Source organism: Coptis chinensis, chromosome 9 (genome assembly GCF_015680905.1).
Source record: "Coptis chinensis isolate HL-2020 chromosome 9, ASM1568090v1, whole genome shotgun sequence".
Classification (NCBI taxonomy): Eukaryota; Viridiplantae; Streptophyta; class Magnoliopsida; order Ranunculales; family Ranunculaceae; genus Coptis; species Coptis chinensis.
Genome location: NC_141464.1, coordinates 19928307 through 20072485, shown reverse-complemented (window position 1 = coordinate 20072485; position 144179 = coordinate 19928307).

Below are 144179 nucleotides of genomic sequence, written 5' to 3'. Positions count from 1 at the left end.
TGGTGTTGGAAGTGCTTTGCTCGTGCATAGCTTGGTTCTCTTGCTGGAGCGTGGTGAATGACTCATGGAGGAACTTGACTTGATCTACTAGAGCTTGAAGTTGTGCTTCCATGGTTGTTTTCTGACCAGCTTCGTGGGCTTGAGAAAATAGTGTGTGTGTTTTTCTCAAGGGAACGAACCGGTAGACGGCGCCAATGTAGAGGTGTAATATTTTGGGTCTACGACCTGATGTTCTGGTTGGTAGAGAATGGCTGCACTCTTTCTTTGGACAAGAGTTGCCTATGTATCAAGTTCCTTGGGTAAACTTGAATTAAGCCTTACGTAGTTGATCTCTCTTTACTTATAGATGTTTGAGCTGACCTTCCTTATTTGCTCCAGGCCGTTGTTAAGTGTAGATTCATATTTTGTGCTATCTTGATGATTCGTCATTACTCCTGATGTTACAAAGTAAATGTCTCCTTGACCTCTTAGAAATGGACATGAGGAAGGAACTAGCACCAGAGAAAAGGGGAAATAGGACTTATCTTCCACTAGCATGTCATACGTTGTCTAGAGCTGAGAAAGTAACAGTTTGCAACACGTTGCATGAACTCAAAGTGCCAGATGGATATTCTTCACATTTTAGACACCGTGTGTCGATGCATGATCTAAAAGTGTATGGTTTCAAGTCTCATGACTATCACATATTGATGCAACAACTTCTTCCTGTGGCAATACGATCAGTGTTGCCAAAGCACGTAAGGTATACCATCACTTGGTTGTGTTTCTTTTTCAACTCTCTTTGCACCAAAGTAGTGGATGTGTCCTAATTAAAGGAAATTCAAGACAATTTTGTCCTCACTTTATGTCTACTGGAAATGTACTTTCCACCATCGTTCTTTAACATCATGGTGCATCTATCCGCTCATCTTATAAGGGAGGTTGAGCTTTGTGGGCCAGTATTCTTTCATTGGATGTATCCATTTGAGAGGCAAGTACACAGAAAATTAAATTAACTACTTTCAATAATTTAGTAAAGCTTCATCAATTTGACTGTTTGTTTGTTTGTATTTTCTCTTCTTTTGTCACTTTTTTGAATATTAGGTTCATGAAAATACTAAAGGGCTACTACGTATGAATCGAAATCGCCTAGAAGGATGCATTGCTAAAAATTATATCCTTGAAGAAGTCGTTGAGTTTCTTAGCTTAGTACTTATCCGAGTGAATGCAGCGTGGGAGTTCCATTAGTTAGAAACATGGATACTAATGATACGGAGAAAGAAAATACAATTTCTAAGGAAAGCCTCTTGGTGGTATGAATGTTGTTGAAGTCGACGAGAAGACTTGGGAGCAAGCTCATCAATGTGTTTTGGCAAACACTAATGACGCTCAACATTATATCGAAAGTACGCTAGTATAGAATTTTGATTTCCTTTATTTCACCTAGACAGATAATGGTGACCAAGCTTTTTTCTAACTTGATAGGAAGCATATGGAACACATAAAGCTTACTTATCCTCGTAAGTCACCAAATGGTATCAAGATGAGCACACTCGCACATTCATTTATTGATTCACAAAGGGTAAGATTATCTGAAATTATTTTACATCTAATACAACTTTGCTAAATTCGACTAAGATTCTTGGATAACTTGGATAATTAGGTTAAGGAGGAGGCAGCAGTTACCGGTAGCAAACTTTTAAACACCCTGAAAGTTATAGCTCAAGGACCTCATTGAGACATTCTAAAGTGTTTAGGCTATGTTATTGGTGGATACTATTTTCATACGAAGGATCATGAAGCTTCACTAGTAAACCAAAACAATGGTGTGGGTTTAATGGCGACAACAGTGCAAATTTCTAGTGCCAAAGATAAGAATCCTGTTGTTTTAGAAATGGGTTACTACGGTGTTATAACTGAGATATGGCTGCTCGACTATCCGGTACTCAAAGTCCCAGTATTTAAGTGTGACTGGGTTGACAACAGAAATGGCATCAAAGTAGACGATTTGGGTTTCACTTCTATTGACCTTGGTAGAATTGGACATAAGGAAGATCCTTTTGTGATGGCCTCTTAGGCCAAGCAAGTATTTTATGTACCTGATCAACTCGATCCAAAATGGTCAATATCTTTGAGGACTCCTGAAAGAGACTACCTTGAGGAAGTGAATGAGGATGAGCTAGATCATACAAGTAGTAAAGTATTTCCAGATGTCGACTCCCTTAGTTCAGGTGCATCAGTATCATCTTATGCGCGTGTAGATTGTGAGGGGACTTATGTCGACCCTACCTCTAACGATTAAGTTAGAGCATGTTATGATTTTTTTCTTTCTATGGGGATGTTTGAACAAGTTTGTTCCTTTATTATTTGACTATTGAATATTGTTATTAAATGTGAATTCGTACCTACTTTGATATTTATATTTGCCTTAATACTTTAATTCATGTTATGGAGGATCATTTGTCTTATTATTGTTTAATTAATATTGTCAAAGTTATTGATACCTAGCTTATTTCATATGTTGTTATATTGGTTCAAGTCTTCATGTCTATACTCGGTATATAGGAAATCAAATGGATCCGTGAGAGAATTCTGATTCCGATTCAGATATATGGAGTTGACGAGACTTCCGATACACCAATGGAAGTTAACAATACACAAGATTCAAGTGTAGAAAGGGCGGGAAGAGGAGCAGTTCAATGCAAAAGGATAACAAAAATGAGAGAGGGTTAACTATTGAATGTTCAATACAATGAAGATGGTCAACGTATAGGGGAAGGCGGAAAGGATTTGGCAAGCTACTCAGGTTTGTTAGTGGAGTCCCGAATCTCTATTGTTGATTATGAAAATTGGCATGTTGTCGGAGATGAAGTGAGAGACTTGTTATGGGATACTATAAAGGTAAATAGCTTCAGTTGTACTATTAATTGTCTAATTAGTCTTACTTTATTGTAACTTTATAGCTTATTCTTATTTTATAGGCCAAATTCAACTTGACAGAAGACAAAAAGAAGGGTGTTGTCTCAGATATTGGTGATAAATGGAAAGAATTCAAGAGTCGATTGACTAGGTACAATATCACTCCCTACAAAGACCAACCAGAAAAGCTTTTGAAGCCGCCAAAAAACCACGAGAAAAATATTAGACAGAAGATTGGGAAAGATTTGTGAAGTCAAGACCCGACACCAAAATTTCAGGTTAGGATAACTTATTTTTGTTAGTTTGATTGGTTTTGGATAACTCAGATTCATTTCGATTAACAAGCATTCTATCTTCTGATACTTCTTACTGCCTTCTTCCCTAAAACCTCAGCCCATGTGCTCTTACTTTCTGATGGATTTTCTACCGGGTGCGGGTGTGGGTAGTAATTTGGTAGTCTCTTTAGTCATAGTCTGGGGGCAAGTCTCACGAGTCTAGACGCTTGCTAGATAGCAGCTGCTACTTCCTATCTAAATCAGGCGTTGCTAGTTAAGGAGGTTTTCCTAACTAGATGTGCTTCTAGGGCTTTCGTTCCCTTATTCTCTTTTCTATCTTATTAATGCACTATTTATTTGTTTCCTACATAGGAACCAAGAAGCCGCCCATTATGTCATATTCATTTTTGCTTTTTTCATTCTCATTTTCATACTAATGATTAGTAGTTTTTATATGTTGTCCCTCTGTTCCAAATATAATAGATTCCGCATCTGACCTACTATTCCGGAGTTGCTCAAGAAAGAAGACGGGGCTGGATCAGCTATTCTTGCTTTGGCGGGAGCAATATGGTCTTTGGATTTGCTTGACATTCTTTGTTTTAACCTATTTGGTGCTATCTATTGGTTATTCATTTATCTATCTATCTATGTAGAGATTACGCATTAGTATATGAAAAGAACGAAAAAGAATGGATTAAGAAGACATGGCTTTTCCGAAGATACCTTCTTCTTCAGTGTTTACCTGCAAGGGTAAGACACCTTCTTCAGTGTTTACCTGCAAGGGTAAGACACCTTCTTCTTCAGTGTTTTTTTCTAAGCCTTCTCAGTAGTATTTACTTGCAAGGGATAGATTGGGAAATCCTTTCGTTAGTTCTATTTTTAGTTCTTATTATAATATTCTTCTTTCCTTTAGATTATGCCCATTTAAGCATCTTTTGTGGATACTTCCTTGATCAAGGGCTAGTTAAGTAGGGGTTCTACCTGGTTTTTCAGCAAGTTGGCCATTATGCACTCTCATTCCTTTTGGAAAGAGAACAGTCAAGTTTGACTCCTAAGAAATGTTGTTTGTCCTTTATTTTGTTGCTCATTTTTCAATTTCTCTTTGGATTATTCTACTATGAAGATTTCTATTTCATGCATCCACTAAAGCTAGCCGCCCTATTGTCGAGGGCCTGCATCATCTTTATGAGCTTATCAAGGTGCACGAAGTGGGCATTTCTAATTGCATTCTTATTTTATTTCATGATAAGTATTTTCAAAGATAGCCTACCCAGAGGAAAGCAACCCTTAGTACCGCTATTTTTCAGTGGTCTTTTCTTATTTCTAGGCCATTTACCCGAGCTTGCTTGGCTTGAAAAGTGGATTTCGATTCTTGCTTAGGTATTCTTATTCTCTAATCCTTGCTTAGGTATTTCTGTTCTGTCTTCAGTCCTTGAAAAGTGGATTTCTTGCTTAGGTATTGCTTAGGCAGTGGTGAGATTTGTGGCTAGGCCACTTTCAATACCAGCCACTGAATAACGTAAGACAGAAATCCATCTGCCCTTGCCATCCTTCATTTTCCTTATAACACTTGAAAGAATCCCAAAGGAAAAGATCAACAGAAAAAAAAAAAAAAAATAAAAAATAAAATATTAGGAAAATCTTGTTTATGGTAAATAAAGAGTTTCGCCCATATATTGAACTCACTAAAAAGAGATTGACAGAAACAAACAACTTACTTCAACACTGAACACTAGTGCTATCAATGGGGGAGAACTCAAGAAGCGGGAGGGATTCGACTTAACGTGAAACACTACCTTACCGAAACAAAAGAGACACTTACTTAGATCAACAAGGAGTGAGAGTTGGAGCTAGGCAAAGGAGAGTTAGGAGCTATAATTGCATCAGTGAAGAGTGAGGAGCTATGGCTTATAGGGAACAGGTTGTGACGTTATGTGGAAAGCTTGGGCTTACTTATGATTCTCCTTCTAGTTCCGATGAAATCCAGGGCATTGCCATTTTCAGAGGAAAGGACTTCACCTGCCTTCCCCCTATGATTTATAACTTGTAGTGACTTTCAGAAAATGTTCGGAACAAGGATAACAGAGTTAAAGCCGAGGTCTTGTCAGAGCTTGAGTGACGAGCTAGAGTTGGAGCTATGGATAGTGACTGCTATCTTTCTATATGCATTCCTTGTAGGGTAGCTACTACCGCTGTGTAAATAGAACCACCTGCGGCTAGTTCTCATTGCTAGTGCTAAGTAGTGACTTCCCGATCGACTTAGTTCCTGCTGCTAAGGTTAGCTAAGTCGTAGTTATTGAGCTAAGTCTCCCTTATAATCTGATTTCTCCATTAATCAAACTGGTCAGACTATATAGGCTAATTTGCTGCCTTTTATTCTAATTATGTGTTCTTTCTTTCTTGTCTTTTCCGGGTCTTACCCGAGAAAAAATCTTAACAGTGACATCAAATCAGAAACTACCAAATGGGAAGTTCCCCTCTTATAAGGAAGCCACTAAGGAAAGTTCCTGCATCGGTTATTTGCATAGTAGCTAATTTTCCGAGAGTTAATAGTTACGAGCTCGAGCTTCCAAAGGGAGTGACAGTCGACTCATACACATTGTGCAGGTCTTCATTCATCCATTCAGGCCACTTCTCGAGTTGAGAGAGACTCAGATTGATCAAACTCATCTTTATCTGAAAATGTTTTGGTTTACTTTGTTATAATTTTATCATTTTTTTCATGTTAAGAAAAAAAAATCACTTTATTTGGCAAGAGAGGCTTCGTCGCAATGCTTACCATTCAATACAACTTCTAGTAGTGCCAGTATTCAGCAGTTTACTGCTTGCTTCCAGCATGACATTAGCATTTGAAGGAGTGTGCGGGGAGGATGGATTTCACAAATCTCTTTACTCATGCCACTCATTTCTGAAGCATAACTTCTACTATTCGGTGTTCTCCATTAAACCCATATATTGTTTTTTATTCCTAAAGACGACTAATTTCATGTTTTCCAGGAAATTAGCAAACTTAATTCACAGCGGCAAGCAACAAAAGTATATAACCACAGGACGGGCAAGACGGGATTTGTTGATATTGGAGAACAATTGGTGAGTACATTGTCTGTCTCGACATTTATACACGTAGGCACTTTGTTAATTTGTTTAGGTATGATAAACCTCCAACCAAGAGTTTCGAAGACATGCATCGTATTAACCCTGTCATTTGCGAGATTATTTTTAACCATAGAAAAAAAAGTTAGGACCATCCTTTAATAGAAAAAATCAAAGGCCTTCAATATTGAAAAGAGCTTACTCAAAAAAAGGAAAATATATTGAAGTAGCTACGGAAAGAGTGGCTGAAAAGATTGTAAGTTTTCTAGTCATTTATTATTATGTTTTAATGTTATACATGAATGCTTGTTGTGATTTGGATTTCCTAAATCCTTGTCTACTTCAAAACTTAATTGAAGGATGTGCTGACTAAGGAAGTGGAGGAGGGAAAGGTAGTTATTGAAGGAAGTAAGGACATATTAACTCTAGCATTGGGCACACCCGAGCATCCTGGTCGCACTCGAGTAGTTGGAAAGGGGATCACCCCCACCACATATTTCCATGTTAACAAACGTGGCTCAAAGGAACATGTTACGAAGTTGGAATCAACAATTCAAGGGCAACGGGACCAAAACTACCATCTTCAGGAAGACGTTAGGTTGTTGTTGGGTAGAGTCAGAAGGTTGGGGGACAAAGATAATTCCTTACCATCTGAAAAAATCTCTTCAAACAGCAATATGAGTGTCAATATTGATCATACGATACACTCATCTAGCAAACATCAATTTGGTAGACTAGTAAAAAATGCTCAGCAAGTAAGTTACTGTTGTGAATGTTTTTTTTTTTTTTTTTATTGGTAACCTGCCATCTATTTGTGCATCCTTCATCGTTGCATCTAGTGTTTGTGAAACAATAGTTTGACCCAACCATTTTATTCATTTTGACCTTCTAACTACAAATTTTATTTTTCTGACTAATAGCTGAAAAAATTTGGGAAGGCAGCCCAGCCTCCATCAAAGCCCAAAGCAGATCATGGTAACAAAGCAAATAAGAAAACACAAGAAGGTCAAACACCATTTTTGAGGCCAATATCTGGTCTAGGACAAGCAAGTAGCATTTTACACGTGATATATATAATTTTAATAATGTTGCGTGGTTCTAAGATTTATAATTCAATTGTAGGGCCTAGAGTGTAATTTGGCTCAATCTGATCGTGTGAACAAGGCAAATAAGAATAAAACACGCGGTCAAACACCATTTCAGGGTCCAACATTTGGTCTAGGAGAGGTAAGTAGTATTTTACACATTATATATATAATTTCAAAATGGTTCTAAGATTTATACTTCAATTGTACGGCCTAGAGTGTAATTTGGCTCAATTTGATCATGTGAACAAGGAAAATAAGAAAACATGGGGTCAAACATTTGGTCTAGGGGAGGTAAATTGTTGTTTACACGTAATATGTTATTAAATATAATGTCGTGTGCTTATTATGATACTTAGACATTTATATAGGAAAAAGAATGTTATTTGGCTGTGGTTGGCCGATCAAATATTGTTGCTAAAGGCTTGGCATACGAGGGAAATAAACGAAAAGAAATTCACGGTTACCCTTTGGGACTCAATAATGTTCGTGTTGTAGTTGTATTGCTTGTTTCCGAAGAAGCTGGCCCTCTTGCTCTTCCTATACAAGTGAATGAGGAGCTTAGATATGTCACAAATGCTCTTGGCACACAAGTTCCCTGGCCAAAGGACCATGTCTATTATAAAGAGGACATTAAGGTAAATAACAAGATTCTTTTATATGAAGTTAAATGATTGATTCATGAATTTGGCTTCTCTTTTAATAATTGGTTGTTCTGAATTTTTAATTTAGGGAAGTAAAAATCAAACTAGTGATAGTCATAATCAAGGTGCAATAGATTTGTTTGTGGGATTCCTCAATATGGCGCTTCCAGGGGACTAAGGTTCGATACATTTTCCAGTAGGAGGAGAATTGTTTGGAGATAATATGGGTAGTTTCATTATGGAGAAAAGAGATATAATGGATGTATGTAACATGGGTTGGTCAGATGCTGCTATTTTGGTGGTATACATGAGGTTAGAATATCTACAAAATTTCATTGTTGGTGTTATCGTAAATCTTAGATATTCATATCTAGTTTTAGTAATTATGATTGTTTTATTTTTCTTTATCTAGGATTCTTTATGATGAATTTGTGAGTTGTTGTGATGTCGTCGGATTTGTAAACCCTTTATCATTCAAAAGAGCTAATGGGCATGAGAAAACTCAAATTATTGTGGAGAGCTTGCAGAATACAAGTGGAAAAAGAGTTGTTCTTATCCCTTATAATCCAGGGTAAGGATATTGTCTTATATTTTTAATACTATCCATGTTTTATCATTTTCATTGGAATGTATATTGTAGTTTTAATGTCTAATTTTTCTTTTTTAACCACACATGCCTCTGATCTTTTTGTAGTGGACATTGAGTTTTGATTGCCATTAATTTATCACGGATGACTTTTAATTGGTTGGATTCGATGCATAATCTACCATCTAATGATATGGATATCTATTTTAACAGGTTTGTCATGAGTGTGTATGTATATGAAATAATTAGATCATTACGAGCTTATATTTTACTTGCTAATTAGGTTTTACATTGATCTTATTTTGAATTGCGGTCGTGAAAATAGAAAGACTTGAAGGGAAAGGAAGTAAAGGTCTAGTGAAGTGGGAGAAGATTACGGTAATAAACAAATTCTTATGCATACATACTATGTGTTTGTAAAAATATATGCTTTTGAATATTTTCTATGTTTATACTTAGGGCCCGTACCAACCTGGTAGTAAAGAGTGTGGGTATTACGTAATGAATAAGTTTATGAGAGAAATAATGGAAGCTTGTTCAGATAATTCTTTTGAAAATAAGGTATAATTCGTCATACACTAGCATTCTCTATTTTGTGTTACTCTTCATTATTTAGTTATTATATACTTTTTGATCTTTGATCGTGCAAATAACAAATCTATCCCTCAAAGATACATACACACAAGAGGAACTTGATGTTGCTCGACCTGAAATTCTTAGATTCATCCAGCATAATGGAGCGTTCGAGCCCAGCGTTGAGTCTTAGCTAGGTTTTGACCCATTCTAGTTAAGATGTGGTGCTTGGTCTCACCATTTTTTTTTTTGATATTTTAGATAGAACAAATAGATTGCTTTTTTGATTGATACAACAAGTTAGGTCATTATTATTTTGATAGAACAAGTAAATTTGGATGTTTCTTTCATTATTGATGACTCAAAAAAGTTCAAAACTCTTTTTGCAATTCAATGTCTTCGTGTTGGATGTCTAAATTTATTTCTTTTGTTTGTGTTACACAATGAATTGTTTATTTGAGCAATGTGTGTTTAAATCCAGTGTGGATATATATGGTGAAAATGGGCAGGTTGCAGGTTGAATGAATATGATTAGAATCAAATAATTAGGGGCTTTTATTTTTAAAAATAAATGACTATAAACCACGGTTTGATAAGAACTGAGGTATAAGCAATTTATATAACCCACGGTTTGTAATGACTATAAACAACGATTTGATAAGAACCGAGGTATAATCAATTTATATAACCCACGATTTGTATCCAACCGTCGTATATATCATCACTATTTCCCACGGTTCACATCGAATAGAGCAGACTTTTCGGACTATTAACCACAGTTTGGAAATCCTAATACCACTGTTTTATGCAACACCGTGGTATATAAGAGGTACTTTTTCCCACGGTTTTGTTAGAAGTATTTGTCACGGTGGTTGTCACCACGGTATGAAAACAGTGGATAAAGGCTTTTTACCACTGTAAATAACAGTGGTATATGAGCTTTTATGTAGTAGTGATTTTGCCTGAAAAAACTGTTTATGTGCCCGAAAATGGTTTGGACCACTGAGAAGCTGCTGTTTGTAGATAAGCCTGTCCACAAATTCAATCTCAAAAGTATATAAGAAAAACTTTTGGATTAATTTATCACTAAGAATGTAAGAGTGGGGGACTTAATGTAACAGTGAAGATATAAAAGTACATAAAAAATAACAAAAGTGCAACCGAATTTTCATTATAATTATTATTATTTTTTTTTGGAGCCAAATTTTTTAGCTGAATTTTTGAAAAATTTGCCAAAAACCGTATTATACGTTTCAAGGCCAAAAACCGAGAATCATTCCGATTCTTTCAAACATTCGAAAGTATTAATTATACGTATTGCCCTTCAAAAATTCGATTCGCGAATTATTTGCAAATAATTCGGTGAATTGCTAACAAGGATTGCAACCTCCTATTGCCCTTACCCCTCAAAGACCCTACTTCTCAAACCCCCCTCAAGTCCTTAACAACAAGCACAATTAAAAAGGTTGATTTCAATTAAAAAAAACACAATTAACATCAATTAAAAGACGTGTAGAATTAAAAATGGTGTCATTACTGTAAGAACCGTTATGGTTGCATGTAATGGTTTACAAACCGTGAAAACCCATGCGCAGTGGAATAAGGGTGTTCACAATTTTGATTAGGAATCATACCTTTGATCAGATGTGATATCTCTGAGAATCTAAGCTCTACGAATCAGCAACCTCTTGATCTTCTGTTGTATTCCTATCCTTGGAATGGACTTTGTGTGGGCAACGATCTACCAACCCCTTCTTTCTCTCTTGGCCGAATTTTGGGACTAATTGTGCTTGAGCAATAACTCCGTATATGGCCAGGAAAGAAGGGTTTCCTTATATAGGCTACAACATGGACCACGAGGAGAAATTAGGGTTAGGTCTCCTGACAGGCTTGGGCTTCCCATGTTCACCCAGAACACACGGCCCAAGTCCGTCAACAAATGACTTATTCCACTAAAGGCCATTGTTTAACTACCGCCCTAATCCCAAATTATGTGTATTACGTTTATAGGCTCCATATTATATGCTTGTTGATCTCCCCGTGGTAAGATATCGAATGCCCGTTGATTAAGTCAAGTTACTGACAACTACATTAATTAACTTCTTATGTCCTTGAGTAGTACCACTCAACCTCATTGTCATGTCAGATTAAATCCACCTGCAGGGTTTACATGACAATCTTTATGAGCTCCTCAAGGGGACATCATCAACCCAACTTCCTGCGGGTCACGGATTCCTTATATAATCAACAACACACCTTACATACAATGTCATTACACAATCCATCTAGTTTGTTGATTCACAAATGAATCTCACTAATTGATGATTTAAAGCAATGTACAATGCACGTAAGTGCCTGTTATTATATCCAAATTAAGAGGACAAACATCCATAATAATAGAGGTGTTTGTTCTCTTATATCGTCAGTATAAAGAGAAACAACCTCACTTGGTCTTGTTCAATACACACAAAGTGTACTAGTATAATCCTGTAGTCAAGATAGACTAATACCAGATTATACTACAACCATACCAATGGTTTGTCCAAATCCATCTAGGTTGTGAACGTTTACTTATACTTTATAAGGTACTAATGATATGATCTTCTGTGTGTCACCACACACCATATCATCTACAACATAAAGTATTAGACGCACGCATATTACTAATAACATATATAATATATATAACATTTGCTCATAAGATTCTCATTCAAAAAATGAAGAATAAGAGTTAATACAAAAGTAATTCTTTTAGTATATAACCCTATCAATTTCATGAGATTTCATTACATTGCTCCACAAATATCAAACTTAATCGATAAAAGTTTGAAATATCCATATTAATTGTGATTTTATTTGATGTAATTGTGTTTTTTTTTAATTGAACTCAAAGTTCTATAAATTCCAAAAACATGTCCCTGAATGGGCCAGACCACTGTATAGTGCACTAAATCGATGTTAAATTGATGTGGTGGAGTCGTTTAGAACTAGGCTAATCAGTGTGGTAGAGTCGTTATGGGGTATGTCTAGAGATTTGGTGGACTAGTCAGTTTGGAAATGTCTTCATTTTAGGCTTAGGGCAACACTGAGGCATCCTCTAGAAGTGGTTTAATTATGTGACCCAGCAAGGTCATTTGGAGCAATTATAACAGAAAAACAATGCTCTACTGAAAGCTCATGTTGATATTGAGCAAGAGCAAGTAATGGTAGCATCTTTATTGAGGAAAGCTTGAATCCTTCAATATTTTTGAATAGAAATATGAATTGGCACTGAAATAATGAATGAGCTTGAAACTACAAGGAGGTGGTCACTTATTTAGTTCCTCCAATAAGAATCACTTCTCAAAACCAAACTGAGCATATAAACAATTTTACCCCCATTAAATTATGCTTACACCTCATTATTGTCGGTTCCGAATAACAACAACGTTAACCCAGTAAATTCAAAGCGACATCAGATGATTAACAACTTCAAACTTCTTGTCATGAGCAATTAGAACTACAATAGTTGCATGAGTTATCACTTGAATTATCTGAAATTGTTGAGTTGTTTCAAATTATTTCAAATGATGCCCTGGGTCGAATGGATACCCCTCTCATGACACTGCACTACTGTGCCAAAACCAAGCAAATGAAAGTGGGTGGCACACTTGCACCCTATAAGAAAGTTATGAGGAAAGCGACAAAGTTGTTTCTTCTGATGCAAACAAAGCAAGATATTGCTTCATCTCCAACATTGCTCAATCGAAGTTCCATTAAAGAGCAAGAACATTTTAACTTAAAAATGGTTGCAAATTAGAGGATATGAGAAGAACTAAATAGAATAATGCCTTTACATTATATGAAAACATCAATGATTATGAACAAAAAATTAGAACAAACATTTATACACTTATAATCCCAAATTAGTCTTTTCATTTGCCATTCATCCTTTCAATTACAGTTAAAATACCTTGAATCCACATATTCTCATCATCTCCAATTCTGGTGGCCGGTTTGTCTGGACAAGCTTGCATCTTCTTCCCCAAATCACCATCAATCATCTCACACACAAAAATAAAACACATCCATTTTCTGAACTCATCCACAATTTATAAACCTTACAAAACCGAACACACAACGACAAACCTCTTAATATCAAAGTATCTAACACAAATTATCTCTAACCCCATCATTCATTTCATTTAAAAACTGCACAACTCTAACAATGTAACTATAATTAATCTTTCCAATTAGTATAAAACTCTTCAGACCAAATTAAAAGAAGGTAGAAAAAAACCATGTTGAGAAACAAGGGTGTTACTAGATTCTTGTTTTGGAAATTTTGAGGAAGTGAGATTTTGTTGGTTAACGAAACTAAGAAGATAAATGTTTTTAGGATGTGAACAAGGACCACCTTGGTTGTTAAAGCTAATGTTTAGTATTTGGTGAGGGATGTCGAACACGCTCAAAACAAATGGAAGATAAATCAAGCTAGATTCAAATGGTTGGGGAAGAGAAAATGATTTTTTTGTGGTTTGTTTTATACTACTTTAAACTACAAAGATAAATCTACAACTAAAAAGCAAGTAATAGAAGATGGTTTGAGATGTATGGAAGGTGGTGGAGATTGGAGAAACTAAACTCCACCCCAAGATTCTTTCAATGGAAGAAATACAACTAATTTGATTTCTACAATTAATCATAGACTACTAATTGTAATTTTGATCTCTTCACTACAATAGAAAAACCTTTATGTCACTGTTAAAAACAGTGATAAAAAGTCTTTTGTCACTTTTTTTTTTTTTTCCAAAACCTTGACCAAATGGGGTCATTTTTTTTCCCCAAAACCGTCACAAATACTCTTTGAAGAACAGTCACAAATAGTTGAAAACCATCAGAATACAACCACCTTTTAATGACGTGTTTTCCTGAAATAGTGATAATGTTATTCATAACCATCATCAAAAGTAACACTTTTATATCTGTTTTCACAAAACCATGACAAATGGTTAAAAATTTTACAAAAAAAAATAAAAATAAAAGAATTCACTGAATTGGTTCTGCACTCCATATCTTTACTGAATGCCTATACACCTTAAAGAAAAATCTTAACAAACATAATCCATTAAATTTCCAAATAGCATTCACAAACACTAATTCCATTGAACCATTCGAATCCAAGCAAGACTTTTTTTTTGAAACAATTATGGGATTAAGGCAGACCACCACCTGTATACAGAACCAAAGGCATAAAGCTTACAAGATCACCAAAGAGTATGATCTTTAAAGGGGTACATCTCCTCCATAAGAGAACTACAAATCCCAAAGATTAAGGTTATAAGCCATACAATCATGAAACACTCATGAACATAACCCACTATTACATGTATTTAAATAAAAATCAAAATGAAACGTCTCAAAAGTTTAAAAAATAAATCATCATATCACAGCCCGCCGGAGTCGTCACGTGAATTTAAACACACTTATTGTTGGTTTTGGGCATAGTCCGCAACACGTTCTTGGATGAAGACAACAAAATTGTATCCTTGCTTCTCACTAACCAAATACAGCCCTGAAATATGGAAGAAAACCAAAATAAATAATTAAGTAATCAAGGTAGATACTGACTAATAAGGCATTAAGACTTTGCAAAGAAAATGTCTTTGTGGCTGCCTAGTGGACCTTGTAATATACTAGCACTACAATACAACTCAACAAAGTATACAGATATGATCGATCAACCTTAATATTCAAAGAATAGCAAACCAAGAGGAGCACCACTAACCTTGCAAACTTGGACATAGGGTAGCCTAAGTTAGCTTCTTCAAATTCAACAATCCAAGGGGTATCTTAGAATTTGTTCATCAATCGGGTTGTAACATAGTATGTAGTCTTAGGGATCACCGAACAGACCTAAGAATGTCAACCACTTTGTCCCACTTCACCCATGGCATTGTTTCTCTTTTTTCACGTACAAAGTTTTCCCATTATTGAGAGCACCAACCTTTCTAGTAAGTTTGAGGAGTATTCCTCACACTGTCCATGTGACATTTTCCACCATATGTAAACATATCGATTCCAACTATGATTAGAATAAACAAATTTCATATAATACTATAATGAACTACAAGAGTACATTTAATCTTACCTTTCGTGTCGTGCAAAACATAAGATCAGCTTATCTGAATAGCTACTGATAAATATATAGAATTAAATGTGAAACCAATAACTAATTCTACTACTAATATTCCATGCTAATCAAGATATTAAACTACTCTCTAATCATATGATAGAGGGAGTAATCGTGTTCGATCCACTCTTATTTGCATGTACTTAATAATGAATATGAATAAACTAAACTATTAACTAATGAGAGAGAGAGAGAGAGAGAGAGAGAGAGAGTAATGCTATGAAAACAGTAATTTATTATGCTAAAACAGTGAATTATCGATACGAGAAAGGTAATAGAGAGGGGTAATCCACCACACAATTCGATTGGCTATTAGTTTAGTTACCGAATCGGTTGTTTTGATCCCTAGAAAAACCTATGATTATCTGTAATCATAGTTTTGCTAGCAATAGAGATAGCACCCCTACAAATCTCTTTGATGGGGTTTCTAATCTCTAGTTCACTGTTTTAAGATTTATCTTTAAATCCCAAAACGATGAACTTGACATGCTAATAATTGAAACAATAATTATTCAAATAGCAATCATCCTCACGTAGCTTCATAAACTCCTTCTATTTGAGGGTTTAGTCTTGTGTCATCGGATTGATACTACTTATACAATGAAGGAAATGCATAATAATAAAGAACTTGAATTGAATTGAAAAATGAATGCTTTATTGATGGTTTAATGGTGGCTACACTAAGAAACCTAATTTAATTCAACTAAAACTATATTAAACTAAACTATCTTATTCTAAAGTAGGGTATATGAGAATTTAGCCTTAATCCTTTTTATATAGGAGATGATTATGTTACATTTTCTTGTTTAAGCCTGGAAGGGAGACTTTGGGCCTTTAATGTGAATCCAAAGTCCATTAGGTTAAGTTTAAAAGGGCCAATGTTGCTGGAAAATACTTTAGTGCCCTTTTCATCTACTTTTACAACTCTGATTGGGGAAAAGTCAGGTTCAATGGAAAACTTGTTCCGAGCTAGTCGTTTTGACATTAAGTAGGCCCAATTTCAAAGATATGCCATTTTGAAGGTATGATGACTTTTAGTCCTTTTTCTACCTGAAGTGACTTTGACTTCCCAGCTTTGACTGGGCTTGAAAATATTTTTTCTTCTTGATTCATGGGCTTTAAACATAGAACTCTCTTAGCAATCATCTTGACTCATTTTTCATTTAAAAATGGCGCCTTTAAGCACATAATCAACTTCTAGACCTGAAATACACAAAAACATGGAAACAGTACTAACTCATATTTATTATAAACATAATTGGCCTAAATGTAATACTATTAAGGGTTTAAAAGTACAATTTTGAGTGATTATCACACCACCCCCAAATAGCATTTTGCTTATCCTCAAGCAAAGAGGAGAAATAAAAACTGATAAGTGGCAAAAAATGTGGTCTTAACTAATCTCGTTTCACAGAGTGTGATTGCATTGACCATATGCAATAAGGCCTTAAACCATTAGGAATTCCCTAGTGGATGACTTATAGCCTCGTGTGAGTTTTCTAGAGAAGATACTCACAAACTTTATTTATACTACAACGACTAAATAATAAAAGTAATGTCCCCTAAATTTATCTCAGAATCTACACATCTCACTAGCAATGAACAAGAATAATCTTATGAAACTCAAACTAATACATGCATAATAATCAAATCATCTTAAGACGAACAAATATGCAATGAACTATGTTATGAAATGCAAAGGCAGGTATATTTCTAAAACTTGTGGATAGCGTCCCTAAGTAGGTTCGCACAAGGAATGTGTCAAGACACAAACATTTTTATTTTCTACTCAAGTTACTACAAGAAACAGGGTCTTTGGCGACAAAAAAATGTCGCAAAAACGTTTCTAATTCCATTTGGCGACGCTTTTTGGAGTGTCGGGGCAACGTCGCTAATGCTATAGTCGGCAATGATATATAGCCACGATATTTTAACGTTGTCAAATAGCAGATATTTACCAACAATTGTTACCGTCGCTATTTCTCTAATTTCGTCGTTAACTCATTTTGGTATTCTCAATGTAGTAATGTCGCAAAAGATGAACTTTCTGCGACTTTTTTAAAATCGTCGGTAATAAGGCATTACTAGCAACGTTTTTAACGTCAATAAAGGTTTAAATTTTTTGAAAATTGTAGTGTTATTAGCGACGTTTTAATCATCGCTATAAGTCCAAAAAATTAAAAAACCAAAGATCTTATTAGCAACGTTTTTATTGTTACTACATATATTAGCAATTTGAAACTTTGGCTATATAAGCGACGTTGTTATCGTTGTTAAAGATCTAAAATATTTGAATTTTATGTGTCTTTACTGATGTTTCTATCACCGAGAAAGGTAAAACAAATTAAAAAAATTAGTGTTATAAGCGATGTTTTGATCGTCGACGTTTTGATTGTAGTTTGAGTAAAAAAAATCGATCAGTTGTGATCATGTTCCTACACTACATGCGTCGCAAAAGACTATTTTTATCACTAATATCATTGCCGATTGTGCACCATCTGTACAATTACTCCCCCCCCCATATTCAACAAATAAATGCAAAATAAAATAACCATAACATCAATTATCTTAAACAACAAATTTCCAATATATAAATGTGAGTTAATTCACTCCATTAGAAACAAAAGAGAGTTGCATCATCCCCTTTCATAATTTTTATTTCTAAACTCATCTTAAGAAAAGTATGAATTTCAACGAAAACATTTCTAAACATCCCTCAAGTAGCTTGCGAATGAACTATCTTCACAAAAAAAAATGATAATAAAAAAACATTTAGATTCCTCTAGTGCCTCTTGCAATTCCAAACCGCCATTTCTTCACAAAAACTAATACCAAACCAACCCATTTTGACGTAAGATTTTCTGCACACAATGATATTATCTATATATTAGACCACAAAAAAAAAATGGAAACAAAAAATATAATAGTTTCATCACGTCAAAATTAAAATCCGGTGAACTATTAACAATTATGTTAAGTTTAAATTGTATCCAAGATTAGTCTAACTAAAAGTTCTGACTCAGACTATATGAAAAAACAAAAATTCTAAAGTAACACACAAGTTGAACCGAATTTCATAAACACACTGATGTGGCAAAGGCTATCACGTGCAACAAAGAAAAGACCCAATCAAGACTTGTCTTCCTTGTAACAAGTAGGACATTTCTATTACAGCAATCACGCCTGTTCGTCTGAGAAAACTATTTACTTGAGTTACTTCCCTTAATAATTTAGGTATTCTAACTTTGAATTACGTTCCCAAATATGTACTTTATTAGCTTAATATTTATTCATATATCATTGAACCTTAGTAGTTTGTGAAGAAGTGAAGAACTAAAGATCCTTGTGGCTAATTATTTGTTGATTATGTTCAATCATTGTTTATATGCTTCAAATTCAGCACCGGCCTCAATCGAGTATGACTTACCAACAACTACAAACAGTATATCATCAAAATGAGATTAGATTGTATAGCAAAATGATATAGAGAAAGTATATCATCAAAAGAACCCCAAGTTGGATTTTTCACAAATTAAGACATTTTCAGATTTGTAGAAAACAATTTCAGTAGGTGGAAGTGTGGAAAAAGTGATGCAACTTTAGAGCACGACTGAACCTCTGTGGTCTCACATCATTGATCCAGTGTCAGCTACACAAAGGAGAAAGGTTAACTAGTTGGGTCGGTTAGCGGGTGGGAGAGAAAACTAGAAAAGAGAGATAACAACAAAAGTCACGTGCTATCTATTGCCATGTCAGTGTGTTCTTCAATTTGGCTCAATTTTTGTGTTGTTGTAGAAAAAATGAAAAGCTCTACCCTCCCTCATAACAAAAAGGATTACCCACCTATCATCCAATGCAAAACAAATACCCTCAAAATTACATAACAGAGTAAAGTAAGATAGACCTATATATACTGCAAGATACAGACTTATAGAATAGAGTTAAATAGAACTAATCAAAACAATACTAGAGAAAGTAAATCTAAAGAAATTAATTTAAACATAAATAAATAAAGCCACAAACAATAGGGGTAGAAGAATTCAGTGTGGAGCTACGAACAAATACGTCGTTTACTCAAAGTTTATGTCTACCCAAATCTCAAACAATTACATAACTAAGATAAGATACGTGACTTTTATAGTAAAAATTTCGACAGAGTCTCCCCTGTATTTTCAACATTTCATAAATACAATAACCTGTCATAACCTGAAAATCACAATAATATATTTCATAAGACGGTGAAAACCCCATATTCCATTTACCAAAACTGAAGGGACTATATGCAACCTAAAACATTATATGGAGGGTTATTCATTCTGATTAAACAAATCCCAATCAAACAACACCAACACATATCAGAAAACAGTTAAATTCATAAATCATACCACATTGAAGGAGGACCACCAAGCTTCTCCATGAGATAGTCCAATTGGCGTTGTTGTTGTTGAATTTGCGCCTGGTGTGTTGCTTGTCTCTCTTGTGCCGCTTCCTTCCATCCTCGCAACTCTTCCAGCTGAGACACTGCCTCCTTTGCCCTTGCTCTCAACTGATCCACATCTGGGTGCTCATATCCAACCACACGTTTATGGGATGGGGGTGCCTTGCCATGTCCAAGACCACGTTTATAACCAGGTCTTACGCCCAAGACTTCATCAAAAATCTCTTCTTTAGTCAAAGGGTTAGAACCTTCTAGTGTAGGTTGATTTTGTAGTTCCACCATTCTCTCCTAAAAAGAAAACAAATAGATATAACTATCTCACAAAAGTACGATTTAGCTAACTTAAAGGGTAATAAGTACGAGTTAATTACATAATTATTTTCTGCTTCATGAGAAACCCAGACTTTTTTCTCACTGAAATGAGTCTTATGATATAATGCGATCATCCCAGCCTTTTGTTGAGTCTTGGGATCAACCGGTTGTGTCATTTCAAAAGACAGACAAACTTCCGCAGTTAGTACTAAAGAAAAAACTATTTATAATATCTAAAATTAATCAATTAAGTGTACCATGTCAGCACGGATCCGCACAAAAGATTTTGAACCAGCACAATGGTTGACGACGAGGCATGAGCTGCTGTATTGGTTATGCGTACTAACATCCTAGGTTAGAAAAAATAAACAATGCATCATAAAAAAATATATTATAATTTGTGTAAGTACAACAACCAACCTTTTAGCACTACCACTTCCCACATTGAATTTGGCCGCCATAACCTCTTCTTTAAAAAGAGGAGTAAACTCACTTACCTTGAACTTATCTGTTTCCCACAGATCACACCATCTTTCCCAAGACTCTTGTGATACACCATTAAATGGGTGTTGACGTTTGTTCACATTATTTGGAATGCTCACGTAGTACTTGGGCACAACTATGATCTCTGAAACGATCCCTAATATAATTATTAACAGTAGTTTCAACATGTGGTAGATGGATGTCCATGTCAAACTTTTCCTACAAAAAAAATAAAAATAAAATACAAACAAAGATATCATAAAGACGTAATCTTCAGCACGATGCTTTAAAGAGTTTAGTAAAAGAAACAATTAATAAGCAAACATCAATTACCAAAACAAGCTTGTGAAGACTTTTCCTTTGATCATCAGTCACGTCTTTCCAGTAATGGGCAAAAGATGGTATTCTAAACCTAGCAATGATGCCAAGCTCGGTGATCCAGTGTTGGCTCCAATTGCATACAGGCCTATCTTTCCCAATAGCAATCTCTATCCTCGGTTTTCCACCCCTTCACGCTAAGCGGTTCTTAAGAACTAGGTTTTGGGTCTTCTTTCTAGGCTCCTATTTTTTGTCTTTAATAACCATTTAGAAGACAAGATATTTGTTAGTAAGTATTGTACAAATGGTAGAAACCAAGAATCCTAACATTGGTTGGGCCCAAGCTTTAACTCTAATGGGGACCTTTTGTTGGGCGACTGGTAGTGATATTACTTAAGTAGTTCAATGATCCGGTACTCTTCTTCTTAACTCTTTTTAGCTAAAACAATGTTTGGTGAGTGTTTCTTATCTCCTGGCGTACTCTTTTCGTTCCTTTTTTGGTAACTCCTCCATTGTTGAGTTCAGGAAAGGTATCCCCTCTTTGGTTCGGGCGACTCTCTTGTCCGGCTTTCACACGTGCTCTCTGTCTTTCCTTTCCCTGGTTGTGCTTTGGGTGGCAAAAACTCCATTATGACCAGTGTTGAGCTTGCCAAGGATACCAAGCTCTTATCCTTATCGATTGCGTTTTGTTTTTGTCTTTTTCCAGTGAAATCCTACATTGTCGGAGAGTGTGAGTTCGGGAAAGATTATTCTCTTTTTCCAGTGAAGTTTGTTTTTGTTTGATGTCTGTAGTTCGTAAAACCACTAAGCTACAGTGCAACTCCCTTGGTTTCGATCTCCACTATAGGTAAAATTCGACACTGTTAACAGTGTGCATTCTATAGTGGAAACAAACTTCTTCCTCTGTTCTGTTGGGGTGTTGTTGATATTTTTTGTTGTTATGCTACCGAGATGGCTACGATCCCATTTGGGTTCAGTAGTGATAGACACCAAGCATGTTTTCCAGTAGGGAATGGTGTGGAATCTTCGAGACAAGGGGAAAGTAGAAACAAAGTTGAAGATAACACAAACAAGGAATCGTATGCGAACATAGCGAAAGGTAGAATGAAGCAAACGGTGGATGTTTCAACTCTTCCTATGCCATTCACGAAAGATGATAAACCAGCAATTAAGATTCCTCTGAGCTCATTTGAAAGAGGATTAGAAGCATGTAAGTACACTCTCATTGCTCAAATGGATTCAAATATTCTGAATTTAGACACTGTCAGATTGGAAGTCAGCACTGATTAGGGTTTAACAGGATGTTTAAAGCTTTCACCTTTGGGAAAAGGATATGTCGTGTTTCGCCTTGAGAATGAGGTGGACTTTAATAAAATCTTTTTTAGGGGGCCTTGGCATCTACAAGGACAACTTGTAAGATTTATAAGGTGGACACCTAGCTTTAACATAGAAACTCATAGACAAAGTACTAGCTTTGTTTGGATCAAATTCCCAGGTTTTCCTTTTGAGGTTTGTGAGGTTGGTACATTAATGAGTATAGGTAGAGGCTTTGGCAGTCCTATTCAGGTTGACATGAATTATCTAGAGTGAAGAAATGGCTATTATGCGAGTGTACTGGTTGATGTTGATTTGTCTAAACCGATACCAGATCAGATATCTGTTGAAGTGCTGGAACGAGGTATTGAGTTCTGCCAAAAAGTACAACTAGGTACTTTGCCCAAGTTCTGTAACCAATGCAAGATAGTGGGGCATTTAGTGTCAGAGTGCAGGTAAGCATCTACAAATAGGGAACAAGTACCAAAGTAGGTACAAAGTCCTACAGCACAGCCGCACGCTCTAGACAAAGGAAAAGAACCAATGGCACAGGAAGCACAGCCACAAGGAAATAATATTCGACTATGTAAGAGTCAAAGAAGAAGGCTAAAGCAAAAGCAGCAAGCCACTGAATGGAGACCAGTACCTTCTACAATGACCAATGAACTAGAACCTTATACTGAAGCAGGCAGGGAAATGCGTACAAGTCCTGAAGAAGTGAGATAACCTGAGGTAAACCATCAAGTCCCCTCTGACACTATCTCGCAAGAAGAAGCAGTTGTAAATCCATCGATTGCTCCTTGCAATATGGTAGCACAATGTCTAATGAGAATAATGGTAGGATTATACTACAATGCAAATTCAAATAACAAGATACTAACTATAATGATTCAACTACAAAATGTTACGGAATACTACGGTTTGAATCTAGAATAAGAATTAGGGGGGATGGAATCCAGCTTAACTCGACTTAATTAATTAACAAAGATTCGTCGTGATCCAAATTTCCATTCTTTCACATATCAAAATGGTAATTCTAATCCCTAATTATACATGGCAATCTCTACCAATTAATAACTAGCATGTGAAGCAACCAAACCCATTCTCATGGTGAACTAATTACTTTATAGAATTGAATAGATTATCACGATGATTTCTAAGTTAACAAATATCAAGCTTCATCAAGGCTTTTTCAACCCCCTTTAATGGAGGTTTAGCCTAGAATCATTATGCTATCATTTCCAATCAAAATTGAATAGGACATAACATAAAGATTCTAACTTTATTAAATTGAACTAAACAATAATTCAAATCTAAATCAACAACTAAGAAATGAATAACAAACAAGAATTGAAATTAGATCTAAGCAGTTTTAAATAACAAAATCAAAATTATCAAGAACTAACTATTTTATTTATCTAATGAATGATAAACAATGATTCAAATAACTAATCTAAAACAAGGTATGCAAAACTAATTAATTAACTAATTAAAATTCTCAAAACTTGATCTAGATTTTTCTCTAATGGCTACCTTCTATCCTAACCTAGGTCTTTCTTAAGAGCTAAGTCTCATGTGTGGAAATGGAGGATACTAGATCCACATTTTTGTGCATGGGCTGAGGAGCCATGTTTTGGGCCAAAAAATCGAGCCCAAAACCCAATCTCTTTAGTCCACAGGGCCCTTTTCTGCTAGATCTGATTTCAGAAGCCTTTTCGTCCACTTCTGCTCCTCTAATTGGGTCAATGTTTAGACCATTGGAAATCTCTTTCCGAGATGGTAGTTTTGACATAAGGTACGCCCAATTCCGAGGCCTAAGTCCAAAGATACGGTCTTCGGAAGTTCTGCTGACTTTCGTGTAGCTTTTGACTGGGCTTTACAGAGGCTTTTTCTCCTTGAATCCTGACCTTTAATCACAGAACTCCTTAGCAACCAACCCTTGCTCCTTTATCTCGCCAAAGTGGCACATTTCTACACATAATTGACTTCAATGCCTGAAATACATAAAAGCACGTAATCAGCATTAACTCTTATTTATTACTCGTATAATTGGTCTAAAAGTATTATTATTAAGGGGTTACAACTACAGTTTTGGACTCTTATCAGGGTGGCAGCACAAGATGGGATTTTTGACATAGTTGTATGGAAGGAGAAAGATCCTACAGCAGCAAGTGCTACAGAGTTGGAGCAATCTCTAGTCCCCTTTGCTCTTGAACTAAGTGATGTTGTAGTGGAACATGAAATGGCATTAACGTTTAACATGGAGGCTAGCAGGTTCCACCTATTAACAACTATTGATGAAGAGGATGGAAATTATGGAGTGGACGAAATGCAAGAGGAGACTGAGTTTTTTCATGATCAAATCATAGAGAATGAAGGTGCTGCAGATGAACCTGCTACACCTATGATGCCAAGTGGTGTTGTTACACGATCTGGCAAAGTGTGCTATAATGCAAGTCAGTAGTCCAGTAAAAAATCTCAAGATGTAACATATAAGAATCAAGGTAGTGGCAAAAAAGGAAGGGGCAGAACATGAGGCTCCAATAAGAAAAATCATAGATGATTACATCAATGTTTTTTTGGAATGTCAGAGGCACTAATGACATTGAGAAAGCTAGGGAGATAAATAAAGTAAGATTTAATAAGAAGCTTAGTGTTTTTTGTTTACTTGAAACCAAAGTACGGCAAGACAAGTATGAGTACATAAGAAACATTTGTTGTCCGCTCTGAGAACATACGAATAACTATGGAAAAAACCTAGTAGGTAGAATCTAGATTTGTTGGGATTCTTATATGATAAGTATTGTGAAGTTACAGGACTCGGATCAGTTTATTCATTGTCAAGTGGCTTTCAAGCATACTGACCAACCTCTTTTTGTGTGTGTAGATGAGATGAATGATGTAGATAGATGATGGTCGTTGAACAAAATAGAAGCGTATCAAAACCTAATTATCCCTCAATAAGTAAAGGATGAGTAGGATATTGTTCCACTTTTAAGTGTATGTTATGTGAATGACAGGACTGGAAAGGGGGTTTAAGGGATTAAAAACTATGATTATAGAGATTTAGATTCTAATGCTAAACTAAACTAAATTAACTAAACTATTGGGAATTTATAAGAGAGGGAATTCAAGAGATTAGAATCCACCAATACTTTTAATCTATGACCTTCTGCTTCATGGTTGTTCTTACAAGTAGACTACAATTAGGCAATCGAGCAAGTGCCAATGCCCTCTTGGACAAAACATCATTAACAATTAACTCTACTTAAGGTTGTTCCTATGTTTATGCTATTAATATCTTCTTTCCTTTTATGTAAGCTCGGGCAGCCATTCAATGTATTACCAAGAGCAACATCAAGGAGTACTTCCTAATAGGGCGGTGATAAGAGCCCAAAACTGTAGTTTTAACCCCTTAATAATCATACTGTTAGACCAATTATGTGAATAATAAGTAAGAGTTAATACTGATTACGTGTTTTTATGCATTTAAGGCTTCAAAGTCCATTATGTGAAGAAATGTGCCACTTTAGCGAGATAAAGGAGCAAAAGTCAGCAGAACTTCCGAATGCCATATCTTTGGACTCAGACCTCGGAATTGGGCCTACCTTATGTCAAAACGACCGGCTCGGAAAGAGCTTTGCAATGGTCCAAGCCTTGACCCAATCAGAGGAGAAGAAGTAGACGAAAAGTCTGTTGAAGCCGAATCTAGTTGAAGAGGCCTTTTTGGACTGAAAGAATTGGGTTTTGGGCCTGATTCTCTGGCCCAAAACATGGCTCCAAGCCCATGCACGATTTTTGGATCTGAAAACATATAAAAACAAAAGCTTAGCTCTCTGTTAATGGTAGATAGGTTAGAGTAAAAAGTAGCCATTAAAATAGCTTCTAGATCTAGTTTTATTTAATTGTTTTGATTAAGTGTAGTTTAAAAATCCAATTATTGTATTAGATTAAACCCTTGAATCTTGTTCTTCATTTTTTGATTAGATCAATAAAGTAGTATTTCTATCAACCCGATTTTTGTCATTTCCATTTCTAGATCTAATTTAAATTCCTGTCCTTATTGCATTTTAGTCATTAAATTAGATTTCATTATTGTTTAATTAAGTAAATTTCAATTCTTTATATCATGTTTAGTTTAAATTTAATCGAAATGATTAGCGTAATGATTCTCGGCTAAACCTCCATTAGAGGGGTTGAGAAACCTTGATGAAAGCTTGATTCGATTAACGTAGATTCGTCGTAATTTTCTTTCCACTCTAGAAGCGTTTAGTTCACCATGAGAATGGGTTTAATCGTTCACATGCTAGTTATTAATTGGTAGAAATGCCATGTGTAATTAGGGATTAGGAAGAACCAATTGTTCTCTGAAGCGAGTTCAATTCGGATTCTGACGATTAAGTAGTTAATAGGATTAAGTCGAGTTAAGGTGGAATCAATTCCCCTCTAACTCCTTATCATCGAATCAATGTAGCATTCCCTTAGTTATTCCTATCGTCGACTAGTTGCATTTAGGTGGGTAGTTGCATCGTAGTCTAGTTGCCTTTTTAAATAAAATCTCTCATTAGACTTTAAGAAGAATGCTTACACGTGAGAACACGACATCTTGAAAGGACTAGGAGTGGAGCGAATCACTCTACTCCACTATATCTCATAGGATTGAGAGTAGAATCTTTGATAAACATAGGCTCAAACTTATAAGTAAAGTTTTAGTTTACTTACGTTTTGAATTCATTGTTCATTTTAGTAGGTAAACTACTCATTTTACATTTATCATCAAATGCCACTTTGCCATCTTAGTTTCACTTTCGTATTGTTTTAAGTAGTGTTAGTCTTGTTCTTAAAGTCCCATTTCACCCACCCACCCTTGTTTGATTCATCTTGTGGTTTGCCGTTTCAGCTTTGGAAAAATTCGTAATAAAATACGGCGCCACCAGCCTAGCGACCCACCAGCTAAGTTCTTGGAACCATCTCAAACACCGTAATTTGAATTTACACCGAAAACCAATTAAAGAGCGCGACCAGCAGGCAGCCCAGCTGATTTTTTCGAATTCGGCGGTTTTGATTCGACTTTGATCTTTCATATTTTTTGGTGTTCTAACCTGCTCTATACACTGAACAAAGCGTAAACAAGGCGCTATTCATAAAGCGAAGCAAGGGCCTTGTCAGGGTATTCCTTTCTTCCACACCTCGCATCTCTGTTAGAGGTTTATACTAGTATATCGAGAATTGTTTGGAGTGTTGCATGTTTAGTTAAGCTCGACTTAGTCTTGCATGAGACTAAGGTGCAGTCGAACAAAAACACCTAACGTAAATACAAACAACAACAACAAACAAGTCTATCTAGTATACCACACACTACACCTCTAGCTACTATTTCACACACACCACCGATATAATGGGGAAGAAAGAGACTCCTCTCTCGGACTTCTACAAAGCCTTGGCGATAGCCCCAAATCTTGCATCGTTCTAGCGGACCAGTGAGGGATTTGAGAATCCCTCCAAATATTTTTAATTTGTTACCCGTTTTTCATGGTTTAGACCATGAAAAACCTTATCGGCTACATCGCGTAGGATTGAACAAGTCCTAACAACATTCCACCATCCTACGGTTGATGCGGAACAAATTAAATTAAGGGTATTCCCTTTCACCTTAGCCCGATAAAGGCGTCTTGGTTAAGCCCAAAGCCTAATTACGTGGACTCGTGGGCTAAACTTGTTCACTGTTTATGGAACATTTTACCCACCCCTAAAAGACGGATGAGATGCTTTCCAAGATTCATTTCTTTTCGAAAAAATCCTCATGAATCATTTTGGAGGCTTGGAATCATTTCACCGATCTGCTTATAGAGTGTCCACACCATAACCTAGCAAAAGACCGTTAGTTAAATGCCTTTTCAAAGGACTTCAACATCACCATAAAGAAGTCCTTGACATAATGAATGGGGGTAGTTTCTTAAGTAAAGGAGCCTCGGAGGCTTATAAATTTTTAGGCGACCAAACTAAAGCGAAATAATAATAACGGGAGGTAGTGGCGATTACTCCGCTCCGCTAGTTCTACTAATACTGATTAAGGCCGCCCGGTATGTTTGAAATTAAACCGCGATTCGAGCTTAAAACTCTAATCGAATCACTCACTAAAAGGTAGAGGCCATTTCAGTACAACAAAAGCCTATCCCGTCATGAATGTAAATTCAAATCCATGTAGTTTACATTTGGAGTCCCGAGCATCCCGACTCCCACGTCCTATAGCCTATGAGCGGGCTTGTTCCATTAATAATGAACCTAACGCCCTTGGAGACAAAATCCCAACTTCGGTTGGCGAAATAACCAACCGTCACACCTCGAGGGTACAATAATCAATATGTTAGGCCCACGCGGGCTTTAACCAAGCTCCACCCACGACAAGGGCGGTCGGGGTAATTTTAATAATTATAGCAACCAAGTGCAACCTCGACAAGGTCAAGCACAAGGTCAAGGTAATTATAATAATTATAATGCTAATAGAGGTATCGTTCGGTAAATAATAATTATCAGAATCCACCAATAAATAATTCCGTGAAATAGTTCGATCCACCACCACCCGACTACTACACCCACACAACCGGATCGCCTTGACACTTTCATACAAGCGAGCCAAAACTTTTCCAAACCATGGCTCAATCTAACCAACAGGCTTCTACAATCCGTTAATAATTTAACCCAACAACGGTTGGCTCAAGATAAAGCCCAAACCAAAGGTGTGTTGCCAGTCACGCAATACCTAATCCTAAAACAACAAACCACGACCTTTGAGGTAACCGATAATACTAGTAATGAATATGCAAATGTAGGTGAGATAAATGCCATCACCACTCTCCGTTAAAGCGAGTGGTTGATAACAAAGTAACTATGCCTATAGTTACCCCACCAAGATAACCCACACTGCTATTTTACTAGATACGAAATAGAAACTGAAGAGCCTACCAGCGTAGAGGTACCGGTTACAACACAACCTAAGAAACAGAAAGCCACGGTTAAACATCCGGTGATACCATTGCTAAATATAGACCGAAACCACCGTTTCCACAAAAATTAGCCATGTTAACTAGGGATACAAATTATGAGGAGATTAGGGACGTTTTAAGAATCTAACTATAAACCTTCCCTTCCTCGAAGCTATTAAAAGCTACCACACCATGCTAAGTTTCTTAAGGAATTGTGTACTACTAGGCGTAAAGACAAATATACCAAAAGGCGCCTTTTTAACGAGAACAATTCCCAACCTTATCTGAACATAATGGAATTGTTAAGTACAAGGACCACGGTTAGATCCCTCTTTGTCTGATGCACCTTAGGAGATTCTTATCTGACGACCGGCGTTATTAGACACGGGGGCTAGTGTTAACTTACTCCCATTTTATTTGTATAGACAAATAGGTCTAGACAAGATGCAACCCACTAAAATGGCGTTGCAATTAGGCGTCGGTCTATTAAGTATCCTAAGGGTGTAGTCGAAAATGTCTTTGGTAAAAGTTCGGGATTTCTACTATCCGGCTGATTTTGTAGTCCTCGATCTGAGAAATTAAGCTAACGACTCTGTCCGATCATTTTAGAGGCGTCCTTTCACGGCGCAACTGCCAATGCGCTCATTAATTGACGTGATGGTTCAATGTCCATGTCTTTTGGCCATCTTGCTGTTGAAGTCAATGTTTTTAAAACAAAGACACATTTACCCGATTCATCTATGGAGGAAGAGGTTAGCATGATCGAGCTTAAACTCGAGATTATTTCAACAACACGTTCCCCGATAGTCATATGCCCAAAATTCTTTCCTTTGGAAAGTCAGACTCCAACATTTTCATCCCTACACTAGTCGATACACATATTATTGATGAGGACGGGATAGATGACTTTCTCAAAGATGTAGAGGACTACCATAGTAATGTGGATATGACCAATCTAGATGAGGAATTGACGAGTTTCTTGAGTGGGTGACAATTCACCCTATCAAGAACTAACTTGCACAACATCCACCTCGATTCCCCTCCTTCCACCCTTTCAAAGGAATCTCGAGTTTGCACTTTCGATCCTTTTGTTTCTCACAATGCTTCATAATTTTTTTAAATCCTCCTAGCAAGCGGATACTTGAGAAAGGACAAACTATTTGACACCTTCATTTTCATAATTGAGGCGGTCCCTACACACACAATGAATGAGTTGTGCTAAAACCACATCCTCATTGTTATGCGGGCTGTCTTTCTACAACTTATCCATATCCACCATATTCTCCACAACCATTCACTTTTCCACACTTATTTACTAAAACACCCACGCATTCAAAAATTTAAAAGAAGGTGCATGATAGGTTACCTGATAGGGTTATCCGACTTAGTTTGGATTCCACTAGGCTTTGCGTCGTAGGAAATCTTGGTGTTTGATTGTGTTTGGATATGTTTTCTGTGATATTTATTTATGGAATGATCCATAACTATTTAGGTTGTTGATATATGATCAACCTGCATATTCATACATATGTTTTAGATAAAGTCTCGAGTATCTGACTATAAACGACTCAATTTCTGTGTTTGGTGCACTTCCTTTCACTTCAATATATTGGTGAGTGCACCATTAAGGTAACCGGGTCCTCCCTATGGAGTCCGTGGCTGTAAGTACCGGATCCTAAGTTTCACGGTTCACATAGTTCCGTTTTCCACTCTTGCATGTTTTCACCGGATTTTTTGAGTCATGTTTCTCTATGGTGTGAATTATGTCTTTATTGCTTATTGTTTTTCTTTATAAAAATAAAAATAAAAATAATAAATAAACATAGTAATCTAGGAAGTCTCGGGAATCGACTTTAAAAGACCCATTGCTAAAACAAATTTTCTAAGCCGTTGTAAAAATTTGTTTGGGGGTCAGGGTGTTAAATGTTCCGATACTAAAATGTTTTATGTCCCATTAGAGTTGCTTAGGCCGTTTTATTGTATTACAATTCGGATTGACATAATCTATTAATTTAGAGTTCATTCGTTAAGCATAACTTTCATCATGCGCGCTTCGAGGTGTTTTCCACTATCTCGTTATGTCATCTGAAGTCGGAATAGAGTGTTTTATGGATCATTGGATAGGAAATTCTCTCCTGATCATGTCCATATCTCATTCACCAAAATCGGACCGGTAACGAAGCGGCAATTTTAGTTTGAAATTGCGCTAAAAATCGTAAAATTCGACAAATTCACATTGGGCCCAACCCGCGCCCAACCCGCGCGCACCAACAGCGCAACCGCGCCCTTGCCTTCACCATCAGTTCATCGTTTTTTTTTTTTTTTTTCTCACAAACCTCCATTAACAAAGCTTCCAACCCGACCTAAAAATCAAAATAAAAAGAAAACCTAATCAACCCACGCCCAAAATCCAACTCTAACCCCAAATCTTCTCTAAAACAATACCACCACAACCACCACCGATTTCCATCACTAAAACCCACCGAAAATTCATAATTTTGGTGCTGCGCCGCCACCACTCCACCACCACCACTGTTGCTTCAACCGGCCTATTAAAATCCCACCACCACATCACATTTCAACCCTCACTCCATTCCAAACACTAGATGGCTCAACAACGCCAAATTTTACCGGAGCAAGTTTTCACTGCCGACCACTTCGCGCCGTTTTACGGTGACGAAATGGCTAGTAGAGACTGGAGTAGTTTGTGGTACTCGACCGAAGCCTTCTACCACGAAGACTTGGTCCGACGGTTCTACAACACCAGGGAGTTGGAGGGAGTAGGATTTTGTGTTGGTAAAGAAGAAGAAGAAGGAGTTGACTCTTTGAATTTGTTGGTGAGATTCTAGGCATTCCGCCTAGAATCCATCTGGATGCCACTTTACAGGGAGCCCCGGTTTGGCGGGGTAGAGCCTTTGATGGCGTGGTTGTCATCAATGGGACTACAATACAAACTCCCATTGTGTTAGCCGGGCATCCCTCGGGACCAACCGGTTGGCTCTGACTCGATGGATTAATTCGGAATGTCCTAAGGGAAGGACAAGGTCGGTGACATCGGTCGACCTGCCTCCACATCTTATGGGTACTCGGGGGAGGCGGAAGTCGATTTCGTATCTTGGAGTTTTCTTTGAAGCATGATTAGGGGGGTCGGAAAGTCTTTGGCACCTCTTCACGTGTTAATTACCAAGATCATCTTGAAGATGAAAGCGACTCCGTCGATAGGATTTACATTACCCCGCACCGTAACCAGCGTATCTATAGGGAGTGTGTCCAACAAGTCTGGAAATTGCCGAGGATAGGGAGCGGGATGAGGTAGAGGAGGAGGATGAGGATGATTCGAGGAGGATGAGGAGGGCGTGACTTGCTTTGATACGGATGCCTTCGAGGTGTTGGTCGGATCACGAGCGCATGGCGCGCTTCATAGGGGCATCGTTCACTAAACACTATCTGTCGGACCTCCGGACTCGACAGGCGACTATTCATCACAACCGAGCTCCGCGCCCGAGAGAGGATGAGAGATGGGAACAGCGGGGCTGAGATGGAAGCCAGCCCCCGGTTTAGAGTGGATATGCTTGCGCTTCCCACCTCATATAGACTCGCCGAGGACACAACTCGAGGCATGGCGTCGTCGACGAAGGGCGGCTAGCTGCTGGACCTTCGGGGAGCCCGGGAGCCACCACTAGAGAGTGTGCCCTCCGCCACCGATGGCGAGGTGTTTAGAAGTGTGAGGATTGATAGTGGTTGTTGTTTTATTTATTTTTGTTGTTTTATTGTAATGTAACTTTTATTTTTCGTAATTTGAATTTTGTAGCGAAAGGTACTCGAATGAAAATTTTAATATAAGGGGTTATTTTCAGTATGTGTGGTTGTTTCATATTGATCCCACCTTCCCAACTTGTTTGGGGGTGGTTTTATCAATTCAAGCTTTATTTTTATATAACCCTAGTGTTAGAATTTATTATGAGTAAAGGTGAAAATATGGCCGTTTAGGCATATCTATGATTGAGAATCATTGTAGGATGAAATCTAGATTAAATAGGTACATTCAATCATAAAATCAACCTAAAAGATCTTGGGTTTGAATTAGAATCAAGAAAATGAGTTGTTTCCGTTTTGGGTTTGGAAATTTTAGATTTCCGAAACTTCCGTAAATACTTTTTGGCAACTTCCGATCCGTTTTAGCAACTTAAAACCTATATAAACTTCATACATTCTACACTCACAACTCACACTATATCTAACTTCCATCACGCCTTCACACCCGCGATTCCGCGTTTACGTCTCCATTTTAGCAAATCTGCAGCTTCGGGCCACGCCAGCGTAGAGGAGGCCTTTCGCTACACACTTCGACGAGAAAATTTTGCTCGAGCGGCGCCATACAAAGTCAAAAGCGACTTCGGCTCAAACACTGGAATTCAAAATACAAAGAAGCGACTTCGCCCCTAGTTAGCCTTTCAGCGCATACGACTTCCGTGGACCAAAAAATTCTAGTTTTCATAAGTTGTGCCCGGTTGTTTTGCAGCTGTTCCAGGCGTAGTTTTGAGATGACATCTCCTATAATAATACGGAACAGTCTTTTCGAAGATTTGTTCCAAAGCACTACTTACGGTGCTTGGTTTTGCGAGGTGATCACATCGTTGGTAGGAACCTCTTATGGTAAGACCGGTGAACTTTATTCTCCAAAGACTTGCATCTTATTTTTATAATAACTGCATTTTCTTTGAGAGACCGGATGGAGAACAAGTGTTCTCCATCAACATTGACGATGAACCAATGGAAATTACGGGTTCTTGCTAGCATTTGTTCTTGGACTTGCTATGCCCGGCTGAGATACAAGACCCATGGTGCTATTGGGTTACGATAATATGCATGTCTACACTTATGAGTTTTTGCACGCGAGGCTTATGGGGCGGGCATTTTCCGTATTGAGGACCAAAGGGGACTATAACGTTGCCCTTGGTAGCCCATCCATGAACATAGGAACTGTTATGTTTTGGATTATGCTAAACATTTTAGGGGAATGGCGTTTTTCTTACGTGAATGGCGCCACTTGCAGCGTTTTCCTTGCTTTAGCCACGGGGCCCGGTTCTATGACCTTCCCGAACTTTGATGTCTAGTTTAGCACGAGCCCATACCATGAGGCATAAGTACCTTCTTATGCCTGTTCTAATTTCACGTATTATGCTATGTTTCTTTCCTATTTTTTGTACACGTTTCACGGATTGGATTATGGTAGACACGGTGCGACCCACCAATAGTATTATTCGATCTTTCCGTGCAATGACTTGGCAAGGGTGGCGGATATAACCTCACCAGGTTGAACCCTACACCCCATCAGACCAAGTGGCACTTAATAGGTTAGCAACCACAGATGATAAATGGCGTGAAGCCTGGCAAATTATCATAGCATGGCGGGGCCGAAGGAGCCTCACTTCTTTATAGAAGTAGAGGATGGCGAAGATGACGAATAACAGCGGGAGGTGGAGGTAAGTTTTAGTTTACGTTGAGTAATGCGCTTATGTCCCAAGCAATTTAATTCTGTTAACCCCATAATGGGTGGAACTCTTATAGAGTTCGCGTCGGTTTTTATTTCCTATATTAGATGCGTTCTAACCTTGTTTTGCGATGTTTCTGAATTTCCGCGCGTTTCAATGGTATTTTTCCTACCCTCTTTATTTAAATGCTTTGAGGACAAAGCATGCTTCTTGTTTTTTGGGGCATAGAAACACGCGTGTAATTAAGACATCTGCTAGGATATAAATATGTATAATATGCATTTGTTTTCTAGTTAAAATTTCAAAAATTCAAAATATAAATAAATAAGTTATGCTATACACTTAGGAATATTGGTATTGGTTCTTTCTCCATGCTCTTAACAATCTAGAAGTCTCAATAGGCTGTTGCATCGGAATAATTGTTAGAAACTTAGGTTAATATATAGGTAATAATCTTTACATCTATCTATAAATATATTACATGAGTATCTATGATTGTTAGCGATAAGTTTAAAATCTAGGCTAGAGTACTTATTCTACAAATCTGTGAGAATATAGCCTAAAGCCTTATATGAAGCGAAACATTTGAGAAATGACACAAGGGGAGAAGTAAAATCCGGATAGAGATATCCACCGTCCACACTTGCTTGATCACTAAACCATATCCTAAAAAGCGAGAATTTAGGCCCTTTTTGGATCGATATAGCTAGAAATTCTGACCTAAGTATATTTTTTAAGCTAGTCGTCCCCAATTGAGCCTTTCATTAGCCTTTTCATAAACCACAAATTCTTTACCCTATTACAAAAAAACAAAACAAAATAAAAAAAAAAATCAACCTACCCAATTTAGAATAAGTCCGAATAGAATGATGAAGAAAGAAGAAGAAAAAAAACACATGTAAACAAAAAAATTAGTTAGTTGCTTGAGAAAATAAAAGAAAAGAAGTTTCCATCCAAAGAAAATAAAAATAAAAATAGAAATAAAATAAAAACTCCAAAAATAGAATAAAAGGGAGTCAAAAGCCAAAGAAAAGAAAAAAAAAATATGGCTAAGGATGGAAACAAAGTGTAGAAGCAAAAGTAAATAACAAGGTTTCTCTAGTTCACGTAATATGAAGACTCTATTATCTCGGACTTGTCCTTTTGAATATCCATTTCCTTCCTTCTTAAACCATCTCCTAATCCCATGACACCTAATAAAGACCTCTAGCTCGATTAGGAATAGGTTAGTGTGATAGTAAGTGGCAGATGTGTTTGATCGACTCCGGCTTCCTTGTTGTCATTGAAGTTGTAAGGTAAAGTGTGCCCACTGCACACTTTGGAGTAGCTGAAAACTTGAGTGGAAAAATCAGTGTTGTTTCTTGACTATTATTGTGAGAACCTACTTAAGGGGCTATTCCGGGTTCTCGAAAACAAACACCTTAAACATTTGATAGTAATACTCATTGTATATATGTTTATTGTAGATGATTGATTATTATGCATATATTAACTTAGGTTTTGACTTGGGTTATTCTTATTCAATTGCTAGAGAGATGTATGGATAGTTGAGCATGAATAAAGGAAACAATAGTTTTATTCTCTTAGTCGTTGTAGTATAGATGAAGTTTGTGAGTACCTTCAGCTGAAAAACTCTCACGAGGCTATAACTTCGTCCACTAGGGAATTCCTAGTGGTTTAAGGCCTTGTTGCATATGGTCAATGCAATCGCTCTCAGTAAACGAGTAGTTAGAACTCCATTTTGGTCACTTATTCTAATTTCTCATCTTTGCTTGAGGACAAGCAAAATCTTTGTTTTTAGGGTGGTTTGATAAGAGCCCAAAACTGTAGTTTTAACCCCTTAATAATCATCTTGTTAGACCAATTATGTGAATAATAAGTAAGAGTTAATACTGATTACGTGTTTTTATGCATTTCGGGCTTCAAAGTCCATTATGTGCGAAAATGTGCCACTTTAGCGAGATAAAGGAGCAAAAGTCAATGAGAACTTCGAATGCCATATCTTTGGACTCAGACCTCGGAATTGGGCCTACCTTATGTCAAAACGACCGGCTCGGACAGAGCTTTGCAATGGTCCAAGCCTTGACCCAATCAGAGGAGCAGAAGTGGACGAAAAGTCTGTTGAAGCCGAATCTAGCTGAAGAGGCCTTTTTGGATTGAAAGAATTGGGTTTTGGGCCTGATTCTCTGGCCCAAAACATGGCTCCAAGCCCATGCACGATTTTTGGATCTGAAAACATATAAAAACAAAAGCTTAGCTCTCTGTTAATGGTAGATAGCTTAGAGTAAAAAGTAGCCATTAAAATAGCTTCTAGATCTAGTTTTATTTAATTGTTTTTGATTAAGTGTAGTTTAAAAATCCAATTATTGTATTAGATTAAACCCTTGAATCTTGTTCTTCATTTTGATTAGATCAATAAAGTAGTATTTCTATCAACCCGATTTTTGTCATTTCCATTTCTAGATCTAATTTAAATTCCCTCTGTCCTTATTGCATTTTAGTCATTAAATTAGATTTCATTATTGTTTAATTAAGTAAATTTCAATTCTTTATATCATGTTTAGTTTAAATTTAATCGGAAATGATTGTGTAATGATTCTCAGCTAAACCTCTATTAGAGGGGGTTGAGAAACCTTGATGAAAGCTTGATTCCGATTAACGTAGATTCGTCGTAATTTCCTTTCCACTCTAGAAACGTTTAGTTCACCATGAGAATGGGCTTAATCGTTCACATGCTAGTTATTAATTGGTAGAAATGCCATGTGTAATTAGGGATTAGGAAGGACCAATTGTTCTGCGAAGCGATTCAATTCAGATTCTGACGATTAAGTAGTTAATAGGATTAAGTCGAGTTAAGGTGGAATCAATTCCCCTCTAACTCCTTATTATCGAATCAACGTAGCATTCCCTAAGTTATTCCTATCGTCGACTAGTTGCATTTAGGTGGGTAGTTGCATCGTAGTCTAGTTGCCTTTTTAAGTAAATCTCTCATTAGACTTTAAGAAGAATACTTACACGAGAACAAAGATCTTGGAAGGACTAGGAGTGGAACGAATCACTCTACTCCACTATATCTCATAGGATTGAGAGTAGAATCTTTGATAAACATAGGCTCGCTTATAAGTAAAGTTTTAGTTTACTTACATTTTGAATTCATCGTTCATTTCGTAGGTAAACTACTCATTTTACATTTATCAGGCGGCCATTCAATAAATCACCACTTAAGGCAAACACAAAGAATACTTCCCCTAGGCAGCCACTCCTTGAGCTACCCCTTCTAAGGCAACACAAAGAATACTTTCCTAAATCTAAAGAACTATACTACTAGAAGAAAAGTAAAGAACACTAGCATGATATTAATATTGCAAAACATAAACCCTATTCTATACTTCCATCCCCTGGTGTGGGCAATGGAACTAATAACTAAAAACATAAAGAACTAACTTGATTGAAGAACACCATGAACCAGAAGAATCATTAAACCTTAAGCAATGGCTTCATCTCCTCCCTTGAAGGAGAAGATTAGCCTTCCATAAAGAAGGAAGAACACGAAGAACGAGAAGAAGAAGAGTCGAAGAACATAAGACTAGAAAGACTAATTTATTAAGACTCAGCTAGTTAAAATCGATATTTTATTATTAATCTCTCTCTGCCTCAAGTTCTGGAGACAAGAATATAAGTGAATTGGTCCATTACATGAGGCACTTAGGTCCTCTATTTATAGGGGTTACAATGAGCTCTAAAAGCATTCCAAACCGTCATTTGTTTCCTAATACAAATAAACTTCTTCCAGAGTCCAACTTCATCTCCAAAACTTAGAATGAATTAGCAACAGTGTCGATTCATGCATCTGGATGCACTATTCATGCGTCCCAGACTTAATCAATGCGTCTGGATGCACGATAGTCGTGTCTAAAACGCGAGACTCTATTTTTCCACCTTTGGTCTATTTTTCTTTCCTCTTTTGTGGGTTTTGGTCCAAGCAACGAATCCTTTGGCCTTGGGCTTCCAAATAGGCTTTAAAATAGGTCCAAGTTGCATCTTTAATAGCTTCAATTCCTTGGCCTTCTCCATGATTGTCTACGGGCTTTCCATGTGATCATTAATGCTCCAAATTGCTCCATTTTATCTCTTTTTCTCTAATATTCTACAAAACTCTCTTTTTCACCTGTAGAATCTTAAAACATAACTTACAAACATTATTAGTCCACTAAGATGGCTAAACAAGAGGCATAATCGAGGGTTAAATTGCACTTTTTGAGCACTTATCACAACTCCTAACTAGCATTTTGCTAGTCTCTTAGCAAATAAGATAAAAAAATAGATAAGTGATCAAAATTACATCCTAAAAAATAAACTCCTAACTCACTTTCGCAGGCATCGTGATTGCATTTCCCATATGCAACAAGGCTTTAAACCTTTAAGTTCCCTAAAAAGGACGAGTTATAGTCTCGTGAGGGTTTTCAGGTGATATACCCACAAAATCAATCAATAGCATGATAGTATTTTTCAGATAAAGAAATTCCTTACCCAGTTAGTGCTTACTCCAATAGAAAGTCTCCATTGCTGACTACATTACTACAAAGACTCATAGATTATGATGGGAGATAGTAAAAATTGACAAAATTCTCAATCAAGGCTTATGTGTGTACTTAGTCAATCTCCTATACTCTCCTATCCAAGAAACGGAATCCCTAGTTTACTATAGGTAGATAATCTCGACTTTCAATCCTCACCGGTCATACTCTCAAAAAAGAATCTCTCAGAAGATGGTCTACTATTTTACCTCATGTATGTGGGGAAAAGAATAGTGAATACAAACATCCCACATACTACCTTGAAAAAACGGACTTACGGATGAAATTAATCTCATGGAAAGAATGTCAATCACATATGAAGTGTCGGGTCTTTCACTTTAGCATCCTCTCACCTATTCTAGACTTAGTACCATCTTACCAAATGATAAGTCATGGGTTGTAACTTGGCTTGGGTATTGGTTTATGAATGAAAGGTAAAAAGGATTCTAAGGTTGTTTCCTCAAAAACACTAAGGGTTTTCTTCTTTCTTTGGAAGATTTCTTCAAATTCTGTGTTTTGAGAAAATTCTTCCTTTCTCTTAGCTTTTCCATCCATTCTGTTCAACTTTTTTTTTTTTTTTTTTTTTAAAGCTCAGTGGTATATCCTTGATTAGTACTGGATATGCTTGTTTTCCACTAGCTTCTTTCACTTTGAACAGAATGATGGGCTTCATTGTATCTCTCTGATATTTCCTTGTAATCTTCCTTTTGTGGTCTTTCTTCCTTTTTGTGCCCCTTGTATTCTCAGAAATATATGGGTATGGCTGATAAAGATTTTGGCTATACTCCTTGTCTGGAGTTGGGTGACGGGTAAAGGGTTTATGAAAGAAAATGGCTTATTGTAAGGCTCAAAAAGGTTTAATATGATGGTCCTACTAGGTGGGATAAAGGCTTAATGGGTTCACTACTTGACTTATCAGTATGATACTATGTTTCGAATAGACTACAAGACCTAATGGCTATCTCCCCAGTTGATGTCACTTCGTAATTAACCAAATCAACTAATAATGAGACTATATTACAACGACATAAAGAACTGAAAGATGTTGAGTCACTAAGACTCGGATTTTTGTAAGAACTCTCCAAAGAATGGGTATTAAGCTCAAGTCTCACGGGCTAAGTCTAAAAATTCTACTTCTAGTTTACTAGGGGTTTAAATCTCTCTTCTAGCAAAAGTACACAAAACTGACTAAGTACTATGGTGGTACCTTGATAAAGAATTCTATCAATAAGAACTATGTCCGAGCATAATAAATAGTCTAAGCAGTAATGAAATCAATAATATTAACTATCTATCAAACTCAACACTAAGCAGTATAGAATATATATCCCAGACTCATCATTAAAATTCATTTTTCTCATGCTACTGATATAGAAACCAAAAATATTTTAGTTTTTTTTGAAAACTAATTTTCGAAATTCATTTCTCAAGTACACCCTCCCCCTACTTATGCATGCATTGACCTCAATGTATAAAGAAGTAAATGAAATGGATGAGAAAAAGGTAGGATATTACCATTGATGCCGAATATCAGAATTAGTTCAAGAAACAAATTTTTAGGTCTTTTTACGTCAGATCCCCAAGACATAATGTGAGTCTTTTAAAGTCAGATCCTCAAGACTTTTGAGTCTTTTATAGTCAGATCCTCAAGACTAGTATTCCCACCTCAAAACTGATCTCTCAACAACATGCTTACTTCCTGTAGACATTTTATACTCAGTCTACTAGTTATGAGACTTTGACTCCGGCGTTTTGCAACTCCTCTCGATGGGGATAAAGTTATGAAAATCTGAGGGCCCGGCTATCAGTGGCACTTATACTAATGAGATCCTAAGGAGTCAAGCTTAGGACTCTTGGCTTCCTCATGCAAAAAACTTAAACTAGACAGAGTAACCGGGTCAGCAAGACATAGAATGTAATCTTTAAGGTGTGTAGGTAACTTACCCCAATTTTCCGCTTCAACAGTGGTCTGATAAACCAGATCCTTGAGAAAAATGGCCTCCACGTTTCCAGTAGGTAACTCCAAAAAAGGCTTCAGTCGATGAGCATTGATTTTGAAATGAGTCCTTCTCTTTATGTCTTCTACTTCAATAGCTCCAAAAAGTGCGACATGTCTTACTATAAATAGTCCCGTCCATCTAGATCTCAGCTTTCCAGGGAAAATTTCTAGACGAGAGTTGTAGACCAGAACCTTCTGTCCAGGTTCAAATTGTCTCTTCAGAATTCTTCTATCATGTAATGCTTTAGTCTTATCCTTGTAAATTCTCGACTTATCATAAGCATCACTTCTCAATTCCTCTAATTCACTGATCTGAAGCTTCCTCCTTTCTCCTGCTTGATCTAAGTTGAAATTCATCTCTTTTCTTGCCCGGTAGGCTTTATGTTCTAACTCAACAGGTAGATGACACGCTTTTCCATATACCAAGCGATAGGGGCGACATCCCTATGGGTGTTTTGAATGCTTCTCAGATGCCCATAGTGCATCTTGGAGTCTAAGAGACCATCTTTCCTAGATGGATTTTCTTGTCTTCTCCAAAATACTCTTGATTTCCCTATTCAAACTTACGCTGACCATTAGTCCGAGGATGATATGGTAAAGCTAGCTTGTGAATTACTCCATACTTTGCCATAAGATTCCTAAATACACGGTTACAGAAGTGAGAACCGTTATCACTGATGATGGCTCTCGGTGTTCCAAATCTTGGTAGAATGTTCTTCTTCAGAAAGTCCACGACGACTTTATGATTGGCGGTCTTCGTAGGAACTGCTTCAATCCATTTTGAAACATAGTCCACAGCAAGTAGAATGTAGGTGTAACCAAACGAAGGAGGAAATGGTCCCATGAAATCTATACCCCATACATTAAAGATTTCTGAGATAAGGATCGGTTGTTGAGGCCACTCGAACCTTTTCGAGGTCTTACCAAAAAATTGGCATCTCGGACATGCTTTGCAATAAATATTTGCATCTTTAAAAAGAGTAGGCCAATAGAATCCAGCTTGTAATACCTTGTCTACAGTACGTTGCGGGCCAAAGTGTCCTCCGCAAGGCTGATCATGACAGAATGATAGAATGGATTCCTGTTCCAATTCTGGGAAGCATATTCGAATAATTTGATCCGAACACTTCTTGAATAAGTATGGATCATACCAAAAATAATATCTGGCCTTTGAGTAGAATAAATCTTTTTCTTGCTTGCTCCAATGTGATGGTACCTTGTCGGTCACAAGATAATTTGCAATGTGGTTGTACCATGGCACTTCTGATATACTGAACAACTGTTCATCAGGAAAAGTCTCACATATTTGTAAATTGTCTTCCGTATTCTCCACTAGCAATCTAGAAAGGTGATCAGCAACGACATTCTCTGTTCCTTTCTTATCACGTATCTCCAAATCAAATTCTTGTAAAAATAGTATCCATCGGATCAACCTAGGCTTGGCATCCTGCTTAGCGAGTAAATGATGCAAGGCAGCATGGTCACTATAGACAATCACCTTTGAACCTATCAGATATTGTCGGAATTTGTCAAGAGAATAGACGACGGCTAAGAGTTCCTTCTCAGTGCTAGAATAATTAATCTGAGCTCCATTTAGAGTCTTGCTAGCATAGTAGATTGCATACGACACTTTCTTGTCTCTTTGTCCTAGAACGACTCCTATAGCATAATCAGATGCATCACACATGATTTCAAATGGCTGGCTCCAATCGGGCGCACGAATGATTGGTGCTGAAGTGAGTTCTTCCTTTAACTTCATAAAAGCTTCAACACATGATGTATCAAAATCAAAGACAATATCTTTCCCTAACAGATGTGACAACGGTCTTGCAATTCTGCTGAAATCCTTGATAAATCGACGGTAGAATCCCGCGTGACCTAGGAAGGCACGGATAAATTTGACAGTTCTCGATTTGGGTAGATTGATAAAAGCCAAAAACTATAGTTTTAACCCCTTAATAATCATACTTTTATACCAATTATGTGAATAATAAGTAAGAGTTAATACTGATTACGTGTTTTTATGCATTTCAGGCTTCAAAGTCCATTATGTTCAGAAATGTGCCACTTTAGCGAGATAAAGGAGCAATGGTTGGTTGCTAAGGAGTTCTGTGATTAAAGGCCAAGATTCAAGAAGACAAAGCCTTTCTAAAGCCCGGTCAAAGCTGAAAAGTCAAAGTCAACGCGGCGTAAAATGTACAAAAGTTAAAAGTTAGAACTTTCGAAGACCATATCTTTGGACTCAGACCTCGGAATTAGACCTACCTTATGTCAAAACGACCGGCTCAGAAAGAGCTTACCAATGGTCCAAGCCTTGACACAATCAGAGGAGCAGAAGTGGACGAAACATCTGTCGAATCCAACTATAGCTGAAGAGCCCATTTTGGACTAAAGAAATTAGGTTTTGGGCCTGATTCTTTGGCCCAAAACATGGCTCCAAGCCCATGCACGATTATTGGATCTGAAAGTATAAAAATAAAAGCTTAGCTCTTTGTTAATGGTAGATAGTTAGACCTAGATTATAATTAGATTAGTTAGCCTCCATTAATGAGTTTTAGAACTTAGTTTTAGAATTTTATTTCTTGTTTTAGATTAATTTCTTGAATCATTGAATATCATTCATTAGATAAATAAAATAGTTATTATTCTTGTCATTTCGATTTTTGTTATTTCAATCTATTAGATCTAGTTTTAATTATTGTTGGTTACCATTTCTTAGTTGTTAATTAGATTTTAATTATTATTTAATTTAGATTAGTAAATTTCGAATCTTGATATTATGTTTAGTTTAGATTCATATGGAAATGATTATGAATGATTCTCGGCTAAACCTCCATTAGAGGGGTTGAGAAGCCTTGATGAAAGCTTGATTCGATTATCGTTAGAATTAAATCGCCGTAATTTCTATTCCACTCTAGAAACGATTAATTAAGCCATGAGAATGGGTTTAATCGCTTCACATGCTAGTTATGAATTGGTAGAAATGTCATGTGTAATTAGGGATTAGGAAGAACCAATTGTTCTCAGCGTGGCGTTCAATTCGATTACGACAATTAATTAGTGAGTTAAGTGAGTTAAGGTAGAATCAATTCCCCCTAATTCCTTATTATAGAATCAACGTAGTATTTCCGTAGTTGAATCAATTATAGTTTGTATCTTGTGGGTAGTTGCATCGTAGTATAATTCCCCCTCGTAAAACTCTCATTAGACTTAAGACCGATTAGTTAACTAGAAAACATCACATGCTAAAGAACTAGGAGTGGAACGAATTTGTTATTCCACTCTATTTCGATAGAATTGAGAGTAGAAAACTTTGATAAATATATACTCGTAATAAATTTTAGTTTACTTACGTTTTGAGTTTCATCGTTCATTTCATAGGTAAATTATCTTTTAGCATTTATCTTTTATCATAGATCCTTTATAATATCAATCTTCACTCGATCTACTAGAATTCCTTCCTTTGAAACTTGGTGACCTAGCACTATCCCTTCCTTTACCATGAAGTGACACTTTTCCCGATTTGAACTAAGTTGGTATCGCAAACAACGTTTAAGGACTAAGGAGAGATGGTGTAGGCAATCCTCAAAAGATGATCCAAAAACTGAAAAATCGTCCATAAAAACTTCCATGTATTTCTCCACCATGTCGTCAAAAATACTCATCATGCATCACTGAAAAGTGGCCGGTGCATTGCATAAACCAAAAGGCATATGACGGTAGGCGAATGTTCCGAACGGACATGTGAATGTGGTCTTCTCTTGGTCCTCAGGGTGAATATGGATTTGAAAATATCCTGAGTAACCATCAAGAAAGCAGTAGTAAGCTTGTCCAGCTAATCTTTCTGACATCTGATCGATGAATGGCAATGGAAAATGGTCTTTCCTTGATGCGCTATTCAGCTTCCTGTAATCGATGCAAACTCTCCATCCAGTCTGAATCCTGGTTGGAATCAACTCATTGTTCTCATTCTTGATCACTGTGGTTTCGGACTTCTTTGGCACAACTTGAACTGGACTAACCCATTGACTATCAGAAATAAGGTAGATAATGCCGGCGTCAAGGAGTTTGACGACCTCTTCTCTAACTACTTCCTTCATTTTCGGATTAAGCCTCCTCTGTGGTTGCTTAGAAGTCTTGGAATCCTCTTCCAGATGAATCCTATGTTGAACTATCATAGGGCTGATCCCCTTGATATCATCAATTGTCCAACCTATAGCTGACTTGTGTTCCTTTAAAAGTGCTACTAACCTGGATTCCTTCTCCGCAGTCAAATCTGATGCAATGACTACTGGGTAGGTTCCCAAATCTCCCAAGAAAACATACTTGAGTGTAGACGATAAAAGCTTCAATTCTAGCTTAGGTGGCTCCTTCTTAAGCTCTTTAGGTGGTCCATCAAGCATAGGCGATTCAAGCTTTTCTTTGAACTTGATGTCATCCATGACAGGTGATGAATCCAAAATCGCATTGATTGACTTAACACTAAGTTCCTCACAATCTGAGTCTGTCAGAGCTTTCAATAACTCGTCAGCAGGATATGAATGAGTCAGATAATCCTGTGTTAACGCTTCAATCATGCATACCTCGTTCACAACACATACCTCCTGTGGTTGCTGTAACATATGGAAAACATTGGTCTTGACTTTCATATTACCAAAGGATAACGTCATATTACCGTTTCGACAGTTGATGAGTGCATTTGCAGTGGCCAAGAATGGTCTGCCTAGAATGATTGGTATCTGCCTACCAGATGTAGGTTCTGTGTCGAGTACTATGAAATCAACCGGATAATAGAAATCTTCGATCTTGACTATGGCCTCTTCAATGATTCCTCTAGGTATCTTCACTGATCTATCTGCCAACTGTAAAGTAACATCAGTCGATTTTAGATCCTTCAAGCCCAACTTCTCGTAGACGAAATATGGTAGAAGATTCACACTGGCACCCAAATCTAATAAAGCTTGTTCCTCCAAAGAATCTCCAATTCTGCATGTAACAGTTGGACTTCCAGGATCTTTCAGTTTCACAACCGATAGATTTTGTAGGTACGATGAACATCGTTGAGCGATAAAAGCTTCTTTCGGAATGTTGGTCTTCTTCTTCACTAGATCTTTCAGGAACTTGGCATACGAGGGAACTTGCTTGATGGCGGTCCGAAATGGGATATTAATCTGTAAATTCTGAAATACATCGCAAATCTCCTTATACTGGTCGTCTTTCCTGGTATTCACTAGTTTTGAAGGAAACGGTGCTGGCAGATTCTTCAATATCGATTCTCTTCGTTCGACTTTGGTTGGTTTGGTAACAGATAGTGGAGTGACAAGTGGAGTCACTCGTGATGGCTTCTTCTTACTTACTTCCACAGTAGTTCCTTCAACTTCTTTGCAACAGTTTCTTCAGTAGGTGGCACAACACTAGATATATCTGGAATGTTAGAACTGGGTGGGATGGTAGGGACATAAGTTACCTTAGGCTCCGTGATATCCGTAAAAATTATAGAATCCTAAATATTCATGTTAACAACACTAATACGTAATCCTACCGTTCTTACGTTTAAATCAATTCTTCTTACTCTCAAAACATAATCATGCAATATAATGAGTAAGGATTCGTTCTACTCTTAACTGTCTAGACTTAAATTGAATTCAACTAATCAAACCCAAAAGGAACAATGGTGAGAGTAATTATTTGATGTGAAATTTCTATACTACCATTCCCAACACAAGAACAATAATAAGAACATGTCATTATGGAATAAGTAATTAACTTTATAAATCTAATAGAACAATAAGAACAAGATATGATTGAATGAATAACAACTACTTATTAATCTAATGAATAATAAAAAAACAATGATTCAATACTTAAGAAATAAACTAATTAATTAATCTAAAACTAGATCTAGAACTAAGGTTTAATGGCTACTTTTCTTATCCTAACCTAATTTATTTTCTAACCTAACTATCTACCATTAACAAAGAGCTAAGCTTTTGTTTTTATACTTTCAGATCCAAAAATCGTCCATGGGCTTGGAGCCATGTTTTGGGCAAGAGAATCAGGCCCAAAACCCAATTCTTTCAGTCCAAAAAGGCCTCTTCAGCTGTAGTTGGCTTCAAAAGACTTTTCATCTACTTTTTCTCCTCTGATTGGGTCAAGGCTTAGACCATTGGAAAGCTCTTTCCGAGCCGGTCGTTTTGACATAAGGTAGCCCCAATTCTGAGGTCTGAGTCCAAAGATACGGCCTTCGGAAGTTCTGCTGACTTTGTGTGTTGTTTCTGCCCGCGTCGACTTTTCAGCTTTTGACCGGGCTTACAAAGGCTTTGTCTTCTTGAATCTTGGCCTTTAATCACGGAACTCCTTAGCAACCGACCTTTGCTCCTTTATCTCGCTAAAGTGGCACATTTCTGCACATCATGGACTTTAAAGCCTGAAATGCATAAAAAACACGTAATCAGTATTAACCCTTAATTATTACTCACATAATTGGTCTAAAAGTATGATGGTTAAGGGGTTAAAACTACAGTTTTGGGCTCTTATCAAACCACCCCCAAACAGCATTTTGGTTGTTCTCAAGCAAAGATGAGAAATTAGAATAAGTGACCAAAAATGGAGTTCTATCTACTCTCGTTTCGCTGAGTGCGATTGCATTGACCATATGCAACAAGGCCTTAAACCTCTAGGAATTCCCTAGTGGACGAGTTATAGCCTCGTGAGAGTTTTCCAGTGAAGGTACTCACAAAATTCATCTATACTACAACGACTAAGAAATAAAACTATTGTTTCCTTATTCATGCTCTAAATTAACTATACCTCTCACTAGCAATGCATATAGATTAATCAAGGCAAAACCTAAGCTAATATATGCATAATAATCAATCATCTACAATAAACATATATACAATGAGTAATACTATGAAATTCCTAGCAGGTTCGTTTCTGAAACTTTGGAATAGCGTCCTTAAGTAGGTTCTCACATAAAAGTCAAGACAAAAATCACTCTGATTTTTCCACTCAAGTTTTGCTACTCCAGTGTGTAGTGGGCATACTTTACCTTATAATCTCAATGACACACAAGGAAGCTGAAGTTGATCAAACACATCTGCCACTTACTATCTGATAAAATGTAAAATGAATAGTTTACCTACGAAATGAACGATAAATCCAAACGTAAGTAAACTAAACTTGAACTTTTACGTTTCTATTATCAAAGCTTCTACTCTCAATGCGAATTGCACTAAATGGAGTATGAAGTTCGTTCCACTCCTAGTTCCCTAGCATGGATTGTTTTCTAAGTCTAACTAGTCGCTCTTAAGTCAATGAGAGCTTTACGAAGGGTGTTATACTACGATGAAACTAAAATGAGTCTACGTTGAATTTAACTCACGAATACTATGGGAATATGCTTGTTTTGAATCTAGATAAAGGATTAGGGGGAATTGAATCCACCTCGAATCCAACTTAATAACCTAGTATAGATTCTTGTATCTCGATTCTCAATGCTCTTCTGGCAAGAAATTCGAAGTTCTAATCCCTAGTGTTCATGGCATTTCTCTACCGAGTACTAACTAGCATGTGAAGTCGTCCCACCCATTCTCATGGCTTAAACACGACTTTCTAGAGTGGAATAGAATCTACAAACAATTCTACACTAACAACTAAGTTTTCATCAAGGCTTCATCAACCCCTCTAATGGAGGTTTTAGCCTTGATTCATTAAACTAACATTTCCCATTGAATCTAAACTAAACATAATGAAAAGATTCTAACTTTATGCGATTTCACTAAACAATAATCGAAATCTAATTAATAACTATGAAATGATAACAAACAATAATGGAAATTAGATCTAGAAATCGAAATTGACAAAAGAACAACTATTTTATTATCTAATCAATCAAGAACAATAATTTGAGAGTTAATCTAAAACAAGAATTGAAATGAAATTAAACTTAATTAATCTAATGAAAACTAGATCTAGAACTAAGGTTTAATGGCTACTTAATCTAATTCTAATCTAGGTCTAACTATCTACCATTAACAAAGAATGAAGCTTTTGTTTTTATACATCCAGATCTAAAATTCGTGCATGGGCTTGGAGCCGGGGTTTGGGCGAGAATCGGGGCCCAAAACCAATTCTTCGATCCAAAAGGCCTCTTCAGCTGCAGTTGACTTCCACAGACTTTTCGTCCACTTCTGCTCCTCTGATTGGGTCAAGGCTTGGACCATTACAAAGCTCTTTCGAGCCGGTCGTTTTGACATAAGGTATGCCCAATTCGAGGTCCGAGTCCAAAGATACGGCTTTGAAGTTCTCGACTTTTGCTCCTCGTATCTCGCTAAAGTGGTACATTTACTCGCATAATGGACTTTGAAGCCTGAAATGCATAAAAACGCGAATCGGTGTTAACTCTTACTTATTATTCACATAATTGGTCTAACAATATGATTATTAAGGGGTTAAAACTACAGTTTTTGGGCTCTTATCAAACCACCCCAAACAAAGACATTTTGCTTGTCCTCAAGCAAATATGAGAAATTAGAATAAGTGACCAAAATGGAGTTCTAACTACTCTCGTTTATTTGAGTCGCGATTGCATTGACCATATGCAACAAGGCCTTAAACCACTAGGAATTCCCTAGTGGGCCGAGTTATAGCCTCGTGAGAGTTTTCCAATGAAGGTACTCACAAACTTCATCTATACTACAACGACTAAGAAAATAAAACTATTGTTTCCTTATTCATGCTCAACTATCTATACATCTCTCTAGCAATTACATAAGAATAACCAGTCAAAACCCTAAGTTAATATATGCATAATAATCAATCATCTACAATAAACATATATATCTATAATGAGTAGTACTATCAAATGTTTAGCGAGTTTGTTTTCGAGAACTTCGGAATAAGCGTCCTTAAATAGGTTCTCACAATAATAGTCAAGAAACAACACTCTGATTTTTTTGCACTCAAGTTTAAAGCTCCTCCAGGTGTCACAATGGGCACACTTTACCTTACAATCTCAATGACAACAAGGAAGCCGGGTCGATCAAACACATCCGCCACTTACTATCACACTAACCTTATTCCTAATTGAGCTAGAGGTCTTTATTAGGTGTTACGGGGATTAGGAGATGGTTTAAGAAGGAAGGAAATGGATATTCAAAAGGACAAGTCCGAGATAATAGAGTCTTAAGTATTATGTAACTTAGAAAACCTTGTTATTTTCTTTTTTTGCTTCTATACTTTGTTTCCATCCTTAGCCATATTTTTTTCTTTTTCTTTTCTTTGGCTTTTGACTCCCTTTTATTCTATTTTTTTGGAGTTTTATTTTATTTCTATTTTTCTTTTCTTTGGATGGAAACTTCTTTTCTTTTTATTTTTCAAGCAACTAACAATTTTTGTTTACACGGGTTTTTCTCTTCTTCTTTCTTCACTCATTCTATTCTCGGACTTATTCTAAATTGGGTAGGTTGATTTATTCTCTTTTTTTTTTTTTTTTGTTTTTGTTTTGTAACAGGGGTAAAGGAATTGTGGTGTATGGAAGGCTAAAGAAGAGGCTCGAGTGGCAACTAGCGGAAAATAATACATAGGTTTGAATTTCTGGCTATATCGATCCAAAGAGCGCCTAAATTCTCACTTAGGATATGGTTTAGTGATCAAGCAAGTGGGCGTGTGATTTCTCTATCCGATTTTACTTCTCCCTTGTGTCATTTCTCAAATGTTTATTTCATATAAGGCTTTTAGGCTATATTCTCCACCAGGATTTGTAGAATAAGTACTCTAGCCTAGATTTCAGAAACTTCTTGCTAACAATCATAGATACTCATGTAATATATTTATAGATAGATGCAAAGATTATTACCTACGATTAACCTACGTTTCTAACAATTATTACGATTATTCCGATGCAGCTATGTGAGACTTCTAGATTGTTAAAAGCATGGAGAAATAAACAATACCAATATTCCTAAGTGTATAGCATAACTTATTTATTTATATTTTTAAATTTTTGAAAATTTTCACTAGAAAACAAATGCACATTATACATATCTATATCCTAACAGATGCCTTAATTACACGTATTTCTATGCCCCCCCCAAACAAGAAGCATGCTTTGTCCTCAAAGTATTTAAATAAAGAGGGTAGAAAAATACCATGGAAATGCGTGAAATTCTGGAACATCTGCAAAATAAGGTTAGAACATACTAATATAGGAAATAAATAAATAAAATTGACGCAACTCTATAAGAGTTCCACCCATTATGGGGTTAACAGAATTAAATTGCTTGGGACATAAGCAGACACTAACAGAAACTAAAACTTACCTCCACTCCCGGACATGCATATTATCTACCCAATAGCATCATGGGTCTTGTATTTCAGCGGGCATGGCAAGTCCAAGAACAATTGCTAGCAAGACCCATAAGCGGTTCCTAGCCTACGTGTGTGATCACCTCGCGAAACCAAGCACCATAAGTAGTGCTTTGGAACAAATCTTTGAAAGACTGTTCTGGTATTATTATAGGAGATGTCATCTCAAAACTACGCTCTGGAACAGCTGCAAAACAACCGGCACAACTTCCTGAAAACTGGAATTTTTCGGTCCACGGAAGTCGTAGCCTCGCCAGATATGGCGAAGTCGCTCTGAAATTTTTAGAATTCCGTTTTTTTAGCTGGTCGCTCAACTTGTAGCTGGCGCTTCGAGTGTAAGAAAAAATTCCAAAGAACTTAGCTGGTCGCTTACAAAGGCTTGGCTTAAAGCAAAATTCAGAACAAAAATATACAGAGCGAAGTTCTGTAGAAGGCTTGAAAAGCGCCTCGAGCTGCTGAAAATTGAAAATTGATACGAAACGTGGGGAGTGAAAGGTGAGTGATGGAAGTTAGGTGTAGTGTAGGTTGTGAGTGTAGAATGAATGAAGTTTATATAAAATCATCTTTGGAATAGATAACACCACCCCAAACAGTTTGGGAAGGTGGGATCAACATTAACTAATCACGATATAATGAAAATAACGACATTATATTCATATTGTCATTCAAACAACATTTCACTACAAAAGTCAAAATTAACTTCACGGAATTTTAACAACGTAATATCCTATCTACTAAAAATAATAAAAGACAACATCAAAACAACATACAAGGAGAAATCTAGCTACTCTTCAAGGGGCGAGGTGGGGTAAGAATAGGAATTTAAGTGATCAAGAATGGAAAAACCAAACACCCCACCCCAAACAAATTTTTGAAAAACGGGTTTGTAAAATTTGTTTTAAAACGGGGTCTTTTAAAGTCGATTCCCGACTTGCTAGATTACTATTTTTATATATCTTTAAACTTTTTACTTTTTATGAGTTAGGTTTAATATAAAGGAAAACAATAAGCAGTAAAGACATAATTCACACCATAGAGAAACATGACTCAAAAACCGAAAAACATGCAAGAGTGGAATAATGAAATTATGTGAAACGTGGAGTTAGGATCCGTACTTACAGCCACACACACCATAGGGAGGGCCCGTTACCTGAATGGTGCACTCAATAATATATTGAAATGAAAGGAAGTGCACCAAACACAAAAATTGAGTCGCTTTATAGTCGGATACTTTCGAGACTTTATCTAAACATATGTATGAACATGCGGTTTATCATATATCAACAACCCGGGCCAATAGTTGTGGATCATTCCATAAATAAATATCACAGCAAACATATCCAAACACAATCAAGCACCAAGATTTCCTAGGACCACGACCTAGTGGAATGAAAGCGAAGCGGATAGACCTATAACATAACCGAGCATACACCTTAGGTTTCATCTTTGAACGAGAGGGTGTCCTAGTGAATAAATGTGGAAAAGTGAATGGTTGTGGAAGATATGGTGGATTGGGATAAGTTTTAGAGAAAAAGCATGGAAAAAATGAGGATGTGGGTTTAGCACAAAACTTCATTCATGGTGTAGTTAGGGACCGCTCAAGTCGAAAATGAAAGTGTCAAGTGGTTTATCCTTGGGAAATATTTGTTTACTAGGTGGATTTAAAAAATCATGAAGCACAGGAAACTAAAGGATCGAGTGCAAACTCGAGGTTCCTTTGAAAAGGTGGAGGGTGGGGAATATTGGTGATGGAAGGTGAATGATTCTCAGCTAAGCTCTCAAGTCCATATCATCCGAAATCTTGATATATGCAAGACATTCCTCAATAGGTGGGTCAAAAGGATCACCTGGGATAAAGATTGAAAAATTCATCTTCCGTCATAGCATCAAGGGATGAATGGTTGTTGGCAAGGGGACTCGCGAAGTGGAAAAGAAGTGGTGCAAAAGAGTTGCGGAATTCTTCTTCGATTTAGCTCTACTACCGAGTCATTGTTAAAGTCGGAATTTCGAAGGAAAGGAATTTGTTAAAATTTGTTTCTCTGGAAACATGTTTTTGAAGTAATCTTGAGCTAAGCTCTCGATCATGCTAACCTCTCCATTTGTAGATGAATCGGGATCTTGTCCCTAGTTTTGAAAACATTTACCTCAACGTAAAAGATGGCCAAAGGACAAGGACATCGAACCATCGTGGCAGTTTATGAGCCGTTAGCGTGTAACCAAGAAGGGGCCCCTAAAATGATAGGTACAGAGTCGTTAGTGACTTACGTGTCTAGGACAAACGGGTCGGCCGGGTAGTAAAAATTTTGGACTTTAACTAGCACGTTTTCAACCACACCCTTAGGATACTTAATAGACCGATCGACTAATTGCAATGTCATTTTAGTAGGTTGCATCTCCTCTAAGACCTATTTGTTTATACAAATAAAACGGGAGTAAGTTAACACTAGCCCCGTGTCTAGTAAGCCAGCGGTCGTCGTGTGAGAATCTCCTAAGGTGCATTATCTGATAGGGCTACCGTGGTCCTTGTACTTAACAATTCCATTATTTTCGATAAAGTTGGGAACCTGCTCAGTTAGAAAGGCGTCTTTAGGTATGTTGGTCTTACGCCTAGTAGTGCACAACTCCTTAAGAAACTTAGCATGGTTAGGTAGCTTTTTATAGCTTCGAAAAGGAAGGTTTATCGTTAGATTTTTAAAAACGCGTTCCTAATCTCCTCAAAGTTAGTATCCCCGGTTAGCATGGCTAATTTCCGAGGGAACGGTGGTTTAAGCTCTATACTTAAGCGTATGGCTCGACTTGATGTGTAACCTTGGCTTTCTGTTTCTTAGGTTGTGGTTTAACCGGGTACCTCTACGCTGGTAGGTTCTTCGAGTTTCTATTTCGCATCTAGTTCGATATCCGTTGTAGGAGTATCTCGATGGGGTAACTATAGGCATAGTTACTTTGTTATCAACCACTCTTCCGTGAGCGGAGAGTGGTGATGGCATTTAGCTCACCTACGTTTGTAGTTTCCGTACTAGTATTACCGTTTACCTCAAAGGCTGTGTTTGCTGTTCTAGGGTTGGGTATCGCTTGGCCTGGAAACACGCCTTTTGGTTGGGCTTTCTCTTGGGCTAACTGTTGGTTTAAATTATTAACAGATTGTAGAATGTGTTGGTTAGATTGAGCCATGGTTTGGAAAAGTTGTTGGCTCACTTGTATGAAGGTGTCAAGACGATCCGGTTGTGTGGGTGTAATAGTCACGGGTGATGTGGACCGAACTATGTCGCGTTGATTATTTATAGGGGATTGTGATAGTTATTATTTACCTAACGATACCTCTATTAGCATTATAATTATTATAACTATATTGACCTTGTGCTTGACCTTGTCGAGGTTGTGCTTGGTTGTTATAATTATTATAATTACCCCGACCTTTTGTCCCGAGGAGCTTGGTTATAACCGCGTGTGTTGGCCTAACATATTGATTATTGTACCACGGAGGTGTGACTTGTTGGTTATTTCTCCAACCGGTTGGGATTTTGTCTCCAAGGGCGTTAGGTTCACTATTAATAGAACAAGAATGTTCATAGGCTATAGGACGATGAGTCGGGATGCTTTCGGGACTCCAAATGAAAACTACATGGATTTGAATTTACATTCATGACGGGGATAGGCTTTTGTTGTACGAAAAATGGCCTCAACCTTTTAGTTAGAGATTCGATTAAATTTTTAAGTTCTAGATCGGGTTTAACCTCAAACATATCTTGGTATCCTTAATCGTGGAAGAAGAACTAGCGGAGCGGGAGTAATCGTCACTACCCCCAGCTTGTTATTTCGCTTAGTTTGATCCTCTAAAAATTTGTAAGCCTCATTGGCTCCTTTTACTTAGGAAACTACCCCATTCATTATGTCAAGGACTTCTTTATGGTGGTGTAGAAGTCCTTTGAAAAAGGCACGAACTAACGTGTCTTTTAGCTAAGTTATGGTGTGGACACTCTATAAGCGGATCGGTGAAACGATTCCAAGCCTCGAAAATGATTCATGAGGATTTTGTCGGAAAAAAATGAATCTTGGAAAGCATCTCATCCGGCTTTAGGGGTGGGTAAAAATGTTCCATAAACAAATGAACAAGTTTGGCCCACGAGTCCAAAATTAGGCGCCAAGGCGATTAACCAAACCAAGACTTTTATCAAACTAAGGTGAAGGGAAATACCCTCGGTTTAATCTGTTCCGTTTCAACGGTAGGATGATGGAATGTTGTAAGGACTTGTTCAATCCTACGCGATGTGTTGGTAAGGTTTTTCATGGTCTAGACCATGGAAAATGGGTAACAGATTAAATATGTTTGGGGAATTAAAATCCCCGTTAGGTCCGCTAGAACGATGCAAGATTTAGGGCTATCGCCAAAGCTTTATAAAAGTCGAGAGAGGAGTCTCTCTTTCTTCACCCATAATAATATCGTGTAGTGTGTGAAATTCTAGATAGGCGTGTTGTATTTATTTCTACGAAAAACAAGCCTGATTATACTAGAATTAAAACTCCTCTGACAGAAGATGCGAGGAGTGGAAGAAGGAGTACCTGAATGCCTCCTTGCTACGCGTTTGAATAGCGTCTTGTTTACGTGTGTTCAGTGTAAATAAGAGATTAGAACACTGAAAAACTTGACAACTCGAAGTTCGAATCAAACCTGGGAAATCCAGAAATTTCAGCTAAAATGCTGGCGCCACGCCTTGACTTGCTTAAGGCAAAGTCGAAGCTCGAGAAGATAGCGCCGGTCGCCTCTCTTTGAAGCGTAGCGGCCTCTGTGGTAGAAGAAAATTACAGTAACTTAGCGCGGGTCGCGCTCTCCTTTGCGCTGGCCGGTGTATAAACGAAGTCCAAGAAGATAGCGCGTCGCGCTCTTTTGAAGCTGGCGGCCAGTCGTTTTTCCGCGCGAATTTTTCCAAAACTGAAACGGCAACCACAGTATGAATCAAACAAGGGTGGGTGGGTGAAATGGGACTTAAAAATAACTAATTATATTATGAAAACAATGCTAAAGTGCAACTAAGATGGCAGCGGCGCCATTTGATAAATGCAAAATGAATAGTTTACCTACGAAATGAACGATAAATCCAAACGTAAGTAAACTAAACTTATATCTTTTAATGGCCAGATCTAAAAAATCGTGCATGGGCTTGGAGCCAGGGTTTGGGCCAGAGAATCAGGCCCAAAACCCAATTCTTCTTCCAAAAAGGCCTCTTCAGCTGCAGTTGACTTCCACAGACTTTTCGTCCACTTCTGCTCCTCTGATTGGGTCAAGGCTTGACCATTACAAAGCTCTTTCGAGCCGGTCGTTTTGACATAAGGTATGCCCAATTCAGGTCTGAGTCCAAAGATACGGCTTTTGAAGTTCTCTTTGACTTTTGCTCCTCGTATCTCGCTAAAAGTGGTACATTTCTCACACATAATGGACTTTGAAGCCCTAAATGCATAAAAACGCGAATCGGTGTTAACTCTTACTTATTATTCACATAATTGGTCTAACAGTATGATTATTAAGGGGTTAAAACTACAGTTTTGGGCTCTTATCACTATCCCACTAACTTATTCCTAATTGAGCTAGAGGTCTTTATTAGGTGTTGCGGGGATTAGGAGATGGTTTAAGAATGAAGGAAACGGATATTCAAAAAGACAAGTCTGAGATAATAGGGTCTTCATATTACGTAACTAGAGAAAACCTTGTTCTTTTGCTTCTATACTTTGTTTCCATCCTTAGCCTTTTTCTTTTGGCTTTTCGACTCCTTTTATTCTATTTTTGGAGTTTTTATTTTATTTCTATTTTTCTTTTTATTTTATTTTCTTTGGATGGAAACTTCTTTTCTTTTTCTTTTTTTTTCTGAAGAAACTAACTAATTTCTGTTTACACAGGTTTTTCTCTTCTCTTTTCTTCACTCATCCTATTCTCAAACTTATTCTAAAATGGGTAGGTTGATTTTTTTTTTTTTTTTTTTTTTTTTTTTTTTGTTTTGTTTTTGTAACAGGGTAAAGGAATTGTGGTTTATGGAAGGGCTAATGAAAGGCTCGATTAGGCTTACTAGCTTAAAAATATACTTAGGTCAAATTTCTACTATATCGATCCAAAAGGGCCTAAATTCTCTCTTAGGACATGGTATAGTGGTCAAGCAAGTGGACGTGTGATTTCTCTATTCGGAATATACTTCTCCCTTGTGTCATTTCTCAAATGTTTCACTCATATAAGGCTTTAGGCTATATTCTCACAGGATTTGTAAAATAAGTACTCTAGCCTAGATTTCATAAACTTACTGCCAAACAATCATAAATACTCATGTAATATATTTATAGATAGATACAAAGATTATTACCTTCATATTAACTTAAGTTTCTAAAAACTATTATAATGCAAAAGCTACGTGAGACTTCTAGATTATTAAGAGCATAGAGAAAGAAACAATACCAATATTCCTAAGTGTATAACATAAATTTTTTATTTTTATTTTTATTATTTTTAAGACAAATAATACGTAATAGACAACCTAATATGTGCTTAACATTTACATCGTGTTTCTATACCACCCCCAAACAATTTGGGAGAAGGGGGTTCATGAAACAATTCAATAGCACAATTAAATTATGTAACTAACTAATTTTTATAATTTTTAACATTTTATAAATAAAAGTGCGTAATTTACATCCTAAAAGTGTGTAATTTTTGCAAATGTTTCTCTTCCACCCCCAAACAATCGAATGTTTTGTCCTCAAAGTGTAAAGAGATAAGGAAAGAATTTACAATAGAAACATGGCAAAAATTGGCAGTACCTGTAACATAAATATTGTAAAGATGATATGATAATATGAAGCACAATTAAACTGGTACGCACTAAGAAACACAAACTCTACTGGAGTAAACATGACAGGCTTAGGGTGGCAACATGATTTGAAATGAATACCAAAATACGCCACCCCCAAACAAAATTGGAAAACTCTTTTTAAGTTTGAAAATTTTGTTTGGCCTATACTCCAGAAAGTTGGTATTGTACGAAAACTTGGGTCTTTTTAAGTCAGATTCCCTAGACTTACTAATATATGTTTATGTTTTTATTTTATTTTATTTAATTTTTATATGTTTGATTTTTAGAAAAACAAAACAAAATTACGATAAAGAAATAAAAATGAAACTCACTCCATAGAGAAGCACTACTCAATCCACGAGAAAAAGTGCAAGAGATAAATGTGTGAGTCACATGAAACGTAGACTAAGAATCCGACACTTACAACCACTCACTCCAAAAGGAGGGTCCGGTTGCCTTAATTGTGCACTCCCATAACATAAGATTGGAATAGAGTTTACCGAAGAATAAAATGAGTCTTTTATAGTCAGATACTCAAGACTTTATCTAATATATATATATTAAAATGCAGTTTACCATATATCAACAATCGAAAAAGTTGTGGGTCTTTCCACAAATAATTAACATGGAATGCACCATCAAACAGAATTAAGCACCAAGATTTCCTATGACGTAGCTTAGTGGAATGAGAGCAAAGCCTTATAGATCTAAAACCTAATCGAGCATACAGTTTATTCTTTGTCCTCCTACGAAGGGGATGCCAAGTAAATGAACGTGAGAAAATTGATGGTTGTGGAAGATACGTAGGATGTGGATAATTTTTAGAAGGAAAAAATGGAAAAAATGAAAATGTGTTAGGTGGCTTGTCCTTGGGTGTTACTTCTTCACCAGTTGGTTTTAGATAGTTATGAAGCATAGGAGAAACGCCAAGGTCAAGTACAAACTTAATGGTTCTTTGAAAAGGTAGAGGGAGAGAAACATTCGTGATGGAAGGTGAATGAGTGACATGAGGATGTGAGGTGGGTGAATGGTGTTCAACTAGTGTTCTTAGGTCTATATCATCAGAGGCCTTGAGATATGCAAGACATTCCTCAATAGGTGGGTAAGAAGAATCACTGGGATAGAGGGCTTAAAAATTCTTCTTCCGGCCATGGCGCCAAGAGATGAATGGATGTCAATAGGAGAGAACTCGTGAGGCGCACGTATGGGTTGCAAAAGAGTCGAAGGAAATCCTCCTTGATGTTATCTACGCCTAGGGAGTAGAAATTGTGATCCTTGTCTTCTTCCATAAGAGGGGTATCTACTAGTGTGGGGACTAAAGTGTCACCGCATACTAATGTGAGGTACAAAACTCTCAATGTACTTCACTTCCCTTCTACAGAGCAAACCTAGTTGTCCCCTGTTTTGTCTAAACATGTTAACTTCTACAGAAAGATTTCCAAAAGAAAAAGTCATTGAGCCATCCCGACAATTGATTTGGGCATTGGCGGTTGCCAAGAAAGGACGCCCTAAGATGATGGGAATGGAATCATGAGCAACTTCTGTGTCAAGAATAGCAAAGTCGGCTGGATAGTAAAAATCCTGAACTTTAACGAGAATATTTTCAACTACACCCTTGGGATACTTAATAGAACGATCGGCTAACTGCAAAGTCATTTTGGTTGGTTGAAGTTTTGTTAGACCTAGTTGTTTATATAAATAAAAAGGGAGTAAGTTAACACTCGCCCCCAGGTCTAATAAAGTAGTTGTTATGAAGGTATCACCTAAGGTCCATTGTACAGTAGGACGACCAGGGTCCTTGTACTTAACAATTCCGTTATGTTCAGATAAAGAGGGATATTGTTCAGTTAAGAATGCTTCGTGGGGTATGTTGGTTTTCCTCTTCTTGGTGCACAACTTTTTTAGAAACTTAGCGTGTCCAGGTATACTTTTTATAGCTTCTAGAAAAGGTAGGTTTATAGTCAAATTTTTAAACACTTCCCTAATCTCATCAAAATTATCGTCCTTTTTAAACACAACTAGTCTTTGGGGATATGGTGCTTTATCGCTATTTTTAGCAGAAGGGATAAAAGTATTATTAGTCTTTGCTTTATCTCTAGCCATTTTCCATCTAGGTGTCCATATTGGAACCTCTACAGGTGTAGGGTCTTCACTTTCTATTATTGGGTCTTGTAATGTTTTCCCTTTTGGTTGTGGTTTAACTGGTACTTCTACAGTTGTAGGGTCTTCAATTTCTATTATAGTATTTGGTATGGTATCATTTTTAGTTTGCGGGTAATCTTTAGGCATAGTCACTTGGTTATCAACTACTGCCTACTGAATCGAATGGTAGTGACTGCTTGTAGCCCCCCCTCGGGTTTATATTACCATTACAAATAAATACCGCTTATTTCAAAGGCGGTTTGTTGACTTAGGATTATGCAATCGCTTGACTTGGAAACACGCCGGTTTGGTTATTATTTTGGTTAGAAGACATGTCAATAACCTTTTGGCACAAAGATCAGATCATTTGCATCGTTTTGTTTCATCATATTAGAGTTTTGATCATCTTTGATCTTTCATCAAGTTGGAGTTTTGTTGCATAATTTGATTTTGTTTCTCCAACAAGGTCACTGCTACTTTGTCTGTAGATGGTTGTATTGGAATTAAAGCTTGTGGAGCGTTCATGTCTTGATGTTGATAATTCTGGGTTATGGGTACTAAACCTCTATTCTTGTCACCTAAGTTCCCTTGTCCTTGATGTTGAGTTAACTGGTTGAAGTGTGATGGTTGTGGTGGTGTTTGTGCATAGACAAGAGGACAATAGAAGTCGGAATGCTCAAGACTACAAATGACATTACAACGAAGTAGAGTTAATGTTCATGACTGGAGTGGGTTGTTGTTGAAACGTAGATGGCATCTACCTTTTAGTGAGGGCATCGATAAGTGTTTTAAGCTCGGATCATATTTAACCTCAAGAGAAGAAGGAGAGGAGCCGGGAGGAATCGTTACCTCCCCAATTGTTGTTCTTCTTAGATTGATCTTCTAAGAATTTATAAGCCTCCAAGGCTCCTTTACTAAGAGAACTACCCCCAGTCATGATATCTAGAACCTCCTTATGATAATGTGAAAGCCCCTTGAAGAAAGCACGAACAAGCGTGTCTTTCGCAAGATTATGATGCGGGCATTCAATGAGGAGATCAGTGAAACGATTCGAGACCTCTGAAAAGGATTCATGAGGATTCTGGCTGAAGAAATGAATCTTGTGAAACATTTCATCTGTCTCCAGTGGTGGGTTGATAAGAGCCCAAAGCTGTAGTTTTAACCCTGTAACAGTCATACTTTTAGACCAATTATGTGAGTAATAATTAAGAGTTAACACTGATTACGTGTTTTTATGCATTCTAGGCTTCAAAGTCCATTATGTGCAGAAATGTGCCACTTTAGAGATAAAGGAGCAAAGGTCGGTTACTAAGGAGTTCCGTGACTAAAGGCCAATATTCAAGAAGACAAAGCCTTTCTAAAGCCCGATCAAAAGCTGAAAAGTCGACGCGGGCAGAAATAGCACACAAGTCAGCAGAACTTCCAAAGGCCGTATCTTTGAACTTAGACCTCAGAATGGGACCTACCTTATTTCAAAACGACCGGCTCGGAAAGAGATTTCCAATGGTCTAAGCTTTGACCCAATCAGAGGAGCAAAAGTGGACGAAAAGTCTGTTGAAGCCAACTGCAGCTGAAGAGGCCTTTTTGGACTGAAAGAATTGGGTTTTGGGCCTGATTCTCTGGCCCAAAACATGGCTCCAAGCCCATGCACGATTTTTGGATCTGAAAGTATAAAAACAAAAGCTTAGCTCTTTGTTAATGGTAGATAGGGTAGATAGTTAATGGTAGCTAGTTAGACCTAAAAATTTATAGAATTCTAGATTTAGTTTTCAGTAGTTTAATTAAGTTTAGTTCCATTTCAATTATTGTTTTAGATTAAAATCTTAGAATCGTTATTCTTAATTAGTTTGATTAATAAATTAGCTAGTTTGTCAATTTCGATTCTTGTTATTTACAATTGTGTAGATCTAATTTCCCTTATTACGTAGATAGCTAGACTTAGATTAGTTAGATTATTAATTTAGTATTTGAATCATTGTTTTACTATTCATTAGATTAATAAAATAGTGTTCTCCATAAGTTAGTTTCATTTCCATTAATTGTTTAATTTCAATTCGCAGATTTAAGTAATTGTCATTATTAGTTTAATTCAAATTATTGCATTAGTAGTTTTGAATTGGGTTTAAACAAGCAAAGTTTCAATCTTTATATCATGTCTTGTTTGAATTCCATTGGGAATGATAGTGTGATGATTCTCGGCTAAACCTCCATTGAGGGGGTTGAGAAGCCCTGATGAAAGCTTGATTCCGATTATCGTAGAGTCGTCGTAATTTCCTTTCCACTCTAGAAACGATTAGTTCACCATGAGAATGGGTTTAATCGTTCACATACTAGTTATGAATTGGTAGGAATGCCATGTGTAATTATGGATTAGGAGTAACCATATTGTTCTGGGAAGCAGTTCAATTCGATTACGATTAATTCGTCGTTAGTAGGATTAAGTCGAAGTTAAGGTGGAATCAATCCCCTCTAACTCCTTATCATAGAATCAACGTAGCATTCCCATAGTTGTTCTAATAGTCGACTAGTTGCATCTTGTGGGTAGTTGCATCGTAGTCTAGTTGCCACTTCAGTAAAATCTCATTAGACTTTAGAGTTAAGAATACTTATACGTAGAGAACACAGCATGCGGAAGGACTAGGAGTGGAACGAATCACTCTACTCCACTATATCTCATAAGATTGAGAGTAGAATCTTTGATAAAATATAGGCACGTAAATAGGTTTAGTTTACTTACGTTTTGAGTTTCATCGTTCATTTCATAGGTAAACTATCAAATTTTATCGTTTATCAAATGGTGCCGCTGCCATCTTAGTTTCACTTTCGCATTGTTTTCGTAGTGTAAGTACTTTTCCTAAAGTCCCAGTTCACCCACCCACCCTTGTTTGATTCATACTGTGGTTGTCCGTTTCAGCATTGAAAACTTCCGAAAAAAATTTGCACGGAGCGACTTCGCTTCAAGTGGAGCGGAAGCACTCGCCCAAGTTATTGGAAAGCCGAGGCGACCAGCAAGCTGAGCGACCCATACCTAAAACACTGTAATTTCAAGATTACACGGAGCGCGACCGTGCCCTAAGCAAGCGCACCTGCGCCCTAAGTTAGATTTTTCCGGATTTCTACAGTTTTGATTCGAACTTTGATTTTTCAAGTGTTTCAGTGTTCTAACTTGTTATATACACTGAACACGCGTAAACAAGACGCTATTCATAAGCGAAGCAAGGACGCAATCAGGTATTCCTTTCTTCCACACCTCACATCTCCTGTTAGAGGTTTATACTAGTATATCAGAATTGTTTGGAGTGTTGATGTGTTTAGCTAAATTTGGTCTTAGCCTTGTATGAGATTAAGGTCTGGTCGAACAAAAACACCAAACGTAATCACACAACAACATCAACAAACAATTCTATCTAGTATACCACCCACTCCACCTCTAGCTACTATTTCACACACACCACCTGACACAATGCCCGACGAAGGAGAGACTCCTCTCTCGGACTTTTATAAAGCCTTGAGCGATAGCCCCAAATCTTGCATCGTTCTAGCAGACCCTGTGGGGGATTTCCTAATCCCCCCAAATATTTTTAATTTGTTACCTGTTTTTCATGGATTAGATCATGAAAATCCTTATCAGCACATGCGTAGGATTGAACAAGTCCTAACAACATTCCACCATCCTACGGTTGGTGCGGAACAAATTAAACTAAGGGTATTTCCTTTCACCTTAGCCGATAAGGCGGCGTCTTGGTTAACTGCCCAAGTGCCTAATTCTGTGGACTCATGGGCTAAACTTGTTCAGCTGTTTATGGAACATTTTTACCCACCCCTAAAGACGGATGAGATGCTTTCCAAGATTCATTTCTTTCGACAAAATCCTCATGAATCATTTTCAGAGGCTTGGAATCGTTTCACCGATCTCCTTATAGAGTGTCCACATCATAACTTAGAGAAAGACACGTTAGTTCGTGCCTTTTTCAAAGGACTTCTACACCACCATAAAGAAGTCCTAGACATAATGAATGGGGATAGTTTCTTAAGCAAAGGAGCCTCGGAGGCTTATAAATTTTTAGAGGATCAAACTAAAGCGAAATAACAACCGGGGGTAGTGACGATATCCACCGCTCCGCTAGTTCTTCTAATACAGTTAAGGCCGCCAGTATGTTTGAAATTAAACACGATCCCAAGCTGAAAACTCTAATTGAATCACTTACTAAAAAGGTAGAGGCCATTTCTGTTCAACAAAAGCCTATCCCCGTCATGAACGTAAATTCAAATCCATGTAGTTTCTGTTGGAGCCCTGATCATCCCGACTTCCACTTTTCTATTGCCTATGAACAGGCTTGTTCCATTAATAGTGAACCTAACGCCCCTTGGAGACAAAATCCCAACTTCGGTTGGAGAAATAACCAACACGTCGCACCTCCAGGGTACAATAATCAATATGTTAGGCCAATGCACAGTTTTAACCAAGCTCCACCATGATAAGGGCGTGGTCGGGGGTAATTTTAATAATTATAACAACCAAGTGCAACCTCGACAAGGTCAAGCACAAGGTCAAGGTAGTTATAATAATTATAATGCTAATAGAGGTATCGTTCCGGTAAATAATAATTATCAAAATCCACCCATAAATAATTCACGTGAAATAGTTCCAGTCACACCACCCGTGACTACTACACCCACACAACCGGATCGTCTTGACACCTTCATACAAGTGAGCCAAAAACTTTTCCAAACCATGGCTCAATCTAACCAACAACTTCTACAATCCGTTAATAATTTAACCCAACAGTTGGCCCAAGATAAATCCCAACCCAAAGGTGTGTTTCCAGGTCACGAAATACCTAATCCTAAAACAACAAACACAGCCTTTGAGGTAACCAATAATACTAGTAATGAATATGAAAATGTAGGTGAGCTAAAGGCCATCACCACTCTCCGTTCTGGCAGAGTGGTTGATAACAAAGTAACTATGCCTATAATTACCCCACCAAGAGTCCCCTACACCTACTATTTTACTAGATACCTAAAAAGAAACTCAAGAGCCTACCACCGTAGAGGTACCAGCCATTACAACACAACCTAAGAAACAGAAAAGCCACGGTTAAACATCCAGTGATACCATTGCTAAATATAGACGAAACCCCCGCTTTCACAAAAATTAGCCATGTTAACTAGGGATACTAATTATGAGGAGATTAGGGGCGTTTTCAAGAATCTAACTATAAATCTTCCCTTCCTCGAAGCTATTAAAAGCTACCACACCATGCTAAGTTTCTTAAGGAGTTGTGTACTACTAGGCGTAGGACCAATATACCAACAGACACCTTTTTAATGCAACAATTCCCAACTCTATCCAACATAATGGAATTGTTAAGTACAAGGACCCCGGTCGATCCCTACTATACAATGCACCTTAGGAGATTCTTATACGACGAATCGTTATTAGACACGGGGGGCTAGTGTTAACTTACTCCCGTTTTATTTGTATAGACAAATAGGTCTAGACGAGATGCAACCCACTAAAATGATGTTGCAATTAGCTGATCGGTCTATTAAGTATCCTAAGGGTGTCGTCGAAAATGTTCTGGTAAAAGTTCAGGATTTTTACTATCCGGCTGATTTTGTCATCCTCGATACAGAAGTCGTTAACGACTCTATCCCGATCATCTTAGGGTGTCCTTTCCTGGCTACTGCCAATGCGCTCATTAATTGCCGCGATGGTTCAATGTCCATGTCTTTTGGCCATCTTGTTGTTGAAGTCAATGTTTTTAAAACAAAGACACAATTACCCGATTCGTCTATGGATGGAGAGGTTAGCATGATCGAGAGCTTTGCTCGAGATTATTTCAACAACATGTTCCCTGATAATCATATGCCCAAATTTCTTTTCTTTGGAAGTTCAGACTCCAACATTTCCATCCCTACACTAGTCGATACACATATTACGGATGGGGATGAGATAGATGACTTTCTCAAAGATGTAGAGGACTATCATAGTAACGAGGATATGACCAATCTAGATGAGCAATTCGATGAGTTTCTTAGAGCAGGTGATGATTCACCCTATCAAGAACTACTTTCCACAACATGCACCTTGACTTCCCTCCTTCCACCCTTTCAAAGGAATCTCGAGTTTGCACTCGATCCTTTTGTTTCTTCTGTGCTTCATAATTTTTTAAATCCACCTAGTAAACAAATACTTCAGAAGAACCAAGCATTTGACACCTTCATTTTCAGACTTGAAACAGGCCCTACACACACCATGAATGAGTTTTGTGCTAAACCCACATCCTCATTGTTTACATGCTTTCCTTCTACAACTTATCCATATTCACCATATTCTCCACAACCATTCACTTTTCCACACTTATTCACTAGAACACCCTCTCGTTCAAAAATGAAAAAGAAGGTGCATGCTAGGTTATGTAATAGGGTTATCCGACTTCGCTTTCATTTCACTAGGTTGCGTCATAGGAAATCTTGGTACTTGATTGTGTTTGGATATGTTTTTTGTGATATTTATTTATGGAATGATCCACAACTATTTCGGTTGTTGATATATGATAAACTGCATGCTCATACATATGTTTAGATAAAGTCTCGAGTATCTGACTATAAATGACTCAATTTTTTGTGTTGGGTGCATTCCTTTCATTTCCAGATATTGGTGAATGCACCATTAAGGTAACCGGGCCCTCCCTATGGAGTCTGTGGCTGTAAGTACCGGATCCTAAGTCCACGTTTAACAAAATTCACGTTTTCCACTCTTGCATGTTTTCTCGGATTTTTTATTCATGTTTCTCTATGGGGTGAATTATGTCTTTCTTGCTTATTGTTTTTCCTTATAAAAGTAAAAAAATATTAAATAATAAACATAGTAATCTAGGAAGTCTCGAAATCGACTTTAAAAAGACCCATTTGTTAAAAACAAATTTTCTAAACTTTGTTGTAAAAAATTTGTTTGGGGGTGGGGTGTTCGTGTTTCCATCCTAGAATGTTTTATGTCCCATTAGAGTTGCTTAGGCCGTTTAATTGTATTTCGATTCTTGTTGACATACTCTATGAATTTAGAGTTCATTCGTTCGCATAGCGTACGTCATGCACGCACTTCGAGGTGTTTTCCACTATCTTATATGTCATCCACGGTTGGAATAGAGTGTTTTATGGATCATTAGATTGGAAATTCTCTCCTGATCATTTTCATATCTCATTCACAAAAATCGGACCGGTAACGAAGCGACAATTTTGATTTGAAGTTTCGCGAAAAATCGAAAAATTCAAAAATTTCGAATTAAGCTTGGGCCCAACCCGCGCCCACCGGCAGCGCACCCGCACCCTTACCTTTGCCTAACAGTCGCGTTCATCTTCTCAAAACCGCCATTAATGCTCACCAAGCTCCAAACCTAAAAAAAATAAATAAATAAACAATAAACCTAATTAAACCCACGCCAACCATCAAAAATCCACTACAAATCTTCTCAAAAACCAAACCCCCACCAAATCCACCTACTTACATCACCAAAACCCACGAAAATTTAAAAAAATTTGTGAACTCGTCACCGCCACCATCGCCACCCACCACCGCTTTGCTTCAGGTCGATTCGATTCAATTTCCAACACCACATCCCATTTAAACCACCACTACATTCCAAACACTAAAATGGCTCAACAACGTCGAATTTTGCCGGAGCAAGCTTTTACTGGTGATCACTTCGCGCCGTTTTACGGTGACGAAATGATCAGTAGAGACTGGAATAGCTTGTGGTACTCGACTGAAGCCTTTTACTACGAAGACTTAGTTCGACGGTTTTACAACACGAAGGAGGTAGAGGGGACTAGAATTTTTGTTATGGTGGCGAAGAGGAGGAAGGAGGTAACTACTGGGTTGTTGGCTGAGATTCTAGGCATTCCGCCTAGAATTTATCTGGATGTCATGTTGCAGGAGTCCCAATACAATGGGGTAGAACCATTGATGAACGTGACAGTTACCGAAGGGAATCTCGCATTGTGTTTGCCAGTCATCCCTCAGAACCAACCAGCTGGCTGCAGCTCAGTGGATTGGTCGGAACGTCCTGGGGAATGAGAAGGTCAGCGACATCGGTTTGAACTACCTCCACATTTTATGGATACTCCAGGAGCAGAAATACGAGTTCTGTATCTTGGAGTTTTTGCTTAGCATGATTAGGGGAGTAGGGAAGTCTGTTGCACCTCTCCCTGTGTTGATAACCAAGATCATGCTGAAGTTGAGAGCAGCTCAGGCGTCTGATAGGTCTTACATCACCCTGCACCAAAATCCTCGCATTTATAAGGAGTGTGTCCAACGAGTTTGGCGGTTGCCTGAGGATAGGATAGAGGACGAGGAGGATGGTGGAAATGAGAATGCCGAGGAGGATGGGGGAAATGAGAATGCCTCGGAGGATGAGGAGGACTTGACTTGTTTTGATGCGGATGCCCTGGAGCGGTGTTGGTCAGATGCAGAATGCATGGCCGTAATTCATCGTGGCATGCGTTCACTCAATACTATCTGCGAAGACCTCCGGACTCGACAGGCTACTATCCATCATAACTTCGAGATTCGTACCCAAAGAGAGGACGAGCGATGGGAACAGATGGGCGAGCTAGAAGCTCAAGGCGCCCGCCCGACATGGACGACATGCTTGCACGATTCCCACCTCACGGGGATTCTCCTTCTGAGGACACACCATCGAGGAACGAGAGTCGTCATCAAAAGACGAATGGTGCTGGCCCATCGGGAGCTCAGGAGCCATCTCCAGACCGTGTGCCCTCCGCTACCAGTATCGGAGTGGTTAGGGATAGTATCGTTTGATGTTTCTATTTTTATTTGTCGTTTCATTATTGCCATTTATTTTAATGTAAGTTTTATTTCCGTAATTTGAATTTTGTAGTGAAATGTACTTCGAATGAAAATTTTAATAAAATGAGGTTATTTTCATTGTGCGTGGTTGTTTAATATTGATCCCACCTTCCCAAATTGTTTGGGGGTGGTGTTATCTATTCCAGCATGATTTTTATATGACCCTCGTCTTAGAATTTATTGCGGAGTCAAGGTGAAAATATGGCCGTTTAGGCATATCTATGAATAAGTTTCATGGTAGGATGAAATATCGATTAAATAAGTAGATTCTATCATAAATTCAACCTAAAAGATACTAGGTTTGTTTTAGAATCAAGAAAATGAGTTGTTTCCGTTTTCGGGTTTGGAAATCTTGGTATTTCCGAAAACTGCCGTAAAAACCTTTTGGCAACTTCCCGATCCATTTTAGCAACTTAAAACCTATATAAACTTCATACATTCTACACTCACAACTCACACTACACCTAACCTCCATCAACTCCCACGATTCCAACGCTTTAGCCTCAATTTCGAAGTTTCAAAGAGACCTTCGAAAGGCCAGCCCAAGAGGAGCTTTCAGCTCTGCAATTTTTTCAGAATTTTTGTCAGAGCGCACTCGCGCCCAAGGTGAGCGCGACCCTAGCTCAAACACTGGAATTCTAAAAACTTCATAGCGCGCCCGCGCCCAAGTAGAGTGCACTCGCGCCCTGAGTTCCGCCGACAAGAAAAATTCCAGTTTTTCTACGGGTTGTTCCCGGATCATTCGCAGCTATTTCAGAGCATAATTTTGAGATGACATCTCCTACCTTGATACCGGAACAGTCTTTTGAAGATTTGTTCCAAAGCACTACTTATGGTGCTTGGTTTCGCAAGGCGATCACATACGTTGGCTGGGAACCGCTTATGGTAAGACCTGATGCACTTTATTCTCCAACACTAGCATCTTATTTTTACGATAACTACATTTTTTTGAGAGACCATATGGTTCTCCATCAACATTTATAATGAACCAATGGAAATTACCAGGTTCTTGCTAGCATTTGTTCTTGGACTTGCTATGCCCGCTGAAATACAAGACCCATGGTGCTATTGGGTAGATAATAGGTATGTCTACACTTACGAGTTTTTGCATGAGTCGTATGGCGCGGGCAATTTCCGTATCGAGGACCAAGGGGAATATAACGTCGCCTTTGGTAGCCTGTCCATGAACATAGGAACTGCTATGTTTTGGATCATGCTAAACATTTTAGGGGAATGGCGTTTTTTTTCTGTGAATGAGGCCACTTGCAGCGTCTTTCTTGCTTTAGCCACGGGACGTATGTGTCATGACCTTCCCCGAACCTTGATGTCTAGTTTAGCTCGATCCCATAGCATGAGGCATAAGTACTTTCTTATGCCTATTCTAATTTCCCGTATTATGCTATGTTTCTTTCCTGTTTTTTGTACACGTTTCACGGATTGGATTATGGTCGACACTGTACGACCCACCAATAGTATTATTCGATCTTTCCGTGCAATGACTTGGCAAGGGTGGAGGATACAACCTCATCGGGTTGCACCCTACACCCGTCCGGACCAAAGTGGCTCTTAATAGGTTAGCAATAATAGATGATAAATGGTGGGAAGCCCGGCAAATTATCATGGCATGGCAGATCGCCTTGAAGGAACCTCACTTCTTTATAGAAGAAGAGGATGAGGAAGATGATGAGTAAAAGCGGGGAGATAAGGTAAGTTTTAATTCTAGTTAGTGTCTACTTATGTCCCAAGCAATTTCATTCTTGCTAACCCCATAATGGGTAGAACTTCATTATAGAGTTGAGTCAGTTTTATTTCCTATATTAGTATGCGTTCTAACCTTGTTTTGCAGATGTTCCTAAATTTCCACGCGATTCAATGGTATTTTTCCTACCCTCTTTTATTTAAAATGCTTTGAGGACAAAGCATGTTTCTTGTTTGGGGGGCATAGAAACACGTGTAATTAAGGCATCTATTAGGATATAGATATAGATAATATGCATTTGTTTTCTAGTTAAAAATTCAAAAATATAAATAAATAAGTTCATGCTATACACTTAGGAATATTGGTATTGTTTTCCTTCTCTATGCTCTTAATAATCTAGAAGTCTCACGTAGATTTTGCATTAGAATAATTTTTAGAAACTTAGGTTAATATATAGGTAATAATCTTTGCATCTATCTATAAATATATTACATGAGTATCGATGATTGTTAGCGATGAAGTTTCAAATCTAGGCTAGAGTACTTATTCTACAAATCCTGTGAGAATATAGCCTAAAGCCTTATATGAGCGAAACATTTGAGAAATGACACAAGGGAGAAGTAAAATCCGGATAGAGAAATCACACGTCCACTTGCTTGATCACTATGTCATATCCTAAGCGAGAATTTAGGCCCTATTCGGATCGATATAACCAGAAATTCGAACCTATGAATTATTTTCCGCTAGTCGCCCCTCTGAGCCTTTCTTGAGCCTTTCATAAACCACAAATCCTTTACCCTGTTACAAAACAAAACAAAATAAAAAATTCAACCTACCCAATTTAGATAAGTCTGAAAATAGAATGAGGAAGAAAGAAGAAGAGAAAAACTTGTGTAAACAAAGTTAGTTAACGGCTTCAGAAAATAAAGAAAAGAGGTTTCCATCCAAAGAAAAGAAAAATAAAAATAGAAATAAAATAAAAACTCCAAAAATAGAATAAAAGGGAGTCAAAAGCCAAAGAAAAAAAAAAATGGCTAAGGATGGAAACAAAGTGTAGAAGCAAAAGGAAAAAAACAAGGTTTTCTCTAGTTACATAATCTGAAGACTATATTATCTCGACTTGTCCCTTTTGAATATCCATTTCCTTCCTTCTTAAACCATCTCCTAATCCCCACAACACCTAATAAAGACCTCTAGCTCAATTAGGAATAGGTTAGTGTAATAGTAAGTGGCAGATGTGTTTGATCGACTCAGGCTTCCTTGTTGTCATTGAGATGGTAAGGTAAAATGTGCCCACTGCACACTGGAGTAGCAAAACTTGTGTGGAAAAATCAGAGTGTTGTATCTTGACTATTATTGTGAGAACCTACTTAAGGACGCTATTTCGAGTTTCAGAAACGAACCTGCTAGGCATTTCATAGTATTACTCATTGTATATATGTTTATTGTAGATGATTGATTATTATGCATATATTAGCTTAGGTTTCGACTTGATTACTCTATATGCATTGCTAGTGAGAGGAATAGTTAATTTAGAGCATGGATAAGGAAACAATAGTTTTATTTCTTAGTCGTTGTAGTATAGATGAAGTTTGTGAGTACCTTCACTGGAAAACTCTCACGAGGCTATAACTTCGTCCACTAGGGAATTCCTAGTGGTTTAAGGCCTTGTTGTATATATGGTCAATGCAATCGCTCTCGCAAAAAAACGAGTAGTTAAAACTCCATTTTTGGTCACTTATTCTAATTTCTCATCTTTGCTTGAGGACAAGCAAAATGCTGTTTGGGGTGGTTTGATAAGAGCCCAAAACTGTAGTTTTAACCCCGTAATGATCATACTTTTAGAAAAATTATGTGAGTAATAATTAAGAGTTAACACTGATTACGTGTTTTTATGCATTTCAGGATTCAAAGTCCATTATGTGTAGAAATGTGCCACTTTAGCGAGATAAAGGAGCAAAGGTCGGTTACTAAGGAGTTCCGTGACTAAAGGCCAAGATTCAAGAAGACAAAGCCTTTCTAAAGCCCGATCAAAAGCTGAAAAGTCGACGCTGGTGTAAAATGACACACAAGTCGATGAGAACTTCCGAAGGCCGTATCTTTGGACTCAGACCTCGGAATGGGGCCTACCTTATGTCAAAACGACCGACTCGGAAAGAGCTTTCCAATGGTACAAGCCTTGACCCAATCAGAAGAGTAGAAGTGGACAAAAAGTCTGTTGAAGCCAACTGCAGCTGAAGAGGCCTTTTTGGACTGAAAGAATTGGGTTTTGGGCCTGATTCTCTTGCCCAAAACATGGCTCCAAGCCCATGCACATTTTTTGGATCTGAAAGTATAAAAACAAAAGCTTAGCTCTTTGTTAATGGTAGATAGGGTAGATAGTTAATGGTAGCTAGATAGACCTAAAAATTTATAGAATTCTAGATCTAGTTTTCAGTAGTTTAATTAAGTTTAGTTCCATTTCAATTCTTGTTTTAGATTAAACTCTTAGAATCATTATTCTTAATTAGTTTGATTAATAAATTAGCTAGTTTGTCAATTTCGATTCTTGTTTTTTACAATTGTGTAGATCTAATTTCCCTTATTACGTAGATAGCTAGACTTAGATTAGTTAGATTATTAATTTAGTATTTGAATCATTATTTTATTATTCATTAGATTAATAAAATAGTGTTCTCCATAAGTTAGTTTCATTTCCATTAATTGTTTAATTTCAATTTGCAGATTTAAGTAATTGTCATTATTAGTTTAATTCAAATTATTGCATTAGTAGTTTTGAATTGGGTTTAAACAAGCAAAGTTTCAATCTTTATATCATTTCTTGTTTGAATTCCATTGGGAATAATAGCGTTTTGATTCTCGGCTAAACCTCCATTGAGGGGGTTGAGAAGCCTTGATGAAAGCTTGATTCCGATTATCGTAGAGTCGTCGTAATTTCCTTTCCACTCTAGAAACGATTAGTTCACCATGAGAATGGGTTTAATCGTTCACATACTAGTTATGAATTGGTAGAAATGCCATGTGTAATTAGGGATTAGGAGTAACCATATTGTTCTGCGAAGTAGTTAAATTCGGATTATGACGATTCATCGTTAGTAGGATTAAGTCAAGTTAAGGTGGAATCAATCCCCCTCTAACTCCTTATCATAGAATCAACGTAGCATTCTCATAGTTGTTCTAATAGTCGACTAGTTGCATCTTGTGGGTAGTTGCATCGTAGTCTAGTTGCCACTTCGTAAATCTCTCATTAGACTTTAGAGTTAAGAATACTTATACGTAGAGAACACAGCATGCGGAAGGACTAGGAGTGGAACGAATCACTCTACTCCACTATATCTCATAGGATTGAGAGTAGAACTCTTATCACTCCGCAAAATCTTTTCCTGGTTCATAGACAATCCTGTTATAAACTTTCTTGACTGACCTCAGAGTGGTGACAGAATTAACTTGGGCATTCCACTGAGTAATCTCCAGGTTATCCACCTGCAGGACACCTCTTCCTTTCGGATTTGGCTCCGACTGGCTTGGTAATGCTCCTTTTGATCTATCTGTCAAGGCGGCAGCGATTTGCCCTATCTGGCCTTGAAGGACACTAAAGTTATTCTCCAACTTCTGGGTTCTTTGATTTGTCTGTTTCAGCTCATTGACAATGGTGGTGATAGCATCTTCCAGATGTGGGGTAACTGCTTTCCTCGACTGAGGCGTAGAGGCAATATATCCACTCACAAGATCTGGTACTAACTCTCTGTTTGTGTTAGCTTGGTATTGCTGGTTCTGGTATGATTGTTGATTTCTGTATGGTTGCTTGCAGTTTTGGAACTGATACTGGTTATTCTGGAACTGATTTGACTGATTCTGAAATCCTAGAGGAAAATTCCTCTGATTTGTATTTTGTGGCTTCCAATAATTCTGTCCTTGATTGAACTGGTTATTTCTTCCTAAAGAGTTGATACTACATGCCTCTGCATTAGTATCCGGATAATCTGAACACTCTTCTCGATGGTGTGGCCTTCATCGAAACATAGCTCACAAATGGTATAACAAGGCTTGGATGGCTGAGGTTTAGCTTGGAAATTGTTTGGTTTTGGAGGATTCATGGAGAACTGATCAAACTTCTTGTTCAGATTTTCAAGTCCTGTTGATAGGCTTGCCATAATTGATAACATTGCTTGATTTGGGTTTTCTTGAATTTGGTTGCCAAATTTCTTCGGCACCCCCTCCACTCTAGCTACGTCCTCATTGCTAGTACTCCATTGTTGAGTGTCTTCAGCTAAATTCTTGAAAAAGTTGTAGGCTTCCTCTCCATCCAATGATGTAAACTTACCTTGATGCATTGATCAGATCATCATCGCTTGTTCATAGTAGAAAGTCCTCGAAGAAAAAAAATGAGCCGGTGTGCTCTTATCATAACCATGATGTGGACATGAGACTAGCGGTGATTATTGAATTTCTCCCAAAATTGATGATATTCTTGATCACCTTCCCTTTGAAATTGCGATGGCTTGCTTTGATGGCATCCGTCTTCCGGGTGGGTAGAACTTGTTCATAAACTTTGTCCTCAACTTCTCCCAGTTGTTGATTGAATTAATCGGTACATGCGGTTAACCATTCAATGCTTTACCTTCGAGGGAGAGTGGAAAAATTAACTTGATACTCTCATCCCCTCGATATTACGGTTCTTGAAAGTTAGAGGGATGATAGAAATTTGTTCATGTGAACATAAGGTTGAACATTATCTAAACCATTGAACTTTGTAAGCATAGAGATTACTGATGCTCTAAGTTCAAACTGATTAGCTTCTATCTCTGGAAAAACAATACTGCTGGGTGGGTCTCCAATGATTGGCGAATAGAAATCGCTCAGCTTCTTCCTCTGTTGTGCTTGCATGGGTGGGATAGCTTCAGGATTATTGGTGTCCAAAACACCTCCATCATTGGGTGCGGCCATTGTATCAATCTCGTCTAGTATTCTTGTGAGTCTGTTGTTAAACCTTGTCCACTGTTGTGTTCTTACCGGACGATGATATGGACGACGGGGCATACACTAGAAAATGCTATGCGAAAATGACGAAAAACTATCCTACAATGCTTGAATAATATACAACTATTCTAAATTATACTAAAATGTAAAACTACTTTCCTTCAACTGGGTTGGGCTTTGCAGCTAGTATCTCGCCCGTTGTCTAAAGCTGTCTCTTCTAGGGCTATGGTGAATCACTTGGATTGCTTAAGTACCACTACCCACAGACGATAGTCCGTTTGTCAAGATTCAGACAAGAAACACTAGAGTTTGATGTTTTGCTGTGTTGGCTTACAACTTCAATTGTTGAAAAGGTCCTAAATGCAATTATACTAGAAAGCAATAAAACTAAACTATGATGCAACTATACTAAGAAAGCAATAAAAAGAATGAAGATTCAACTAACCTGGATGGTAGATCTTGTCTTCGAGATGTCCTTCAAGCTTCTCTCTTTCTCAAAAGGATGGATGATGCGGCTAATTATACCTCAATATCCAAAGTTCTAATCTTGAAAGAAAATGTTAAACATAAACAACTTAAAATGGTAGCGGCGCCATTTGACCAGCCTCTTCCAGGGCTACAATTAATTATATCCCCGGCTGTGGCGCCATTTGACCAGCCTCTTTTTGTGTGTGTAGATGAGATGAATGATGCAGATAGATGATGGTCATTGAACAAAATAGAAGCGTATCAAAACCTAATTATCCCTCAATAAGTAAAGGATGAGTAGGCTATCGTTCCACTTTTAAGTGTATGTTATGTGAAGGACAGGACTGGAAAGGGGGTTTAAGGGATTAAAAACTATGATTATAGAGATTTAGATTCTAATGCTAAACTAAACTAAATTAACTAAACTATTGGGAATTTATAAGAGAGGGAATTCAAGAGATTATAATCCACCAATACTTTTAATCTATGACCTTCTTCTTCATGATTGTTCTTACAAGTAGACTACAATTAGGCAATCGAGCAAGTGCCGATGCCCTCTTGGACAAAACATCGTTAAAAATTAACTCTACTTAAGGTTGTTCCTATGTTTATGCTATTAATATCTTCTTTCCTTTTATGTAAGCTCGGGCAGCCATTCAATGTATTACCAAGAGCAACATCAAGGAGTACTTCCTAATAGGGCGGCCACTCAATGAATCACCACTTAAGGCAAACACAAAGAATACTTCCCCTAGGCAGCCACTCCCTGAGCTACCCCTTCTAAGGCAACACAAAAAATACTTCCCTAACTATAAAGAACTATACTACTAGAAGAAAAGTAAAGAACACTAGCATGATATTAATATTGCAAAACATAAACCCTATTCTATACTTCCATCCCCTGGTGTGGGCAATGGAACTAATAACTAAAAACATAAAGAACTAACCTGATTGAAGAACACCATGAACCAAAAGAATCATTAAACCTTAAGCACTGGCTTCATCTCCTCCCTTGAAGGAGAAGATTAGCCTTCCATAAAGAAGGAAGAACACGAAGAACGAGAAGAAGAAGAGTCGAAGAACATAAGACTAGAAAGACTAATTTATTAAAACTCAGCTAGTTAAAATCGATCTTTTATTATTAATCTCTCTCTGCCTCAAGTTCTGGAGACAAAAATATAAGTGAATTGGCCCATTACATGAGGTACTTAGGTCCTCTATTTATAGGGGTTACAATGAGCTCTAGAAGCATTCCAAACCGTCATTTGTTTCCTAATACAAATATACTTCTTCCAGAGTCCAGCTTCATCTCCAAAACTTAGAAGGAATTGGCTACAGTGTCGATTCATGCGTCTGGACGCACTATTCATGTGTCCCAGACTTAATCAATGCGTCTGGACGCTCGATCTATGCGTCCCAAACGCATGGGTCGCGTCTGGACGCACGATAGTCGCTTCTCAAATGCGAGACTCTATTTTTCCACCTTTGGTCAATTTTTCTTTCCTCTTTTGCGGGTTTTGGTCCAAGCAACGAATCCTTTGGCCTTGGGCTTCCAAATAGGCTTTAAAATAGGTCCAAGTCGCATCTTTAATAGCTTCAATTCCTTGGCCTTCTCCATGATTGTCCACGGGCTTCCCATGTCATCCTTAATGCTCTGAATTGCTCCATTTTATCTCTTTTTCTCTAATATTCTACAAAACTCTCTTTTTCACCTGTAGAATCTTAAAACATAACTTACAAATACTATTAGTCCACTAAGATGGCTAAACAAGAGGCATAATCGAGGGTTAAATTGCACTTTTTGAGCATTTATCACCTACCAATGAAGTCTTCATGCTCACGGTGGTTTATGCTAGAAATTCCAAAGCTTTTAGAACTAAAGTATGGAGGGATATAATTTCTATTCAAAGTTCTATCATGCTTCCTTGGGCTGTAATCGGTGATTTTAACAATATAACTAAAGCTAAGGAAAGGATGAAAGGTAGTCCAATGCACCGTAGAGAAGCCGAGGAATTCGTGGAATGTTTACAAAGAGCAGTTCTGTCTGACTTGAGCTTCAATGGGTTTTTTTTCTCGTGGAATAACAAGGTGGAGGGAAAAGGTAGAATTATGACTAAGATTGATCGATGCTTAGTCAATAGTTTATACACTGATGTCTATCCATCTTCTAAGGCAAAAATTTTACCCCATGGAGTTTCAGATCACTCTCTAGTTTTGCTTTTCTGGTATGATTTTGAATGCAAAGCCCTACCTTTTTGGTTCAAGGACTATTGGGTAGAACAACAGGATTTCCAAAACACGTTGCGAGAAGTATGGGATGTGCAATTGTTTTCGAACCTAATGTACGTCCTTATGCAAAAATTGAAACTTCTGAAGGCGAGAATGAAATCATGCGCTAGATCTCAGTTCTCAAACATTCATGGTAGAGTGGAGCAAGCTAGAGAAGTCTTGTATGATGTGCATAGGCAGCTGCCAGCTAAACCTTGGGATTTGTTGTTGGGACAAAGAGAAAAGGTAGCTCTCGGAAAGTATAGTGACTTGGCACAGATAGAAGCTGCTGAAATCAAGAGTAAACGAGAAGATGTTTGGGCGAGAGAAGGAGATAAATGCACTGCTTTTTTCTTTAAATCGTTAGAGGAAAGGAAAGCTAAGAGTGGCATATGGTGCACTCAGAATGCAGATGGTGTTATTGTAACGGGTCAAGTTGAGGTTATAAAATCTATAGTGGGGTATTACACTGAGATTCTGGGTTTTGAAGCAGCGAAGATTAGCAGAGAGGAGTTTTTCAACAACCTTCATGTCAAATCCGTCATTTCACCCGTTATAAAAATTCTTCTAGAGGCTGATATCTCACAAATGGAAATAAAGGAAGCGCTTTATGGGATGAAAGAGAATACAGCACTTGGGTCAGATGGTTACACTCCTTTCTTTTTCAAGGGCTGTTGGAATATAGTTGGGGATGATTTTACAGAGGCTATCAGTAATGCTTTCAAATATTATAGATGTCCTCGAGGGATTAATGCTACTTTCATATGTCTCATACCTAAAGTTAGCAATCCTTCAAAGGTTGAGGATTTCAGACCGATAGCGTTATGTAACACCATCTATAAATGTATTTCAAAGGTTGTGGCGAACATGATAAAGTTAGTCACTAATGACATTGTCCAAGCAAACCAATCAGCATTTATTCCTGGCAGATCCATTTAGGATAACATTTTGCTTTCTCATGTACTCTTCAGAGGCTATGATGGGAAGCATGGTACTCCTAGATATTCAATCAAGCTGGATATAAGGAAAGCTTATGACACGGTGAGTTGGGAGGCTATCCTAGCTGTGATCAAGGTCTTTAACTTTCTTCCATCGATGTATATATAAATGGATAAAGATATGCATTGCAACTCCCTCTTACTCTATTATGATCAATGGTGCTCCTAAAAGGTTCTTTGAAGGAAAGAGAGGTATTCGGCAGGGAGATCCTTTATCCCCCTATCTGTTTGTTCTGGTGATGGAAATTCTCAGTTCTATTATTATGCAAAACATTAACAGCAAAGCCATCTCATTTTATTCAAAATGTAGCAGAGTAAGATTGTCTCATTTGGCCTTTACGGATGATGTTCTTTTATTCTGCAAGGGTGATTGTGATTCTATGAATGCTATCAAAGAGTGTCTGAAAACATTTGGAGATGCTACGGGGCAAAAAATCAACAAGTACAAAACATCATTGTTAGCAGGAGGATTAAATCACTAAGATGATGTAACATTGGCTAATCTCCTGGGGGTGGAGCTGGTTAAACCTCCTATGAGGTACTTATGACTTCCTCCCATCTTAGCCAGATTGGGGATAAGGGAATTCCAACCCCTTGTCGAGAAGATCACAAAGAAAATTTCAAATTGGAAATCAAAGTTGCTCTCGCATGCAGGTAGATTAAAACTGATCAACTCAATTCTTATTTCTTTCCACACTTATTGGTCGAGAACCTTTATTCTCCCAATTACTGTTCTAGAACAAGTGGAAAAGTTATGTGCATAATTCTTATGTATAGGTACAACCATGAAGAAAGGGCATCACCAGGTATGTTGGAGTACAGTATGTCTCACTAAGGATGAGGGTGGCTTGGGAGTTATGAATTTACAAAGATGGAACTTAGGAGCTTATTGTGGTATAATATTCAAGCTGGTGACGAGAGAAGACACTGTATGGGTGGATTGGACGTGGAAGCAGCACATTAAGAAGAAGTTCTTCTGGACCATGAGTATCCCAAAAGATTGCTCATGGACTTGGCAGAATATTTTGAGTATCAGAGAGATTGCAAAGAAATTCATCAAATATAAGATTGCAAATGGGGAAAACACTCTACTATGGCATGACTTGTGGTGTTCTCGTTCACCCCTAATCCAAGATGAAGAGGCAGTGGCTGCTTGGGATTTTCGAATGGATGCTAAAGTGAGTGATATCATGACTTCTGGAAACTGGAATGCAGAAGTACACACCTTGCGATCTCAAAATTTGAAAGGTAGCATTTTGGCAGTGAACATAAACAAGCATCTAGATTCGGACTTCATAGTGTGGACTGTAGGAACCGTTATGGCTGTATGTCATCTATTACAAACTGTGAAAACCCATGCGCAACAGAATAAGGGTGTTCACGATTTTGGTTAGGATCATACCTTTGAACAGCTATGATATCTCAGAGAATCCAAGCTCTACAAATCAGCAACCTCTTGATCTTTTGTTGTATTCCTATGTTGGGATGGACATTGTGTGGGCAATGATCTACCAGCCCCTTCTTTCTCTCTTGGCCAAATTTTGGGATTAATTGTTCTTGAGCAATCAATCAGTATTTGGCAAGGAAAGAAGGGTTTCTTTATATAGGCTACAAGTGAGGAGAAATTAGGGTTAGGTCTCCTGACGGCCCAAGTCCGTCAACAAATGGCTTATTCCACTAAAGACCATTGTTGCACTACCACTCTAATCCCAAATTACATGAATTACGTTTATGGGCTCCATATTATATGCTTGTTGATCTCCCCGTGTTAAGATATTGAATGCTCATTGATTAAGTGAAGTTCACTGACAGCTACATTAATCAACTTCTTATGTCCTTGAGTAGTACCACTCAACCTCATTGTCATGTCGGATTAAATCCACCTACTAGGTTTACATGACAATTATTATGAGCTCCTCAAGGGGACATCATCAACCCGACTTCTTGCGGGTCACAGATTCCTTCTATAATCAACAGCACACCTTACATACAATGTCATTACCCAATCCATCGAGTTTGTTGATTCAAAAATGAATCTCACTCATTGATGATTTAAAGCAATGTACAATGCATGTAAGTGCCCGTTATTATATCCAGATTAAGAGGACAAACGTCCATAATAAAAGAGGTGTTTGTTCTCTTATATAGTCAGTATAAAGAGAAACAACCTCACTTGGTCCTGTTCAATACACACAAAGTGTATTAGTGTAATCCTGTAGTCAAGATAGACTAATACCAGATTATACTACAACCATACCAATGGTTTGTCCAAATCCATCTAGGTTGTGAACGCGTTTACTTATACTTTATAAGGTACTGATGATATGATCTTCTGTGTGTCACCACACACCATATCATCTACAACATAAAGTATTAGACGCACGCATATAACTAATAACATATATAATTTCCCATATGATTCTCATTCAAAAAATGAAGAATTAGAGTTAATACAAAAGTAATGCTTTTAGTATATAACCCTATCAGTGGACACCACACCATAGTAGGTTGTTCTCTTCCAGCAGTGCCTATGCAACTTTGTCTCCTATTCGAGATAAGAAAAGATGGAGTCGATTGGTATGGGGAAGTTAGGTGATGCCACGACATTCATTCACTACTTGGCAGCTCTTTTCCAACAGCATCCCCACACAAGACAGGTTAGTTCGCAAGAAAATTATCAATCAATCTTCCTGCTGTCTCTGTTCACATAGTAGAGAATTCTTTGCACACCTATTTTTTGAGTGTCCTTACTCTAGGGACTTCTTTTCAAGAGTAAAGAGGTTGTTGGGAATTTCTACCGATACTAGTAATGCAAATTGAGAATGGGCTTCCTTATTGAGACTGAGTAGAGACGTAGAAGTAGGGGAGATGTACAAAATATTCATTTGTGCATTGGTGAATAGTATCTAGAAAGAAATGAATGAAAGACGGTTCCAACAAACCTCCAAACCTCCAGAGACACTATTTAACAAGTTGGTTTAAGATTTGAGGAATTATATACAAGTCTTGTGACCTGATGTCAAAGATACTGTCAAGGCTCGAAATCTCTTCCTCAGGTTAAACATCACCACCCAGTTCAAGCAAAAAGTGAATATTAATTGTGCATGGAATCATCCAATAGGCAACATGATTAAAGCTAACTCAGATGGGGCACTAAACAAGAATGGTCCAAGTCACGGAGGCATGACGAAGGACAAGGAAGGTAAAGTTGTTGCAGCGTTTAGTGGGACTGGAGGACATCATTCAATTATTTTCCAAGAACTCAAGGCTATTGAGGTATGTCTAGAGAGATTCATACTAGAAGGTTTTGTTGAGGTAAAGGTGGAGTCTGATTCTATGAGAGCCATAATTGCCATTAACAAGCTAGAAAAGCCTCCCTAGTATTATAGAGATGTGGTGGTGGCTATCGAGAGGAAGAAAGATAGGTTTAGCTATATTACTTTTTCACATGTCTTTAGAGAAGTGAATAAGGTAGCTGACTATCTTGTAGGTCTTGTACATAATCTTGAGTTGTCTCTAATCCATTTTGCTAGTCCCTTAGATTATGAATTACAAACCATTGTAAATGAGGATGCAAATGGAAAAATCTATGTAAGGAAACATTGAGTTTAATACAGGTGGGGGTCTGCCTAACCCTAGCTTATTTGTTTAATATATATATATATATTGTACCAACACTAGTAGAACCGTAAAAGATTAGTATGAATAAGAATAGTACAAAATTAAGAAAGAATTATACCGACACTAGAACCATCTTGCACGGGCTGAGTGGCCTGAGACTGTGATGTAACACGAGTATGCGGTGGACGACCAGGTACCATAGCTACATCAAAGCAAATTAAATAGTAATACTTTTAAACAAAAGACAATAAAAGAAGAGTAAGAAGAGTACAATATCAAAAGGCAATAGAAGAAAAGTAAGAAAAGTACAATACTTTTAAACAAAAGGCAATAAAAGAAGAGTAAGAAGAATACAATATCAAAAGGCAATAAAAATGAAGCCTACAAGTATGAATGTGTGATATACATTTATAAGTATTTGTGAAATATATATTTTTATAGAAGAAAAATAACAAGCTTTTACATTGATTATGATTAATCAATATCAGTATCATTATCACTTGAAAAAATCTCCTCTTCAGTATAATATTCTATCAATGTATCATCTTCTTTAGTGTCATAGTCATTGGTCATAATTGTATCGTCAGTCTGGTTAGCGTCCACAATATTGTTAAAGACCTCATTTGCATCAACCTCTTCAGCCTCATCTAGGTTCACATCATCTCTATTCATTTGCACAAGCATAACTTCATCACTTTGAATTTCATCAACTATGAGTTGCTCCTTTTCCTCTTTCTCTAGAACATCACCTCTCAATAGGATACATCCACCGGTATTATACAGGTCCACCAACTATTGCCTCACGAGGCAAGTAGACTGCCAAGTGGACCATGACATCAAAGAATGCTGGTGGAAAATTCAATTCAAGCTTACAAAGTATCACTGCAATGTCCTTTTCCAATTTCTTGAGTAATTCTACTTTTAATGTTTTGCAGCAAAGCTCTCTAAAGAAGAATCCAAGTTCAATTAGAGAAGAAGATACGTCACTAGCAAAAATACCACGAAGTGCAACTGGGAGAACTCGTTGTAAAAGTACATGACAATCATGACTCTTCAGTCCATGTACTTTGCAGTATGTAACATTTACACATCGAGAAATGTTTGATGCATAACCATCTGGAAACTTCACCGTTTTCAACCCCTCGCAAAACATCCTTCTTTCAGCAAGAGACAATGTATAACATGCAGGGTACAACAAATTTATTACCCCTTGGAATTAGATGCAACTCTTGTCTAATACCCAATTCAGTCAAATCCAACTGAGCTTTTGCTAAATCTTTTGTCTTCCGATCTAGGTTCAACAATGTCCCTAAAACACTTTCACAAATATTCTTCTGTGTGTGCATAACATCAATGTTGTGGGGTAATTTAAGGGTATGCCAATAGGGTAATTGAAAAAGTATGCTATATTTTGTCAAGTTCAACTCAGTCTCAGTACGCTTCCTCTTCTTATAGTTTGGATGCTTTCCATACCCTTGTTCCTCAACATGTTCTAACTGCATTAACACATCTTCCCTAGTCAACTTGTTAGGAGGCAACCAACTCCAATTGTGTCCACTGAATAACTGCCTAGCATGCTTTGTTGAAGGATGTCGTGGCTGCAAAAACCTACAAAGGTTCATGTAACATAACTTCCTACCATTTTTCAAGTACATAGAACATGTATCCTTGTTGCAAGTTGGATATGCTAGTTTGCCTTTTGTAGACCAACTGGATAAATTAGCAAATGCAGGAAAGTCATTTATAGTCCATAGTAATGCAGTGTGCAACTGAAATGTTTGTTTCGTTACGACATCGTATGTATCCACACCATGTACCCATAGCTCTTTCAATTCCTCTATTAATGGTTGTAAATACACATCAATGTCATTTTCAGGAGCTTTAGGCCCAGGGATAAAGAGAGACATGAAAATGAACGGCTCCTCCATACATTTCCAAGGGAGCATATTATACTGCATAAGCAGTACTGGCCTCATGTCAGAAAAAGAGTTGAACCCGTCACTTGCTAGGCCAAGACGGACATTGTGGGGATCACTAGAAAACCACTCATGTTCCTTGTCAAACTCTTTCCAAGCTTCAGAATTAGCAGGATGCCGAAGTATATTCTCCTCCCCAACTTGCTTTTCCTTGTGCCATCTTATGTCCTCAGCGTTCATCCTCGACATAAATAACCGCTGAAGTCTTGGCTTAAGTGGAAAATACCGTAATACTTTCACTGGTACTTTTTTAGTCTTAGCTTCATTAATTTTATACCTCGATGCATTGCAAACAGGGCAATTTTCAAGATCCTTGTTCTCTGTCCCCCAGAAGAGCACACAATCATATTGGCATGCATGTATTAAGATATAACCTAGGCCCAGATCCTACAGTAATTGCTTAGCCTCATAGTGAGATTTTGGGAGCCTCTCACTTGCAGGTGGTGCTGACTTAACCAACACAAGGACCATTTCAAAAGATTTGTTGCTCCAACGATTAATTATCTTCAAATGGAACATCTTCATGAGAAAATCCAACTATATTTCTCACACCCCCGGATAGAGAGGTTGGCGCGCTTCGTTTAAGAGTCTATCAAATGACGTTGTATTTCCATCACTCGTATTATGATGGCCAGCAAATGCACCCCTGTCAGTTGCATCGGGCATGTAACTACTGCTAGCTTCCCCATGTTAGATGTCCAACGCCTGCTTGTCTCTATGTGTTGATTGTCTCACATCTTCAAGCATGTCATCCAAACCATCATAGCATACACCTTCACTACCTAAATCAGTATCATCATCGTCGTCATCACTTGCCACGTCTAAAGGTTCTCCGTGGTATATCCAAGAAGTATAATCTTTGTCAAAACCATTATCATACAAATGATCTTTTACTTCTTGGAAGTGTATGTACATCTTATTATTGCACTTCTTGCATGGACAACGGGCCATACCTACACCATCTAAATGATTGCTAGCAAGAGCAATAAAATAACTATTACCTTGGGCATATTTAATAGGCCTATGTGGCATATTCAAGCAACTCTTATCCATATTTTTTCCTATTAAAAATTCATTAGACAAAATGATCATTTAACTAAAAAATAAAAAATAAACAGCAAACACCATGCATTTCACAACATTTTCCACATTAACCATATTTGTCTCCTTATGACTCGAGGATTTAAATGTGTGAGCTTATTTAACATATATCATTCTAAATTAAATGTAAGGTCACGTTTGTTGGTATTTCTCACCTATTGATTTTCTAGTATGTTACAAGGTTCTAAAAGCTTTGTGTGGGACTAAACACAAGCTATTTCCCTCTCACTACATGCCGAATATATAGGAAGCAAAAATGAGGCTGCTACGACATGTACTTCAAGGCACTGGATTCAAGCTCCATTACTAAACTCATTTAAGAATAACAAATACTAGGATGCTACCAGACCTCAGATAAACTTGCAATAACTCGTCATTAATCAGACTATTACAAAACTAACTCATAGGTGCCTACAGAAGAAAATGGGTCAATATAATCTTGTTAAGTTATGTAGCATCTTGACAATTCAGATTAAGTAAAGAGACTCACAAATCAATTAAGCATATATATCTAACGAATTAACTTATCATACCCATTAATTAAAAATGAATCCTAGTATATACATGCAAAAAATCAAAACTGCAAGAAATAATTTATCTTTCAACATAAAAATTATGTCACAAACAAAGAACATACCCCTTTCAATATTAATCATTGAGCAAGACAAACTAAACAAAACTTTGTAAAAATATTTAAGAACAATCATGAAAGCAATAAAAGGTGAAAGCAAAAATAAGACTTGCAAAAATTTAAGAGAAAAAAAAAAATCAACTATATAAAATGTAGGTTTTGACCAGTAACTAGAATGTTCATTCCAAAATTGAAAACATAAAATTATTAGGGGTATGAAAACATAAAAATCAATTAAATCAAGTAGGAGATTCAACCATCAGACTATGTATCAGCCAAGCTAATGAAATCTACTTGATCCAAACCTATTATGTTCTTCTATCCCTAACCAAATCACGTATTTTCACTCTTGTATAGTATGAAGTGGCTATCATACAATATTAAATTATATTTTATAGTGATAATAAAAAGGAAATAAAATAGGTGAAGAAAGTGGGTGCTATTACATGGAAGGAAAGTGGGTGTTATTTCTTCTAGTGGCTTCACCTTTGTTTAATTTCAGAGAGAGGGAGAGATAGATAAAGAGCTCCTTTTGTTACTTTGACCTTTTGTTACTAACCATGCTATTAAAAACTAGTGAATATAAATTTCTATGAAGCATTCGATAAAATAGTAAGGAAAGGATATCAAACTAACACAACAATGCAAAACTAGTCAAGCCTTTCTTCATAAAACAGTTCATAGGTTAAGGGGTTTCATAATTTAAGGTTTCTAGAAGATGAAAGAGAGTGTAAAGTGTACCAATTGATAATGAAGTTTGATTTACGTTGTCAATGTACAGGGAAGTTAATGCTTTTCACCTTTTGTTAGCGCAAGGCTGATCTGAGAGCTCCTATCTTTGTGTAAGAACCTACGAAGCAATGTTTTATCAGATAATCAATATTAGGGTACGGGTTCTGGTAGTTGGGATTGAAATAGCCTCACCTTTAGCCACCTCAAGCCAAAGGTTGGTGTATTGATTCGAATGGTTGCCGCGATTTAGTATTGATGAAGATGAAGTGCGGGAGAAGGGGAGGAAAGACGGGTTTTAAATTTGGTTCGTTTCTATTTTGGAGACTTAGGGTTTCTTATTTAATTTTTTCTCTGTGTTTTCTTAAAACAATGGGGGCGGCAATAGCTAAAAATATAGCGGGTTCGACCGAAAAATATAGCGCCATAAATAAGAAAATTTTGTCACTAAACTAATTAAATATTTTACGACGATTACTTTGTCCCTAATATAAATTGAATTATAAAGTGGATTAGCGATGTATATTATGATGTGGTTGAAATCCCATTAGTAGCAATGGTTCGAAAAAACGTCGGTCATAAAATACAATCACCAAGGCTAAAAAACGTAGCTAAATAGAAAAATCAATTTATGTCGTTGACTTTGTTGCCAAAATTCTATTTTCATTCTACAAATAATGATTACAACTTTTGGCTAGGCTAAAAACGTCGGCAAAAATATTTTTCAAAAGCAAGTTAGAATAGTATGGGAAACGATTAAAAACGTCGCCAAAAGTGACCATTGGCTTGATAGGGTTATATACTAAAAACATTACTTTTGTATTAACTCTAATTCTTTATATTTTGAATGAGAATCATATGGGCAAATGTTATGCATATTATATATCTTATTAGTTATATGCATGTGTCTAATACTTTATGTTGTAGATGATATGGTGTGTGGTGACACACAAAAGATCATATCATCAGTACCTTATAAAGTATAAGTAAACGTTCACAACCTAGATGGATTTGGACAAACCATTGGTAAAGTTGTAGTATAATCTGGTATTAGTCTATCTTGACTACAGGATTACACTAGTACACTTTGTGTGTATTGAACAGGACCAAGTGAGGTTGTTTCTCTTTATACTGACTATATAAGATAACAAACACCTCTGTTATTATGGATGCTTGTCCTCTTAATCTGGATATAATAACGGGCACTTACGCACATTGTACATTGCTTTAAATCATTAATGAGTGAGATTCATTTTTGGATCAACAAACTCGATGGATTGGGTAATGACATTGTATGTAAGGTGTGTTGTTGATTATAGAAGGAATCTGTGACCCGCAGGAAGTCAGGTTGATGATGTCCTCTTGAGGAGCTCATAAGGATTATCATGTAAACCCTGTAGGTGGATTTAATCTGACATGACAATGAGGTTGAGTGGTACTACTCAAGGACATAAGAAGTTGATTAATGTAGTTGTTAGTAACTTGACTTAATCAGCGGGCATTCGATATCTTAAACACGGGGAGATCAACGAGCATATAATATGGAGCCTATAAACGTAACATGTAATTTGGGATTAGGGTGGTAGTCAACAATGGCCTTTACTAGAATAACCCATTTGTTGATGGACTTGGGCCGTTTGTTCTGGGCGAACATGGGAAGCCCAAGCCCATCAGGAGACCTAACCCTGATTTCTCCTCATGGTCCCTGTTGTAGCCTATAAATAGAAACCTCTTTCTCTGGCCGTTTTTATCAAGGTTTTGCTCAAGAAAAGTCGATCCAAAAATCAGTTCCAACTTTGTGAGTGAGAGAGGCCAAGGGAGAAAGAAGAGGTTGGAAGATCGTTGCCCATACAACGTCCATTCTAAGGATAGGAATACAACAAAAGATCAAAGGGTTGCTGATTCGTAGAGCTTGGATTCTCAGAGTTATCACAATTGATCTAAAGGTATGATTTCTAACCAAATCATGAACACCTTTATTCTGCTGCGCATGGTGTTTCGCAGTTCGTAGACATTCGATGCAACCATAACGGTTCCTACATGGCTACGATATACTGTCGTCGCTAAAACTTTTGTCGCAAAAGACCCTGTTTCTTGTAGTGAGTTTCGTTCACTCCAGTGTGCAGTAGGCACACATTTTCTCACAATCTCAATGACGCCTAAAGAAACTGAAGTCGATCAAGCACATCTGCCACTTACTATCATACCAACTTAATCCTAATTGAGATAGATGTCTTTATTAGGTGTTGTGGGGCATAGGTGTTGGTTAAAGAAAGAAGGAAATGTATATTGAAAAAAACAAGTCTGAGATAATAGGGTCTTCATATTATGTAACTAGAGAAAACATTGTTCGTACTTTGCTTCTACACTTTGTTCCATACTTAACCATTTATTTTGGCTTTTGACTCCTTTTGATTTTTGATTTTTGATTTTTGATTTTGGAGTTCTACTTTATTTTTCTTTTCTATTTTGGAACTAATTTACAACTTTTCTTTTCTTTTTCTTTTGAAGCAAGTAACTAATTTTTGTTTACACAGGTTTTTCTCTTCTCTTTTATTCACTCATCCTATTTCTCTGACTTATCCATATAGGTAGGCTGATTTTATTTTTTATTTTGTTTTATTGGGTAAAGGATTTGTGATTTGTGAGAAGGCTAATAAAAGGCTCAGTAAGGCGACTAGCGGAAAATATATGTAGGTCATAATTTCTTGCTATATCGATACAAAGAAGGCCTAAATTCTCGCTTAGGATATGGTATGGTTATCAAACAAGTGGATGTGTGATTTCTCTAATAGGATTTGACTACTCCTTTGTGTCATTACTCAGATATTTCACTCATATGAGGCTTATAGGCTAGATGCTCACATGATATGTATTAAGTAGTCTAACTTAGGTCTCAAAAAAATACTATCAAGTACAATCATAAATGCTCATGCGAGATGTTCATGAAAAGATGCAATGACTATTACCTACATATTAATCTAAGTTTCGAAAATTAAATCCTAATTCAAGTACTATGTGAGATTTCTAGACTAATATCACCATAGAGAAGGGAATAATACCATTATCACTAAGTGCATAGTATAAACTATATTTATGATTTTTAATATTTTATAAAGAAAAATGCGTAATTTACATCCTAAAAGTGCCTAATTTTTTTTTCTATCCCACCCCCAAATAATCGAACGCTTTGTCCTCAAAGTGTAAATAGATAAGGAAAGAATTTACCATAGAAACGTGGCAAAAATTGGCAATACTTGTAACAGAAATATTATAAAGATAATATGATAACATGAAACAAAATTAAACTGTTACGTACTAACTAACACAAACTCTACTGAAGTAACATGATAGGCAAAAGGTGGTATTTGAAATAAAAGATTGAAATACGCCACCCCAAACAAAATTTGAAAAATCTTTTTAAGTTTGAAATTTTTTGTGTTCAATACTCCAAAAAAGTGGTATCTTACAAAAATTTGGGTATTTTAAAGTCATATACCCTAGACTTACTAATATATCTACAGGTTTTAAGTTTTTAAGTTTTTAAGTTTTTAATTTTTATAGTTTTTATTTTTTCAAAAAAAAAATTACAAGGAAGAAATAAAAAAAAAATGAAACACACTCCATAGAGAAACACTGCATACTCAAACAACGAGAAAAAGTTCAAGAGATGAATGCATCACTTACATAAAATGTGGACTAAAGATTCGACACTTACAACCATTCACTCTAAAAGGAAGGTCCGGTTACTTTAATGATACTCAAGACTTTATCTAAAACATGTATTAACATATAATTTACCATATATCAACAACCTAAAGAGGTGTGGGTCTTTCCATAAATAATTAGGACGGAATGCACTGATAACCCGTAAAAACTCAACTAGATTTCTCTAACTTTATTCTTAAGTTATCAATTATTTTATTTCCTGCTCTCACATATATATTTATGCAATATATAGAGAACGGAATCGTTCCACTCTTAATCTATCAAGACTAAATAGAATCTAATTAATTAAACACAAGGAAACAATGGTGAGAGCAATATTTATAGATGTGAATTTATACTACATAACTAAATGTTGCACCCTATTACTGCGAATCTTGCGACTCTCTAAATTTACTCAAATTCGCTCTCTATTTTGGATCGGCTACACCAATTTGGTTGCCTACGTACCCATTTCGGGATCAAGCCGCCGTAGTTCACCTCTCTCCTCCCTCTCTATGCCTCTCTTGTTAGCCTCCCTTTCTACTCTCCTCTCTCTTCCCTTTTATATCCCTCTCTTAGGTTTACCTCATGGGGCCTAGTCTAGTCTTAGGCCTTTCTCTTGGCTCAACACATACTGTGGTCTGGGCCTTATCTCTTGGCCCAGTACCTATGTGATACATCCCTGACTATGGCTACTACATTTTCCCCCTCTCGGGTTCGGCGGCGATGACGACGGTGGACCCCCAGTCCTCAAACTTTCTTGTCTCTCTCTTTTAACTCTAGATATCCATAGTATCTTGTGACTGTACGTAGTCTTCTCCTCCTTAGGACATTTCGTATCCATGTACTCTGCTACTGGACCGTATGTCTGTGAAGTACTCAATCCATCAGTTCTTGTTCATATACCCCATTAACGTATCCCCAAAGGATCTCATCCCCTTCGCTCTCTCCCTTCAACTCGATACAATGCCCACAATGTGTCTCAACCCAGCCATAAGCTCTCCTTCATAGAACTCACTACTATGTCCACGGAGTGTCTCACCTCAGCCAACCTCTCTCTTTCCGAAAACTTGCCACTATGTCCGCGAAGTGTCTCAGCCCTGTCATAATCTCTCCTTCACATAACTCACTTCTATATCCGCAGAGTGTCTCACCCTTTCATTTCCCTTTCGTAGGACTCAACTATCTCATCCCCTTCACTCTCTCTCTTCAACTCAATACAATGCCCACGATGTGTCTCAACCCAACCATCACCTCTCACATAGAACTCCCTACCATATCAGCGGTATGCCTCCCCCAGCCACCTGCTCTCTTTCTCGAAACTCACTACCCCTGTCATGGGTGTATCACCCTAGCCACCATCTCTCCTTCAGAGAACTCACTGCCCTGTCTGCGGAGTGTATCACCTCAGCCACCATCTATCCTTCAGAGAACTCACCACTATGTCCGCGGAGTGTCTCAGCCCTGTCATAAGCTCTCTTTCACATAACTTACTACTATATCTGCAGAGTGTCTCACCCTTTCATTTCCCTTTCGTAGAGCTCCACTGTCTCATCCCCTTCGCTCTCTCTCTTCAACTCAATACCATGCCCACAATGTGTCTCAACCCAGCCAACACCTCTCACCTAGAACTCACTACCATATCAGCGGTACGCCTCCCCCAGCCACCTGCTCTCCTTCTCGGAACTCACTGCCCTGTCTGCGGAGTGTATCACCTCAGCCACCATCTCTCCTTCAGAGAACTCACCACTATGTCCGCGGAGTGTCTCGTCCCCTGTATTTCTCCTTCTCATAACTCACTACAATGTCCGCGGAGGGTCTCCGCCCAGCCATAAGCTCTCCTTCATAGAAATCTTTATCATGTCCGCAGAGGGCTCATCCCCCCCGTTGTCTCTACTCTAGAGTGGAGAGTCGGATGAGGGGCAACTCCACTTGCTCCCAGGTTTGACTCGGATCTCATGTCCGCAGAGGGCTCATCCCCCCCGCTATCTCTGCTCTGGAGTGGAGTCTGATGAGGGGTAGCCCTGCTTGCCCCGGTTTGACTCGGATCTCATGTCCGGGGAGGAGGGCTCATCCCCCCTGTTCGATCTCTCATGTCCAAGATATCTCTTGCATCTCCGACCTGCGACTCAACCAGGCTCTAGGGCTACTCTCTTTGACCTGCCTGTCTCTTCCCTTTCTATCTCGCGAAGGGCTCATCCCACTCCGCGGGCTCGCTCGAGCTCTCGCCTGTTGGGGCTCTCTCATTGCCTCATGTATCTCTAGCATCTTTGGTTCGCGGAGGGCTCATCCCACTCCACGGGCTTGACCGGGTTGTCGCCGGTTGGGGCTCTCTCATTGCCCCATGTATCTCTAGCATCTCTGATCCGCGGAGGGCTCATCACACTCCCCGGGCTCACTCGGGCTCTCGCCTGTTGGGGCTCTCTCATTGCCCCATGTATCTCTAGCATCTCTGATCTGCGGAGGACTCATCCCACTCCGCGGGCTCACTCGGGCTCTCGCCGGTTGGGGCTCTCTCATTGCCCCATGTATCTCTAGCATCTCTGATCCGCGGAGGGCTCATCCCACTCTGCGGGCTTGCTCAGGCTCTCACCAGTTGGGGCTCTCTCATTGCCCCCAGTATCTCTAGCATCTCTGATCCGTGGAGGGCTCATCCCACTCCGTGGGCTCGCTCAGACTCTCGCCTGTTGGGGCTCTCTCATTGCCCCATGTATCTCTAGCATCTCTGATCCGTGGAGGGCTCATCCCACTCCGCGGGCTCGATCGGGTTGTCGCCGGTTCGAGACAGCTCTGCCTGCCCCACACGCGCTGTTTGAACACAAGGGTCCGCGGAGGGCTCCTCCCCCCCGCACTCCTTCGGATAATCCCACGACATATCCACGAAGGGTCTTCTCGAACCCCTCCGCTCTCCTTCGGAATGCACATCCGGGAACAGCTCAGCCTCTCCCACGTTTGATTCGGACACGAGGGTCCGCGGAGGGCTCATCCCCCCCGCTCTCTGGCTTAAAGGTAGCTCATCTCTATCTCTTCCCACATAAGAATAGACCAAACATCATCTAGTAAATATCAACTCAATCTCCACTCTGTTCCACGGTACCGCAAATCTTTCTCTTTCTCTGTAACCTGCCGCTGTATGTCTCTGCATCTCTTCTGTAATCGTCTTACCATTTGTATTCGGACGCTCCAATCTGTTGATCTCAGTCCCAAACTCTAGATATCTTTGTTCCTCTGGATTTCCGAGTTATTCGTTGCATGCAAATCGCCTTCATATCACTATGCAACCTTCATGAAGGATTCCCTTTTCACATGTACCGAACAAACATCTTTTCGCCGCATTTAAGCCAAACATTCCTCATGCACTTACTTTGGCTGTGAAACACAACTATGATTTCTCCAGACTTTATGTGGAAACCAAGGTTCAATCTCCAATACATACAAATAACTACACCGTTGTCCTACAGTTGATCGAGAGCAGTTACGAGAATATAGACACAATGGTTGGCCATGTTACCCATCCGGGTCCGCGGACACCTAGATAACTTAGCGCTAATACCAACACCCACCACTACAGTGACAACAAACAAAACCAACATTACCGAAATCACAACCAACAGCACAGATATCACAACCAACAACACAGACTAGTCAACACGCCCAGGCATCCATCAAACCAACACTACCAAGACCAACAATTAAAACCAACAGCCACTAGTTCCAGGCACCCATCTCTAATCACCGCTAGCACCTTCCATCACTCAATCAGTTGTCTGCACCACCATCACCTTCCATCGATCAGCACAACTGTCACCACTTTCTCAAACCAGAACCACCGATCAGTACCACCAAAACAACACCATCATTTCATTATTTACCCATCGTCACCACCCACCATTGTCACCATCGTCACAATCGAGTTGCAACAACAACAGCAACACCTTTTTACCCCACCGAGGATTGTACTAATGTAAGAGTTAGCAAGGCCTTTGTCAATGAACTGCGAAAACAAAGGATAAAATGACCTGTAAATGCAACTAACATGCTCGTCCACACATCCATGGACTGGGCATGAAGAACACTTGCAGGAATCATCCTCATCAAAACCCCATTCTGATCTTCTTATTCTCCATTCCTTAGCTCCACTCTGTCTTCCCGGCAACCCTCCGAGCCTACTATTATTTGTTATTAAAATTCCTCAACATAACTAAACAATTGGACTATTATAAACTTTCATCAATATCACAGTAGCCAGTAATTCATTTAGGCACCGCAAGAGCCATACTTCTTCCTGATGAACAGTCAGCTGTAGCTTGTCAAACCAACAAGAACACCAGCACCAGCAACTGCACGTAGGATGTTAGCACCCGCACCCTTGACCAGAGGCTTCATTGTTATTCACTGTTATTCCATGGCTGCTCTAACGGTGATGAAGAGGATAACCTTATCGGTGAAGCAAATAGAGACGACTGCACAGAACCAGACATCCCCACAACTTTATTAGGTGATTGTTTTGAGCTATAATGTTTACCCGAATTAACAGAAGAAATCTGCACATCCCCATTTGAAACAACATGCTGCGGTAAATGTTGGAATGACACTGCGTCAGGCTGGCTTCACAGAGCAGCGTTCACCTTCCGCTCTCAGCCGTGGGAGGATTACAGGCTAGTGCCTCATTAGTCCAATCAGAGCTTGGATAGCTGGTCCATTCAGACAACCATCCCTTTAAGCCCATTTTGCCCAGATTTGAAATGGGTCCAGACCGACCCATTTCCCCCATCTTCTCTACCCATCTCTCCACTCACCACCAGATCTGACCCATTCACCACCACCGACAACAACAGAAATTACAGAATCCTCATCCCAGCTGACATACCATACTCCATCACTATCAGATCTCCGATGGGCACGTAGTGGAAGCTGATTTCCCACACTGATCATATGCTCATAAGATATTGAAGAAGGAATATCAGAGTTGACACTATTGCGGTTCTCATCTCAAGTGCAACGATAATTCCAGCCACAGTCATCACTCTAGGTAGTCTCTTCCCAACTCGACCGAAATTCAAAGCATCACCAGCGGCAAGATCCAACAAGCCCTTGAAACCCTTAACAGAGTACAAACTGACGTCTAGCTGTTTAAAAATGATAGCGAGAGTTAGATGATGGCACTTTTGTCTAATTTCTACAATCAACGTACTCCACTACACGAATGATATTAGCTTCATGGTCCCCACAGACGGTGCCATTTGTTGCACCCTATTACTGCGAATCTCGCGACTCTCTAAATTTACTCAAATTCGCTCTTTATTTTGGATCGGCTGCACCAATTTGGTTGCCTACGTACCCATTTCGGGATCAAGCCACCGTAGTTCACCTCTCTCCTCCCTCTCTATGCCTCTCTTGTTAGCCTCCCTTTCTACTCTCCTCTCTCTTCCCTTTTATATCCCTCTCTTAGGTTTACCTCATAGGGCCTAGTCTAGTCTTGAGCCTTTCTCTTGGCTCAACACATACTGTGGTCTGGGCCTTATCTCTTGGCCCAGTACCTATGTGATACATCCCTGACTATGGCTACTACACTAAATATATGAATTTAACTTATACTAATTTAAGTGAAACAATTGAATATGACTTGAATAAAATATGGAGAAGAATAGAGAGAGATTGAAATCCACTTCTTAATTTCTTAACATGCTAGCATAGATTTGTATAGAAAACCCTAGTCTAAATATTCTCACATAAGGTTAAAATATAAAGACTATACCTTTAATGATCCCTAATTACTTCATACTATCTCTAGTCATAAACTAATTAGCATGAGAGAAAGTTTGTTCCTATTCTCATGGCAAACTCACTATTCTCTAGTTTAGGTTAAACTCTTCTTATCTCTAAGTCAAGAAAAACCTAAACTTGAAACCCTAAACAACAAATCTATACTAACAAATCAAGTCCTCTCAAAGCTTCATTCAAACTCCCCTTAATGAGAGTTTAGCTTTGATTCATGGGACTATCATAAACAAAAGAATGAAAAGAAGACATAATAGAAAGAGAAACAATTAAATTTAATAATAATAATAACCTGAAGGTATTTTAATGGAGGTTTTATGGAGGCTATAATTATAAACCTTAATTACTTAAACTATACTAAACTAAAGAAAGGGGAGAGAGAGAGAAATAGAGTTTTGCCTTAATCTTCTTTACATAGAAGAGGGTTAGATTTATAATTTCGTGCATAGGCCTTGGAGCTATGTTTTGGGGCACTAAATCAAGCCCAAAACCTAAATGCTTATGTCTAAAATGGGTTTTATGGCTTGAATTTACTACAAGACCTTTTTCTTCCATTTTTACTACGCTTATTGGGTTGAGGCCTAGATCATTAGAAAGCTCTCTCCAAGACAGTCGTTTTGACATCTAATAGGCCCAATTCGGAGGTCTGAGTCAAAAGATATGGCCTGCGAGAGTTTTGTTGACTTTTCTACTTTTTTTCTACCCGCGTTGACTTTGACTTCTCATCTTTGACTGGGCTTTAAAAAGGCTTTTTCTCCTTGAAACTTGGGCTTTAATCATAGAACTTCTTAGCAACCAACCTTTTCTCCTTTCTCTTGCAAAAGTGACATATTTCTTCACATATTTGATTATAATACCTGAAATACACAAAAACACGTAAACAATACTAACTCTTATTTATTATAAACATAATTGGTCTAAATGTAATTTTATTAAGGGGTTAAAACTAGAGTTTTGCGCTCTTATCAAACCACCCCCAAACAACATTTTGCTTGTCCTCAAGCAAATATGTGAAATGAAAATAAGTGGCCAATAATGTATTCCCAACTACTCTCGTTTCGCTTAGTGCAATTGCATTGACCATATGCAATAAGGCCTTAAACCACTAAGAATTCCCGAGTAGACGAGTTATAGCCTCATGAGAGTTTTCTAGAGAAGGTACTCACAAACTTCATTTATACTACAATGACTAAGATATAAAAGTAATTGTTCCCTAATTTTACGGGGGCGGTATTGGCACCCCGGTAAATGGGACTAGCACCTTTGACAAAAAGTAAAACAATAATGGTTATTCCTTATATGTCCTTTTACACCCTACATGTCCATTGTTCTATGGCAGACAGTTGTCGCGAGATCTCATATCCCACGGCAGGCAACTGCCACGAGATTGCCTAATCCACAGCATCGGGTTGCCGCGAGATAGCATATCCCACGACAGGAAGTTGCTGCTGATAGGGTTATATACTAAAAGCATTACTTTTGTATTAACTCTAATTCTTTATATTTTGAATGGGAATCATATGGGCAAATGTTATGCATATTATATATGTTATTAGTTATATGCATGTGTCTAATACTTTATGTTGTAGATGATATGGTGTGAACACACAAAAAATCATATCATTAGTACCTTATAAAGTATAAGTAATCGTTCACAACCTAAATGGATTTGGACAAACCATTAGTACGGTTGTAGTATAATCTGGTATTAGTCTATCTTGACTATAGGATTACACTAGTACACTTTGTGTGTATTGAACAGGACCAAGTGAGGTTGTTTCTCCTTCTACAGACTATATAAGAGAACAAACGCCTCTGTTATTATGGATGCTTGTCCTCCTAATTCGGATATAATAATGGGCACTTACATGTATTGTACATTGCTTTAAATTATCAATGAATGAAATTCATTTGTGAATTAACAAACTCGATGGATTGGGTAATGACATTGTATGTAAGGTGTGCTGCTGATTATAGAAGGAATTCGTGTCCCGCAAGAAGTCGGGTTGATGATGTCCCCTTGAGGAGCTCAAAAGGATTGTCATGTAAACCATGTAGGTGGATTTATTCCGACATGACAATAGGGTTGAGTGGTACTACTCAAGGACATAAGGAGTTGATTAATGTAGTTGTCAGTAACTTGACTTAATCAATGGACATTCGATATCTTAAACACGGGGAGATCAACGAGCATATAATATGGAGCCCATAAACGCTGACACGTAATTTGGGATTAGGGCGGTAGTGCAACAATGACCTTTAGTGGAATAAGCCATTGTTGACGGACTTGGGACGTATGTTCTCGGCAAACATGGGAAGCCCAAGCCCTTCAGGAGGCCTAAGCTTAATTTCTCCTCATGGTCCCTGTTGTAGCCTATAAATAGAATAATCTCTCTCTGGCCGAAATTCACTATTCATTGTTCTGAAAAAGAGGCAAGAAAAGTAGATCTGAATTCGTTTCAAATCTTGTGAGAAAGAAGGGGATTGGTAGATCGTTGTCCACAAAACGTCCAATCTATTCTAAAGGAATACAACAGAAGATCAAGGGGTTGATTGTTGATTCGGATTCATAAAGCTTGGATTCTCAAAGTTATCTAAATCGGATTCAAAGGTATGTTTTCTAATTACAAATCGTGGACACCCATTAATTTCACTGCGCGTGGTGTTCGCAGTTTGTGGAAATAGTAATTCTGAAATAACAGTTCCTACAGCCGCGACATATTTTTTTTGTGTTTTTTATTTTTTTTCACTTCAAATTTTGCGTATTTAACACACAAGAGATATAGATACCTCATTTTATTCTTTAAAGTTTCTTTATACACTCCAAAAATAACACCAAAACCATGACAAAAAAAATATACAATCGAGCCATAATTTTGCTATCTCGCGGCAAATATTTTCATATGATATAAGAAAATTTTGTGATCAAATTAATGAAGAAGAGTTTTGATAATTAACACAAGCAAAGACTTCATTTTAGTAAACAAAATCATCTCGCGGCAACTAACTTTTTTTTATGGTGGCTATTAAAAAAAATAATTTAAAAAGACCCACGACAGCCACCTTCCGTGGGATATGGAATCTCGCGGCACCCGATGCAGTGGATTGTGCTATCCCACAGCAGGTTCTTGCCGTTAGTGTTTTTTGTGTGTTTAATGGAGGGGTGCTAGTACCGTTGAATTGGTCAAAGGGGTGCTATTCCCATTTATGGGGGTGCCAATACTGCGGCCCTAATTTTATCTCAGAATCTATACATCTCACTAGTATTTATACAGGGATGATCATTCTAAAACTTAAACTAATACATGCATAATAATCATATCATCTTAAGATAAACAACTATACAATAAGCTATGATATTAAATGCAATGGCAGGTCCATTTCTGAAACTTTTGGGTAGCGTGCCTAAGTAGGTTCTCACAAGGAATGTGTCAAAACACATAACACTCTGATTTTTTCACTCAAGTTTGCTAACTCCAGTGTGCAGTGGGTACACGTTTCCTCACAATCTCAATGACAATCCAAGAAAGCCGAGGTCGATCAAACACATCTACCACTTACTATCACATCAACCTATTCCTAATTGAGCTAGAAGTCTTTATTAGGTGATAAGAGGCGTAGGTATTGGTTAAAGAATAAAGGAAATAGATATTCAAAAAGATAAATCTAAGAAAATAGGGTCTTCATATTATGTAACTAGATAAAACCTCATTCTTATTTTGCTTTTACACTTTGTTTCCATACTTAGCCCTTATTTTGCCTTTTAAGTCCTTTTGATTCTATTTTTAGAGTTTTTCTTTTATTTGTACTTTTATTTTTCTTTCCTTTTCTTTTCATTTGGATGGAAACTTCTTTTATTTTCCTTTTCTGAAGCAACTAACTAATTTATGTTTACACATGTTTTTCTCTTCTCTTTTCTTCACTCATTCTATTTCTCAGACTTATCTAGATAGGTAGGCTGATTATATATAAATATTTTTTATTTTGTTTTATTGGGTAAAATGATTTGTGGTCAGTGGGGCGACTAGCGGATAATAAATTTCATATAGGCATGGATTTCTGGCTATATCGATCCAAAGAGGGCCTAAATTCTCGCTTAGGATATGGTGTGGTGATCAAGCAAGTGGATGTGTGATTTCTTTACTCGGATTTGACTTCTCCCTTGTGTCATCACTCAGATTTTAATTCATATGGGCTTTTTGGCTAGATGCTCACAGGATATGTATTAAGTACTCTAACCTAGGTCTCAGAAAAATATTGTCAAGTACAATCATAGATGCTCATGCAAGATGTTCATGAAAAGATGCAACGACTATTATCTATATATTAATCTAAGTTTCAAAAATTAAATCCTAATTCAAGTACTAGGTGAGATTTCTAGACTAATATCATTATGGAGAAAGGAACAATACCATTATCACTAAGTGCCTAGTATAAACAATATTTTTGATTTTTTATATTTTATAAAGAAAAGTGCGTAATTTATATCCTAAAAATGCCTAATTTTTGCAAATATTTCTATCCCACCCCCAAACAATCGATTGCTTTATCCTCAAAGTGTAAAGAGATAAGGAAAAAATTTACCATAGAAACGTGGCAAAAATTTGCAGTACTTGTAACAGAAATATTGTAAAGATGATATGATAACATGAAGCACAATTAAATTGTTACGTTTTAACTAACACAAACTTTACTAGAGTAAATATGATAGGCAAAGGGTGGCAAAAAGTTTTGAAATAAAAGACCAAAATACGCCACCCCTAAACAAAATTGGAAAACTTTTTTTAAGTTTGAAAATTTTTGTTTGGCCTATACTCCAGAAAGGTGGTATTGTACAAAAACTTGGGTATTTTAAAGTCAGATTCCCTAGACTTACTAATATATGTTTATATTTTTAGTTTATTTAGTTTGTATATGTTTGATTTTTAGAAAAACAAAATTATGAAGAAGAAATAAAAATGAAACTCACTCCATAGAAAAACACTACTCAAACAACAAGAAAAAGTGCAAGAGATAAATGCGTGAGTCACATGAAACGTGGACTAAGGATCCGACAATTACAGCCACTCACTCCAAAAGGAGGGTCCGGTTACCTTAATGGTGTACTCCCATAACATAAGATTGAAATGGAGTATACCAAAAAATAAAATGAGTCTTTTATAGTCAGATACTCAAGACTTATTTAATATATATGTATATGCCACTTACCATATATCAACAACCAAAAAAAGTTGTGGGTCTTTCCATAAATAATTAACATAGAATGCACCACCAAATAGAATCAAGCACCAAGACTTTCTACGATGCAACTTAGTTGAATGAGAGGGTGTCCAAGTGAATGATCGTGAGAAAATGAATGGTTGTGGAAAATACTTAGAATGTGGATAAGTGTTAGAAGAAAAGGGTGGGAAGAATGATTGGATTTTATGAGGGATTAATTCAGGTGGATGGTGATCGGGTGGTGCTCTAGGTTGTGTTTGAGAGGGTGGTCATCACAGGTTCTTAGAAACTCGTAGAATTCCTCATCTAGCTTGGTCGCATCCACATAATTATGGTATTCATCTCCATCTTTGAGGAATTTATCTATCTCGTCTATTGTGAGATTGACTCCGTCACTCATAGGGTCAGAAGGCAGGGTGGAAAATTCTTTCTCTATTTTAGTTATGTTCAAAGAGTCAAAATTATGATCTTTGTCTTCTTCCATAAGAGGGGTATCTACTAGTGTTGGGACGATTTCGTTGGAAACACTAATGTGATATACGAAACTCTCAATGGACTTCACTTCTCCTTCTACAGGCAAACCTAGTTGTCCCTGCTTTTGTCTAAACATATTAACTTCCACAGAAAGATTTCCAAAAGAAAGAGTCATTGAGCCATCTCGACAATTGATTTAGGCATTGGCGGTTGCCAAGAAAGGACGCCCTAAGATGATGGGAAAAGAATCACGAGCAGTTTCTGTATCAAGAATAATGAAGTCGGCTGGATAGTAAAAGTTTTGAACTTTAACGAGAATGTTTTCAACTACGCCCTTGGGGTACTTAATATAACGATCGGTTAACTGCAAAGTCATTTTGGTTGGTTGAAGTTTTGTTAAACCTAGTTATTTATATAAATAAAAGGGGAGTAAGTTAACACTCGCCCCCAGGTCTAATAGAGCAGTTGTTATGAAGTAATCTCCTAAGGTGCATTGTACAGTAGGACGACCAGGGTCCTTGTACTTAATAATTCCGTTATGTTCAGATAAAAAGGGATATTGTCAGTTAAGAAGGCTTCGTTGGGTATATTGGTTTTCCTCTTCTTGGTGTACAACTCTTTTAGAATCTTAGCGTGTCTATGGAGACTTTTTATAGCATCTAGAAAATGTAGGTTTATAGTCAAATTTTTAAACACTTCCCTAATCTCATCAAAATTCTCGTCATTTTTAGATACAACTAGTCTCTATGGATACGGTGGTTTATCTCTATATTTAGCATGAGGGTCAAAAGTATTATTAGTTTTTGCTTTATCTTTAGCCGTTTTCCATTTAGGTGTCCAAGTTGGAACCTCTACAGGTGTAGGATCTTCAACTTCTATGGTGGTATTCGGTAAGGTTTTGCCTTTTGGTTGTGGTTGGACTGGAACTTCTACAGTTGTAGGGTCTTTAGTTTCTATGACAATATTCGGTATGGTTTCATTTTCTGCTTTTGTTTGCAGGCGATCTTTAGGCATAGTTACTTCGTTATCAACTACTCTCCCTAAACGAAGGGTAGTGACTACATGTAGGTCCCCTGGGGTTATATTACCATTACACTGAATACTATTTATTTTGAAGGCGCTGTTTGTTGACTTAGGATTAGACACTGCTTGACTTGGAAAGACACCTGTTTGGTTATTATTTTGGTTTGGAGACATGTCAATAACCTTTTGGCACAAAGATTGCATAGTTTGTTGCATCATTTTAAAGTTTTAATCATTCTGATATTTTATTAAGTTGGAGTTTTGTTGCATAATTTGATTTTATTTTTCCAACAAGGTCACTACTACTTCATCTGTAGATAGTTGAACTAGAATTAAGGCTTGTTGAGTGTTCATGTCTTAATGTTTATAGTTCTGGGTCATAGGCACTAAACCTCTATTCCAGTCACGTAAGTTTCCTTGTCCTTGATGTGGAGTTAACTGGTTGAAATTTGATGGTTGTGGTGGTGGTTGTGCATAGACAAGAGGACAATTAAAGTCAAAATGCTCAAGACTAAAACAAATATTACAATGAGTAAAGTTAATGTTCATGAATGGAGTAGGTTGTTGTTGAACAGAGGGGGCATTTACCTTTTTAGTGAGGTCATCGATAAGAGTTTTAAGCTCGAGATCAGGTTTATCTTCAATAGAATAAGGAGTGGAGTGGGAAGAGTTGTTACCGCCCCAATTGTTGTTTCTCTTAAATTGATCTTCTATGAATTTATAAGCCTCCAAGGCTGCTTTACTAAGAAAACTATCCCCAATCATGATATCTAAAACCTCCTTATAATGATGTGAAAGCCCCTAGAAAAAGGCACAAACAAGCGTGTCTTTCACAAGGTTATGATGTGGACATTCTATGAGAAGATTAGTGAAACGGTTCTAGGACTCTTAAAATGATTCATGAGGATTCTAGCGGAAGAAATGAGTCTTTTGAAGCATTTCATCTGTCTTCAGTAGTGGGTAAAACTGTTCCATGAACAATTGAACATGATTAACCCATGAGTCTATAGAGTTTGGCGTTTGGGCAGTTAACCAAGACGCCGCCTTCTCAGCTAGGGTGAATGGAAACACATTAAGTTTAACTTGATCCAGACTTAGGCAAGCATGATGGAATGTAGTGTGAACTTGTTCTTTCCTACGTTTGTGTTAATATAGCTTCTCGTGGTCTAAACCATGGAAAACCGGTAACAAGTTAAATATATTCGGGTGAATTTGAAAATCCCCTACTAGATCTACAAGAACAATACACGACTTAGGGGCATCGTTTAGTGCTTTATAAAAATCAGAGAGAGGAGTCTCTGATTCTTTAGCCATTGATGCAGGTGTGGTGTGTTTGAAATTCTAGATAGGCATGTGGTATTGTGTTTACAAAAAAAAAGTCTGATTATACTAAAATTAAAACTCCTCTGACAGAAGAAATGAGGAGTGGAAGAAGGAGTACCTGAATGCTTCCTTGCTATGCGTATGAATATCGTCTTTGATATGCAATCTCAGTGTAATTAAGAAGACGGAAACACTGAATATACATAAAAATATGAACAAAACGAGAGCCGGTGACTAACCTGTGAAAATCGGGCTTCCTTGAAAGGAAGGCCTCTCATATCTGATAAATAAAGGGCTGGCAAAAGTCTTGTTTGCAAAAAACTTTTCCAGTAACAAGAGGGCAGGTGCACTCCAAAAAATTTGAAATTTTTACAGTAGTTTTCTAAGATGTCCAGTAAGTAGCCTGTAAAATTTTAGATCAATCGAAGTTATGAAAATCCTTCTACTTCCCTGCAAAGTTTGTGAAACAGTTTTCAGACACAACACCGAATGGTTAACCAATTACAACAGAGCCAAAAATCGCCAAAAAATTACTGGAGACTTCTGACAGATTATGCGTGTTCCTGTAAAAATGTTAGAGCAATTGGAGTTCTACAAAGTCTCCTTATCGGCTGTTGTTCAAGAAATTAAGTGTTGCAAAACTGCAGAAACACAATGAAAATAATCAACTAGTTAGATGGTCAAAACAATTCCAAAACTCTTTATATTTGTACTACAAACTTCTAACTTATGATAGATACTCTTGTAAAATTTTTAGAATTTTTGGAATTGCCTAAGTAACCTTAATCATCAGGTTTTCCCGAAACTTACGGTGTGAAAGCTGAAATACAGCAGTGTAAATATGGTAATAGTTCACTAGGTAAAACAACTAGGACAAATCTGCAAATATTCCAGTAAATCAAAAATACCTTAAATATTATTCCTAAAATTTTTTAGAATTTTCGAAAATATAAAAGTACCTTTACTGCAGTATTCTTCACTGTGATTCCGCAATCTTAAGGGAGCGTGTGCACACTCTGTGCAAGGCAAAAGGGAGGGCAGGCATGCTCTTAGTTTAAAACAGTAAATTTCAAACTTGAACAGTAACAAAAATATGAGAAACAAGAATGAAAAATTAAAAGGGTGGGTGCGTAGAGAATGGGGGATTGCCCCTTGGATTTAACCAATTGAATTCTTGTCCTAAATGAGTTTAAGATGGCAGCGGCGCCATTTGATAACTCGTAAAAACTCAACTAGATTTCTCTAACTTTATTCTTACATTATCAATTATTTTATTTTCTACTCTCACATATATATTTATGCAATATATAGAGTACGGAATCGTTCCACTCTTAATCTATCAAGACTAAATAGAATCCAATTAATCAAACACAAGAAAACAATGGTGAGAGCAATATTTATGGATATAAATTTATAATACAAAACTAAATATATGAATTTAACTTATACTAATTTAACTAAAGCAATTGAATATGACTTGAATAAAATATAGAGAAGAATAGAGAAAGATTGAAATCCACTTCTTAATTTATTAACATGCTCGCACAAATTTGTATTGAAAACTCTAGTCTAGATATTCTCACACAAGGTTAAAATATAAAGACTAGACCTTTAACGATCCTTAATTACTTTATACTATCTCTAGTCATAAACTAATTAGCATGAGAGAAAGCTTGTTCCCGTTCTCATGGGAAACTCACTATTATCTAGTTTAGGTTAAACTCTTCTTATATCTAAGTCAAGAAAAACCTAAACTTGAAACCATAAACAACAAATCTATACTAATAAATCACGTCCTCTCAAAGCTTCATTCAAACTCCCCCCTAATTGGAGTTTAGCTTTGATTCATAGGACTATCACGAACAAAAGAATGAAAATAATACATAATAGAAAGAGAAGCAATTAAATTTAATAATAATAATAACTTGAAGGTATTTTAATGGAGGTTTTATGGAGGCTACAATTATAAACCCTAATTGCTTAAATTATATTAAACTAAAGAAAGGAGAGAGAGAGAGAGAGAAATTATTCTAAATAATGGGAGGGAGAGAGAAATCTAGTTTTGCCTTAATCCTCTTTATATAGAAGAGGGATAGATTTACAATATCGTGCATGGGCTTTGGAGCTGTGTTTTGGGCCACTAAATCAAGCCCAAAACCTAAATACTTATGTCCAAAAAGGGTTTTATAGCTAAAATTTACTAAAAGATACTTTTTTTTCCAATTTTTCTACTCTGATTAAGTTGAGCTATGAACCATTAGAAAGCTCTTTCCAAGTTGATCGTTTTGACATATAATAGACCCAATTCCGAGGTCTAAATCCAAAGATACGGCCTACAGAAGTTATGTTGATTTTTTTACTCTTTTTCTACCCGCGTTGACTTTAATTGGGATTTAAAAATGTTTTTTCTCCTTGAAACTTTGGCTTTAATCAAAGAACTTCTTAGTAACTAACCTTTGCTCCTTTCTCTTGCAAAAGTGACATATTTCTTCACATATTTAACTCTAATACCTAGACTACACAAAAACACATAAACAATACTAACTCTTATTTATTATAAACATAATTGGTCTAAATATAATATTATTAAGGGGTTAAAACTACAGTTTTAGGCTCTTATCATGCACCCCTAAATATAATTAAGCACCAAGAGTTCCTACGACATGGATTAGCAGAATGAGAGTGAAGTTTGATGGACCTAGAACCTAATCGAGCATGTCGTTACTTCTTTTTCCTCCAATGACAGGGTGTCCAAGTGAATGATCTTGAGAAAATGGATGGTTATAGAAGATACGTGAGATATGGATAAGTCTTAGAAGGAATGAATGGAAAAAATGAGAATGTGGGTTTAACACAAAACATATTTATGGTGTAGGTCTAAATTGTCTCATATCTGAAAATGAAGGTGTAAGGTGGCTTGTCCTTGGGTATTATTTCTATATCAGGAGGGTTTAGAAAATTATGAAGTACAGGAGAAGCAAGAAGGTCAAGTGTAAACTCAAGATTTCTTTGAAAGGGTGGAAGGCAGGGAACACTCGTGATGGAAGGTGAATGAGTAACAGGATGATGTGAGGTGGGTGAGTGGTGCTCATCTAGTGTTCTCAGTTCTAGATCATCAAAAGTCTTGAGATATGTAAGACATTCCTCAATAGGTGGGTCAGAAGAATCACTGGGATAGAAGGTGAAAAATTCTTCTTCCATCATGGCATCAAAGGATGAATGGATGTTAATAGGAGGGGACTTATGAGGTGGCAAAGAAGGGTTACAAAAGAGTTGAAGGGAATCTTCTTCGATTTCATTTACGTCTAGGGAGTCAAAATTATGATGTTTGTCTTCTTCTATAAGAGGGGTATCTACTAGTGTGGGGACAAAAGTGTCGGCCGCACTAATGTGAGATACAAAACTCTCAATAAACTTCACTTCTCCTTCTACAGGCAAACCTAGTTGTCCCTGCTTGAGTCTAAACATGTTAATCTCCACAGAAAGATTTCCAAAGAAAAGAGTTATTGATGCATCCCGACAATTGATTTGGGCATTGGCGGTTGCTAAGAAAGGACGCCTTAAGATGACGGGAATAGAATCATAAGCAACTTCTGTGTCAAGAATAACAAAGTTGGCTGGGTAGTAAAAATCCGAACTTTGACTAAAATATTTTCAATGACACCTCTGGGGTATTTAATAGAACGATTGGCTAACTGCAAAGTCATTTTGATTGGTTTAAGTTCATGGAGACCTAGATATCTATATAAATAAAAAGGGACTGAGTTAACACTAGCCCCCAAGTCTAATAGCGCAATTGTTATAAAGTAATCTCCTAAGGTGCATTGTATAGTAGGACGACTAGGGTCCTTGTACTTAACAATTCCAGTATGCTCAGTTAAGAAGGCTTCGTTGGGTATATTGGTTTTCCTCCTCTTAGTGCACAAATCTTTTTGAAACTGAGCGTGTCTAGGTAGAGTTTTTATAACATCTAGAAAAGGTAAGTTTATAGTCAGATTTTTAAACACTTCCCCAATCTCATCAAAATTCTCGTCCTTTTTAGACACAACTAGTCACTGGGGATATGGTGGTTTATCTCTATACTTACCATAAGGGTCAATAGTAGTATTAACCTTTTCTTTATCTTTTGTCGCTTTCCATCTAGGTTTCCATATTGGAACCTCTACAGGTGTAGGATCATCAATTTCTATTATGGGGTATTGTAAGGTTTTCCCTTTTCGTTATGGTTAGACTGGAACTTCTACAGTTGTAGGGTCTTCAATTTCTATGACAGTATTTGGTATGGCATCATTCTCAGCTTCTGTTTGTGGGCGATTTTTAGGCATAGTCAATTTGTTATCAACTACTTTACCTGAATGAAAGGAAGTGACTGCCTGTAGTTCCCCTTGGTTTATAATACCATTACACTGAATATTGTTTACTTCGAAGGAAGTGTTTGTTGTCGTAGGATTAAGCACTACTTGATCTAGAAACATGCATGTTTGGTTATTATTTTGGTTAGGAGACATGTCAATAACCTTTTGGCACAAAGAATGCATCATTTGCATCATTTGTTGTAGCATGTTAGAGTTTTGATCATGCTGATCTTTCATTAAGTTAAAGTTTTATTGCATAATTTAATTTTGTTTTTCCAGCAAGGTCACTACTACTTCGTCTGTAGATGGTTTAACCGGTGGAGTGGTCATAGGAGGAATGACTGGAACTAAGGCTTGTTGAGCGTTCATGTCTAGATGTTGATAGTTATGGGTCATGGGCACTAAACCTCTATTCTGGTCACCTAAGTTTCCTTGTCCATGATACGAGAATAAACTGGTTGAAGTTTGTATTGGGCCTAACATTTTGATTATTAAAACCTGGAGGTGTAGCTTGTTGTTGTTGATTATAAATAGTGTTTTTCCTCCATTGTGTGTTGGGATTGTTATTAAAAATGTAGACATTTTCTGGCTGTGGTGGTGGTTATTCATAGACAAGAGGAAAATAGAAAATGGAATGTTGAAGACTAAAATAGAAATTACAATGAGGGGAGTTGATGTTCATGCTAGGAGTGTGTTTTGCTTCTTGTTTATGCATAGAGAGGGCATCGAATTTTCGAGTGAGGGATTCAATTAAAGTTCTAAGTTTAGGATCTAGTTTTACCTCAAACATACTAGTTGTCTTAACTGTTGAAGAAGACGAAGTGGAGCGGGAGTAATCGTTACCACCCCAGTTGCTATTTTTCTTGGATTGATCATCTAAGAAGTTATAAACATCTGTGGTTCCTTTACTTAGGAAACTACCTCCATTCATGATGTCTAGAGTCTCCTTATGGTGTTGAGATAGACCCTTGAAAAAGGCACGAACAAGTGCATCTTTTCCAAAGTTATGATGGGAACACTCTATTAGAAGATCGATGAAATGATTCCAAGCATCAGAAAAAGATTCATGTGGGTTTTGGCGAAAGAAGTGAATCTTTTAAAGCATTTCATAAGTCTTCTATGGTGGGAAGAATTGTTCCATGAATAACCCAACTAGTTTTTCTCATGTGTCCACAGAGTTCGACTTTTGTGCTGTTAGCCAAGCAGCCGCTTTGTTAGCTAGGGTGAAAGGAAACACCTTATTTGTTCAGGTCTTACATTAGGATAATTAAATATAGTGAGAACTTGTTGTATCCTACATAAAGGTTGATAAGGCTTCTCATGGTCTAAACCATGGAAAACTGGTAGCAGATTAAAGATATTAAGGGGAATTCTAAAATCTCCCATTGTATTTGCAAGAATGATGCAGGACTCAGGTCCATCGTTCAAAGCATTGTAAAAGTCCGAGAGGGGTCTCTCTACTACTTCTTCACCTATTGATAATGATGTAGTGGTGATGGGTGTGGGCGATGTAAGTGTGTTGTTGCGTGAATTTCTAGCTAGGCGGTTGTTGTTGCATCTACGGTAAACTATCAAAGCAGGTTTATGCGTACCATATCTTAATCTCATACAAATTTAACTCTAATATGCAATCAAGCTAATGAGCATGCAAAAATAGTCTGATTATTGCTAGAAATATAACAAATTTGATGATGTAAAGAGGTGTTACCTGGAGCGTCCTTGCTACGCATATAAATAGCGCCTTCAACAGCCTTGAAGCACGTTCTTATGCGACTGGAACACTTATATGAGTATTGTTCCACGTTTGAGATGTAGATTGGGAGGTCCAATAAAAAACTTAACCTGATCAATATTACTTAGAGGGCCGTCACACTCTCTAACGTGCTAATTAGGGCGCGAGGTGCGCTATATGTTAAGAATAAAGGTTAGGCTTTTTACTGTGGGCTTCATGTTGGTCATGGATGTCAGGCCTTTGGTCGGATGGTGAAACGTGCTTTGGTAGTGGGTGGGCTTAAAATTTAAGATTTTTTTGGGTTATAGAGAAGTGGGTTTTCTGTTACTGGGTTGGGCCACATGAGTATTGTAGTGTATTCGTGAGAAAATAGTGCAATTTATGTAAAAAATTTAAATTATTCTACTGGAACTAGGGGGCAATCGCACCTTCAAACAGGGAAATAAAGGCATGTGGCGCACCTAGTTTAAGCAAAAATTTAAAGGAGCACGGGGTGCGCTCCTGAAAGACAATTTTAAGGGGCAATCGTGCTCTTAACTACGGGCAGTCAGCTGGATTTTTTCCAATTAGGTCACTATGGTGCAAGGAGTTGGATTGTCAACCCGTATGCACTCAGATAGTAACAGAAATTTTTCGAGAAATTATGATCGGTAAAAATAGTAAAGAAGCCGGAAAATAAGTGAACAATATTTTTATCTCTAATCATAGTTTTGCTTTGTAATCTCTAGTTCACCATTTTAAAATTTATCTTTAAATCCCAAAAAGATGAACTTGACATGCTATTTCAAATAACAATTATTCTACTAGCAAACATCATCACATGTCTTCATTAACCCCATCTATTTGAGGGTTTAGCCTTGTGTCATCGGATTGAAACTACTTAAACAATAAAGAAAAAGCATAATAATAAAGAACTTGAATTGAATTAAAAAACTAAAACTTTATTGATTGTTTAATGGTGGCTACACTAAGAAACATAATTTAATTCAACTAAAACTATATTAAACTAAACTATCTTATTCTAAAGTAGGGTATATGAGAGGTTGGCCTTAATCCTCTTTATATAGGAGAGGATTATGTTACATTTTCTTTTCTTTTTTCAAATAAGCTAAGGTTAGGTAGACCCCCACCTGTATTAAAATCAATGTTTCCTTACATAAGTTTTTCCATTTGCATCATCATTTTCAATGGTTTGTAACTCATAATCTAAAGGACTAGCAAAATGAACATAAGACAACTCATGATTATGGACAAGTCTTGCAAGGTAGTCAACTACCTTATTCACTTCTCAAAAGACATGTGAAAATATTATATAGCTAAAACTATCCTTCTACTCATGATTATGGACAAGTCTTGCAAAGTAGTCAGCTACCCTATTCACTTCTCTAAAGATATGTGAAAATGGTATATAGCTAAAACTATCCTTTTTTCTTTCGATAGAAACCACTACATCTCTATAGTACCATGGAGGTTTCTCTAACTTGTTAATATCATTTATGGCTCTCATGGAATCAAACTCCACTTCTACCTTAAGAAAACCTCCTAGTACGCATCTCTCCAGACAAACCTCAATAGCCTTGAGTTCTAGGAAAATTACTGATTGATGACCTCCAGTCCCACTAAAAACTGCAACAACTATACCTTCTTTGTCTCTCATCACACCTCCGTGACTTGGACCATTCTTGTTTGGTGCCCCATCTGCATTAGCTTTAATCCTGCTGCCCATTGGATGAATCCATGAACAATTAATGTGCACTTGCTGCTTGAATTGCGTGGCGATGTTTAACTTGAGGAAGAGATTTCTAACATTGATAATATCATTGACATCAGGTCGCAAGACTTGTAGATAATTCCTTAAATCTCGTACCAGCTTGTTGAATAATGTCTCTGAAGGTTTAAAGGTTTGCAGAAACCTTCTTTCATTCCTTTCTTTCCAAATGCTATTCATCGATGCACAAATGTATATTTTATAGATCTCCCCTACTTTTGAGTCTTTACACAATCTCATTAGAGAAGCCCATTCTCGATTTGCATTATTAGTATCAGTATAGATTCCCAATAACCTATTTACTTTTGAGAAGAAATCCCTCGAGTAGTGGCACTAAAAAAACAGATGAGTAGAGAATTCTCTACTGTGGGAACAAAGACAGCAGGAAGACTGATTAATAATTTTCTTGCGAACTAACCTTGTCTTGTGTGGGGATTCTGTTGGAAAAGAGCTGCCAAATAGTGAATGAATGTCGTAACATCACCCATCTTCCCCAAACAATACGACACCATCTTTTCTTATCTCGAACATCTTACATTTTTGTGCATAGGCCTAGAAAGGAGACTTTGGGCCTCTAATGTAAGCTCAAAGTCCATTAGGTTAAGTCTAAAAGAGTCAATGTTGTTGGAAAATACTTTAGTAGCTTTTTCAACCATTTTTACATCATTTATTGGGACACAATTAGGTGCATTAGAAAGCTTGTTCCGAGCCGGTCGTTTTGACATATAATAGGACCAATTCTGAGGTCCGAGTCCAAAAATACGCACTTTTGAAGTTGTGATGGTTTTTTGTCTTTTTTCTACCCGAATTGACTTTGACTTCCTAGTTTTGACTAGGATTGAAAAAACTTTTTCTTCTTGATTCATGGGTTTTAAACATATAACTCTCTCAACAATTATCTTGACTCATTTTCCATGCAAAAATGGAGTCTTTAAACACATAATCAGCTCCAAGACCTGAAATATACAAAAACATGTAAACAATACTAACTGTTATTTATAATAAGCATAATTGGCCTAAATGTAATATTATTAAGGGTTTAAAACTACAGTTTTGGGTGTTTATCAGCTACTAAACTAAAAGTCCGCCTTTACAAAATAGACGTACTAGTACTATGGCAGCAAAAATTCACCTTCAAGATAACACTGTTTAGAAGATCAGTGTATGTGCCCCCATATGCACACCCATAGACACCATATACACAACACCACACAAGCGAGTGAGACAGTTAGGGGGATTAATTGGAAGACTTTAATCAAGCATTGCAGGTTAGAATGTAGTGCTAGGTTATCTCTCTTTTTAAAACTAACATGCTAAATGTTGATCTTCAACAAGTAAGGTTAATAATATAGACAAGTGTTAATAAGTGGACACATTGAACAAGTATCGTGACAACAATTTTTTGGAGTGAAAAAGATGAGATCAATGTTAATAATGACTAACCTTCTATATCTGACCCTGAGATAATTTCAGTTAGTTCCACATTTTACGACTGCTTAATCTTCTTTCTCAACACAGGTTCCATCAACAAGTAATGCAGTTGAGCTTTAGAAACAAACACAACAAATAAATAAGTAAACTTTAAAAGAAAAAAAACATATTTCAAAATAACATAGAGAAAGAAAAACATACCTCAAATTTTAAAGCACTCTTACACATAAGGTGTGCCTCATATCTGAGACATATGCAAAGTAATTAGGTCTGGATATTAGAGAATACGCGGAGGCCAAATTATGAGTAAGCAACAAGACCTGAGATGAGCTGATGGAGTTTTAGGTAGCAAACTTAAGTTTTTAAGCTGATGAAGTTTCAGCTTGACATAATGTTTGGCCTCCACGCAAAGAATGCTACATTATGAAATCAATGAAAAAAATAAAAATAAGAGAATCAATACACTCAAAGCAGGAAAAAGGCTGACTTGATGCCAAACTGTGTGACAAATATTGAAGTGAATTACTATTTTAGAAAAGTGAAGACTTGAAGACCGATGAATTTGGATTGGGGGCTTCATAATTCACAATAACATATTAATGGATATTAATTAAGTGAAGACTTGTGTAAAACTGACTTAATTTTGATTCCTTATAGGGGTACACACTATAGCCAGTACATCTATTGACAAATTTGATTAGTAAATCTGAATAGCAACACAAATATATAGAACAGTGGGTCTACTTGAACTGAAAATAGAATACCAAAAACTTCATGTGAGCATTTGATCAGACATTTAATACACACAAACCCATTAGCTACAAAGGAATATAGATAAAAATCATAGAACAATGTGTCAAAATAGCCTTCCCTTTAAACACATACACACCCAATTATAATTGTATATTACCTTTGATTATACTCAACTCAAGAACTATTGTTTGAATGGCCCAAATAGTATAAGAATTTGAAATTGTGCTTGTTGCTAAAGGAGAAAACTTTGTGTAGCAAATCAACAAGAAATAGGAAATTACCTCCTGAATATGTTTTCCTCGCGATATTTCTCGTGTCTTTCTTCTGAATAGTCGTCTTCAATTTGAATTTGAGTGTTTTGAAAGAAGAAGTTACAGAAAATGAGAAAACGAAGAGGAGATGATCGATAAGAAGATATTTGATGATGGATGGGAGATCGAGGAACGGAACAAATAAAGGAGATGAAATTAAACTATATGACATATTAGAACATTGGATTGATTATTCTTCAACATCTGGCCCTAATGAAAAGCATGAGTCAGTTACCACCGAAATTTGAAGGCCCACCTTGATATTTGAAGCCCAAATCACAATAACCATTGATAGATACTGATAATTCGAACCCGCAATAGCAGGAGAGAGGGAGAGTTTTTTTAACGAAGTGGAAGTTAAGATAGAGAAGAGAAAGCTTTGTCTTTTGAGTTTTGAATGAAGAAGATGAGAACTGTGAGAGAGTGGTCGATATAGACACTTTAGAATTTAGATAAAGAAACTGATTTTCACGACTTACTTTCTATTTTTTTGGCAAAGTGACTTCACTAGCCGTGTAACAGTGATGATAAAAAAGAAATACTACCGCTAGTTATTTTTGTTTTGTACAAACAGTGACAAATTGTGGCCTGGCAGGTGACTAGTTGTGCTTGAGCGAAAAACGAAAATGGTATTTGTCACAGTTTCGACAACGAGCGTGACAAAAGAATACTTAAAAACATGAAAAAAAGCAATTTTCGTACTAGTGCTTGTACTAAATTATTATCTCTAATAACCAATTCCAAGCATGTGGAACTCCATTAACACCATATCTCTATATATGCAATGAAATCCATAACATTTCTATGAGTGAAAAAAATCTCTTTTGTTTCCAAACATAAAAATGCCATAAATCCTAATGAAATCAAACTAACTAAATTTATTACATCAAATTTCCTCTTGAGGTTTCATTTAACTCTCCAATTGATAGTGTTACCTCATTGTCATTGGAAGTTATACAATAACAAAAAAGTAATCATGAAAGAAGAATGGAAATGGAAGAAGAAAGAAGTGATTTTTATTACAATAAGTTGTGAATTACATTATTAAAGCTAAAACTAGAACATAACTAAGAAAAATGAGAGTTATTAAATTGCTTCCCAGACTTGACTTAAAAACAAAGCAAGTGGGGAATCTATACACATAATTGTCAAACTTGTTTTTTTTCTTATTTTCTTCCTTGATTTGTGCTCCATGTTTTGTTCCATAATTTGCTCCATATTTCATGGTCCATGTTTTGTGATCCATGATTTTTTCTAATTTGTCTTTGACTTGCTTCATAGGCCTTGAGAATGGACAAGCCCAACAAACAAACCCAAAGTCTAATGAGCTTTAGTTAGTCCTTGGTGAGTTTCTAATGGGTCAAGTAGGAATACTTTATCTCCAAGTAATATTTTGACATTATTCCATGCTAAAATACAGGTTCTGCTGAAATTTGAACGTTAACAGTCGAAATCTGTAAAAGCATGAAAAATATAATTATTTCACATTTATTAAACACATAATCAACCAAAATACAATATCTCTACTAGGTTTACAGTTTTGGGTGCTTATCACACCACCCCCAAACAGCACTTTGCTAGCCCTCAAGCAAAGATGAGACATTAAAAAAGATAAGTGGCCAAAAATGTGTAGTCTTAAGCTAATTCTCGTTTTGCAAAGTGCGGTTACATTGACCATATGAAACAAGGCCTGAAACCACTGGGAATTTACTAGTGGATGAGTTATAGCCTCGTGAGAGTTTTCCAGAGAAGATACTCACAAACTTCATCTATACTACAACGACTCAGTAACAAAGGCTTGTTCCCTTAGTTAATCTTAAATATCTATACATCTTTTTAGCTGGGAACAAGAACTAATTCCTTTGAGATGTAAGTTAATAAATACACAATAAATAAAACATTTATATATGATCATGCATGCAGTAAAATTTTACCATGAAATGTACCAGCAAGGCCGTTTCTGTATCCTTTGGAGGTGCCATTAAATATGTTCTCACAGGTATATGTCGAAATACAATTTCTCTTATAATGTTTAATTTCCACTCAAGTTTCGCTAACTCTAGTGTGTTGTGGACATACTTTTCCCCACATCTCAATGACAGTCTGAAGAGCCGAGGTCGATAGATCACAATTACTACTTATTATCACACCACCACTCCTAGTTGAGCTAGAGGGCTTTAATAGGTATTATAAGGCTTAGGTGGTAGTGTAGAAGAAAATGGAATGAAAAATCAAAAATATGATATGTATGAGAGAATAGGGTCATCAAAATTTAACACTAGAGAAATCTTTTGGTCTTTATGCTTCTAACTTATGTTTCCATACTCACCCCTTTTTGGCTTTGAGAGTTCTAACTTCCTTTTTCTTTTCTTTTTGGAAACTTATTTCTATTTTTATTTTCTGTAACAAATAACACAATTTTGTTTTAGACAAATCTTTCTCTTCACTTTTCTGCTTTCATTCAATTTCTCATACTCATCAAATAGGTGGGTTTATTTTATTTTGGGGGTTTAACAGATGGGTAAAGAATGTTGGTGAACAATGAAAATGGCTAAATGAAAGGTTCAATGGGGCGACTAGTGGTAAAATTTATAAAAGTATGAATTTATGGCTATATAGATCCAAAGAAAGCCTAAATTCTCTTATAAGATTCGGATGGTGATCAAGTAAGTAGACGTGTGATTTCTCTATTCAGAACAACTACTATTTTATGTCATTACTCATAAATCACTCATGTCGAGACTTTTAGGTTAGATTCTCATTGGATTTGGAAATTAAGTAGTCTAACCGTGGGTCCCAGAAAGTTACTGCTAAGTACAGTCAATGATACTCATTGCATAAATGTTCATGACAATTTCAAGGAACAAATTCTCATCCTAGTGCTAAGGTGAGATTTCTAGACAATTTCATCACAAAAAAGGAAGCAAGACTTTGTCACTAAATACGCTTACTAAGAAAGAAAATAAAGATATATACAACCTTAAAAATGTCAAATTTTTGCAAAATGTTTCTATCCCACCCCAAACAGATGGACGTTTTGTCCTCAAAGTGTTAAAAGAGATAAGGAAAGAAAATACCTAAGAAACATGAGCAAAAATTCGGCAGTACCTATATTTTACGTTGCCCTCCATAGAAACTCACCACCCCCAAACAAGTTTGGAGTGTGGGTTGCAAGAAAATGAGCAATTAACACATTTTTTTTTAGATAAATAAAAAATAAAAATGCTAGATGAATTTGTACAAGGATAAGAAATATATAAATGAGTCTTTTAAAGTCAGATACTTTAGATTATTCCTAACAAGTAGATTACACTATACGATGCTGAAAATCTCTAAAATGGGGAAGAACGCACATATACACTATAATTGGAGAATTGTTATTATGAGGTTGAGGTCCAAGATAAGTTTATGTTTTGTATACACCTGCCGAGAGACTTAGCACGACGTTTCCTAGCGAATGACCTATGACCAATGTTAGGTTTATGTGCAAAACTTAGAATTAGATGCTTCAGTTCATTATGTAGAAATTACACTGATGAAAAGAAGGTGAAAGAGATGAAGTTGATTAATTTGAGGGCACCCATCATGTGCTAGAATGAGCGTGGGATTGAGATTCAGAAGTCATTTATACTCAGTCTGAAGTAGAGTTTTTGTCGTGGACTAAGGTTCCGGCGCTTTCAACCACACACTCCAAGAAAAGTTGAGAAAATAAAAGAAATGGAGGCCCGATTACCAAAATGGTGCACTCCTAGAAAGTGAGAACGAAATGGAGTACATCGAAGACGAGTCATTTATAGTCAGATACTCGAGACTTGAAATTTAAGCCAGATTCCCCAAGACTATGCACACCCCCAAGCATTCAATAAATTAAGGTGCCACAAACAAGATTCAGTTAACTATAAACTAATAGTCGAAAGAGTTTGGGGTCTAGCCATAAAAACATGATATAGTATGCACCCTCAAATATGATGTAATGATGTATTTGGATTTTAAGGTGCAGAATAAGGAAGAGAAATTTATGCAACCTATTATGGAACTTAGGCAAGATCCCGTCATGCAACTCATCATGTTGTAGCTGTCGAAGAGAGTGAAAGTGTCCCCAAAGATGATATTGGGATACCTGAGATGAGAAACAATAGGAGTGAGCTTGTAGATGTCCTTTATAAGACTCAGATGATGAAATATAGGACAAACTAGTTATCTTAAAACACACATTCAAATCATGGTTCTTAACTACAGGTATATTAGATTTATGATTTTTTATGTTGGACAAAAACTCTTTACCGTGAGGGTTAAAAATGTCCCAAAGGACTTCTAAGGTAAAAGGCTCAAGTGCAAATTGGAGGTTCCTTTCAAAAGCTGGAGTGATAGAAAACTTGGTGATTTTAGATGAATGGCTTTCAATATGTTTTAGCTCAGGAGAAGGGTCACCAGTTGGTTTTTGAGGTGGTGGCTCATCAAATGCTCGCAAGAACTCTTCATCTAGTTTGGTCGTATCTACAGAATTTTGGTATCGGTCTACATCTTTCAAAAAGTCATCAATCTCTTCCATAGTTAATTCTTCAGCTGGTAAATGAAATTGAGATCCATGTTACTCCATAGGTGTTATGTGTCTTTCCTCAGGTATCTCAATTAATTCATGGAGAAGCTGAGATTTGTTGGTCTCCATTTTTGTACCGTCATATTCCGAAACTGTAACAAGTTCCGTTATGACAACATTCGAGTGATCATTCAACAAAATTGCTAGACACTCTTCTTCGAGAAAGTCCTCATCCATTGGCACATTACAAGGTTCTGAAGTACAAGAAATATATTGACCAGAATCAGATGTTTCTTGATTGGTTGTTAGTTGGTCAATAAGGCCGTGTAAAGGTGGTGCTGCAATAGGATGGTTGAGAGAGGTTCTAGAGGTTCTAGCTTGAAGCATGTAGTCATCATCAGAGTATGTTGAATTCACACAATAGGCAAAGGGAGGGTGATGGGGTTGTGGTTGTTTAGCAAATGGTTCTTTTATGTTAACACTTTGTTCCACTTGTTGGTTAATTTTTGGACTGGATGAAAGAAAATTAGTCTCAAGTTAGGCATCTAACGAAGTGGATTAGAGCAAACATAAGGACTGTGTTATTTTCTGAAGTATTTTTGTTTGTTCGGCCATTGCTTGGTGAATTGGGTCTGTGAAAGTTGGTGGAATGGAGGGTGGGTTGTATGGTTCTTCCTACTGAGTAGGTGTGTTGTCAGTGTATTCTTGTGGGTTTGTTGGTTATTGAAATGGATAGTCATTGCTACTAGGAAACTGACTCAACATGAATTCAGTAGGGGAGTGGGTATGGAAAGATGAATTGGGTAGGGGTTGTGAATTTAGCTGGGATATCGATACTTCCCATTGATGAGGTGTAATGGTATTTGGGAAGTTACTCAATATTTGGGATTGTTGGGTCATTAGTCTAGAAAATTCTTGTGATTGACTTTTTGTTAACCCGTACTCAAACTACCTAGGTGAAGACATGAATGGTGTTTGTGGTAGAGCTCCATGAATTGTCGGGATGAAAATAAAACTCTTGAGTGTATTGAGTACTAAGGAAATTGGAAATTGGAGCTCATTATTGTGAGATGTTCCCATAGTATTCTCAAACTCTTGATATGATGGGCATTGAAAATCCTAATGGTAATGACTACAACAACAAGAACAAGGTTCTAGATGTGCATAGTTATTCCAGAAGGGTTGTTGCGCATAATGATGGTCCATAACTATGATAGTTATTGGCAATGGTTAGGCTTGTGCGAATTGTAGCAGTTCAGCTAGAATCACGTGAGCATATACCAACAGACAAGCCACTTGTTAGAGTTGAGGGAGGTTTTCCGTGCTTGCACGTTCCTTAATTAAATAACCTCAATCTTACAAGTTTTCTAGACACTACTTAGTATGATTTTTTTTTCTATACACAAGAAACACGATAATAATTACCGTTTGTTTTGTATAATGATTCGATTCCGTCAATACTCATTGAGATTGCAAATTTCATATAGAGAGTAGCTTCACCCTAAAGGGCGTAGAAACAACTTACCCAACTCGGATTTTAACCCTCGTTGGAATGTTCTCATTTTTCTTGACAAAATCGAATGCTTATACAAAACATCCAAACTATACATACATATATACATACATACATACATACATACATACATACATTAACCATCATAACATGCAAGAATATACTAATATATACATACTATCAGGCTCATACAAAAAGCTAAACAGGTTATATCATGCAAGAAATGGACTCCTCTTACAAGTGAGTCGAGGAATGTGAGAAAAAGGAACCGGATAGCAGCCCACAAGTCTGCACAGAGAAAAATGTGTGGCATGCATGTATGAGTGTGAATTTCTTCCCAACTAAACCTGAAAAAATTAAAATACTCCAAAATTAGTTTTCTATTAGTACAATATTATTCAATTGTGACCTGAATTTGAAGCTTGAGTGAAGGTGGTTATCAATAGGTTAGAGTTATACACAAAAACACTTCAAACAAACAAAACTCACAAACTGGTGTCTAGCAGAACACTATTCAGATTTGTAGCTCTTTACTTGAAAATTTGTGTAGGTCTTAATTCTCTACCAAATTGGAAAGTAAGCCCCAGCATAGAAAGCTAATTCATAGGGCTTTCAGATACAAAAATCAGAAAAAGTGAAAAGGTGTACAATCAGGTCCAAAATCATGTTACAAGATCTGATTCCATTTTTTTTTTTTATTTTATTTTATTTTTTTTTTTTTGTTTCTAGTTTTTTGTAGTTTGTACAACATTCACGAAAATAAATCCACAAAATTCAATTCCCAATCAAATTTAGTCCTGTAAAAAGCTTTCCAAAGTTTAGATGATAGAGATGATCATATATATTTTTCTGGTGCAATAGAGACTGTTATAGTACATCAAACAGTACACAAAGTGGACTGACCTGCACTTTTCAGTTTTCTGGTAAACATAGTTGTATTTATTTGGTCACCCCAGTTTCATTTCTTAATTAAATTAAAGGGTTATTTAGCTTTTGGCCCCACTTTATATATGGATATTAGCGTTTGGCTATCCTAAATTGCTAAATTCGTTTTTGGCCCCAGTTATGTTAGTTGAATCAGTCAATTTTGTGTTGAGTGTGAGTTAATCTTCTCATATTTTTGTAATGGCTCAAATACCCCTTAAAAATATTTACCAATATGCCATTATGAAAGTGGTCCACTAACTTATGTGTAACAGACACGTGTCTTAATCAAAACGGTCCAGATCATAACAATCGAACGAATACAATTTAATCTAAGGAAATACACTTGATTTCATTTGGACCGTCCTTCTAACCCAATCTAACCACTCCTGCTCTCCCTTAATTGATCACTATTCATCTTCATCCCCCAAGTAATACAGGCTATACATTTGAGTGTTTGATTCAAACAAGTGACACTTCTTCAATTGTTCGATTGGATTTGGTTTCAAACTAGGAAGAATCAACCATTGCATCTGTTGATTTTGATTTTTTTTTCCCGACGATAATAACATCTGACGAATTCGATGTTCAGTGTTTGCATAGATACCAGAAAAATACCATGAAGTAATGTACTATCTGAATACAAAATATCTACATGGATAGATGGATCCCAAAGCAACCAGAGTCACAGACAACCTGACTTGCCAACAGAAGGCACCACAAAATAGTGATAAAATCCTCCCATATTACTAATAGTGTTAAGGGTCGTCAACCCAAGCAAGATTTTGGTCAACAAAGCAGGAGCTCCAAGTGCTCGCCTTGCGCAATCAATGGTCAATCCTGCTTTCCCAATTTTATATTGGCCATGAAAGGACAAGATCTAGGTAGACTTCCTCGTTGCGCATCCTCTTCTATCGTACTCTCCATTAAATGATGACCATCCCAACGAGTCTGTTATGCAGGTCGGCTTCACCACGATCCACAGAAATATGGGAAATTGAGTTTGTATGATATAAATGGAGGAAGGGCTAAAAGCTTAAAAGTTATTTTAAAACAGGGGCCAAAAACAAAAATATATGTAAATGGAATGACTAAATTTCAATTTATGCTTTTGTATTTGTCTAGGCCTTGACCCAATCAGAGGAGCAAAAGTGGACGAAAAGTTTGCTGAAGTCAAAGCCAGCTGAAACGGGCTCTGTGGACTGAAGAAATTGGGCTTTGGGCTCGATTTTCCGGCCCAAAACATGGCTCCTCATCCCATGTACAAAATTGTGGATCTAGTCTCTTCCTTTACATAAAACAAGACTTAGCTATTAAGAAAGAGATAGTTAGATAGCTTAGATAGAAAAGTAGCCATTAAAATAGCTTGTAGATCTAGTTTTTTAATTGAATTAGTTAAATTAATTAGTTTCTTACATTATTTCAGATTAATTCTTTGAATCATAGTTCTTCATTGATTAGATAAATAAAATAGTTATTTCTTGTTCATTTCGATTTTGTCATTTAAAATTGTTAGATCTAAATTCAGTTGTTGTTATTCAATTCTTAGTTATTAATTTAGAATTCAATTATTGTTAGTTAAATTTAATAAAGTTATAATCTTTATATTACGTATAGTTTTAATTCACATCGCAGTATAATTCCCACCATTGCTGTCATTAGACTTTGAATAGATTAGTCAATCTAGGAAACTTGAATGCTAAAGAACTAAGAGTGGAACGAACTTTTTATTCCACTTTATTTCGATAGAATTGAGAGTATAGAAATCTTTGATAGCAACGCGTAATTAAGTTTAGTTTCACTTGCATTTTGAGTTTCATCGTTCATTTCGTAGATAAATTATTCAATTTTACGTATATCAAATGGCGCCGCTGCCATCTTAGTACTTTTTAGTATTGTTTTCTGTAGACTTGATAGTTTTTCAAACTCCCATAACCCACCCACCTTTGTTTGGATTCTCACTGTGGTTGTCTGTTTCAGCTTTGCAAGTTTCCACGAAAAATTACTCGGAGCGCACCTGCGCCCTGGGCAAGCCAAAGTGGAGCGCACCCTGCGCCCACACGCCTGGAATCCCACCCTTTGGCTGAGCGCCACCTGCGCCCTACCAAGGCCAACTTGGAGTGCCACCTGCACCCACACGCCTGGAATCCTACCTTTTGCCTCGAAAGCCGATCACTGCCTAGCCTAGGCATATTCGCGAAGCACCGTGCCCTTTGCTTTGAACCCCCGATTTTCACAGGTTTGTTTCGAACTTCCATTTTTTCAAAATTTTAAGTGTTCTAACTTGTTATATACACTGAGCACGCGTAAACAAGACGTTATTCATAAGTGAAGCAAGGAGGCTTTCAGGTAATCTTTTCTTCCACACCTCGCATCTTCTGTTAGAGGTTCATACTAGCATATCATGATTGTTTGGAGTGTTGTTATGTTTCATTAATATTGGTCTTAGCCATGCATGAGATTAAGGTCGGGCAGAAGAAAAACACCTAACGTAATTAACCGACAACGGCAACAAACAAGTCTTTCTAGTATACCACTCACTACACCTCTAGCTAGCATACCACACACACCACCTGAAGTAATCGCTGAAGAAAGAGAGTCTCCTCTCTCTGACTTTTACAAAGCCTTGAACGATAGCCCTAAATCTTGCATCGTTCTATCAGACCCAGTGGGGGATTTCCGAATCCCCAAAATATATTTAATTTGTTACCCGTTTTTCATGGGTTAGACCATGAAAAGCCTTATCAGCACATATGTAGGATTGACCAAGTCCTTACTACATTTCACCATCCTACGGTAGGTGCTGAACAAATTAAACTAAGGGTATTTCCCTTCACCTTAGCCGATAAGGCGGCGTCTTGGTTAACTGCCCAAGCGCCTAATTCTGTGGACTCATGGGCTAAACTTATTCAACTATTTATGGAACATTTTTACCCACCACTGAAGACCGATGAAATACTTTCCAAGATTCATTTCTTTCGACATAATCCTCATGAATCATTTTCAGAGGCTTGGAATTGTTTCACTGATCTACTTATAGAGTGCCCATACCATAACCTCACGAAAGACATGTTAGTTCGTGCCTTTTTCAAAGGACTTCTACACCACCATAAAGAAGTCCTTGACATAATGAATGGGGGTAGTTTCTTAAGTAAAGGAGCCTCGGAGGCTTATAAATTTTTAGAAGATCAGACTAAGCAGAATAATAATTGGGGGGGGGGGGGGGTAGTGATGATATCTCCCGTTCCACTAGTTCTTCTACAACATCTAAAACAGCCGGTATGTTTGAGATGAAACCCAATCCAGAACTTAAAAATTTAATTGAATCTCTAACTAAAATGGTTGAGGCTATTTCTGTCCAACAAAAACCTATCCCCGTCATGAATGTCAACTCCAACCCATGTAATTTCTGCTTGAGTCCAGAGCCCCGAGTACTATTGTCCTTTCGTTTACGAACAACAAACATTACGACAAGATAACGTTTGCTCAATTAATGGTTATCCTATTCCTAACGCCCCTTAGAGACAACACCCCAACTTCAGCTTGGAGAAATAATCAACAAGTAACAACTCCAGGATTTAATAATCAAAATGTTAGGCAAGCAAATAATTATAACCAACCTCCACCACGACAAGGACAAGGTCAGGGTAATTATAATAATTATAACAACCAAGCGCAACCACGACAAGGTCAAGCACAAGGTCAGGGTAATTATAATAATTATAACAATAATAATTATAATGCAAATCGAGGTATCGTTCTGGTTAATAATAATAACTATCACAACCCACCCATAAATAATCAACGTGACATAGTTCCTGTCAGACAACCTATAGCTAACACTCTTCGACAATCGGATCGTTTCGATACCTTTATGCAATCTCAACAACAGATTTTGCAAGCCATCCAACTTTCCTTACAGCAGCTAGCTCAAGAGAAAGTACAACCCAAAGGTGTGTTTCCAAGACAAGCGATACCTAATCCTAAAACACCAAACACAGCCTTTGAGGTGAACGGTAATACTAGTACGGAAAATGTAAACGTAGGTGAGCTAAATGCCATCACCACTCTCCGTTCTGGTAGAATGGTTGACAACAATGTAACTATGCCTATGGTTACCCCACAAGTAGTCCCTATACAAGAGATTGAACTAGATACCGAAATGAAAACTGAAGAGCCTACCCCTATAGAGGTACCAGTTAAACCACAACCTAAGAAACAAAAAAGCAAAGGTTAGACATCCAGTTGAACCATACGCTAAGCATAGAAAGACACCACCGTTTCCCCATAAATTAGCTATGTTAAACAGAGATACAAACTTTGACGAGATTAGGGAAGTATTCAAGAATCTAACGATTAACCTACCCTTTTCTCGAAGCAATTAAAAAATTACCTCACCACGCTAAGTTTCTTAAGGAGTTGTGCACTACTAGGCGTAGGACAAATATTCTTAAAGACGCCTTTCTAACTGAATAATTTCTAACTTTAATAGAACATAATGGAATTGTGAAGTACAAGGACCCTGGTCGTCTTACTGTACAATGCACCTTAGGAGATTCTCACACGACCACCGCTTTATTAGACCTGGGGGCAAGTGTCAACTTACTCCCGTATTATTTATACAAACAAATAGGTCTACAAGAGATGCAACCTACTCAAATGATGTTGCAATTAGCGGATAGGTCTATTAAGTATCCTAAGGGTGTGGTTGAAAACGTGCTAGTTAAGGTTCAGGATTTCTACTATCCTGCTGATTTTGTTATCCTCGATACAGAAATCGTTAATGACTCTGTTCCGATCATCTTAGGGCGTCTATTTTTAGCAACTGCCAACACGCTTATAAACTGCCGAAATAGTTCGATGTCCTTGTCTTTTGGCCATCTTTCGGTTGAGGTAAATGTTTTTAAAATGATGAAACAGTTACTAGATTCATCTATAGATGGAGAGATTAACATGATCAAGAGCTTAGCGCAAGATTACTTTAAAAACACGTTTCCAGAAAACCATATGTATAAATTCCTTTCTTTTGGAAGTTCAGATTTTGTCGATGACTCCTACGTACAAGAAGTCAACACCATCTTCGAGTCTACACAAATCGTAGAACCTTCAGTTAGTCCATATACAGAGTTTGAAGACCTGCTGCCTAAGCAAGTATTCATTACTTAAGATGAGGACACCCCAGAAGCTTTTATCGACATACCAACCACCCCGGTACTTAAACATCTTCCTCCTGAGTTAAAATATATTCAACTTAATCTGGATGGTAGCCATCCAGTAATTATATCTTCTCTATTATCTAAGGAGGAAGTGACACGTTTAATCAGGGTGATTAAGGAACATCGTTCTGCGATTGGTTGGTCCCTAGCCGATATTAAGCGAATTGACCCTAATGTGTGCACTCACCGTATCCATTTGGAGGATAACGCAAAGACTTCTCGCGAACCTCAGTGTCGTTTGAACCCGGCTATAAAAGAAGTGGTAAGGGAAGAAGTCTTACAGTTACTTGATGCGGGTATCATATACCCAATCTCTGATAGCGAATGGGTCAGTCCCATTCATGTAGCTCCAAAAAAATTAAGGATTACAATCGTACGTATTGCCAAGGGTGAATATGTTACCACACATGGTCTTATGAAATGGAGGATCTGTATTGATTACAGATGTTTAAATGCCCTGACACGAAAGGATCATTTTCCATTACCCTTTATAGATCAGATGCTAGAACGTCTAGATGGTCATGCTTTTTACTATTTTTTGGATGGATACTCTAGCTATTTCCAAATTATTATTGATATTGATGACCAAGAAAATACTACCTTTACATGTCCTTTTGGAACATACTCCTATAAACGAATGCCTTTTGGCCTTTGTAATGCTCCTGGTACCTTCCAGGGGTGTATGCTTCATATATTTAGTGACATGGTAGAGCGTTTCATAGAAGTATTCATGGATGATTTTTCTATCTATGGAGACTCTTTCACTGACTGCCTGTCTAACCTAACTAAGGTTTTGACACGGTGTGAAGAGAAGAGTCTAGTTTTAAATTGGGAAAAATGTCATTTCATGGTAAAAAAAGGGCTTAGTACTAGGTCACATTGTATCTAGTGATGATATAGAAGTTGATAAGGCCAAACTAGATAAGATAGCAACTCTACCTATACCACGAACTGTCCGTGATAATAGAGCCTTTCTAGGCCATGCAGGTTTTTATAGGCGCTTTATCAAAGATTTTTCAAAAATAGCTAGGCCGCTAACTAATATGCTTTTAAAGGATGCCATATTTGATTTTAATTTTAACTGTAAACAAGCTTTTGAAACTTTAAAAGCCGCCTTAACTTATGCACCTATTATACAGCTTCCCAATTGGTCTAAACATTTCGAACTCATGTGTGATGCTAGTGATTATGCAGTTGGTGCTGTCTTGGGACAGAAACTTGATAATAAATCCACTGTTATTTATTATGCAAATAAAACTCTAAACGATGCTCAAAGGAATTATACAACTACTGAAAAAGAATTTTTAGCTGTCGTTTATGCTTTAGATAAGTTTCCTCCTTATTTGGTTGGTTCTAAGACCCTTGTTTACACCGACCATGCAGCCCTTAGGTACCTTCTCGCAAAGAAGGATGCTAAGCAGAGATTAATCCGATAGATTCACCTCCTGCAAGAGTTCACCTTAGAAATAAAGGACAAAAGAGGGGTCGAAAACGTAGTTGCTGACCACTTATCTAGACTGACAAACGACGATGATAGTGATTCGGAGTTCATACCCGACTCTTTTCCTGATGAGTATTTGTATGCTATTTTTTCTACACCATGGTATGCTGACATCGTGAATTATTTAGCGGCTGATGCTATTCCTTATGATTGGTTAAGAAATGAACGTAAGAAGTTCTTGGCCAGAGTTAAGCTATACTACTGGGATAAGCCCTACCTTTTTAAGTATTATACGGATCAGATTATTCGTCGTTGTGTTCCCTAGTGGGAATATAATTAGGTTCTCTCATTCTGCCATGAAAAAAAGTGTGGTGGTCATTTCAGTGGCATGAAAACAATTGCTAAAATTCTACAATGTATTGCCTACTCTTTTTAAAGATGCCCAAGTGTATTGCAAGGCGTGCATTCATTGCCAACAACTTGGGCGAATCACGAAGTGTAATATGATGCCATTGAATCCAATCATGGTGGTAGAAATTTTTGACATATGGGGCATTGATTTCATGGGTCCCTTTCCAGTTTCCCACGGCTTCATCTATATTCTAGCTGTCGTGGACTACGTGTCTAAATGGATAGAGGCCATGGCTTGCCGTAGCAATGACCATAAGACAGTTGTGTTTTTTGTTAAAAAGCATATTTTATGTCGATTTGGCATTCCCAAGGCCATCATTAGTGATGGTGGAACACATTTTTGCAACAGAGTTGTTGCATCTCTTGTGAAAAAATATGGAGTTATACATAAGGTAGCAATTCCGTATCATCCACAAACTAGCGGACAAGTAGAAGTTTCTAATAGGAAAATCAAAAAGATCTTAGAAACAACTGTAAATCCTGATAGGAAAGATTGGTCAAAGCGTCTATCTGATGCCTTATGGGCATATAGGACTGCTTTCAAAACTCCTATAGGTATGTCTCCCTTTAGATTTGTATTTGGGAAACCTTGTCATTTGCCCGTTGAATTGGAGTATCGTGCTATGTGGGCTATAAAAAGCCTTAACTTCAATTTTGATGAGGCGAGTGTCAAGCGCAAGTTGCAATTGAATGAGCTTGAAGAAATCCGTAGCGATTCTTGTGACCTCACAAAGGATTATAAAGCTAACATGAAACGTGTTCATGATAAGCAAATTTTGCGCAAAGAGTTTGTGGTAGGTCAAAAGGTCTTACTTTACAATTCCTGTCTACATATTTTTCCAGGGAAATTAAAAACCCGTCTGGTTACTGAAGTCACCCCTTACGGGGCAATCACCTTGGTAAATACCAAGGACAACAGTACCTTCCAAGTAAATGGCCAACGGTTGAAACATTTTCACGAGCTATTATCCCCTGATGTAGAGGAAGTCCTTTTACAGGATCCTGTCTATGAGGACTGACCTTTTTCATTGGTGTACTTCCTTTCATTTCCATATATTGGTAAGTGCACCATTAAGGTAACCGGGCCCTCCCTATGGAGTGTGTGGCTGTAAGTACCGGATCCTAAGTCCACGTTTAACATAATTCATGTTTTCACTCTTGCATGTTTTCCCGGTTTTTGAGTCAAGTCCCTCTATGGTGTCAATTATGCATTTAATGCTTTCTTGTTTTCTTATATTAAATTTTATCCATAAAAAATTTAAAAAAAATTATTTTAAAATTACACACATAGTAAGTTAAGAAGTCTCGGAAATCTGACTTTAAAAGACCCACTTTTTAAAACAAATTTTCTCAACTCTGTGGCTAAAATTTGTTTGGGGGTAGGGTGTTCGTTCCATCCTGGATTATTCAACTCTCCAGTTGTATTGGTTAGACCGTTTAATTATACTACGATTCGGGTTAACATTATCTATGAAATTAGATTTCATTCGTTCGCATAACTTACGTCATGCACACACTTCGATGCCTTTTCAATCTTCTTACATGTCACTAATGGTCAGACTAGAGCATTTTATGGATCATTGGATTGCAAATTCTCTCCTGATTATTTCCATATCTCATTCGCAAAAATCGGCCTGATAACGAAGCGGCAAATTAAGTTTGAAGTTGCACGAAATATTGAAAAATCAAAATTCGAAAATCAAGTGGGCTTAGGCCAACTTCGCACGCACGTGCATCTCTTTCCTTCACACCAACAGTCGCGATTCCATTCTTCAAACCGCCATTACCAAATTTCAAAGCTTCAAAAACCTAACCTAAAAAAAAATAAATAAGAAAGCTAAATACACCTACGCCCAAAGTTAAAACCCACCCCAAATCTCCTCCTAACTACAACCACCACCACCTCCACCAACTTAAACAACCAAACACCACCAAAAATTCAAAATTTTCGACTGCCACCACCACCGCGCCTCCTTCCATTATTTTTAGTTAGGGTGTTTCAAAACAAGTCCCCTACCTTATTCAAACCCACACATCTTATAAAAACTCCAATGGCTAAAAGACGTCGGATATTGCCGGAGCACGCTTTTACTGCCGACCACTTCGTGCAGTTTTACAGTGACGAGATGGTTAGGAGAGACTGGAGTGGTTTGTGGTACTCGACAGACGACTTTTACCACGAAGATTTGGTCCGAGAGTTTTATAGGACGAGGGAGTTGAATGGGGATCGAATTTTTGTTAAGGTGGCTGGGAGGAGGAGAGAGGTTACTACTGGGTTGTTGGCTGAGATTTTAGGCATTCCACCTAGACACAATCTTGGTACCACATTACAGGATTACCAGTTTACTGCTGTAGAACCTTTGATGAACGCGACTATTGCGGAAGGGAACTACAATGTGAGCTCGCATTATGTTCGCCGATCGTCTCCTCAACCAACCACCGGGTCAGAAGCTCGATGGATTTGTAGGAATGTCATAGGGAAGGAGAAAGTCAGTGATATCAGCCTGAACTGTCTTCACGTTCTATGGATACTCCAGGAGCAGAAGTATGAGTTCTGTATTTTAGAGTTTTTGCGTAACATGATTATGGGAGTTGGAAAGACTATTGCACCTCTCCCTGTTTTGAGAACGAAGATCATGATAACCTTGAGAGTGACTCCGAAGTCTGATAGGATTTGCCTGAAGAAGCACCGAAATCATCATATTTATACAGAGTGTATCCAGAGAATTTGGAGGTTGCCTGAAGAGAGGGTAGTCGAGGAGAGTGACTCGGAGGATGAGGATGACATGACATGTTTTGATGTCGATGCCTTAGAGAGGTGTACATCGGATGCAGAACGCATGGTTGTGATTCACCGTGGCATGCGTTCTCTCAATACTATTTGTGAAGACCTCCAAACTCGGCAGGCTACCATGCATCATAACTTCGAGACTCGTACCTAGCGTGAGGATGAGCGGTGGGAATAGACGAGGGCTGAGATGGACGCTCAGCGACAGTTCCGAGACAACATGCTTGCACGTTTTCCATCCCAGGGGGTTCTTCTTCGGAGGAGCAGTCTGTGAGGCACGAGCGTCGTCGCCGCAAGACGGATGGCTCTGGCCCATCGAAAGGCCAAGGGCCATCTGCTTCTCGAGCGCATTCCACTACTAGCAGCGAGTGGTTTAGGGATCTAATGAGTTGATTTGTTTTATTGTATTTGTTTTTATTTAGTACGGATGTAAAAAGATTAGTTCAGTAATTAAATTTGAATTTGGTTGTCGTATGTTATTTGGAATTCAATTTTAATATAAGTTGGTTAATTTCAAATTATGCGTTGTTCTTATCATTAATCCCACCATCCAGAATTGTTTGGGGGTGGTATTATTTAGCCTAACATAATTCATTATATGATCATCTATTTTCAGAAGTTGTTTTGGAGTGAGGGTTGAGAATATTGCCGATATGGGCATCGCTATAAATAGATATTGTGTTAGGATGAAATCTCGATAAATTAGGCAGTATCTAACCTAAATTCAACCTAAAAGATATTAGGTTTGTTTTGGAATAGAGAATATGAGTTGTTTCTGTTTTCGGTTTTGGAAATTTTATTATTTCCGGCAATTGCCTTAAAACTTTTTGGATAACTTCTCGATTCGTTTTAGCAACTTAAATCCTATACAAACTGCATTCATTCTACACTCACAACCCCAACTAAATCTCACATTCATCTCTCATGTTTAATTCCCACTTTACCTTATTTTTCCTTCGCCCTTTCGGCTCCCTCCCTCGAGAGCACCCCACGCCCGATGGAAGCCCACCGTGCCCTCAAAGACTTTGTCGAGGAATTCTACCCTGAGCGCGACATGCGCCCTCTCCAACACAAACCTGAGCGCCACCTGCGCCCAAAACATTAGAATTCCAGTTTTCATCCTGAGCACACCCCGCGCCCATCCCAGGCTAAAAGTGAGCACACCCTACGCTCAAGTGCTTGGAATTTGAAACTCAACAGAGCACACCCGCGCCCATCCCAGGCATACATTGAGCGAACCTGCGCCCTGACCCTTGTGGACACCAAAAATTTCAAGTTTTACGAGGGTTGTTCTGGGATAGTTGCAGCTGTTCTAGAGATTAGTTTTGTGATGACTTCTCCTATAGTAATACCGGAGCAGTCTTTCGAACACTTGTTGGGGAGCAAGTCTTATGGACATTGGTTCTGCGAGAGGATCATGCAGTTCGGATGGAGGCATCTTCCTGTAAGTGAAGACGACTCGTATTCACCTAAGCTTACTGAATTTTTCTACAATAATGTTAAGTTCTATTGTAACCAGGATGGAGAACAAGAATTTTCCGTCACGGTTGATGACACACCCCTAGAATTCAATAAGTATGTGGTAGCATTAGTTTCGGGAATACCAATACCTGATCATATTCACACGTGGGGATATATGACCGATAATTCATCATTCATCCTCATGAATATTCTAGGGGAGTTTCAGTTTACTTCTGCACATAGTACCGCTGGTGACGTTTTCCTTGCTTTAGCTGAGGGATGTCACCGATATGACATTCCTCGAGTATTAGTGGCTTGTCTTAAGAGAGCCCAAAGCATGTGCCATAAGTATCTTCTTATGTCTGTTTTGGTTTGCCGCATCCTGCGCAGTTGTCTACCATAATTATGTACCCAGTTCACAGATTGGAAAAGGGTTGAAGTCATGAGGCCCACCAATTGGGTGGTTCGCTCATTTCGAGTAATGACTTGGCCGAGATGGCAGGTGCAACCTCATTTGGTTGTTCATTACACCCCATCAGACATAGTAACACTAGAAAGGTTAGCACAAGTTGATGACACACGGCTTCGGGCTTGGCAAGTTATCATGGCATGGCAGGATGCAAAAGAACCTCATCTCTTTGAAGAGGGAAATAAGGAGGACAATGTTTAAACGGGAGTGCAAGTAAGTTTTTATTTCAGTTAGTGTCTGCTTATGTCCCAAGCAATCTATTTCTCATTAACCCCAGGAACATTGGTATTGTTTTCTTTCTCTATGCTCTCAATAATCTAGAAGTCTCACGTAGCTTTTGCATTAGAATAGTTTTAAGAAACTTAGGCTAATATGTAGGTAATAATCCTTGCATCTATCTATAAATATGTTACATGAGTATCTATGATTATTGGCAGTAAGTTTCTGAAATCTAGGCTAGAGTACTTATTCTACAAATCCTGTGAGAATATAGCCTAAAGCCTTATATGAGTGACACATTTGAGAAATGACACAAGGGAGAAGTAAAATCCGGATAGAGAAATCACACGTCCACTTGCTTGATCACTATACCATATCCTAAGCGAGAATTTAGGCCCTCTTTAGATCGATATAGCCAGAAATTCCAACCTATGAATTATTTTCCGCTAGTTAAGCCTCGAGAGCCTTTCTTTAGCCTTTCATAAACCACAAATCCTTTACCCTGTTACAAAAAAAACAAAATAAAAAATTAACCTACCCAATTCTTTGAATAAGTTTGAGAATAGAGATGAAGAATAGAAAAGAGAATAACCTTTGAAATCAATAACTCGTTAGTCGCTTCAGAAGAGAAAAGTAAGTTTCCATCCAAAATATAAAAAAAAATAAAAAATAAATAAATAAAGAGTTAGAACTCCAAAAATATAATCAAGGAGTCAAAAGCTAAAGAAAAAGAGAAAAAAATATGGCTAAGGATGGAAACAAAGACCTCTAGCTAAAGAATAAGGTTTTCTCTAGTTACATAATATGAAGACTCTATTATCTCAAACTTGTTCTCTTTGAATATCCATTTCCTTCCTTCTTAAACCATCTCCTAATCCCCGCAACACCTAATAAAGACCTCTAGCTCAATTAGGAATAGATAGTGTGATAGTAAGTGGCAGATGTGTTTGATTGACTCCGGCTTCCTTGTGTGTCATTGAGTTTGTAAGATAAAGTGTGCCCACTGCACACTGGAGTAGCGAAACTTGAGCAAAAAAATTAGAGTGGTTTTTGTCTTGACATTTATGTGAGGACCTACTTAAGGACGCTATTCAGAGTTTTCAGAAATGTACCTGCTAGTTCATCTCATAGTATTACTCATTGTAAATATATTTATTCGTAGATGATAGATTATTATGCATATATTAGCTTAGGTTCTGACTTGATTATTCTGTATTCACTGCTAGTGAGATGTATAGATAATTGAGACATAGATAAGGAAATAATAGTTTTTTTTTCTGAGTCGTTGTTGTATAGATGAAGTTTGTGAGTACCTTCACTGGAAAACTCTCACGCAGCTATAACTCATCCACTAGGGAATTCCTAGTGGTTTAAGGCCTTGTTGCATATAGTCAATGCAATCGCACTCGGCGAAACGAGATTAGTTAGTATTCCATTTTTAGTCACTTATGCTAATTTCTCATATTTGCTTGAGGACGAGCAAAATGCTGTTTGGGGGTGGTTTGATAAGAGCCCAAAACTGTAGTTTTAACCCCTTAATAATACTACTTTTAGACCAATTATGCGAGTAATAAATAAGAGTTAATGCTAAATACGAGCTTTTATGTATTTCAGCCATGGAACTCAATTATGTGTAGAAATGTGCCACTTTGGCGATATAAAGGAGCAAAGGGTTGGTTGCTAAGAAGTTCTGTGATAATGGTCAAGGTTCAAGGAGACAAAGCCTTTATGAAGCCCGGTCAAATGCTGAAAAGTCAACACGGGCAGAAATAGTGCACAAGTCAGCAAAACTTCGAAAGACCATATCTTTGGACTCAAGCATCGGATTTGGGCCTACCTTACGTCAAAACGACCGTCTCGGAAAGAGATTTCCAATGGTCCAAGCCTTGACCCAATCAGAGGAGCACAAGTGGACAAAAAGTCTACTGAAGTCAAAGCCAGCTTAAACGGACTCTGTTGAGTGAAGAAATTGGGCTTTGGGATCAATTTTCCAGCCCAAAACATGGCTCCTCAGCCCATTCATGAAATTGTGGATCTGGTCTCCTCCTTCACATAAAACAAGACTTAGCTCTTAAGAAAGAGATAGTTAGATAGCTTAGATAGAAAAGTAGCCATTAAAATAGCTTGTAGATCTAGTTTTTTAATTGAATTAGTTAAATTAATTAGTTTCATACATTATTTTAGATTAATTCTTTGAATCATAGTTATTCATTGATTATATAAATAAAATAGTTATTTCTTGTTCATTTCGATTTTGTCATTTAAAATTGTTAGATCTAAATTCAATTGTTATTATTCAATTCTTAGTTATAAATTTAGAATTCAATTATTGTTAGTTAAATTTAATAAAGTTATAATATTTATATTACATCTAGTTTTAATTCACATCATAGTATAATTCCCACCATTGCTCTCATTAGACTTTGAATAGATTAGTCAATCTAGGAAACCTGAATGCTAAAGAACTAAGAGTGGAACAAACTTTTTACTCCACTCTATTTCGATAGAATTGAGAGTATAGAAATCTTTGATAGCAACGCGTAATTAAGTTTAGTTTCACTTGCGTTTCGAGTTTCATCGTTCATTTCGTAGGTAAATTATTCAATTTTACGTATATCATCAACCCAAGAAAATTGCAAGCACACTATGTTAGATAGACCTGTAAATGTCAGTAAAGATATATACAACAAAATAAAAATATGGAAGGTTGAGAAAAGGGGATGGCCCCAACTACTTAACTCCTTCTTGATACCTAGAATCTTCCTCGGCTGGTTCAAAGCCGCAGCAACGCTATTTGATGTTTAGTATTTGGTGAGGGATTTCGAGCACGCTTAAAACAAATGGAAGAGAAATCAAGTTAGATCCAAATGGTTGGGGAAGAGAAAATGATTTTTTTGTGGTTTCTACTTTAAACTATAAAGATGGGTGGCTTAATCCCATATCTCTTAAACAAGCACTGAATATCAGCACTGCTAACCTAAAGGATGTAGAGCTAAATTGGTCAATCTCATCTCGAATGGAACTTGGAATATACCTAATCAATTAAAAGAGATTTTTTATGCCGCAGGGTTAAATGTACTCAACATAGGAGCACTAGATCCGTCGGTGGTTGATAAGTTGGTGTGGACTGGTTACTTGAAAGGTGAGTTTTCCATAAAAGCAGCCTTTGAAGGAATCAGACTGAAGAGAAACAAAGTCCGATGGCGTGATATGATTTGGAACAATTATGTACCTATCGAAACAGCGGCCAATGCATGGAAGCTTCTTTCGGGTGCTGCTGTAGTGGATTCTGTTGTTCAGAAAAAAGGAGTTAACATGGAATCAAGATGTTACATATGTAAAAAAGAAGAAGAAAGCCTACATCATCTATTGTGGGATTATGACTTCACGAAGAGAGTATGGAAGTGGTTGTCAATGAAGTTTCGACTCAGAAATCATTACACATCCATAAGCGAAATTTGTAAAACAGCGCAAGGTCGTAGTCCAATGATAAAGCAACTGCGTGGTGCTCCGACAGTGGGAACTCTGACTACTCTATGGTAGCATAGAAATAAGATATATCATGAAGACTACAAAGCCAGTTTTACCTATTGCATAGGGGTGCTTAGGAAACACATTAGAAGTGCTTCATTGTTAGTGACAGGACACACATTTAGCAGTTTCGCAGACTTGTTAGTGCTAAGAACTTGGAGCCTGAAGGCATTGTTACCTAAAGCCCCGTGTATCAGAAAGTGTAAGTGGACTCTCCCCACCTTGAGTACGATAAAAATTAACTGCAATGGGTCTTACAGTGGTAATCTTGGCAATGCTGGTCTCGGTGCCACTTTTAGGAACTCTTTTAGAGATATTTTGTTGGTGATATGGAGGAAGATTGGGGTCAATATGAATTACATTGCTGAATGTTTAGCTATATTAGAAAGTGTTGAGATGGCTCTCATTATGAATTGGACGAACTTGTGGATTGAGTCTGACTCAGTGGCTGTAGTGGCATCCTTGAACTGGTAAAGTCCCTTAGAACATTTGGAGAAGATGGGAAAAGTGTCATGCTGGTGTAAACTGATTAGCTCCCAAATGTGCATTTTATTAACCATATATTGCTGCATTACAGCCCGTCTTACGCTTAACGAAAAAACAACTCATAACTTTTATTACCTTTTTTAGGTTATGGAGTATTTCAAATCACTTATCATAAAAATTGTATCTTAGCACCAAAAGGAGCCTTAATCACGCTTATTATGAAGACCAGAAGCTACTATGGAAAAGTGCTAAAAAAGTCAAAGCCAACGGTCAAAGTCAACGGTCAAAGTCAAAGGTCAAAGCCCTCAATTTAGAAAACCAGAGATGGAGGCCCTTGTCTCAAAATATGACATTCTCCCAAAACCTACCTTGGTCAAGAAGAAAACCAAAGCAAAAGTGAAGTGTGAGGCGTCTAATTTGTAATGGAGAAGGGCAAATCTGTAAAAGGCAAAAGTAGGGGTATATAACCCAAAAGTAAGGGAGAGAGAAACCACCCATTGTCTTAGCATCCAAACCATTTGGTTTATTTAATTTCTTGTCTAGTTTTTCAATTCAAGTTTTTACTTTATTGTTAGTTTTATTTCCTTTCAATCAAACTTGTTATTTTACTTGTTCTTATTTCAATCTTCAATCTTATTTTACTTAATCTTATTTCAATCTTTAAGAAATCTTTCTTTCAATGTTTTCAAGTCATTTCAATATCAATAACTAAAGATTTCATGTTTTCATTAGCTTAAAACCAATCTAGTCTATACAAGAGTCTACCTTTTTACTTCACAACTCCTACACTCAAACTCTAAACAATTTAGGATGAACCTCACTTCTAAAACAAACTCTTTTGAAGTTACCACCATTATCTAAAGCTTCAAATGGCACCATCGTTATGGATTGAAGGAGTGAGAGTACTTGGTTAAGAATCTAAGAAGGGAGCATAATTCTCATCTTTCCATTTCTATTTTTTTTCAATTTTTCATCATTTTATTTTATTGTTTCTCAATACTGATCTACTTTCTTACAAATCAGGTTATGGGACAACAAAGCTGGAGAGGAGCTGAAGTCACAGCCAAAAGACGACCGATCTTCACTGGTGTCGGCAGGCCACCACCCAGCCACTTCCAAAGATGTGGATCCAGTTTTTTTGGTAGCTCAGTTGGTTTTTGATGAATAGTTGTACTCCAAGCTCAGATTTTGTAATAGAGTAGGAGAAGTTAGTTGAACTTGGTTGTAATAGTTAGAGATAAAAGCAAAAACAAAAAAATTAGGAAAAATTGGTTTTTGATTGATTCCTTATGTTGAACTTGAGTTAAACTTGGTTTAAGTTGTATACTTACTAAGGGATTAGAGTTTTAATTGCCTTGGGAAGTTCAAGTGTGTGAGGCAAGTTATGGATCATAGCTCACATACTATGAATCAACTTAGTAATCAACACTCTAAGTCCATTTGACTTTAGTTAATCTAGGTTATTAATCTAAAACTAGTTAATCTATTAAATTAATATAATATTAATTTAGTTTTAAGTTTGGGCCCTTGAAGGCAATGTTATATAAATTATCAAAAACCCAACTTGTGGGCTTTTTAAGTAGGCCTTTATTGTAACTTAAAACAGGATAAAAGCTCAAAAGGTTGGGCCTGATTCTCAGATCATGCGCCAACTGACGTCACTATCTCCTTAAACAGCGTGTAAGCACGGCTTGAGAGGTAAATTCTAAACCCCCTTGAAGCCCAATAAGAGGATACCTTGTGTGTTCAAATATGTTTACGTGGTTGTTTGGAATTTACTTTCCGCACTGCAATTTACATTAGTGTATAAGGATGAACCCGAGCCACATAGCAACCATTGGGAAGTCATTACCCAATGTAGATAAATTGGACGTTGCATGATTCTTGAAGCTCTAGACCAAAAAAATAAATTAAAATCAATCAACTAGAGCCTAAAGTAGTTATGCTCCTCTAGAAAATGACAAAAATATAGCCACGAGGATTTAAAGTAATCAGTTACTAGATTCCAGTGGACCAACTACCTTCTTCAATCCCCTCCCCAAAATTCATCGTGAGTGAGATTCTTGGTAGCACACCACTTGGTGAAGTGACTGCCTACTCTTTTGAGACGTGTAGTAGAGCCATACTAGTCTCGCACCCAATTGTTCCTACGAATAGGGCAAAGTAAAATATAGCAAGAATTCTTGAGAATACATTGCAGAGTTTGCCTAAGTAGGATAGTTTTGTTGTCTTGCTAAAAGTGTATGATACTATGTTCAGGCACTTCTAGTATTAGCAAGAATAAAAATTACTTTCGTAGGAGAGCTCGTCACCCTAGACAATCTCCTGGTTTTAGTCCTCCATCTCATAAGATGGCTGACGAAGTAGTACAAGCTGAAAAGCCTCTCTCCAACTTCTACACACCATTGCAAGATGGGTCTCCATCTTGTATACGACTCATACTGCTCATGAGCAATTTTTACATTCCACCGAACGTGTTCAATCTTCTATCCATCTTCCACGGGTTAGAACAAGAGTTACCATATGAGCATCTATGCCGGATACATGAAGTATGTAATACTTTTCATCATCTGATCGTCGATCAGGTATTACCATATGAGCGTGACTCTTACTAGCTAGAGTGAAAGGAAACACTCGTAACTTAACCTGATCGTCGGATGTTGTGTACTACCATATGAGCACAGAGCGGATGTTGTGTGGGCAATGATCTTCCAACCTCTTCTTTCTCACTTGGCCACTCTCACTCACAAAATTGGATCCGATTTCTGGATCTATTTTTCTTGAGCAAAACCTTGATTTTTCTTGTATAGAAAACGGCTAGAGAAAGAGGTTTCTATTTATAGGCGACAACAGGGACCATGAGGAGAAATTAGGGTTGGCCTCCTGACAGGCTTGGGCTTCCCATGTTCGCCCAGAACACACGGCCCAAGTCCGTCAACAAATGGCTTATTCCACTAAAGGCCATTGTTGCACTACCGCCCTAATCCCAAATTACGTGTCAACATTTATGGGCTCCATATTATATGCTCGTTGATCTCCCAGTGTTTAAGATATTGAATGCCCATTGATTAAGTCAAGTTACTGACAACTACATTAACCAACTTCTTATGTCCTTGAGTAGTACCACTCAACCTCATTGTCATGTCAGATCAAATCCACCTGCAGGGTTTACATGACAATCTTTATGAGCTCCTCAAGGGGACATCATCAGCCTAACTTCTTGCGGGACACGAATTCCTTCTATAATCAACAACACACCTTACATATAATGTCATTATCCAATCCATCAAGTTTGTTAATTCACAAATGAATCTCACTCTTTGATGATTTAATGCAATGTACAATGCACGTAAGTGCCCATTATTATATCCAGATTAAGAGGACAAGCATCCATAATAACAGAGGTGTTTGTTCTCTTATATAGTCAGTATAAAGAGAAACAACCTCACTTGGTCCTGTTCAGTACACACAAAGTGTACTAGTGTAATCCTATAGTCAAGATAGACTAATACCAGATTATACTACAACCATACCAATAGTTTGTCCAAATCCATTTAGGTTGTGAACGTTTACTTATACTTTATAAGGTACTGATGATATGATTTTTTGTGTGTCCACACCATATCATCTACAACATAAAGTATTAGACACATGCATATAACTAATATTATATATAATATGTATAACATTTGCTCATATAATTCTCATTCAAAATATAAAGAATTAGAGTTATTACAAAAGTAATGCTTTTAGTATATAACCCTATCAACAACATCCAAACTTCGCATGGACCAACATTCAACAAAACCAAACACCACCAGGTTTTAATAAACCAACAAATGCATTCAGACAAGGACAAGGACAAAGTACCTATAACAATCATAATAGAGCATTGGTTTTATCCCAGTTTAACCAAAACTATCAAAACCTACCTATCAATAACCAAAGAGACCTAGTTCCCATTACACTGATAGGGTTATATACTAAAAGCATTACTTTTGTATTAACTCTAATTCTTTATATTTTGAATGAGAATCATATGGGCAAATATTTTGCATATTATATATGTTATTACTTATATGCATGTGTCTAATACTTTATGTTGTAGATAATATGGTGTGTGGTGACACACAGAAGATCATATCATCAGTACCTTATAAAGTATAAGTAAACGTTCACAACCTAGATGGATTTAGACAAACCATTGGTAAGGTTGTAGTATAATATGGTATTAGTCTATCTTGACTACCGGATTACACTAGTACACTTTGTGTGTATTGAACAGGACCAAGTGAGGTTGTTTCTCTTTATATTGACTATATAAGAGAACAAACACCTCTGTTATTATGGATGCTTGTCCTCTTAATCCGTGATAATAAACAGGGCACACTTACGCATTTGTATATATTGCTTTAAATCATCAATGAGTAAGATTCATTTGTGAATCAACAAACTCGATGGATTGTGTAACGACATTGTATGTAAGGTGTGTTGTTGATTATAAACGGAATCCGTGACCCGCAGGAAGTCGGGCTGATGATGTCCCCTTGAGGAGCTCATAAGGATTGTCATGTAAACCCTGCAGGTAGATTTAATCTGACATGACAATGAGGTTGAGTGGTACTACTCAAGGATATAAGAAGTTGATTAATGTAGTTATCAGTAACTTGACTTAATCAACAGGCATTCGATATCTTAAACACGGGGGAGATCAACAAGCATATAATATGGAGCCCATAAATGTAACACGTAATTTGGGATTAGGACGGTAGTGCAACAATGGCCTTTAGTGGTATAGGCCATTTATTGACAGACTTGGGCTGTGTGTTTTGGACGAACATGGGAAGCCCAAGCCCGTCAGGAGGCCCAACCCTAATTTCTCCTCATGGTCCCTGTTGTAGCCTATAAATAGAAACCTTTCTCTCCTGGCCGAATTCATTATTCATTTTTTATTGAAAAAAAGAGGCAAGGAAAGAGAGAAAGAAAGGGTTGGTAGATCGTTGCCCATACAACGTCCATTCTATGGATAGGAATACAACAGAAGATCAAGAGGTTATTGATTCATAGATCTTGGATTCTCAGAGTTATCTTAACCGATCTAAAAGGTATCATTTCTAACCAAACCATGAACACCTTTATTCCGCTGCACATGGTGTTTCGCGGTTCGTAAATCATTCGGTGAAACCATAACGGTTCATACATACACCATCAACTAGCGTCCAAACAGATAAGCCTACTAAAAAAAAGCTATCTGTCATGCAACAATAAACCCAAATCCTAGCATCCATGCAACAATCTCTGAACTTATTAGCCCAAGATAAAACCCAGAAAGGTGTGTTCCCAGGTTAAGCTATTCCTAATCCT